At 39.2% G+C, this 144,179-nt stretch overlaps 2 protein-coding genes across 3 annotated transcripts; both read right to left on the minus strand.

Annotated features, from left to right (window-relative positions):
- Nucleotides 1–770: 770 nt before the first annotated feature.
- On the minus strand, nt 771–70,079 carry ANKRD12 (ankyrin repeat domain 12). Of its 2 annotated transcripts, XM_069853844.1 has the most exons (12): nt 69,968–70,079; nt 48,304–48,441; nt 40,587–40,734; nt 30,587–30,733; nt 29,409–29,609; nt 25,200–25,342; nt 23,480–23,627; nt 15,612–20,308; nt 6,793–6,891; nt 5,040–5,183; nt 2,367–2,462; nt 771–2,057 (listed from the first exon to the last, which is right to left on the minus strand). In XM_069853844.1, the coding sequence occupies exons 2-12, from the start codon at nt 48,388–48,390 to the stop codon at nt 1,872–1,874; spliced, it is 6,096 nt and encodes a 2,031-aa protein (XP_069709945.1). In that variant the 5' UTR covers nt 48,391–48,441; nt 69,968–70,079; the 3' UTR covers nt 771–1,871. The 2 variants fall into 2 exon arrangements, with proteins under 2 accessions (XP_069709945.1, XP_069709946.1); XM_069853845.1 differs by lacking the exons at nt 40,587–40,734; nt 69,968–70,079 and having other exon boundaries at nt 48,304–48,443.
- Nucleotides 70,080–78,170: 8,091 nt separating this feature from the next.
- On the minus strand, nt 78,171–92,935 carry NDUFV2 (NADH:ubiquinone oxidoreductase core subunit V2). Its single transcript, XM_069853879.1, has 8 exons — nt 92,806–92,935; nt 89,753–89,818; nt 83,798–83,860; nt 83,596–83,712; nt 81,858–82,026; nt 80,190–80,299; nt 79,213–79,289; nt 78,171–78,320 (listed from the first exon to the last, which is right to left on the minus strand). The coding sequence occupies exons 1-8, from the start codon at nt 92,833–92,835 to the stop codon at nt 78,227–78,229; spliced, it is 726 nt and encodes a 241-aa protein (XP_069709980.1). The 5' UTR covers nt 92,836–92,935; the 3' UTR covers nt 78,171–78,226.
- Nucleotides 92,936–144,179: the final 51,244 nt, after the last annotated feature.

Here is a 144,179-nt window from a genome sequence, read left to right on the forward strand (position 1 = left end):
TCTATATTTTTTTCTGTCTTTTAATGCAGATAATACAGAAATCTATATTACTTTAGAATTCTACTGTTACTTTCGGAAGAATATTTTAGTTTTAGAGGAATATCACATTTGGATTTTCCTCAATACACATTCAATTCCAAGCACTGACAGGAAGATATATAAAAGCAGGAAGAACTTCTTCCACAGGTCCCTAACCAATTAAAAGTGAAAAAAAAAGTCACAGGGCAGGAACTACATGTTACTTGGTTTTACTGTGCCTGAGTTAGTATCACTTTATTCTTGACTGGAACTAGCAGTAATGTGCAAGTGGGAAGGCGCCTACTGTCCATGCAGTCTCTTGTTCAAAGACTGTGTGGCTTTTCACCACAGGAAGGCACCCTGGGCATAAAAGCACAAAGAATGAGTACTCCAGAACAGTTCACAAGCAGTAATTAAAAATCAGTTCAAACCAAGTACTTTAAATCTCTTTTCCAGGTGACCAGGTCTCTTGCCTACGTCCCATTTGTTTCAGAAGTAATTTCACAGACATCAGATCCCAAGCATTCTTGAATAATTTATGGACTAGAGAGTAACAAATCTTTTTCATGAATATCTGTAACCTCCTACTAATAAATAATTAACTGTCTGCTCATTAACAGTACCAAGAATAGAAAACAGTGTTAAATTTCACAATATGGGAGGATTTTTAGTTTCATTGAGCTTCCTTACATGTTCCAGGAATGCTAAGATTTGATCTAGCAAGTGCTACAATATTAAGAAATTCCAACTAATAACATGACCAATAAAATTTATTAAACATTGTATTTACAACTATTTACATATCCTTCCATAGATTAATATTAAAATAGACAATATACAATTTAAGAATTTTCATTCAAAGGCATTTTGTTGGAAAAAATAGGCTCTATTACGAGACCACCATATAAGAGCAAAAGGTTGTTTCTGTTTTACACAAAAATATTTTCAGTATAGTAAGTAACAAGTATGGCATAACAACAACAGACTAGTATGAAATATGATTTTGTAACTATTACAACTGTTTAGGTATCAGTTGTTGAAGTAAAGGAGTTAAGAGTTCTGTGAAGCATGCAATACAGTTCAGTTTCAATTCTTTTACAGTTATGGTGATGAAACAAGCCGCTAAATCAAACACATGCCATACAAAAAACCTGCCAGCCAGGAACACACAACACTTAATAAAAACTACAACTTTGGTCCAATAAAACATTAGACAAAAACAGTTTTACAGTTAAAATATCTATTTTATACAGGTTTGAACATTAATTACAAGATTATTTACATTTGCACAATATGTATAAAATAAATTATTCAAAAAATGATGACAATATTACATCTTTTTTTCCAAAAAGAAAACTGTACAGCAATTTACAAAATACAATAAGATTAATAGACTATTTTCCTCCAAGTCTTACATTTTCTTCCACAGGCCTTTTTTTATCATTCTTCTGTGGGAGTTCAGCTGTTACTGAAGTTTCATAATACAAAGCTTTATAGCAGATTTTAAGTTGCATTTGTTTTTTGGTGGCTGTTTTAGTTATTAACAGCTTCCAGCGCTGTTAACTCACTGTGTTTTGTCATCTTTTCCAGAAATAAGCTCTAAAGCTACAGGCAATTCTAAAATACAGATAATGGCATTTACTGGGAAACTGACTTTAACATCAGCATCCATCTTCTGTGTTTGAACAAGAGCCTGTGCCACACTTCTCTGAAGGAACACCTGAATTATTGAGAAAGGTAATGTTCCACAGAATTAAGTCCTCTGTCTTAAAAAAACCCCAAAACTCTTGTGCATCCCTGCACCTCAGTCTCTAGCTGTCCAAGGGAAAGGGTGAGTCGGAAGATGCTAGTTGTCATATTGGCGTCAATTCAAAATCATCATTAACATCAACAAGAGGAACATAAAACTCCTGAATTTCATAAATGCTGATAGATTTGTATGTAGCAGGATCAAGTTCTTGTAGTTTAAGCTGCCACTCCAGTCTCTGTACCGCATTCAGAGCTGCTGCTTCATGCTGCTGCCTCATTAAAAGGCACGTCTATTTAAAATCGAGAAAGAAGTTATTTCAATATTTGAAAAAATATTGCAACAAGCTTGAAAACAGAGAAAGCATCTAGGAGCCTCTCTGGTGGTAATACCTTCCCCATTATGCATTTAGAAATTTGCAGATAACAGTACATAGCAACAGAAGTTAGCGTTTTATACACCTAGGCCCTCCTTAATGTTGCCCTTAAAACTTCTACAATAGCCTATGGTATTGCATATAGATCTACTGCTTATTCATCTCATCTTCATAGTGACATTCATAGATTTTTTTTTTTTTAAGTGGAAAGACAAGGAACCGTACCTTTAATTTGTCGAATTTATCATCAACGTCCTGTAACCATGACATAAACTGTCTTGCATTAAATCGATCCCTCACTGATGCTTTGCTGTCATCAGCCTACAAAACATAATTTTATTCAAACTGTAAGTTATTTGGTAATTCAGTCTTAGACATAATTTAAAACATAAAGCCTACTTTGTGGGACCTTTGTAAAGAATGCTTCAGATGGAAAAATAAACTCCGAGTCAAAGTATTGAGGTATATACGAGTATAAATGTTGACCACTGCTTTCACTGTGAGCCAGTTGCTCACTAAAATCGGACATTTTCAGATTCCCTCAAGCTATTTACTGTATTGTATTTTTGAAATTTAGAGTAGGAGGCTTAAATATTTATGCCTTAAAGTCTTAATCGTACAAGGCAGATCCTTCCAAACAATCATTACCTTTTTGTTTAAAATTCAGTAACAAATTAAATTAATATTCTCTCAGAGCAAAGCAAAAACATTAATAAAGGAAAACGTAAGCAGCCTGACTTAACTGGCTGCACAGGTATTCAAAGGTAATAATAGAAACATATTTTTACCATCAAAATCCCCAGGATGAGATTAAAAAAGTAAGCAGGCATGTCTTGTGTCCTGCTCAATGAAATAATTTTAAAAAAAATGCTATTTAATAAGAATTTGGAACATCACATCTGCCCATTGTGAGAAACCAGATACTCTATAGATGGCCCTAAATCCAGATTATTACTTAGAAATTAAATTGAAGTAATCACTAAATAGAACGACCTGCTGTTACTTTGGTAGGAAAAAAGACACCATAGGAATTTGTACATTGCAGCAATGGGAAGAACAGGAAAAACACCTGTAAATATTGAAATCTCTAGAAAACTGCTGAGATTTCACATATCAAGGACAGCTGAACAGGTTGGTTCTAGAAAGAGCCCTCAAAACCACTGATCTTGTAACCCTGAGCTGCAGGCATTTAGGTGAGCTGTGACCAGCTAACAGTCTGTCCACCAGAAACTGGTTTGCCCCATATGATTCTATGAAGTACAGTCCTCAAGCCAACATATGCAGCTGTAAATGCAAGCCTCCAAAGACTCAGAAATCCCATAAAAACAGTTCTGAGGTGGTCATTCTGCTGCAAAATAAACCAGATGTTTGCTTAGTAATCTTTCCCAGCTATTTGTTCAAGTACAAGAAAAATTTCATTGGAAATGGTTCTTCATTTTTAAGAGCTGCTAGTGGAATGAAAAGAAAGTGGCGAGATGCAGTACAAGGGAATGGTTTCTCATGCATCAACATTCTTCCCATGAAGCAAATCACAATCAATACATCAAGTTGGAAGTTTAAAACATTCATTTAAATGATAATTAAAAAATACATTTAATATTTTGCTGAACTTCATGTGCAGTATTATGATGTTGAAAGAAAAATTACCGCAGACTGAAACACAAAGCTGATGAGGTAGTGAGGGGGAAGGAGACATAATTTACTACTATTATTGTTATTATATAGATGATCAAAAAAAGCTTCAATACTTAGTGGGGGCTGGGGTGTGGAAAACCCAAACACAACAACTTCTCCCCCAATAAAGACTCCTTTTGTTTCACAGAATTCAAATATAGAATCAGCTTATTTAAAATCAACTGTAAAACGTCAATTATAAAAATGCAGTTATATGCATAATTCAGATATAGCTCAAATTTCTAAATAGCTTAGAGCCTCTAAATCCAAATCTAATGTAATAACAGACTGAGGAAACACTGGATGCTGCACTAATTCTAAAAAGGACTTCAGGACGAAAGCTGAATTCCACATATGTTAGAAATGCCCAGCATCCAATGCATCGACCCTTTTAGTACATCCATAATTTTTTTTCCTTGCATTATGTGCACCTCACAGCCACTGGAACAGGTTCTGAATGCAGTTTCCATCTTTGTTAGTTAGACCTGCTCACAAAATGCTGACGCTGTGAAATTATATTCTCGTAGAGATACAGCTGCAGCAAATCATAGTCCATACGCAAAGTATAAAGTATTCTGCTCCTTTTATATATTAATCAGGAGCTAAATACCAACAGTGAAGACGTAAATAAAATGGAGCCTGAGATGATTTTGAAAAGATCATTTCATATGGTAGAGTTCTACATTCCACTGTTGGTCACCTGTTTTTCACAGAACGTTTCGGATGACTGCATTGCAGAGAGGAGAAAAGCATTATGTGACTTTCTCTACAAAACATTTCCTAATTTCACAAACCAATCTCATCACTTCACATACGGCTGCACTTCACTTTGCTGGACTAGTGACAAAAAAGATCTTATATTCTGATATGTTTTTTTTTTTCTTTCAGCTGTATTTGTAAGCTTCCAAAATATGTTCTTTTTATGACTCAATTTTTAATTTTTTAAATAAAAATCAGAAGAGTAATGTTCTCATTTTATCCTTCTTAAAATTTCCAGAGATGAAAGAAAACCAGACATGGTACAGAACAGAAAACAAGTATACATATACCCTTATCCACTTGTTATTGTATACCCAAGTGAAGCCTAATAAAAGTGACAGTATATAATGTGCAAAATCTCAGTTCTAGAGATATTAATGACAATTTCAGAACACATTTGTCTCCAAACACTCCTTTAGAGTTGGCCTAGAAAGAACTTTTTGCCTGTGCTTCAGATCTCTTTACCTGAGCATCCAGAGGCACATTATAAACCTCGGCATCCAGCAGAACAGTGCAGGCACTGAATGGTAGTGTTTGATTAGCTAGCGTTCTTGCTGCTCGATAATGAACACGTAGAACTTCTTGTTCATTAGAAACAATCAGCTTTTCCTAATTGAATAAGAATAAATACACATTTGGTAAATTAAACATTTCAGTTTGATTCACAAAAATGTCCATTCGTTTAAACATTTCTTTTTAAGGCTCACACTTTTGAACAGTGTGAAAAGTGAGCTGGTGGAGGGAGGAACGGTTGTTCATCTAATCAAATACAAAATGCCAATTTAATGATGCAAACAGTGTTACCCGACTATCAGAACTGAAAACACCTTCCCCTTTACCACCACTGCTGGCTGAATGTCATGCCCAGATTTTCCACTTAGCACTACTGAGGCAAGTTCTAGTTAATGAAAGAGGTGAAAGATTAAAGGTATGAGGAACATGGGGTTGGGATATAGGTTTGTGAGTCTCCACTATTAAGATTTTTGTCACACATTTATTCAGCACAATGGCCAAATAAACTGAAGCAGAAATAGAATTTTCAGGATAATTTGGGGTTTTTTAACTAATTTTTTTTAATTTAAACAACATGCAGAAGCTCTATAAATCCACAGATGGATATACAATTGATCCTTTCCTCAATGGAGACAAGCTCACTTGGCCAAACTTGACTCATAGCTGTATAAAGTGGATTTTCTTTGAAGAACAGTCTGTTTGAGCACAGTAACTAAAGTAATGCTTAATACTATAAGACATAAAAGCGTATATGAGTGTTTACTACTCTGCAAGAGAACAGCTGTGATTTTTATCAAAAGAAAATAATTTGGATTATAAAAAGTTTGGAAAACAGAAAAAGCAACATCTTCCCTTTGGTTACAACTAATTTCTTTTCAGTAAGAACTTGAACCATGTTTACATTCTTTGTGCTTGTTATTTTATACCTAGCTTTATGCTTAGATACCAAATTAAAATAAAGCCCCTCCTCCATCAACCAGTTTGTTAAGCCACACTGAAATAAACCTAATAAGAAAAAAATACGACACCAGGTTTTAATGAGCCAATAGCTTGTATAAACGTGTGGAAATCCTTAAGATATATTAGAAGGGGATCCTGCCTGTGTCCAAAAGCAATCTGGCTCAAAATACCGAAAAGATATCTAAATCTGGGCTGCCAAGGAAAAAGGTCTGGGCAACCTAAAAATAAAGAATACTCCTAAACCAGGAATATTTTCTCAATTTCTGTGTTCAAATTCAGTGAAGCCTACAAGATACAGTTCTAACATAATTTCAGGCAGTTTCTGCAAGCAGAACACTGCAAGTAATGTTTTGGTCTTGAAGCCACATGTATCTTATACAATTATTCTTGCTTTTAACTCAGTCAATGGGGTTCTGAAGTCTACAACTTAAATTAGCTTAAAAAAATAGAGTCTCTAGCTTTCTTCCCACTGTCCCTGGGAAAAAATATGGGCCACATCTTCGAACAATTAACAGGAAAAAGCTGCTGTCTTACTGACTTAAGAATTCTGCTAACCGTTGTCCAAGACATTTTTTTTTTTGTATTTACAGGTTTCTCCAATTCAAAAATTTGGATAGAAGGCAGATTACTTCTAAAGCATTGTTAAATTGAGCAAATTATAGTCTATCCGTTGAAAAAGAAAAACCCATGAAGCTTGAAGCTGGGAAATAAAAAAAACAAACAAACCAAATTACTTTAGTCTTACCCTTTCAATACTGTGCTGTAAACGCAGTTTCATCCTTACAACCTCCTGCTGTTTAAATAGCTCCTTAAGTGGGTCCGACAGTGAGGGAGGTGGTGTAATCTTTGGAAAAAATAATTATAAACAGTATAGTAAATATGTATTTAACATATGTTTAACATTGCCTGTATGATTTGAACATTTACTTAAAAAAAACCAACTAAACACAAGCAAGGAAAACATGTCCTGTACATTCTGTTAACTATATGACTTAAATCCATTTGCAATAAAAGTTTTAAGAATGCTTTACCATAAAGTTAATGAACCTGACTGAAATGGCGTTTCAAACCATTTAGTGCTTTAAACCAGTCATTGTCAGCATGCTATAGCTGCTCTTTAAAAGGGCTGTACATTAGAAGACAGTAAAAATACAACTTGTTTTCAATGTTAAAGACTCTTTAAGGCACAACTGCTTGTACCGAGAAGTTGAAACTGCCTGGCCACATATAACAGCAAAGTAAGAAAAAGAAAAATATTGCTAAAAAAATAAGTCACTTCGTAGATCTATGCAGTGTCACTGGCATCTGTTATGACACAAAAGGTAACCAACCATATTTCTAATCTTACAATCACACAGAACACAGGCAAGCACAAGTACACTACAGGCCCAGGTAGCGGCTTGAAAAGTGTTTCCTCTTGTCAATCATTCAAATAATTTTTTAAAAAGTTTATGCCTAAAAAAAATTATATATATATAAAAAAAGAAATCAAATAACTTGAGTGAGCGATCACCAGTGTTATTGATTGATTATACTCTAAACATTTTACATTTTTAGTCAATCATAGTAAATAGCCAGTATTACTGTTCTGACTGAGCTGTGTGACAAACACTGCGAAGGCACTTGGAGCCCTCATGGCAAATGCAGAAATCAGATGTTTCTTGAGAAGTAACTAATAAACATCTTGGGAGTTTTAAGACTCCACCCAAAGTTTACTTTTCTCCGTACAAGTTCTGACAGTTCAGAATGGTATTTAACAACTGGTAGATATAACAGCATTGATATTGCTTTGGAAAGACTCATCAAAACTAAATGAAATACTGCTTATTACCAGTAATACTCAGAAACCACAGCTGAAATACATACCTACAGGTATTATACTCTGCCTTATACCAAACACATCGACATAAATAATCCTATTTAATAATATGGATGCTGCAACTCAAGAAATAATTTATCCATTACGAAAATATGGGCGCGTTGCATTACTATTATCAATCATATACCTATACACTCCAGTAACAAAGTGATTTATCTACTAAAAGCTCCTCAATTACTGTTATCTTGGAAAAATATTTCAGGACAATTTTTTTCCCCAACTGGAAGTTAGCCAATGTTTTTGGAATTAAAGAGCATTTTGAATAACTAATGGTGGTTCATTCACAGAATCACAGAATGGTAGAGGTTTGGAAGGACCTCTGGAGATCAGGTGGTCCAACCCCCCCTGCTAGAGCAGGTTCACCTAGAGTAGGTTGCACCTCATGATCAGGTGGAGCTTCCTGTGTTCCATTTTGTACCTGTTGCTCCTCGTCCTGTTGCTGGGCATCACTGAGAAGAGTCTGGCCCCGTCCTCTTGACACCTGTCCCTTAGATATTTATAAGCACTGATAAGATCTCCCCCCTCAGTCTTCTCTTTTCCAGGCTAAACAGATTGAGCTCACTCAGCCTCTTCTCATAAGAGAGATGCTTCAATCCCCTAATCATCTTCATGGCCCTCCGCTGGACTCTCCAGTAGTTAATTCCTCGTTTTTCTTGAACTAGGGAGTCCAGAACTGGACACACTACTCCAGATGCGGCCTCACTAGCACAGAGAGAGGGACAGGACAACCTCCCGTGCTCCTCCTTGTTATGCTCTTCTTCACGCACCCCAGGATACCACTGGCCTTCTTGGCCATGAGAGCACATTGCTGGCTATTCAATCATCAACTATTGTCTACCAGGACTCCCAGGTCCTTCTCTGCAGGGCTCTTCCCAGACAGTCAAAACCCTAACCTGTATGGGTGCAGGAGGTTACTCTTCCCGAGGTACAGAACCCCACGCTTGCCTTTGCCGAACTTCATTAGGTTCCTCTCTGCCCAACTTTCCAGCCTGTCCAGACCTCACAGAATGGCAGCACAGCCTTACCGTGTTATCAGCTACTCCCTCCAGTTTGGTATCATCAGCAAACTCGCTGAGGGTACACTCGGTTCCCTCATCCAGGTAACCGATAAACATGTTGAACAAGATCAGGCTGAGCACCGACCCCAGGGGAACACCACTGGGCACAGCCCTCCAGCTAGACCCTGCGCTGCCAGTGACAACCCTCTTATTCCTTAAATTATTATTTGGTATAAAATGACATTCAACTCCTTCACGTTTCAAACTATTAAGCAAGATACACTTCACTTCTTTAAATAAAAACAGTTTGGCTCCCAAACCACTGAATAACACCTATGGCATGTGTCAATTTGTGTAAGTCATCAATATCAAAACCAAACACACACAACAATACCCAAACCATGACACCTACTTAAACAATCTGTCTCAATCACAATAGATTTCAGCAGGTTTATGTCCGCCTTCAGATATACTACAGTCTAGTTTTGCCTGGCAACTTTGCATCTAGGGCACAATCCAACAGTACTGTCATAGTCTTTCAATAAAATAAGACATTTACAGTAATACCAAACTTGTATTTAATTAATTTTACTAAATCCCAAAAATATCTCTCAAAAATGTCAGTGCTTTCGTTAACAGAAAATAGTCTTTCACTAAAATAAGACACTTGTAGTAACACCAGGCCTGTATTTAATGAATTTTACTAAACCTGAAAAGATCTCTCAGAAATCTCAGTGCTTTTGTTAATAGAGAAGCACACAGCACAAGGAGCAAGATAAACAATCTGCCTGTACATATCCTTTGACTTTATGTAGCTGAGCTATCCAGAAATAAAAACTTCAGAGCCAGCGAGCATCTGTATCACTTGAACAATTTCACGTTATTCCTTTAAATTTATAGTGCATTTAATTTTGCAACAGAAATAAGAATCAACATCATAGAAAATTACTGGCAAGGACTCAGTTATCCAGACAGTGAACTTGTGTGGATTTCTATTTGAACGCAGAAGAGAACGGGTCCCGAGGAGGGCTCCAGCACCTGGAGAAGGTACAAGAAAGCTGGAGAGGGACTGTTTACAAACACCTGTGCTGACAGGACTAGGGGCAACGGGTATAAACTGGAGACAGGCAGATTCAGACTAGCGATAAGGAAGAAATTCTTCACGCTGAGGGTGATGAGGCACTGGCACAGGTTGCCCCGGGAAGCTGTGGCTGCCCCGTCCCTGGAGGTGTTCAAGGCCACGTTGGATGGGGCCTTGGGCAGCCTGGGCTGGTGGGAGGTGTCCCTGCCCGTGGCAGGGGGGCTGGACCTGGATGGTCTTTAAGGTCCGTTCCAACCCAAACTATTCTATGATTCCACCTCCGCCCGTTTCCCCGCTGTTACACCGCAGCTTTCCTCAAACGCCTCCCGGACCCCAGAAGCTCCACGCGAGACCCCGCCCCGCCGAGCGGCTGCACCGCCGCCCCCGGGCAGCAGGCGGCGCCCAGCGGAGCCGGGAGGGGCCTCGGCGCCAGCCGGCAGGGAGCGCTCCCAGCCCGCAGGCGGCCGCGGCCGCACAGAGCCCCGCGCCCAGGGAGGGGATCCTGCCCCGCTGTGCCTCTCGTGGGAGACCTCATCTGCAGTACTGTGTCCAGTCCTGGGATCCTCAACGTAAGAAGGATATGGAACTGTTGGAACGAGTTCAGAGGAGGGCTACAAGGGTGATCAGAGGGCTGGAGCGCCTCCCGTACGAGAACAGGCTGAGAGAGTTGGGGTTGTTCAGCCCAGAGAGGGCTCCGAGGAGATCTTAAGAGTGACCTTCCAGTACCTGAAGTTCAGGGCTGCAGGAAAGCTGGGGAGGGACTGTTTACAAAGACCTGTGGTGATATGACTAGCGGCGACGGGTATAAACTGAGAGGGGCAGATTTAGACTAGACATAAGGAGGAATTTCTTCACCATGAGAGTGGTGAGCCAGTGGCACAAGTTGCCCAGGGAAGCTGTGGCTGCCCCATCCCTGGAGGTGTCCAAGGCCACGTTGGATGGGGCCTTGGGCAGCCTGGGCTGGTGGGAAGTGTCCCTGCCCATGGCAGCCGGCTTGGAACTGGGTGATCTCTAAGGTCCCTTCCAACCCAAACCATTCTACAATTCTGTGCAGCAGCTACTCCAGAGATCATGTTTATAAAAGCCTCACTCCCGGCAGTCTTATATTATCTGCCGAAACATAAAGCTCAATACTGAGTTTGTTTACATTGATTTATGAAATTATGACTTTGTCTCCTCTTTTTTTTGGAAAGAGCCTTGGATCCATGAAGTCTGCAAACATGATCTGCGTAGTCTCTCAGCATCTACTGGAAACCTCAGCTTGTGAACCAGAACTGGATTTTAGGCAAAGGGAATAAAAACTTCCTAGTCTCAAAGAGAAGTGAAGTCAAAGGTTGCCAGGCAAGATCAGCCAGAGGAGCCTGTGGGATTTTCTAGTGAAACAGACTGTTGGGAAAGAGACCGTAAGAGACGTTTAGGGAAAATACGAACACATATGTTGGATTTGCAAGAATAGAGCATGAAACAAAACACCACAGGGATATGGTGACCTCAGTTTCTTGTGTCACTGAAGTTTTATAATTAGTTTCTTAAGGGCCCAGACTCCATACAGGTGAAAGGGAAAAAAGAGGTCATGTCTTCTTGGGTGTTCTCTAATCCCAGCCTGAGAAACCACCCAGAAAAGCCAGACAGATCTCAACCTTTCACGTCTTTCCTCCACATCACTAGAAAGCAGCCTGTCAAGACTGCTTGGTTCGGTAATACAAAAGGTTCTAGACATACCCTTACTACCTCCAACACATGAATATAAATTAATAAAGCTTCTTGCTTGCCTTGCATCCTTTGTAACAACTACAACAAGATCCCAAACTCTTCACTCTATCATCTTCAGTTCTCACTTGTGCCCATTACAAAAAAGAGCAACACTTAAGCTAACTCAGACTCACACATACACAGCATTTCCACCATTACTTTCACACATCCCTATCTATTTCCCCTCACTCGTGCCAACTAGATCAACTGGTCCACGCTATTGCTGTAATATTTCATGCATTTATGAAGCAAGTTTCTGCTAACACAACTAATAAAAGCTTTTACCACTTAATGTTCTACAGCAATGCCAGAGAGACTGAACAGAATTCTTTTTACCAGAAATATATTTGCTAGATAGCCATCAGAAGCTGGAAATAAATCATCTTGGTATCTCTTCTCAGGAGGCAGTACAGATAAAGATGACTGAACCCCATAGAACATACTGATGTAGCAATCTGAAAGGCAACATAGCTAAGTACAATTTAAAATTACTGTGCTAGAAGATTTAGATTTGTTTTCTTCTGTTTTGAACTGACCTGATGTCTGCCTGCCTTATGTTTTGTATTTGCATTGGTGAAAGCAAAGCCACAATTCATACGTGGCTCTCCCGACAGCCTTAGGTGATATGCGTTATAAATTACAGTATATAAACATGGGTGTGGAAATCAAGTGCACCATTGCCTGGTTCCCACCTACAGGATGTTTGAAGTTCATCAGATAAACTATAGTGCATCTTAAAATTTCAATGCAGAGAACAGCACGTTACACAAACTATTCTGAATCTCAGAGTGTCAGAGCTAAATATATTGTCTTCACAGACACCTTCACACAGTGATTTCTAAAATACAGGAATAATTTAAGAAAGAGTAACTACTTTCCTGCAGCCTATGTAAATTAATGAGGCAAAAATCAGGTTAACAGAGAATCATTAAAGACCCATCAAAGGAAAAATTTTAAAAACAATACTAACAGAAAGGTAATATTTCACTTTCATATTAAATGACACATTGTATGCATAACAACACATACATATGATTAATGTATTATTATTATCTCAGAGAGACTGAGTATAACCCTTATTTTCACATTGTTGGACAATGCGTACAATATACAAACAAACATTTCTGAGCACGAAATATTCTCTGGTTTAGCAATGCCCCTTTTTATTGTATTCGTAACAGGAACTATTATGATTGTGGGTTTTAACAGCGAAAAACTAAAATTATAGAACTGTATACATGCAAGTTCTGCAGAGAAGTTAAATCTGAACTACTAATAATTTATTTTAACGGTATCTTTTTTCTTTAAAGAAACATGAGAGATTTTATCAAAATTGTGTATTTACACAAATTACTATTAAACAAAACATTTAGCTGTGTTGTACATTGTTTTTCAGACAAACAAAACTAAAATGCTTAAAATATCTCCCTATTTAGATTAAAGCTCATCCTGCTTTCTTACTATTTACTCTTAATGGAAATAAACACCCATTTCCTAATCATTTATTTTGGCTTCTTGGCATTTGTTTTCTTCCCTTTTTCTCCTAACAACCTGGAATAAAAAGCTGCACCTGTTCTTTCTGCAACTGTAGAAGACTAACAGTACCATGAAAGCATATACAAAACAAGTAACAGCTTAAAACATTGGTATCACCAGAGCATATATGTGTAGGAAAGCAACGCAGAAATCTAAATGAGATAAAAGTCAGTTACTGTAGTCCTTCAAGTATGTATTAACAAAAGTCACAAAAACAGGGAGCACGCATTCATCTCTGGTATTTTCTGAAACAAAGTTATCCACTGCCTAGATTAATTTTAACAAACTGCAGACTCCCCACTATTAACAGCAAGAGACAGGCAATACTTTAATACTAAGTCAATAACCCTCCCTTTCTTACTGCCTACGCACATTGCCATTTATGAAAGGGAAATTAATGCTATTGCCCAAGTAGAAGATACAAGTAGAAGGGGAAAATATATGCCACACATCTCCACTTGCTGCTTATCCCAAATTAAGCATTGAAGTGTGATGCCAAAGCAGTAAGATGTAGCTTGGAAACAGTATGTACTTGACTAGCAGCTGCTATATAGAAAATATAATCTCTGCTTCTGGCGATAACGATGTATAATAGAAACTGCAACAGCTACTGAGAAGGATTTCTAGACTAGGGATGGCTGCCAACCTAGTAAATCAGAGCAAATCTTACCATACATCCTAGTTCACTTAGGGAACAAAGTAAAAAGGTCATCTTACCCACGTCTTTCTTCAGACTCTAACTGATCTACTAATTTCAAAGAACTATGGTCACCAGTAAATAAGAGAGAACTCAACATCAGAGGATACATGTATTAATTCTTTTGGGCAGACATAAGGGTCGTAGTGGAAAACTGATACAGCTTACACGGGGATTGTGACTCCCCCGGAATGAAGCAAACATTTAAAAATTTACTTTTATATATTAAATTTGTGTTCATTGATTAATCAAAAGAATCTTCAACTCCACTGGAGAAATTTAAGGCAACAACTCAAGTAGGGGCAAGTTATCCTAAATGAATCGACATAATAACCAGTTCATTCAAAAATACAGAGGCTGAAGACCGGATGCTTGGCTTGTGCATGAGATTTCACATACACAAACAGTTCAGGGTGGCAGGCATTTTTGCCATTGAAGCATTAATATATTCTCCCCATTCCTCCTAACCTCAGACTTTTCCTAACTTGCACATCTTCAGTAATGGGTATACAATCAAATACTACTGGATTTTGACATTTCCAGGCTACTCTGTCAGCTGCCTTGTTTCAGCCTATTTCAGCTATTATGTGCATTAACTTAAACCATTCAAATAAGTTTAACCTAATATGTTTTACCTTAGGATTAGAGCAGCATAAGTGGATCAGATAATAGGTGAAAAAACAGAAAATCTCCTTCTACTCCCTAGAGTAAAAGCACTTCAGAAAACCCTCCATGCACAACATTTCAGGTCTCCCCTGCCCCTCCACATGGAACAATAAGCATAGAGTCACATGTGCCAAGCAGCAAAGAAAGGAAGTGCAATTCAAGTGGTACTATGATTATGGTGATTTCAAAACAGAGACCAGCAGTGACTGTGTTGCTATGAGACACCTTGAGGGGCACCCCCATAGCAAACAGTAATATTAACTGCACTTGAGCCAATTGTGTTTTGCATTGCACAGACCTTCTTCACAGCTGTCCTTGGGAATATGCCCATGTCAGAACTACGGAGAGCTAAGAACTGAAAGAGTGTCCCTGAACTATGGATGTTCTTCAGTGAAAATGAAAAGAACTTTGCATTATTAAATAAAATCCAGAACACTAACTTGATGGATTACAAGAGCCACAGCAGAGCTACTCTTGAAAGTATTAAGGAGAAACTGAGATAGCTAGCAGGCACTCTCCTACTTAAAACATTTAGTGAGGGACTTAATATTTTGAAGCACTGCACATCCAGCCCCCTCCAAATCAAAAGAGCTGGATAATAATTTTTAACCAAATTATTGCCAGCAGAGATTTGGAGAAGCTCTCAACAACCGACTTCACTTTCGAAAATGTAAGATTTACAGTAGTAAATAATTTGAAAAATAATATTTTTGTGCCTTTTGCAGGTGTCATACATGATGGTTTATCTCATAATGACTGTGAATCCACTGTTTGTATTTCCACTGAACAGGGCTTTTAAATGTGACATGTCAAATTAACACTGACCAGTAATATGTCAACTTATTATTTTCAGCACATATATTCAGAAGCAGGTTAGGAAGAACACGAAAACTACAAAAATAAACCCAAACCATGCCTTTCATTGTACTATACATTTAAAGACCACGTTACTTACAGTTGGGATGCATATCTTGCTCAAGGGATTGCCATCCAGTAGGTATGAGCCATTGAAGGTCACATATTCATCATAATATTGAGGTGCCTGAGGGATAACACTGCACAGTAATTTACGTTTCTCTTCTATTTTTTTTCTTATGTGCAAATATTCAAAGTAGGGGTTTGCTCTCTCAGAATTGTATGGCTGAATCTCTTCCAGTTTCAAAGAATCAACAATAGCTGCCAGTGACTGCTGCGTCTTCTCCTTAGCTTGCAGTAAAGAAGGGTTCACTTGCACAGGCTGAGGCACACGGGACACTTTTCTTTTACGTGGATGATGCACCTGAGCATCATCCTCTTCAGTTAATCTAATCCTTGCTTTCATAGATGCTGATGATTCAGACTCTTTTTCTGATGTTTGTGTGCAGCCAACAGGATTCTGCTTACCCTGATTAGCAAGCATATTTGCTCTGTTCCTCGTAATTCTTTGAGGCACTTCTTGATGTTCCACCTTCTGGTCCTCAGCAATTTCTTCTTCCAGTTTAACTATGTGGCTGTATTTATGCACCTCTTCCTGTGTAACCTGTTGTGAACTATTTTCCAAGTTAGATAAAGAGGAGTACTGTGGTGGATCGTTGGTCAACACATTTTCTCTGTCCGCAGTACAGGGTCTTTTATTAGCTGATTCATTCATAATTCCCTTTGACACTCCTGAACTCAGTTCACAGAGGTCAACATTGGCTTTACTATCAACATGAACTGAAATGAACTTCTCTTGTTGGCCTTTTTCATTTCTAATATCTGAAACATCTGCTGTGTTACTATCCACTTCACTCTGAGCATTCTTGCAAACAAGTTTATTGAATGCATACAAATTTACATTTAATTGTGAACTGCTGTCACTTTCAGATGTATCTTTTTCTAATGGCACCATAGGTAAATCATTCACCCTTTCACAGACCCGCAAAATATCTTTTGCAGAGCTCTCAGAATATACAGCAATAGGTGCATCGGCCTTCTTCATATTTGAAGGGAAGAAAGCATTTTCCATCTCTCTGGTACTAGTAGCATCTGCATCTGTATCAAAAGTAGAAGTTGTAATTTGAACAAGATTTTGTTGATGTACAAATGATAAATCTCGACTGCTAATGTCTGGTAAAGAAATGTGTTTAGACACATCTGGCAGTGACTGGATAGGCAAAGAACAAGGCGAATGTGAAGGCAAAACTGATGCAGATTCTTGAGAACTGTAATTTCCCTTGATTTCAGCATGCTGAGGCAAAAATTCAGATACTTGAGGCTCTTTTAATGTCCTATTTTCAGAATTATGCATTGCTACAACACTGTTAACATCTTGCTCTGATACACCATAACCCAAGCTATTAAACTCATTGTTTAATGAATTAGGTCTGTCAAAAGGCACATCCCATGGTGTGGTTTGCTGAGCCACACCACTTTGACTACATGGCTCTGAATGTATATTATAGTCTTCTGAAGGGCTCATCTGAACAATATTTTTAATGGTACTTGTACCTGTTGTTGCCTGCTTATTGCTAACAGCTCCAGTTGGAGATGATGTAAAATTTGCCTGCAAACCAGACATACTACTTTGAAAATCTCTTTCAAGCATGCTACATGGTAGTTCTGGTTTAGGAGAAGTGCTAGCGTAAGTCTGTGCTGATGGCAGAGTGTTCTGATTATTTTCTTCTGATATTCGAGGCTGTTTGCTGTGTTCAGAAACAGCAGCAGGCATGCTGCATCTTCGAACCTCTACAACAGGTCTACACTCACTTAAAACCAGCTTAACATCTTCAACAGATGCTGATCTGATGTACATTGGTGGAAGCCTGTTTGCAAAAGGTGATTTAATGCGATCTGGCAAGTTGGCAAGACCATCGGTCTCTCTTTCAACAAGGGCTGGTGATTTGGCACTTGCCAAAAATGGTGATTGTGAAAAAGACATTTGAGAATCGGAACCTTCAAGCATAAAGTCTGAGTCATATTCAATCACGGGCCTTGGAGTAGTTACTGTGGCATGGCAAGAATCTTCAGAGCTTGCAACTGAAACCATGGACACTGACCTAGAGCTTAGTCCTGTCTTTTCACTTTCTGATTTGGGGGATCTATTTACATTATCCAAAACCAACGAAGGCTTTATAACATTGACACTTCTCGTATCTACTGATAGCGATCTGCCACTTGCAGCATCTTTGTGCTGTTTTTCCTTCATACAAACATCTGGCAACTCTGAGCTCTTTGAACGAATCAGTTCTTTGCTTTTTACTTCAGCTAAGGAATGTTTTGTTTTTTCTTTCATCTTAAGTTCTAAACAAGTGCGGTTTCTTAAACGCTCCTTCTCTTTCTGTTTTATTTTTTCTTTATGTTTTCTATGCCACTGCTCTATTTCCAGATCTTTAAGGCTAAGCATTCTTTCAAAACTAGTCTGCATTAAGTCGTCATTGACTAATCTTTTTTCTTTAGGTCGCGCATCCTTTGGTGCAGGAGCTGGTTTAGGCTTAAGTTTCTCATGTTCGATTTTCAGTTTAAGTAGACTACTTTGATGCAGTTTATCTTTATGCTTGTCTCTCTCTTTGTATCGGTCTATATCTTTATCTTTTTTATCCTTCTCTCTACCATCTGGAGTTTTCAATAAATCATCTTTTGCTTTTTCTTTCAAAGACGAGACTTTGTCATGCACCGTTTTATTACTTTCAGTAATACTGCATCTCCTTTCTTCTTGCACGTGTTTTGAGTTTGCTACTGTTGAGATCTCCTTGTCTTTGGATTTGTCTTTTTTTTCAAGTTCCTTTTCTTTGTCTTTAATTCTATTTTTTTCTGATTTACTATATTCAGGTTCTTTTTCAGGCTGTTTGACTTTTCTTTCAGAACAATGTTTTTCTTTGCTTTCAGCCCAATGTCTCTCTTTATCAGACTTGTCTTTATCATGCTTCTTATCAGATTTTTCTTTATTTCTTTCTTTGTCATCAAGTTTTTTAAGAGCACTTGTGCTTTTAATTTTATCGTTTTCCTTATGGCATCTTTCTGCTTGCTGAAAATTTGACTTTTCCTTTACTTTCTCTGTATTTTCATTTACTTCTGCTTTTTCTTTCTCTGTCTTGTATTCATGTTTTACCCTTTTATCTTTTTCTCCGCTTTTTCTTTCTATTTTTTCAACATCTTTTTCTTTGGCTGAGGTTCGCTTTTCAGTCTTTTCTTTATTTTCCTTTAAATTCTTTTCCTGCTTTTCAGTATCTGTTTCTATTAAACGCACGCTGGCTCCTTCATCTTTAACACCAAAGCAGAACAATTCAATATCTTTATCTGCAAGCATAATTTCTTTTTCTTCTTTTATATCTTTTATTTTTTCATCCTTGAGAAACTTCTCATTTTCCTTTTTGCTCTTCTCTTTCTCTCTCTCCTCTTTAGCATTTCTCTCTTTCTGGAACTGCTTCTCCTTAACTAACTTATCGTCTTTTGCTACAGCTTTTTCTAGCTTTGATTTTCTTTCTGAAGAAAGAGATTCATGTTCTATATTTAACAACATATCTTCACTTTCATCACTTTTGAAAAAGTTCTCTTTCCAAAACTCCCTGTCAAACTCAATACTTCTTGGAACTTCTTTAGCACTGTCTTTATGCTTATGTTTTTCCTTTTCCCCTTCTTGTTCCTTTTTGTGCTTTTCCTTTTCTCTTTCTTTGTGCCTTAATTTATGCTTTTTAAGTGTTTTCCCTGTCTTGTCAATTTTTTTCAGAGTATACTCTGAATTCTCAAATGTTGAGCTATTATCTTCCTCTTTAATTTTAGGACTAGATTTTTCACCAAATTCTAAGTGGAAATCTTTCTGATGATGTTTACTCTTTTCTTTGTGCTTGCAAGATTTGCCACTAGAACTTTCGACTACATATTCAGAATCAGTGCTGTGATCATACCGAACTAATTCGGACTGCAATGTTATTTCAGAACCTCCGGGTGATAAGCAAGTTTTGGCATTTTCTTGCTTCAACGGTGTTGATTGCTTTTCACTTAATCCACAAGGATGCTTTGGAGATTTGCCAGCAGGGATATGAAATAAATGCAAAGAAGAATCATCCTTTGGGGTGAAAGCCTTCTTAAAGGTTTCTTCCTCTCTAGTTTTATCTAAAGAATCTAACCCAGAAGTAGCTATATTTGTTACTCTAGCATTTTCCTTTTCTTGCTTTAGTTCTTGATTCTCTTTATTTTTGCTCTGATTTTTTACTTTCCTTTTAACTTTGCCTTTTTGCTTGTGTTCATTTGTAACCATATATTCTTTCTTCACTCTTACATCAGAATTTGATGTCTCTGAAATAGAGCAAGAAGAGACTATCTTCTTGTCCTGAAGCATTTCTTCATCTGAACTTTCAGAACTCGAATACAGAACTCTAGATGGTTTCTGCTTTTTGCTTTTAAATGATTTTGAAAAAACAACTTTTTCTTGTTTCACAAATAAGCTGTTCTTTTCAACTTCAGTCTCATCCTCTTTCCTTAAGTCTTTTCTAAGAACGTGTCTGTCATCAATCATTTTTTTCATTTCATCATCATCATCATCTTTAAACTCATACTCATCAAGAGCAGGTGGAAGTGGTGCCTTACTAGGGACTGTTTGTTTGCTGTTGTTGGCTACAGAGTCCTTTTCTGCTTCTGAATCAACATTCCCCTCTACACTGGAAGGATTTATAGATGGAGCTTCTTCAGAATCTAGAGTAAGAAAAACAAAAATCAGTTGAATACTGATGGGACATTCTTCACACATTAGTTCAGGACAAAACAGTTCAGCGGTCATACTGCTACGCAAATTAAAAAAAAAAAAAAGAGAAAAACACTCAAACCACACTATAAATCACAGAATCACTAGGCTGGAAAAAACCCCCAGGATCATCGAGTCCAACCACTCCTATCAACCACTAAACCATGTCTGTCAGCACCTCATCCACCCATCTTTTAAATGTCTCCAGGGATGGTGACTCAACCACCTCCCTGGGCAGCCTGTTCCAGTGCCCAATGACCCTTTTCGTGAAAAATTCTTCTCATTAAAATTAAGCTTTTCATGACCTTTTGTATTCTTTTAAAAACAAAGTGGTCCTCACACTTTACAGGTGTCACTCAAGTCTGTAAAACTATTTATGAGCATTTATACCCCAATCTAATAAATGCACTTTAAATTTTGTAAACCTCATCTATTGTGCGTCATTCCTGCATAACCTGACTCTTTCTCAAGGAGATCCTATTATGATGACTCCTTCCTCTAGGAACTCATCAACTCTCATGCTAACTACTAAATTATGTTCCTCTGCATGAACTATTTAGTCACGTTTCAAGAGCAGATCAGCTTCTCTTCTTAAGAGATAAAATGCTGCTCATCTACAGAAATTCCATCACGAATCCTGATGCACCTGATACGGACAGCCTGAAGTAGACTATGCTATAATTCACTGCAACTGCTCTCTGCTATACGAGTGCAGAGCATGGAACAAGTTATGTTGTGCTCCATGTCTTGGACTTACAAGTCCAAACTATAAACCTGTCAACTGTTCCTAAAATTAAATTTTAGGAAACATGTGGAGCATTATCACTACCTGATCACATGAAAACCTAGAACTCAAAAATCTTTAAGAAGTATTTCTGGATGTATCATTCTCTCAAAATAAGGTCCCAAGATAAGCCTCTTCAGCTGACTCTATCAATTTGCCTTTTAAAAAGCACTGAGTATTGCAATATTCAGTACCGTGGACTAGAGATTTTACATACTAAATAAAAAGTAACGAGTTTGAAATAATAGTGTAAGGAAAGCAATGAAGCAGTTTCAATGCATTAAATGTTTGAATGAGGAAAAAAAAATGTTCTGCTGCAAAATTCCCCCCCAATTCCACGGGGATCCTGTGGATCAAACTGTCAGTACGCCATGGTTAAGACAAAAACCTTGCAGGCTTTTTTGGCTACGTTGTAGTCAACCGCACAGTATCAATAAAAAAGATCCCAGAAGTCCCTATTATCTTCTATACAATCTGTCTCTCCCAGAACATATTACGTGCTACCAGCTTTTTATACATGATATATGATTTTTATATATGATTTTTTTAATATATCTTGGTTTAGTTTTGTTTTGTGTATTGTCAGGGAAAAAGAAACAGACTTTAACAATCATGTGACACAATGCTCTCCCTCATGTAATTTTCACAGAATCCCAGAATGGCTGATGTTGGAAGGAGACTCTGGAGACCATCCTGTCCAACAAGACTGCTCAACCAGGGCCACCTAGAACCAGTTCCCAGGATCACAGCCAGACAGGTTCTGAACATCTCCAATAATGGGAGACTCCACAACCCCCCCAGACAACCTGTGCCAGTGCTCTGTCACTCTCACACAGTGGAAAACCGTTTTCTGCTGTTCAGAGGGACCTGTCATGGGGCACCACTGAAAAGAGCCTGGCTCTGTCCTCTTTGTACCCTTCCTTCAGGTATTCGTATACATTGGTAAGATATCCCTGAGCCTTCTCTTCTCCAGGCTGAGAAGTCCCAGCTCTCTCAGCCTCTCCTCACAGGAGAGATGCTCCAGTCCCTTCACCACCTTTCTGGCCCTCCACTGGTCTCTCTCAAGCATGTCCATATCCCTCTTATAACCAGGAGCCCATAACTGGACCCAGCACTCCAGCTGTGGCCTCACCAGTGCTCAGTAAAGGAGAAGGATCATCTCCCTCAACCTATTCTATGCCTCAACAACGTTCTTCCTAATACATCCAAGGATACCACTGGCCTGGTCAGCCTTGTGTTCACCAGGACCCACAGAGCCTTTTCTGCAAAGCTGCTCTCCAGCTGGGTCAGAACCCAGCCTGTACTGGTGCCTGATGTTATTTCTCCCCAGGTGCAGGACTTGGCACTTCTCGTTGAACTACCTGAGGTTCCTGTAAACCTATTTCTCTAACATGTCAAGGTCCCTCTGATGTCAGCATGACCCTCTGGTGCATCAGCCACTCCTCCTCATCCTGCATCATCAACAAAATTCCCAATGGTACGCTCTACCCCAATCACTAATGAAGACGATAAACAGGACTGGAATTAGTATTAATGAAGACGATAAACAGGACTGGAATTAGTATTGACCCTTGAGGTACACTGCTAGTTACTGGCCTCCAATTAAATTTTGTGCCACTGTTCACTACCTTCTGGGGCTGGCCATTCAGCCAGTTTTCAATCCACGCAATTTCTTTGACTCTAAAGAATCGGAATTCCTGAAGATTCTGTAAAAGCAGAATAAAACGTTCCTGCCTGACACTCAAGCAAGTTACTAATGGTCAAGAAACTGTTGCTTCCAAGGAGACATAGTTCTTTCTATGCTGCAAGAGGCAAGACCTGCTCCTCAATCTGCAGAAATACAGTAGGAGCCAAGAATTACTGCCTCCACATAAACAAGCTACCTGGTGACCTTCACAAACCAGTGATACCCCCACTGGCAGGGACTTCACAAACTGTAACCGAGTTATACTCATGTGTGACACTAGCTCCCAATTAATCTACTAAGGAATATTTTCCCCAAGGAAGACCTCTTGGAAACCACTTCACATTATAATAAAAGTGGTATTTTTCTCTGTATCTGTCTCTACCATTCTTAGGTAAGGTTGATTTGGAGAGTGAGAAGGGCTTACTAAAGAGTGAGAGAGAAAAAGAAAAGTCAGAATAAACATCTCAGACAATTAAATTCAACTAAAAGATATGAAAATTCCCTTTAAAACTAGAAGTGGAAAACTACCTCAGCAATATAAATTGCTACGTGCAACAATTCTTAACAGCTAACATTATGCAAAAGATAAAAACCACCTAATTTCAGGTGAATTGATGCACTTGAAGTATGCAATTAAATAGCTGCTTTTACCTGAGCAACTGTCCTCATCATCAGAGATGGGCACCTCTCTTTTCAACAGCATTTCCAGTTCTTCAGTTTCAGCAACATCAACAGGTCTCTCCCCATGCTTATTGGCTTGAAATGGATTTCCACCATGTCGAAGCAACAGCTTCACAATCTGCAGCATTAAATAAATGAGCTTTTAGGTTTTCCACAACATGTTACTAGACAAGCATTAAAATCTTCCATTGCACATGAAATGCAGATAATCTGAGACCAAGACTGCAAAGCAAGACTGAAGCAACTGAAATGCAAAGTCCAGGTATATGTAATCTGCCTGTTAAAGATGGTCATCAGAAAAACTAAAGAAAGTTGTTCTGTGTTACACTAAAGAAAAGCAACAGTGGCCTTCTGTTCTTGCTGTTCTAGAATTTTCTCACATGACTCATCTGGTTCCTCACCTACCAGGCTCTCCATTCCTCCGCACTTGATTCACCTCCTTGCTCCAAATTTTATAGCACTTAACTCTAAGGAATAGGAAAAGTTTTTCCAGCAGCAGTACTATTGGTTTCCATAACATTTCAGAGAAGTCCTGACAGAGATCCAAGTACTTTATTGGAGGAACAAACTACCCTTATCCCCCACTGAATACAACACAGCAAAATCCATTTCTCTAGCATCAAGCTCAACAAATTGTTAAAGTTACAATGATACCAAGGCCACTGCAATTTCAGCACAGTATCCAGTATGAGTTAGGGTTTTTTTTTGTCCTACATACTAAGAATAGGGAAATTGAGCAGACACTGATATGTTAACAACAAATTTCAGAATTTCTCTGATACATAACGTCAGCGAGGTGGTCACAAGTACATATACTGAAACGAGACAAGCAAGAGGTCCTGTTCCCCAAAATCTCAAACAAGTTTAATTCGAAGACCCACTTTTGTTTAGATACCCATAAGAAACAGTTCCTAAAACAGTTAATAAAAATCTCACATTCAGATTAACATAATTCCTCTAGCCTTTCCAGAAGATTCTTTCAATCAAACATTTTGTTTGGAAGGTATACTTGATTTAAGGATGTTTTCTTTATATAGCAGATCACACACATAGTAATGAAATAAAAGAGATACATAGGGAGAGTGGAATAACTCTGCATATAGTTTGCAGAAAACAAGAACAAATTTAAAACTTAATGTCAAATACCTAAAGTGCCCCATTTATCTTCTCCCCTAAGTCATACTGGTATATTACCATATTTATTTACCATATTACATATAGGTAAATTAAAAAAAAAATACTTTAGGAATATCTATACATCAGTCCTCTATTTCAAAGACCATGAACAAATACATGAAAATAAGTGTAGACTACATACCTTTAAATATTTATATACCTATATATATATATAAACCCACAGTACATTGTTCAAGACATTCTCCTTTTGAGAATTCTATACAGTAAAATCTATCTCCAAAAAGTAATCAAAACGTTTCTTCATTAAAAAGGTAAAAGTGAAACTTTAAAATATTTAAGAAAATAGATACTAGTAGAAAATATCTGGCAACAGAAGTGAGATGAAAAGCAAAATGAAGCAAAGAAACCCAAAGCAACTTTAAGACGGCCCCAAAAGAGCAGAAGCGGAATTATAAAACTGTATGACAGCAGTCAGGACAGTTAGGATTTGTTCTAAAAACTGAGCATTCCAAACCAACTATTTATTTCCCTCCCACTCTCCCAGTACACTCACATTTCTATGCCCACTGCTAGCAGAATCATGAAGTGGTGTATCATCATCCAAGCCCTGTGTGTTCACATCAGCTCCAGCTGCTATCAGGACTTTAGCAACATCATAGTAACCAACATTACAAGCTTCATGCAGTGGAGTCCAACCTATAGCGAAGAGTGGGAAGTGTAAGTTTGAAAGGTCAAAGATTTGTTTGGGTTTTTTCCTGTGCTATATGTCTCTACTGCCTTGAAACATTTTAAAATACACTCACAAACAGTAGTTGGCAAGGAGTTGGCCACCTACCTGATGAATAACACATGCCTTATCAACTTTAAGACTCATGACAAATTCCAAATAATTACTGTGATTAAATTGAACAAAGAAATCACTAATCAAATAGCAAAAGACAAAAATTTGGTACAAAGCCCCCAGGATAAACATGTTAGAAATTCTTTGACTAGCAAGCATTTGAACACAATGTTACGTCCATGTAAGTAACATTGTTCTATACGAAACAGTCTGGAAAGCACTACAGAAAGAATAAGTATGGCAAATTATCACAACAAGTGCTCCTTTAGAGCCACTGAATATGTACCAGCAATCACTAATAACATTTAGTAGCTTTTAGTCTAGATAGTAAACTATTAGTAAACATTGGCAGAGAACTTCTTCCTGGTATTTCCTAGAATATGAGTAATTTTTATCAGTTTTGGTTCCCACGTCGATAATCTTAAGTTCAGTGCTCATTTTTTGTAGCAGAGCCTGAACTGAAGGCAATGATCAACCCACACATGCTATATTCCTTACCTCAATTTCCCCTCCCCCAACTTGATGGTTTCCACTTTGTAGCTGCCCTGCTGCTGCTGCTGCCTTCTCAAACCCCAGTTTTGAGAAGGCATTCAACTTTGTTTCCAACATAACTAGTGCAAGTCTGGAAGAGTTTATTCACTTGAACTCTATGTCTGATCAGTAATGGTCTTGTAAATCCATGAAGAAGAGGTACAAGAAACCTCTAACTTACCTAGCTTCTAATGTATTAGAAATTAATAAAAAAATGCTTCTACCTTATTTTATAACAATTATACACCATATTTCCTCTCCAGTCATCACTTGGGTCAGTCACTTCCAACACTGCCTGGCTACCACCACCTTCTTTCCATTTTCTTGTTATTTGCCCTTTTCCCACTTACCCACAATGATGACACTTTTCTGCTCTCAGCCTTCTGATCCCCGTCTTCTTTCCCCTTATTAATTCTCTCCATAATTCATTCTTTTCCATGTTTTACTGCTTTGCCCTTCTATATTATAACAATGTCTGTCCTGCCAATTCTAGTTCTGGCTTGCTCTCGACATCTGTTTCCCTTACTTTTATTTTCACATGGCAGTATCATTCTGGCAGATATCCCACAAGCAGGTTTCTTTCCTCCATTACTAACTCATTTTCTGCTCATTTATTTCTGCCAAATTCTTAGCTAAAAAAACTCTAATTCTCTAAACCTCACTGCATCCTAAATTCTTATTTTTCTCCACTCATGACTCACCACTCAGATCCTCTACATCTCTTCTTTACTTCTTGCTCTGCACAGGATTTTGAAGCTCAGCCACCTACCTCTGCTTCTCATTTTGGATTATCAATGGAAAAGTATTTCACTTGATCCTAGACACCTCCTCCAGAGTTCTGAATGAGGGCTTTAACAACTTACTCCCAACTGATTCTCAGAACCAGCTCTCAGGCGTTCTCCTCAGCCTTTCATCTGCCTTCAAAACTAGGTAAATATCTGTACCAGGTCAGGTTGGGACGAAGCTATGAAGTCAACGTCCTTCACAGCAGTCCATACAGTGCTGTGCATGGTGTTTGGGGCTAAAAAAGTGTTAATAACACTCCAGTGATTTGGCTGCTGCTGAATAGTGTTTGCACAGTGTCAGGGCTTTCTGTCTTCCTTCCCTCCCCTCCCCTCAGGCAAGAGGTTGGGAGGGCAAGTAGCCAGGACAGCTGACCCAAACTGTCAGAGGGCATATTCTCTACCATATGATGTCATGGCCAGCAGTAATTGCTCAGGGAAAGGAGAAGGAAGGGGGGATGTTTGTAGTTACAGCGTTTGTCTTCCCAAGCAACATGTATACCTGCTGAGCCCCTTCTTCCCAGAAAGTGCCTGGGCATTTGCCTGCTGATGGGAAATAGTGAACTAATTCCTTTTTCCTCTGCTTGCATGTGCAGTTTTTGCTTTTTTTATTCAACCGTCTTTAACTGAACATATAAGGGCTTTTTTCCATCTTATTTTCTTCCCTTGCCACCTTGAGGAGGGTAAGAAAGAGAGAAGCTGGGTGAGTGTCTGGCAGTCAGCCAAAGCAAACCCACCACGACATCTTTTCTTGAAGTGTTTCTATTCTCCCTGTGATTTCTATGGGTCTGTCTTTCCCTGGACCTCCCCCTCCTTTTCTCAAATTGTTCTTCTCAAAAAGTTCTTCTCAACTTCTCTGAAGATCTCTCAGGGCTCTACTTCTGCTTCCTTCCTTTTCTTCCTTCACATGCCAGTCTTGGGCAGCCTTATCTTCAAACACAAATTCAGCTACTCTCCACAAACCAAAGAATTACTGATCTGTTTCTCACAGAAAATCAAAATTTTAGTCCATCTCATTAATACCTTCTCTTAATGTCAAGTTTGAGCTACAACTAATTGTAACCTGTAGTTCTTAATTTCTCCTCTCTCAGCTCACCTTGCCCATTCCCACTGAGAACCATTCAACTGATAAACCGAGCTTTGCTGTAAGTCTAATTAAAATTCTCATTCAGATCTTCATTGTATTTTTGTTTCTATTATGCAATGCCTCTAAAAACCTGAAATTACTAGCGTTGCCACTTAATTATACTACTTAGAATTCTCAATATAATCTTTATTCCCTTGGGATGCCAGCAGCTCCCTATAAATTCTGTCATCTTCTTCAGCGCTACCCCTCCCATTGGAAGCACATTCTCCTTGAATAAAACCAAAAGCAACATGGCCATTGCTTACAGTTACTTGCTCATTTTCCCATGATCCACTTCTACCGCAGAGGCAAAAAAGCCAGTGTTTAGAGACAATGTTGAGAGGCAGAGTATTAGGAGCAGCTAGCTATGCAATTTACATAATGCACACTTGGTACTGGTATTATTTTTTAGAATTGTCCTTGCATTTCAGAGACAAACATCTACTGAATCTTATCATTTTATAGATATCTCTTAGAACCCAACCCACAACAATATCCACATCTCACTCGATGCTTTATCCTCTGATTTAGCCTTCCTTTCACTCTGTTACCTACCTCCTTGTTACCCCAATCTCCTTCTATGCCCTAAATCTCTACCCAATACTCTCGTTCCTATGCCCTTCTACACTGGGTGAGGAAAAAACAGCAAGTACTTTGGCTTATTTCAGTATGTAAATGAATTTAATTTAGTGCCTGGCCAACCAACAACTGACAACTACTGAACTCAAAACTGCAGGTTCCATCTTCTGTGAAAGCACTACTTTGTGGATCTCATATTTATTCTGCTGGATTTTTTTTTACTAAAATAGGTAGAAACTTAACTACTGTGAGAGTAACAAAAGCAAAACAGACAAAAGATTGCCAGCAAGTTGCAAAAAATTATTTAGGTCTTACAGACAAACAGATGGTAAAGAAAGATACCAAGTAAAGGATACTAAAGATATGGTACAAGTTACAACTTGTCTTAAAACTCATCAACCAGTGCTGAAATCACAGCAAATAGCAACACATCAAAATGATTATTAATCTAGCAGGATTAGATGGCAAGTGCAAGTTATACCACACTCATCTGCTTTTGCATGTATCAGCTGTCCCAGTAAGAAGACAATGTACATTACTATGTTACCACCTTCACTGTTACTAAACTTTACATTTCCACACATAGCCTAGAATTCCATTATCAATTACTGACTTTGCCTAGTATAATTATACAAAATTTAGCAGGTGTGCACACATATTTTTGTAAATACTTAGCATGCAAAGGCCCTGGCCACAACTGAAAGCTCTAGGTATCAATATACTGTTCTAATAACATACTCCGTACTGTAGTGTCCCAGTAACACCACTGCTATCGGAAATAAAAAATGGGATTTCTTGTAAGTTTTAAGTGGTATTTTTGTTCGCATATAGCATGAACTGAAACTAAACCTCTGATAACAACTTCAGCATTAATTTTGAATTTGCACAGTCAAGAGAACTTACCTGCAAAATCTTTTACATTCACATTTGCACCTAAACTGATTAGCTCCTTAACTTGTTTAACGTCCCCTCGAATTGCTGCCAAGTGTAGAGGAGTTTCCCCCCGTTCATTTCTCTTGTTAACTTTGTCTTTTTGTCTTGAAGAAGAGCTTGGAGTTTTCTTTTGTGCTGGTGTTGTTTGTAAGGGTTGATTTAAGGTGGAATCTACAAAATAAGTTTTTAAATGGTTACTCTAAGTTATTTAACACCAGTTTTACTTTACCTCATTTTACCACTTCCATTCAAAGACGCCAATAACCTGCGAATAATTATATTTAAATAAAGGATGTACTGGACACTTCATTAACACAACATCCATCTGCAATGTGCAAATGGGCGTTTTGCAAAATCTCACTATTTTTAAAGTAGGTTTCAAGGGCAGATGAAGTCTACCCAAACTACAAGGTTTGGTATAAATTCTGCTGAAACAAGACAAAGTGTGACCATGCAGGTTAGTATCTACTCTGCCTCCCCCTCCTCCAGCCCAATTCCACTATAATTTAGGTAGCAGGATGGCAGTTTATGGAGTTACTGTTTGTGTATTGTACTCCACGCAGCTCTTCAGCTGTGCCAATACAAGTGGTTTTGGGTGGTCTGGATAGTTTCTTAAGGAAATGCAGCTATCCACTTTTAAATGCCAATTCTGTAAAAACATTACACCTGTAGAACATGTAAGTCTATAAAGATTTTTTAAAAATACAACTGGACCAAGGACAATTCAAAGTTTGGAATTAAAAAAGGTGTCTCCTCTCTCCAATTAAATCCTAATAAAACTATCCAGTTTCCTTCTAAATTAAAATCCTGCTCCAAATTCAGACACTGAGACAGTAGTTAAAGTTCAAAAAATACCCAGATAACATTTCAGTTCTGAAATAATGCATATGGAACAATGTTTGAGAGGCAAAAAACAATCGAAGGAAGAAAAGATTTTCACATTTTATAGCTATCATAACACAAAGCTTTGCACAAGAATTTTTCATCAAATTACTTGTCAATCCAAAATAAGAGTTTCATCACAATTATGAAAAATCTGAACAATTTCAACAAAAATCAAAGACTGTGGAAAAACATCATGGCTCAGAATATTTTGACTGGGTTGGAATTAAACAGGCAGGAGGAAAAAAAAGTTAACTAAAGATCACCTGGACTGTTGTCTCTTGCTGTCATCTGCATGAGAAGTGCCATCTGTTTGCGCTCAGACAGAGGATAACCAAAAAGAATGCTAACCGGTGCTGATTTCTTATTTCCAGCATCCTTCTTCATTTTCTTTTTCTCCGGACCTTCCTTCTCTGGAAATATCAATATTTATAAACTCAAGCTGCTGTTCTATTAGAACATTTTTCTAGAAATAAACACAATCTTTTATGGTATGTGAACTGGTGATTGGTGGCAGGTAATGAAAACCAGAAATTGCATCTCTAATTTAGTGCATTTGCATTAGTTTTTGTTACCTGTTCTAATCAAATCAGGTTAATAAGCCACTGAGTTAAAGCACTTAGAGCGTAAGGAGGATGGCTAAAAATTCTAAAAGATCAAAAACCTGTTTCACAGCAGGAAGACTGTATATGCCACAACTTTAATTCTCAGAGAAGTGAGTCAGAACCTTAAAAAATTCTGTAAGATCAGTTAGTCAACTATCAGCCTTGAATACAGGTCCCAGACTGTGCTCTATTCTACTTCTCTCAAGACACCACGTTAAAAATTAGGAAAATACAGGCATTTGTTAGGTAACCGAACCACAGAATCACTAGGTTGGAAAAAACCCCCAGGATCATCGAGTCCAACCATTCCTATCAACCACTAAACCATGTCCCTGAGTACGCAATCCACCCGTCTTTTAAACACCTCCAGGGAAGGTAACTCAACCACCTCCCTGGGCAGCCTGTTCCAGTGCCCGATGACCCTTTCTGTGAAAAATTTCTTTCTGATGTCCATCCTGAACCTTCTCTGGAACAGCTTGAGGCCATTCCCCCTTGTCCTGTCCACTGTTTCTTGGGAGAAGAGGCCAGATTGTTTCTCTCAAACTTATCCTGTTACTTCTCCTTAGAGCAACTTCTTAAAAACCAATATCCTTCAAAAGCACACAGCTATTTTACAGACATAACTTCTTTCTTTTTATCAATATTTATGGAAGTTGTTTAATATTTCATGTCCAAGTTTCAAACCAGGACCTAAAATTACATTTCTGAATAAGAAGATACTTTCTAAAGCTATTCAGTACCTACAAACTCTCACAGATCTTCAGACTGGTTAAATGTGCTCTGAAATCAGACAACTTTAATACCTAACACATTTCAAAAGCAGTATTTTTTTGTGTAATTTGGAAACTTTGGTCTATGTCTTCCGTTCTTTTCAAAAGTTCTTCCTTCATTTTTCTGCATAAAGGTCTTATAAACCAAACAAAGGCATTTAGGTTAAAGTATGACAGAAAACAACCAATTTGCAATTAAGTGACTTTAATAAATTTTTTTAATTGGAGCAGTATTTAATGGTATTAACATCAAACCAGTACAAACTCTCAATGTATCAAATTTTTTTTACTACAACTATTTTCCAGAGATCTCCCTGCCTAGTCATTATGGTTTAACTATATTTTCTCGAGACTTATTAGTTTGCACTTATTTGCAGTGAAAACCATTCATTTTCCAGAGATCTCCCTGCCTAGTCATTATGGTTTAACTATATTTTCTCGAGACTTATTAGTTTGCACTTATTTGCAGTGAAAACCATTCATTTTATGTAATTATATCATCTTTCCAGGCAACTGCTCTTTTTCTGTCCTACCAAGTTCTTATCAAATTCAATATTTTATATCTTGTAAGTAGCTTATATTACTCACATGTTAGATTTATAATGTCTTTTTTTTTCAGAGCCCTTACAATTACTACTTGAACATAAACACAGTGGACATAAAAGATAGCTCAAAGAATCTTAGTCACAAATTAGGTGATTTGGTATTAAAATTTTTGAAAGAGTTAAAACCAAACTATAACCAAAACTGTCAAGAAGGAATGGTCTAAAGAATATTCAGAAAGACTCAACCAATAGAAACACAATCTCCAAATTCTGATCAAATAATTCCCTTGGCTTCCTTCCCTAAAAGCCCAGGTTCACTATTAGCTTTTCCAGAGATCCTGCTCACTCTATCACACCTTCTCCTTTTGGAAGCCTCCCTACTGGCCACCTCCCTGAAGGGCCTCCAACAGCTGGATAGGACACTGCATCCCACAGTCATGGGTAATCCCAGTTGACCCCAGGGTCTGGAGTAATAACCACAAAGGTAGGGACCAAATTCAGGAGGAATATCTACTGCCTGTTTTTTCTCCTCTGTGGCTGACTGATGCGCTAACTCCCATAAAGCAAGAAAGAACATGAAACAAAGCTGAGATCTGAGAATTATGATGACGACTATGAAATAAATGAAAGAGGGGCAGGGGGAAAAGTTGTTGGACTGACAAACTGGATTTGGCTGTACTAAAATGCCAGAACTTGGCTGGGAATTGATTGAGACTTGGTTGGGGATCGTTACTATTAGTTAAATAAACCTGGTTGCCACAATGATCTTTTTAGGTCTTTGTGTAATAAGTTATTTTATCTTATTACTGTGGCTGATTACCATCTCATGAGATACTGTTCACCCTGTTTTAGTTAATCTCAGTATTTTGGGCCATACTAAAAAAATCATGGAAATGCAATTAAGCTAAGTCAAAGTCAGAGGTGGGGATTTTGTTTTTATCACTGTCCCCATGATTATATAGGTCTCTCAGTTTCCTTTCCCAAATGTCAGCCTCAAACACCTGTATAATAAAAACTTCATTTAAAAAACCCACAACCTATCACCTACAAAAGGAACAATCTTAAAATAAAAGACTCCATTGAGGCAAATTTCACTGACCATCTGCAGAGAGACAAAAATTAATAAAAATTACAATTTAGAAGTTTAAGTCCCTTTGAGGTTCCTAACCATGCCATTGCATATTTCATTAAGCCCCAAGCTGACTCTTTTTTATCTTCTGATTTTCTCCACTTCTGCCTTAGGCCCCCTCTGTGCTCTTCCTTGTTTCACTTGTTCCCTCACGACTTATTTTCTGCCTTCCTAGCCTTCTCTAAGTCTCATCTTCTAGGCTTGATTACAGACACAGGCTCCAGTAATGCAATGCTCTTGAGACATAGGAAGGCATGTAAAGAGTGCACACGTTGAATTTCACAGTGACCAAAAAAGAAATACGTGATTTTACAAACTAACCAGTTATGAGTAAGACTATTTTAAGAATGGAAAGCTACAGATCTACACATATATTAAAAAAAAAACCAACCAAAACCCTTGCACATTTATCCCTCATGCTTAAAAAGGAAATAAGATCCATTTTACAGAAGTAATTGATAAGCCTTTGCTAAACTGCATGCATCTCACAATCCAAATCAACACAACTGCCCTACTGGTAGAATGCCTGCATAGGAAAATGTAAAGAAAACCTACAATGAAATTGTACTTTCAGCTTTCATTCTGAATATGCTGTTCTCTCTGCAAGGATAACGTACATCACCCCCTTCACTGATTAATTCAGCACTTTGATCAAAACAACACATTTCAGTTTGTCTAGCATGATCTGCTGTTTCTTAGCTTACACTATTAACTGCTCAAGATTCTTGAAAAACATTCATTTTCCTTCCGAATTATTTTTACCGTTTTATAAATATACTCATCTTGAGAAAATACTAAACCAAAGTAAATGAAATAAATCTTTCGATAATCAAGCTTTTGCTTTTTTTACTATACAGCGTACTTATTCAGGTATTTTTATCTGTTGGGTTTTGGTTTTTTTAAATTGTTTTGTTAGAAAAGCCTGCTTAGTAAATGAGTGCTATTTACTCCCATACCCTGTTTAGTGCTGTCAAAAACACGAAGATCCTTCCGTTACATATTCCAATGCATTTCAGCGGTGAGGCAAATGATTCTTCTATTACTCTTTGTTTACACAGATTTGCAAAGCATTTCTAGAGCTTACCAATTAAATATAGCAAATAAGAATACAATTGCTCTCACCAAGCTATACCGTAATTAAGCCTTTACTACTCAAAAAGGACGGAATTCTATTAAATTTATGAGAGAATTCATACGTGTTTTCAGTAAATGTATACACATCAATACACAAAATTAATATGAACAACAACAAACTTAAAACCTCAGGACTACAGCAGGTGCACCTGAAAATCCATTAGGTGGAGTATGTCCTGCAAGAGGCTATTGCTTTTCCCCATAGATCGCATGCGCATGCTCTGCTTCTGAATGTACAAAATAAACCAAGGTAGGACAAAAGGGGTATAAGGAAGCAAAAGGAAGGGAGTAGGGCATATAAAAGTAATTTTTATACACCAATAAATAAATAAGGTAGTAAAACCCCAAAATTTTATTTCTTTTTTTAAATTCAAGGGAAACAACAATGCAGCTCGTGATGAAGAAGCTACAGATTTACACAGAAAAAATCTTACAAATTATTGGGAAGTCTCGTTATGCTTATTGCAGAATATATTATAAAATTCGTTTTCACTGCTCCAAGAATATCAACCTGCAGTACATTACATTTTATTTAGCAGCAGACCTTCAACTTAGCATTCAGGAACTTTGACTTTTTAGATACTCTTTGTCTCATGGTAACAGCGAACCTCTCAAGGCTGTGTACTAGATGTTTATAAAATTTAAACAATAATAACTTCATTAATAGACCGTAACATCAGCTTAAGAAATTAAGTTCAGGTAGAAGTTAATGTGTAAAACTGACTGTTGAAGTGAATTACTTTGTGGTTTGGGCTTTTATTTTTTTTAGATTTTAAGCATTTTGTTTTCAAAGTCTATGGTATACAAATATTTTCTTTTACATTGATTTTTTTTTTGTCACTTTTTGGTGTTCTTCAGCAGTTAGAAACAAACCACCCGGGAACTTCTTATTAAAAGAATAAAAATCAAAACCGTTCCAAGTGGCTTCATGTTCGCTTATCTTTATTTAATAACTTTTATAATATGCCATCAAATCTATCTGGATCACATTCCTTTTAAGACTTTCCATTTGCAATGTAAGCTTTTCAACTAGCACTTTAAAAACAGGATTTAAAAATACCTGAGTTATGTGAAACAGTCATTTAGGTGCATTTGACCACCTATTTGTACAAAAGCTTCATGAAATTCATTCACAGTACTTAAAGATACTAGCAAAAGAAACATTAAAATCACCAATGATCATTTTAGGAAATCTTATGCATGATAGATTATGTCCCAAGGCAACCAATAACGTATCTGGGTTTTATTTTTGTTTGGATAAGTTACAAATTCCCAGTCAAGTAATTTCTAAATGCATCAGTAAAACAAATTATTAAATAATTTAGTATGTGGATTTCATGAAACAAATCATGCCAAACTAACAGAATATTCTATTTGTTCAAATAGCCCCCTTAGTGGATAAATGATATAAACTAAAAAGACAAAATCAAAACTTCAGGGCTCGTGACAGTCTGGTTTCATGTAAAATTCCTATCATAGTGCAAATTTTAAGAAATAATAGGGTTTAGAAATAGAAACATGAGAACTTAAGATATTAATTGCTTGAAATAAACATTTCTAAGGAAGTTATAAAATTGAGTAACATACAACAAAAGACTAATATGCTTATTACTAACAACTGTAGAACACAGGTCAAGATGATCAGTTCTGCAGTTGACAACATTAAGAGGACACAGCTGCAGAGATCAGTGCGACTGCGGTGACCTGACTTAAGTTATTTTAAAGAGAGACACAGCACGATTGACTGCTGCTTCCTATCCTCAGTGAAAGAGAAAGATTAGAATGTGATGAAGAGACCTCACAGTAGGCTGTATACTGTAGAGATATCAAGGTATCTAATAAATCGCATTTACAGCAGATTTATTTAACCAAAGCAACACACATACACACATAAAACCACCTCCACTTTCCTGCCTCCAGCTCAAACAATAGCTCAAAAAACTTGTAATATTGAACAGTAAGTCCAAATCCAGCAAGCAGTAACCCAGTGTGTAAACAGCCTCTTTAACAGCCCCACTAACCTCTGTCCTATGCGAAGCACAAGTACAGAAATTGTGTTACTGTGACATTCATGTGGAACATAAAGAGGTCAGTTGTTTTGCTTTTCTGGATGTCAATCAAATGCTAGAAGAAAAATGACTGTGCTGTGTTTGGACTACTTTAAAGAGAGAAAATGAAGGGGCTGGAGAAGAAAAATGAGAAGCTACTATAAACAGAAATTCTGGAGAATATAATTCCCAAGGAAAGATCACAAATTAGCACATTCAGTGTAACTGTAACTCACATTGTTCTTCTTGAATAATAGGCTATGTAACAACAAAATGCTTATCTTCAAAATGAGAAGTATTTTTCTGATCTGCCACTGCCATTATGTTCAACTATTAGGAAAAATCCAAATTTCTCTCTTCAGACTAATAAGGTTGAGAAAGCAAACAAACTTGTCCTTTGCAAAAGTAGCACTCGTCTGTTCTTATTCTGATAAACACATTACAGGTGATTTCAAAATAACCAGATTAATTACATAAACTAACAAAATTTAAATAGCACTATTTAAGTAGTCTAAGAGAACTTACTAAAAACCTATGAAAAATGGTTCTCCTTCCACCATCAATTCTACCGGTCTTAATCAAAGCCCATGTGTAGAATCCTTCATAAGACTGACTTAAATAAGGGTTAAAGCTATACTGCAAAATTTACAGTATAAATATATCTGATTCCACTATGTCTATTTCGTAGTAGTTTTTTGTGCTTGCTCTGATCAAAGAACGGGGATGTGATAACAGAGCCCTCAGCAGGGCAGCCATCCAAACCAGGACAGTGTAACAGACACACCCCCGCACAGCAAAAGACACCCAGAATAGAACGTTGTTGCTTAAAAACAGTTATGTAATGCAATCTCAGGTGCTGTCATTGTCCCACTGGCCTCTTCTGAAGGCCACAGGTCTCCTGTGACTCACGTTACCTTTCAGCCCTGTGCTTAGCAGACTTAGCTGCTGCATGCACCTCAACTGGCATTGCACGACTATATTTAGACAATTGGATTCGGTCCTAACAAACATGAAATTACTAGGAAAGTAACCTAAAGGCTAAATCCGAAAATATTTAATACTAATTAGATAGTTGGGTTATCAGGCACTGGCACAGGCTGCCCAGGGAAGTGGTTGAGTCACTATCCCTGGAGCTATTTAAAAGATGTGTATGTGTGGCAGTTAGGGACATGGCTTAGTGGTGGACTTGGCAGTGCTAAGGTTACAGTTGGACTTGATGATCTTAAATATCTTTTCCAATCTAAATGTTTCATTTTGTTTTGGTTTTGTTGCCATTCCATTCCATTCCATTCCAGCAGTTTTGTAGGCAAAAAAAAGATTTAAATGTGAATATAGATAAACAGGAGACCTAGAATTGTTCTAAACTCTTCTGGAACACTACAAATGCTGTTTAATTTCAGTCTTGCCAAAACTGACAGGGTGCAAATCTTATTTTATGTACCGCTTTGTTGGAATCAAATTAAAGAAGAAATCTAAATTAACATTATTTGGTTGTCCATGTTTATTATCTCTTATAGTTTCTAGACAATACCCGAGCCAAAAGAATCTCACCATAAAAAGGGGCAAGAGGTGGAATTGCAGAGGGCAATTTTTACAAGAATAGAGCAAAAGAAATAAAATCTTAGTTCATGAATGAATACTCTTGAGATAGAACCAAGGCAGCTTTAATGATGTAAAGCTCTAACAATTAGGTATTTACATTCTTTGACAGACTTACCTGCCTAAACAGGAAGAAACCAAATTATCATGAGGTCTCAGCTAGCAACACTACTGCATATCTTGGAGAGAAACCATTTATTACATTAAGCCATTAAACTTTTTTTTTTTAATCCAGGAGCTACTTTTTATGGTATTTCTTGATTTTTGTTCACCTAGACACATTTTTAGAAGGCTCTAAATCTTTAAAAACATTTGAAAAATCAAACTCAATGGTCTTATCTGTTGCAGAGAAGCTATTTAGCAAAGTAGTAAGAACATTTTGCTATTCTGAACTCTGAAAAAAACCACATTGCAAAAGGTACTAAAAGTAAAGCTATAGGGAAAGACTATGTCCTGGACCTGTAATGGGCAGTGGGAAGAAAGGACTAGTACCACATGTTTTTTCAGAATATTTTTAATTACAAATCGTATATACAACCTTCGACCATTTCCCTATAACACCACTACAGTTTTTCCCGAAGTATCAGAGGTATCTGTCAGATGTAACAGTTTAGGCAAACCTTTTCAATGTCTAATGCCAAGTTTGTGTCAGAAGCAGCACTGCATTTCACGATCACTGGTGTCAGTTCTAATCCATGTCAGTGCCAAACATGGCAGCTTTCTAAGTGGTTTATTCTCACTGATTAGGTACAGGATCAGCACTATAAGAACTGTTCTTTCATCCTAGTAATGTTCCTGCCTCTAACGGTTCTGGAAAGCTTGGGTAGCAAGTTCTTCATCTGTGAAACAGTTGCTCTTGCCTACTTACCTCAGCAGTAATGAAATGGACAACAAGCTGTGATGTTTGCTACACAGTAATTAAAAGCTATGTGACTTCTATTGTCATATTAAGTATTTATTGCCCCTACTTGAACAGTTTGTTTAATCTCTCTGCTACAACCTGCAACAACATTTTGTAGTGCACACATTGTCTTTTGGTTTATGTCTAAGTACCTAGAGTAATTCATCTGGTTTGTGACAATTGGTGACAACAGGTGCTATAGCAAGGAAAACACAAAAAATTACATTACCTTACAAGATGCTGTGACAATGAATTATTTAAAGCTGATGGGGTGGGGAGAGATGACAATAGATTTCCAAGACAGAAGCATTAGATAAGTGCTAAATATTACTTCTATATGTATTTATTTCCATTATGAAAGACACTCAGGGTCTAATACCAAGCAATAAATTTAATAATGCAGATGCTGGGAGCATACTTCTAATCTATACATGGTCTTTTCAGAATCAAGTGGTATAGTCTAAGACTCTAGAATTCTGTAAACCCACTGAAAAGAGATCTAAAGCCAAGAGTATTGTGACTATTTCAAATTTGGATTTCACATGATATACTCTTCACAGTAACAAAAACGTGTACGCAATATCCAGAAGCCCAGTCTTCAGCACTGAATCAATACTGGACAAAAATTAACTAGGTATAGTGGTATATGCTCCTATTTTGTATGTAAATCTAAGTGTAGTAAGGGAATTACCTGTTTATGAACACATTCAAATGTACAATGAGCATGGTATAAGAAACTGTAGCACTGAGCCTCTGAGAAATTTGGGGAACATGCCTTCTGGTGGCCTACCAGAGGGCACAGATACCCTCTTGCTACCAACAGAACCACTACTGAACTATGACATAGATAACTCACTATCTAGGCTCAGAACTAACTGTACTCTTGGAAGACATCCAGATCTCTCCATCTTGATTTGAAAAGAGCCATGTTAAGAATGTTATTTTCAAGTCTTGAAATCAGTACTAACAGAAAATGCTAAAGTCAGGAAGAACTACCAGCCTCTGCAGAAAAGGTATCCTGAATAGATTATAAGGGCTTAGACTGAAAGAAGGTCACTCTCCATGGCTAGTTTAGTTAGTTCCATAACCTTAGCAACCTTTTCTCTTATATGGAGGACAGTATATCTACCAATCTTTCCCACTCCCCCTCCCCAAAAAAGGCTATGAAAGGCTGACAGCTGCATCTCAAATCAAGGCACTTACATGTCTTTCATCGCTTTACTTGTTTAAGTGAAAGAACCTCTAGAGACGACAATGAAAAGAAAGGTTTATTATTAAAATAGAAGCAAAAGAATGAGGTTAGGAAACAACTAGAAAATGTAGATAAACTATGCTGGCATGCTAGCTCTTGCTAATGAAAGGATGAAAGCCTATCAGACTAAGATGCAGCAATCAGAAGCAAGCAAGCACCTTTCATACTTGTATCCTTTTTTATAGTGAAAAATAAAATCAATATAAAACCGTAATATACAATTAACTAAATAAGGATGTATTTTATGAACAAATAATTAGTTAAGGAAATAAAAAGGTTCTACCTGTGTCTGAATTGCGATCTTCATTTCTGGATGGACTAATAGTAAAAGGAAGTTTACGTTTCATGGAAGACTTTTCTTTCATCTCCTTCCCCACATCACTCCTATCCACTTTTGGAGTTTTGCTGTAGGATGCAATCTTGTCCTTGCTCTAATATAAATAAAAAGTATACTAAGTAATTTTTGCATAAAGCAGAATAGTCTTATAATGTATACAGACTGAAAAGACTGCTACACAGGAATGTATGTGCACGTCTGCATGTGTATTACTTAGTTTATTCAAAAATTTTTCAAGTAACCTTACTGTTGCTCTCTACTAGAGCCACAATTAAAGGAACAACACAAACTGAACACGAATTTGCTAAGTCTTAACAACCATCCCAACTTCTGTCCCTGACCATAACATAATAATCACATTAAAAGCATATTAAAAGCCCACACTGCAATTCAGACTGTGAATAGTAACACAGTAAGAAAAAAAAAACAACAAAAAACCCTCTAACAACCCTCCCCTGCCCCAACCCTGTAATCCATCCATACAGAACTCCCTTTCTATTTCAAGAAGAATAATAGTGTAGAGTTTCATTTTCTAAAGGAAAATTTACTAGGAAGTTAGAAAATGTGTAAAGAATATTTCAGATGGCATCAAATTTAGAAAAAAAAACAGGTACAAGCTATACGGAATTTTTAGTTGCATACATCTGGAATTTTTGGCTTATAAAATGTATTTCAAGGTAAACAGATACAACATAGATGGGCACAATACGAATTAATTACTTTGCTAATATAGGAGGTCAAAGTATGTAAAAGACAGCGGGTTAGTAAGAAGACTGGTTGAAAGAACCCTTTGCAATCCCCAATGTTTTGGCCTACCAGTCGAGAAGTAATGTAGAGACATAACCTCTTCTGTTCATTACATGCTTCAGAAACACATCTAGCTGTGTCAGCTATCACAACTCCCCCAGCTTTATATCATTCTTAACAGATGATCAGATGAATGTACTAACAGATTCATTTTTTAAAGGCAGAAGCAGCACACACACTTACTTGTCAACCAGTGAAAAACAAAAGGCTGCTTCTTGCTACGTCTGAAGCAAGAAGTTAAAATATTTATTCTGATTAGAGGAAAACTACAAAAGAACTCCAAGTAAAGGTGCTATTCTCAAGATCACCCTTCCTTTAATTGAAAACAAACACGGGTAAGAAGAGTAGTTTGATTGTATCATCTGACACTCTGAGTTAAAAGTGTTGCAAAAAGGGTAGGCAAAAGTGATTACAAAAAGAACCAGGAAATAAATCTACAATCTTCGGCCAACAAACACCTGTACCAGGGAAGTCACAAAGAATGTATCAGTCTATGTCAGGAGAATTTCTGAAGTAAATGGTTGATGACCCAAAGAAAACAAATCTTCAGTCTGAGAGTGGAAATCTAAAAAAACCACACCAACCACTCTCCCCCCAAAAAAACAATCAAAAAACCCCAATCCCCCAAACAAACCAAAACACACAATAAAACCCACACAGCACCCTTCCCCACCCCTCCCCCACCTTTTTCTTTCATGCTAGAACATCTAAAAAAATCTAAAATCCCTTAAGAATTCTCTAAGCCCTAGGGAAATAAAGGGCCTATTACTTTTGAAACAAGCTAATCAGTCTAACATAACTGATCATTTGTAAACACATCTATAAGTTGACAAGAGCAGATCCAAACTCCATTAAGCCCCTTCTGACCTCTTCTAATGAGTTTCCCACTTCAGCCCAATCTTACCAAGAGCCCTCTTATCCCTTGTTCCAATCTGATTATTTCTCGTATGTTTGTATATAAATTTGTATAAAGTGGTATTAAAACGTTACTGCTTTCTCTAGAATACTACATTATGTTGGGTACTATGCAATAGAAAGGATTAATTAAAAATAATTTAAAATTTGTAATCAGGAAACATTGGTTTCAACTTGTTCTGTAGAAAAAAAAAGGCAAACTTGTGGTTGGTAAACCTTAAAAATAATCACTTTTTTGGTACTGATCAGTAGGTACTCACAAAGAGACACAAGCTGCTTAAATAATTTGATATCTTTACATTTATTCTTATTTTCAAACTCTCTATATGCATTATGTTTGATGCACCACTTTTTTATTATCACAGATGTTAATTTTGTGATGACCTAATTAAGGAGGAAGGAGTTCAAAATGCCTACTTCCAGATAAATAAAAGATACACTGAGAATGAAAGACTAGGACACATGCAGAATACAAAGAAAATGAAAAATTATTATATTGTTCCATATCTGCTGTGGAAACAAATACTTAGCCACCTCTAGTGGTGGACTTCCCAAACCAAAGGATGCAAAGAACAAAGTGTTTGTCATTGCTATTTAGTATTTTTTGTAACAATGCTAAAACAGGAGATGCAATTAGATGTGCAGACATCATCATAACCAGGAGAGAGGGAGAAGCAAAAAGCACTGGTGAAAGGAAAAATAAAATTACTATCAAATTTGAAAAACAGTCTAAATACAAAACAGAACAAGAAAAGCCAGGATAAAAACAAGGTGTACAATCACAAGATCCCACATTAAGAGCCACAAAACTCTTAATGGCCTCCTGGACTCAACTTCAGGTAAAGGAAAGCAAGAGGAGTTAGCAGGCCCTGCAGGTTAGACTATGCAGTTTGATTTAAAGATCGAATGTCCACTGTTCCAACTACCCACGGTCACTATAACAGCACAGCTGTCTCTTTTTCAGGGTCCAAAGCAAGGTTCAAAATTCAGCATGAATAAACCTATGTACTAATGTGATCCATGAAATCAACCAAAACAAAGTTGATGTATTTTGTAAAGCAATCAGTAACTTAGAGCATCTGTGGATTTTCTGAAGCGGTTACACTAATCTAAAGTGAGAACTGCTAAACCTGAACCAAACAGTGAAGACATGATAACATTCAGATACATAAACTATTACTGTAAAGAGAAAGGCATTACATACTCTCTTTGCCCACTACAGTTAGAGAACACGTAATGGGCTGTAGACTGCAACAGGAGAGGAACAGAGGTTATTTATCCTTCTACTAAGTATCTACACTATGTCAGCCAGCATAAGTAAGTATCAGAACAAACTGCCCAAGGAGACTGGAATTTCCCATCAGGCAAGGCTTTAAAGAAAAGATCTGGCAACCAAACATTTGTCAAGAACAGATTACAGCTTATTCTACTCTGGGGCAAATGGATGAACTGGATCTGCACGGCTCCACATTTAATGCATGCCTCACTAGAGGATGAAGTAACAGGGAAGAATCTTCTCTGTCAATGAAACCATACTGATGTGCTATGATGAGAAGCACATTTTTAATCTCTTCAACAGAAACTGTCTCAGAAGGCTAACTAACAGCAGTCTGGACAATATTTTTGATATCCCATTCCAGCTCTATTGTCTGGTACCGCTACAATCAATGGCAATACACAACAGGAGAAAACAGAGTGCATATCATCTAGTAGATGTACTAAACCCTGGGAGAACAAGCATTCTTTTTCTGCCTATCAAAGATAATTACATACTGAAGTGTGTTCTGCATGGTATTAAAATGGCTTTAGGCACTATTGTCAGACTTTTCTAAGAGAGAGTTAATTCTTACAAACCCCAACTGTGTTTCTCCTCCAGACCACGTATCCACCATTTACTTCCTGAGTTTTGGCTATGTAATTTCTAAAGTATAAATTCAGATAAATATACATTTCATTATATTCTTATGTTTATAAAATACCTCATGCAAACACTAAATGTTCTATTCACTGCATATACTTTTAAAAATTATTTCTTTTATGCTCACAAGATGAGCAACTGAAAAAAATTACACATAACCTAAAGCACATATTATAAACTCAGCTTATCAACAGGAATGTTATTCACTACTTTTTTAAGCTCTCAGAAGACCTGGACACAGAGCTGATTCACACAGCTATTTACTGGTCGACAGAACAGCATAATAAGCATTAAGTTCCACTGGACAAATAGGAAAGATTAAGTCTAATAACAACAGTAACCTTACTACATTCCTCAGACAAAAGCTAAAAGTGCACAGCCAGTAAGAGCTAAACACTGTATCAATTATGACAGGAAAACCAACCTCTGCAAGTGCTTTTTCTTTTATCTTAATATATGAACCATTGGAACAGCCTTAGACCATGTACTTAGGCCATTAAAGTTTTTACTTTGGGAAGAATGAGGATTTATTTTTTTTTTTCGTGGTGTGGTGTCCTTTAGCATTTCCATTCATTTGTAAGATGCACTGTTTTCTATGAATATTATTTCACATTAGGCCTCCTTTGCCTGCAATGCATCTATGAACATACAAGGGAACACCAATAATTAAACCTGTCTTCACAATCATAGAGATTAAGCTCCACGAGTAGCAGCACAAAGATGTTTCTGCTTCAATAACAAAGTAGACGCAGAAGCAAGTAAGAGCAAGTTTACGCAGCAAAGTGCAGAAGTGGTTTGATCATACTATTCTACAGAAAAAAAGCTACATGAAAAATACAGTTAGAATGCATTTTTTTCTACTAAGAAACATTGCAATTATCTATGTTGGACACCTCAGGGTCTTTTTGTGCTCCTAAAAGACACAGGAATCTCTGATGGCACAATGAATGGTCACTCATTGGTCACACAAAACAGATAAAAGAGTGTGGACAAGAGATTTTCCAGATTCCCTGTGATGCTTCTGTATCAAAATGCCACTAAACCAAAAATTTTACTTCAGTATCCTTTTCACCTGCAGCATCAGCACTTCCTTACACTAACTACATTAGGTTAAATCCATACCTTTTTCATAAGGAGTTCTAACGCTTCAGAGACTACTGTTTTTAAATTGATGGCTGCAAATATTCACATATTGGGAAAAATCCTTATTTGCTTTACAGAAATTTCCACTACTTCCTGAAGATATTTAATTTTTAAATTATCACTGTTGATTTGGCCTGGTTAATCTTTACTTCAGAGTTTTATTTTTGTGTATTTAATACAGATTTACCTTCATTATTTTCTGTTGCTCAAACTCAACTTCTACACTATTGCCTGTGGAATTTTAAATATTTCTAGGTTGAATCCAAATGACTACATTTTTGCAATATTTTGTCTATTGTTTTTTCTCAATTCAGGGGGAAATATTGCAGATTATTCAAGGGCTGGCTAAACGCTTCCAAAAATTACTTGTCCCTGTGTCAAGAGTACATCATGTGACTGTTGAAATGATTAACATCTTAATTATGTATTCAGTTTTTCTCAAAATATGACAAAAGCAACCAAACTGCATTTATTTTGCTATAAAACAGAAAGCAGGGATATTAACTGCAACACTTAAATAGCTGCCATTTTAGTTCGGGTCTCACGTTTTCAATACTACATATCAATTTATACCATACAATCTCCAGACTAAACCCTACATTAATCTCACTTAACACATTGTGCCAAGGTGGACAAGGAGCAAGACCGAACAAAACAGTGCAAGCAATTTATCAGCTTACTTTTTGGTACCAATGTAATTAGCACACCTTAGTGATTCCATATCTATGTCCTTGGTCAAACTTCCATCTTTCTCTGGACTTAAAATTTTGTAGATACTCCTGCATCTTAATCTCAAATACCATTCTTTGCTACAGCAACCAGCTAAGGACAAATCATCACTCAAACCAATGCAACTGGTGCAATGGTCACTGCTAAGGCAGCTTCTTTGGCAGTGGCTGCAGATTCAACAGCCTCAATGGAAACCAGTGCCATTTTTCTGCAATGGCTGCGAGCAACTGGTAAAGGAAGTGCAAGGGAGTAAAAGATGAAGAGCAGAGGAGGTAAAGGAACCTCAAAAACTCTTTTATTTTTTATTAATTTCTTTTTCCCAAACTCAAATCGTAGAGCAATTTTTGTGTAAAATTCAAAGCCTAGGAAGGAAGAAAGTAATCTGCACTATAAAAATATGTTCATCTATTTCTTTATGCTCAAACCTACAGACAAATGCATTCCAAGCATTTCAAGCCGTATCCTTAGCAAAGAAGCAAGGAAAAGGAAAACTTAAAAACTGACACATTCCAGCAGACTCACTATTTTTGCTCTGGTGAAAGTGAACAAACAATAAAAATGCATTTTAACCTATTATATATTTTTATAAAATATATATTTTTATAAATATATATATTTTTATAAAATATATAAAAAAACGCAACACAAAAAACTTGGGAAAAACCCAGCATAAATCAGTTTTTCTAGCACGAGCAGCTGTTTATCACTCTTCAAGATCCTCCTGTGTTAAAAGTTTGTTTTATTTTCAGAAATACTGAAGTGTCAAGATAATGAGTTTATAAAGCCAGAAATAATTTTTTTCTTAAATATCTAACATCTTTACAAAATGCAACTTATTTACAAGTGTTTAAATAAAACCCCACTACTTAATAACATGACATTTCATTTTAATAGCCTTACTATTCTTGTTTCTTGTAGGCTGCAGACATTACCACCTCCTTCCCAGTATCGAATGACACTTCAACTACCTTGACCATATCCCAAGCAAAAAAAGAAACCCAAACATTCTTAAATCTCCCTACTAGTAAGCCAGTTTCCTTTCCTCATTTTACTCTGTTATCTTCCTCTTCTTATCTAAGTAAATTCATCACAGCAAGAAGAAACAACTATCTTTGCTTCACTTTACTGGGAGCCATGAAACAAACTGGGAAGAGACTAAAAAGTCTGAAGTTTTCTAAGAACGCTTTCAGAAGACAAACGACTTGAAGCAGACGCTGGATCTTATAATATTTTCCTATTCTTTTAATCTCTTCCTGTCTTATACGTATTCATTAAGTGGTCTTACAGAGAATGCAAACTTCCAAGGCAGCAGTATGAAGTATGACACACACAGTTTCCTTTTCTAGAGAAGTCAGTTTTAAATGTCATTTGGGAGATAAATGGTTTCTCTCTCCTTAGGACAATATGCAACTTCCCATCCACAATGCAGAATACTATTCTATCCTCTGTTATTCATTACTGCTACAAATAAACTTGTCTATTGTACAAGTGTACTAGGCTGACAAAATGGAAAACTGCATTATTTGCAACTTGGCTCCGTAAGTTTGAAAATGACAGGATACTTTATAAAACAGCAAACCACCCTTCAGTATTACTGGAGACCCCAAATTACTCCATTCCTCAATCTTCAAAAATGGATTGTACCATTTTTAAAGTGGACTTGCTTGTACAGGAGTCACTCTTAACCTTTCTGCATTTGGCTTTCAAGTCCTCCTAACAGAGGCAACAAGGCCCTGTATTACAAAGGAATATAAGAAACTTGTGTTTGTTTGTTGGTCTGTGCATTGTAACAGGCCTTCAAAAATGTTTCACGGACTTGTTACAGAGTATGACACTGTAAAATTAAACGAAACATGAATCGTTGTTCTTGTGAGGGTATAAAGACTTCACATGAGGCAAGATATTGGAACTATGCACTAGCTTACATCAAATAAACCCAACATGTCCAGCTTCCTTTTGAATTAAGTTACAATAAAAGGCATAAATTCTGTTCCCTATTTTAATTTACAGTTAGAGCTGTGTAAAAAATTATACCTTTTTTCCCCCACACTCACGATGTCAGAATACAGATTCATATTTATTTCTTCCCATTACGGCAACAAAAATTGTGACAGAACTGAAATTAAATGGACATGAATATAATTTTGTTACCTTTCTTGAAGTTGTTTTTTCTACCATGGTGCTATCGCTGTCAGAATTTTCAACTTGAACTGTTTTTGTGGACCCAAATTTGGGCATTTTATAGCTGTTTAGCTAGCTGTACCTTGTATCAGTGGGTTCATCATGTGTCTGAAAAACAAACAAACAAAATTATATAAACACACACTCTGCAGTGACATTTCAGCACAAATGTTTTTACAGCAGATGGCAGCAGAGCTGAATAGTACCCCAAAAAAGATGACTAACAATGACATCTGAGTTCAAGCGCCCCACTCATCTGTAGCTCAGACCTTGGGGCGAAAACCCAAAAGGTATGACACGGCTACTACTGGGGACAGTGTCATCAAGAAACCACCAGGTCACTTGCTGAACTGCATCTTCCCTCTAATTTACCTGTTTGGTGGACTTGAACGTTTCTGGGTGTTTGATGGCTTATTGGTTCAATATCTCACTTTATTTTATAGGTACTAAGACTAGGAAGATGCACAAGATCATTTCTAGCAACACTGTGAAGAGAAAATAAGCTTTCTAGCCTGGAAAACTACTCAAAATATTATGGTGAAAAAGTCAAATCTTGGCAATTTGCTACTCCTTCTGTTGGAACAAGAGATATATTTTAGAAGAAAAATCTAAAGGTTATACCTGATATGAGAAACCTTTATTTACACTTTATAGCAAATTACTTACATAATCCATCACCATATATATATAAAGTTTTCACTCTTCTCATCAAAGTGCCTAAGAGGAAAGGTCACACAAGAAGTAAAGCTGCATTTGACATCACTTTAAAGCTGGTGACGTTTTCCAGGTAATTTTGAATAGATGTATTGTGTTAAAAATATTTATGCGATCACAGTCTTACTGTGTCTTGTAGCAATTTCATTTTTCAGCTAGATGTCATTTCAGGTGTGACATTTCTATTGCAGCTTTACAGTTAAGATTTTGGGTTCATCATGTAACAAATTTGTTGCTGTTACAGGACCAAGGCCACTATTTTGGTTTGGAACAGGCAACTGATGACACTGGTATTTTCTCTTTGTCAGACAACTTTGAGAATTTTGCACACTAGACCCGACACACAAAACTTCCATATTCAAACAAAATTCTACACACCACATGCTCACTCATCCCTCACAAGACGTAAACTATGGGAAATTCCATTACAGAATGCTTAGCTAATATTAACACCATTGTATACAACAAAACAACATCTTGCTTTCTTATTCTTCCAGAACTGTAGAGGAAAAACAAGATGGGAAGGAAAGTTCAAAATGCTCAATCCTAAATTCAGAAAATGAGGAAATGTTGTATGAAGCCTGTTCTTTTCCTCCCTTTCCCCAACACCTGAGGGGTTATATCTGGGGGTGGTGGTCGGTTGGTTTATTTAAACGTTAACCTCAAACTTATGAAAAACTGGAAAAGCTTAATTAAAAACTGTCTCACATGCCTGAATCTTGTCTCCACTATGATACAACACTGTGAAATCTTTACTGTTCTACTCTTACCCTAGATAAAAGAAACATTAGTCTATTCCCTTTATTTATACAGTGTAAACCGCATTTATGCAGCCCTACTGATACGGCGAGTAATTGTTCATCTTTAATGGACAAAGCACACAGTTATTTGCCTTCTCTTTTTATCTGCTTTTTGTAACAGCTGCAGGAAGAAAAAAAGGTTATTGGTGCAATGCAGAGTACTCTAGAAGGAGTTTCCTGCAGTTTACAAAAACATTTCTTAATCCTAAAAGAAGCAATGAGTTACTATCTTCACAGACGATGACTACTGTGCTGATCACACCACACACAATTACCACAGCAGCAAAAATCTGCTTTCATGGGTTTAAAAAGGAAACTCAAGTCATAAACCTGCTTTTGCTCAGTTAACCTCTCAATTCCTCTCTTTAAAATCCATTTGCAACAATTCTCATTGTATATGCCATCATGAATACAACTGCTTTAAAACAGATCAATGTGTGAAAGTTATCTTTATTATTTTAATAAAAAGATTGCATAAGCTGCTGTTTTCTTTCCTGCCTTTTTTTTCTGCTACTTGACTCCCTGAAATTAGCACCATTCCTGCTTTGGTGCTCTTCACTTCCTGGGTCAGTATACCATTCCCAACACTCCTCTATCATTGACAGTAAGGAGCTCACCTTCATAAGCTTAGTAAAATTTATTAGTTTAGACTTGGCCCCATTCCTCTTATTTGCCTCACCAGCAGGGACTAAAACACATTAACTGAACAAGAGTTCCTACTTCACAAAAAGCCCAGCCTCTCCCTGCAGGTCCTTTCAAGTCCTACTGAACAGAAATAGTTTATTTTTAAAAATGGTAGACCAAGAGGGTGACAAAAATGTCTTCAAAACAAATTTAAAGATATTTTAAAATAATACAGTTAGTACAAATAATACACAAATATAAGGAAATGAAAACAGAAAGCACAGAATGGATGTTTCCATTTTCTTCACCACATGATCAAAATTAAATCTGAATTCATTCAATTCTTGACCCCAAGCCAATTAGGTTTTGAAGAGAAAACTGCTTTTGAAGTTCACTAAAACTGAGTATCATATGCTGGATTATCAAAGCAGAACATCCCAACTATGCCACCGACACATGGCAGTATTTCCACTACATATTTTATGCACTAGGTTGCTATTTCATAATCCCTGTCTGAAATACTTTTCAAACAGACATAAATGCTTCAAATATTTGAGGAAAAAAACCTACTTTTCACAAATGGTATCTATTTCATCTAGTATGTATTACAATAAAATTCTGACCTTAAGAAGTGATTTTACTGATGTTTTAACCATATTTCTGTTTGCCTGCAGTTCAGTGCCATTTCAATTCATGTGCTGAACACAGTCAGTGAACACTTATATTCAAAGTGAAAACGTAGAACAATAGCAGGTTCTTCCAAGGAAACCTAGATTTGTCTGCTTTGAGTTTCTTTAAGGCCTGTTTCTTAACACAATTACTGGTTTATTAAGCAGTCTTGACGGCATATTTCAAATCACCCAAACCCTAAATTAGAAGTTGAACACTCTACATTGAAATTGTTCTCCTCTGTCGCAGCAAGTGACGCCATCACTTTTCATCTGACAAACAGGCACAGCCATGCTTTTTCTCCAACACACTGATCTATTTTATACTTTTCAATAATACACATAGTCTGCTTCCCACTAAAAGAACTTCTCTACATGTAACAAAATCAGATATTCTGATTTTATGTTTGGATGTCTACATTTGGACATCTTTCCTGCACATTAATTATCAGTTATCAATGTCTTATTGTTTGAAATATGATTAAGTTTTGTCTCAATAATTTTTCACCTAAAAGAACTAAAAAATTCTGTTTTCTCCTTAAAGTAACAAATGCAAGCACTTTGACAGATCTACAGGCAATGATATAAAAGGCTATGATTATTTAATAAAAAAAACTATCCTCAAACCCACATAACCTCCCCCACACCAAATACCAGAATTTCAGGCATAATTAGCATCAGAAAATTAGGCACATAATCAATCTCTAATACCAACAAGTTACTGCATTAATTTGTACAAGCCTACATCTAGCACTAATGAAAGGGCATGCCTTCACCTATGTAAAAAATCAGAGAATTGATGCAATACTCCAATACTGCCACTGCTGTTCAACCCCTTTATGAGAGATTTTGCTTTCAGCCCAGCCACCTGAGAAACTGGGGACAACGTTTATTACATGCATATGTTTGTTTCACCAACGACTTTCAAGCCTGTAGATGGATGTTCTTTAAATCTGACAGCAGAGGAAAGTTTTCAAATAAATTAAGCCCTCACGAATTGAATGGAAAAAAAGTGGCTGGTGGATAATAATAAACAACAACAACAATAATCTGTCTCTGTTTCCCAAAGGAGAGTTTCAACATGAGCTTCATGCTGTTATAAATGACTACACTGCCAGGTCAACTCAACAATGAAGTATTTTATTACCCAGGGATGGGGAGCTGGGTAATATAGCACTGGGTGCGCGGGGAGCTCCTGCTCTACCAACACGCACGCTAAACCACGCTTGCCACACCTTTTTATACATTTGTTTCATGCATATTCATTTAGCCTCATGAATATTACAATCACCTTCAAGAATGTTCCTCCATGCATGTTCACTTAGCCTCATGAATATTACAATCACCTTCGAGAATGTTCCTCCATGCATGTTCATTTAGTCTCATGAATAGTACAACCATCTTGGAGAATGTTCCTTCCCCTTAGTGCACCCAGCCCCTCCTGGATTGCCCAGGGACTCTCAAGAGCTCCTCCCCGAGGCTCCGTGAACACAGACCCCCTCCCCATCCCAACACACCAGTCTGTACAATCCAATACAGCTAAACCTTGCACAAATGTTAAACCGTGAATTTTGTGAAATGCTTAAACTTGAAGATAAACATTCACAACTTCACAATTGCCGCCCTTTCCTGTCATGCTGACAGGAATCTCCTTAATATCCATTCTCACAATGCCATATTGCATGTAAAGAAACTCCACATGAAATGGCCTTTTATAAACGACTTTCCCTCCTTTCCCTTACTCACAGAGGAATCTTCAGTGGAGACCTGCATGTTACCAGGGTCAATCAACGATAAGACATAATTCTGTAAGAAATTGAGCATCACTAGTTGTGGTGCTCACAGACCTACTTGTTTCCTTTCTAATTTACAATGCGTGCTTGCCCTTATATTCCTGTATGTCTTCCCATAACACATGCAGCAAAACATACATGATGCTTAAGGAAGGTTTTCTTTGGTAGCCCTCTTGTACAGTTGATCTTGAAGGTTAGATGACTGCTGTCAGCAAACAAATGGGGTACAAGACTGAATTGCTACGAGAATATTATTAGTAGATGGGTTAATTTCTAAGATATTGCATTTCTCTTTGAGCTCCAGAATGCATCTGCATTTAAAAAGCAGGGGATCTAGAAGAATGCAATCTTCTCAAACACCTCTGTTCTTCTCTATTTCCCACAACTTATTTCATCTCCAGAAGAAAAAAATTATAAGAAACATCCCTTTCTTCCAAGAGGGATTTACTCCAGACTGGGAAACATTGAATCAACTGTACAAAACTTCTGCTATAAATATTTGACTGGAGTGCTTCAGAGCGTTTTGCTAAAATTAAACTTATGAAAATGACAGCTAAGGCTATTTCTATATTAGCAAGAAGTAGAGAATTACCAAGAGTGGATCTGCAGAGTGGAACAGCTGGTAACAAAAATTCAGAATTTACACTAGTCACATTTAGCAGTTTTGCTGCGGAACAGTTCTAGTGCAGACCCATGTACTAAGCACACATTAAGGATTGGAGTACATTCAGCACATTCCTGAACACATCTCTTGGCTTACAACAATAGGAATCAAGCTCTGAAACCACTGCATGGAGCAAATTAAACTGCAGTGAGGAGAGAGAAGGATAGTTGCTCTAAAGGTGTATTTCTGATTGAAATTAATACATTGACACATATTTCCTCTTAGCGATCTCCCTCCCACCCCAAGACTCTGACTCTTCCAAGTTTCTTTAGAAATGACCGTTATGATCTAGATCTCAAAGCTATTACAAGTCTAGTACAGAAAGGGGGAAAAAAAAAATAAAAAAATCAGTGGATGCGTATAACAGAGACATCTAAGAACAGCTGAGCTGAGGGAAAAACAGGAAAAAGCCGACATTACATATTCTGTTCAGAGAAAGCCAGCTGGCCAACCCTTATGTACATACTGGCTAATTAAGAAGTATGTAGGTTGCTCCTGCCTAGCCATGCCAAATGTTATTTGTATTCTGGTGGGAGTGTCAAATGCAGCTGAGGTTAATGCACTGGGAGAAAGGGAATGGATATAGCACAAAGCATCAAAATTCACAGAAAATTGGGCTTTTTAAATACTGTAAGGAACACAGTTTAAGCAAAAAGACATTAGCAAAAAGATTTTAATTTAACTAAGTTTAACGCTGTTTAGGTTTGGTTTTAATCTTAACAGGAAAATGCAAATTACTTAAGCATTTTATTTCACAATAAAAGCATCCTTCAGTAAACATAAAAGAGAACTGATTTTTTTTCCAAAAGAGAGGTTAAACTCCAGCATTACTAGTGCTGAAACATGATGGTGTACATAGCAGTACTGTCAATCTTTTTTCTTCTTACAGAACTCAGTGCCTCTATACAGTTACTTAATCATAACCTATTATTATACAACAAAATCACTCCTGAGCAGACTACAGTCCGTGTGTTAAATCAGATTGACATTTACTTTTTCACCTATAGTGTCCAGTAAGAAAAGAGAGTTCAAGATAGAACAAGCGACTATTTAGAATACTTTGATTAGGGGCTGAGGATGCGCTAAGAGGCACAAGATGAGGAGCTTGGTACTGTGGGGAAAGAGACCAGTGAGGTCTGAGTACGTGGACGTACAACATGCAGTAGCAGAGTAACAAAGTCCAATGGTATAGAGCTGGGCTTTTCTGGTTTGGGAAGCTGAACACCATGTATATGAAAAGAACAGCTATATTTTCACCCAACATTTCCCACAAGGAACTAAGCCTAATGAGGAGTAAGGTTTTGGATTAGTTAAATGGGAGAATGTGACTGTGATGAGCGAACAGCAGAGTAAGACACTTGAGAGCACAGGTAAGAAAGGATTATGCTTGGGAGGAAAGCACAGCAGATTCCATGATCAACACACAAGATTTGTTTTTCCCTAGATCACAGAACATAAACCAAAAATTCTTATATCTTGCCACTTCTGTAGGCCTGTAAAAAACCACAAGTGTTGCATCTTCTTTTAATTTTAATGGAGAATCACAGAATCATTTAGTTTGGAAAAGACTTTTAAGATCATCAACTGTAAACCTAAGACTGCCACCACTAAACCATTTGCCTAGGCACCACATTCACACACCTTCTAAATCCCTCCAGGGATGGCGATTCAACCACTTCCCTGGGCAGCCAATGCTTAACAAATCCTTACAGGGAAGTAATATTTCCTAGCATCCAGTCTAAACTTTCCCTGGTGCTACTGGAGGCCATGCCCTCTCAGCCTATCACTTGTCACTTGGAAGAGACCAACATCCACCTCGCTACAACCTCCTTTCACGCAACCGTAGAGAGTGATAAGCCTCCTTTTCTCTAGAGTAAACAGCCCCAGTTCCTTCAGCTGCTCCTCACAAGGCTTGTGCCTCAGACCCTTCCTTCCTTCCCCTCCTTTGGATGTGCTCCAGTCTGATGTCTTTCTCGTAGTCAGAGGCCTAAAACTGAACACAGTATTTGAGGTGTGGCCTCACCAGTGCCAAGTACAGGGAGACCATCCTTTCCCTACGCCCGCTGGCCACACCATTTCTGATACAAGCCAGGATTCTGTTGGCCTTCTTGGCCACCTAGGCACACTGCTGACTCTCATTCAGCCAGCTGTTGACCAACACCCCCAGCTCCTTTTCTGCCAATCAGCTTTCCAGCCATCCTTCCCCAAGACTGGAGCATTGCCTGGGGCTGTTGTGACCTAAATGCAGGACATTGTTGAACCCCATACAGCTGGCCTCAGCCCACCAATCCAGCCAATCCAGATTGCTCTGCAGCACCTTTGAGCTCAGTACTGTGGGCAGCCGTCCACAAACTTGGATAGATATACTTGTAGAAATATACTTGTAGAAATGAAATCTTAAACACTGCTGATGTTCCACAACAATGTCAAAGTGAAGGTACAGGATGGGACATTACCCAGGGCATGCAGCATATTTGCCACTAACAGAAGAGCTGGACTAGGGGATCCTATGCCCTTCTGAGCTTAAGGAGGGAAGTAGTGTCTAGTTCAGTGTTTCAAACCTAGTAAGCTCCATCAGGCTTACTGTAACTGGACTTCACATCAGAACCAATAAATACAGTCAGCAGGAGGCGGGCACTGCAAGAAACATCTTGAGAGCAGCATTGTCAGGAGACAGTAACAGTATCTGGAATACAGCCAAGAAGAATGTAGGGGAGAAAAGGTACTAAGAAAGATGATGAAGGTCATCTTGCACTTTAGGAAAGTGCCAGAAGACCCAGACACAGTGTTCTGCTGGATCCACTCACCTTATCCCTTTCCGTCTCTTCCCACCCCATCCCCTGTCCATTTTCTTCACCTAGCCAGTTACATTTCCCACTTACACTTACATTGCTGTAATAGAGAAGGTTGACATCCCAAAACAAAGTATACGGAAGAACATCTTCCAGATAAGGCTTATAATTCCACATAAAGGCATACTGTGACATTCTCACAACTGGTATATTTTCTGATCACCTGAAAATTAGCAAGTTTTGGGTAAGGAGAGTAGAGGTCAAGATCACCTTCTCAAGAAACATCTCCCTAAACTGTCCTTTGTTACACAGGTCACTTCAGTAAAGTGAAAGAAGATTCCTCTGAAAGATGATCAAGCATTTTTCTCCATCGACAGAAAAAGATGCAAGCTGGCCATGAAACCCAGTCCTTTGAATAGTAAATGCAGCCTACTATAAAGAATCTCATTAGAACATTACACAAAATACTGTTCTGAAATTTCAGAATGAGTGGTGACCATAGCCACAAAAATACTAGACTTTGTACCACGTTTTTGATTGCAGAGGGCTATATAAACACAGCTATTCTATAACCACTGCAGCAATTTATTCGATCTTTGCAATGAAGACAAAGAAAGGGCTATAAAAGCTTCATTTGAGCAAAATTAATTTTAGGTTTCTGCCAAACACTCCTGTGAAAACAAAGTTACTTAGATCACAAAAATGACTTCTGATCATATAGTAACCAAGAGTGCTGCTAGAGTCCAGTGCCCTAGAAAGTAGCACACGTTACTGCTAGTTAGGATCACTGAACAACTTAACTGCCAAGGTGCTGAGGTCAAAGCTGACTAGGTATGAGATCTATATAGTAAGACATCTTTTCCAGAACCTGGTAATACATTAGACGTATGCTGCTATAACCGACGAAACACGCACTGAAGTACATCCCTACTGGCAAGCCTGCCTCCTGCTGCAGACTAGAAGCATACTGTCCTTCACAAGCTTAAACAAGAACACACCGTGGAAAAAGAAAGATTAAGTAAGAGGCTATTTACATGTGTTATACCATTTAAGACTAAGTTTTTAACGTTAACACGTCTTGTACACGGCGTGCACTGAAATACCATCAAGAACAATGAAAAGAACAATTTACCAGGCACCTTTTGCTCTACGCTCCATGGCGTCTCACTGTATTTGCAATTCAGTCCTCTAGCAGTAACCAGCATATAAATGACTAAATATTACTGGCTTTAGCACACCAATTTAGCATGTTGAAGAGAACAGTGCCTGAACGATACATGCAGTGGCTTTTACAGATGAAAGGTGACAAGAACACTTTTATTTGGAAAACATTCACAAGCTCTTTTCACACAGTAGTGACAGTTCAATCCATACAGATTCCAGTGTCAGGTTATGATGAAAGAACTAAGCTCCAACACAATCTCAAACTAACGGTGCCTAAGGCAACAGTCTGTTGTGGTATTAAGTGCAAATACAGGACCCAGCATGGACATGAGTCACAAATTTGGCAGATTTTACAGCATTTGACAATAAAATATCACAAAACCCTTTCAGTCCAGAAGTGAGGAATTCTTTTTATTACAATTTTCCTCCTAGATTTGCACAATATTTGAGAAAACTTTGTGGCTAGAACATGCAATGCTCAGCTCAGTTTTACTCCTTTCTTTGCTATACCTATTGTGCAATCTCAGAAAAAGTGCCTCACCCCTCCCCTGCTGCATTTTTCCCTGCTGGATTTTAGACAGTACACTAAAAAACAAAGAAAACAAAACACAGCCTAACATAAACACATCTTTCAGAAATAAATGCCATGAGATAACATGGATATGTACATTTTGGAGATTTCTCAGATCCTAGCTAATATATGGAATGGACTACTAGGCTCACTGTCCTATAAGAGAGTATTCTACACTTTAATTTTAAATACTTGAGATCCAAACATATAAGGACTGCAAAAATCTTTCTGTAGTAAGAAAAATACGATATTTTAACACCTTTTTATAGAGCTGTCCTTGTATAATTAAATAGGAATGGGCAGAGACAACTCAGAATCTCCAGAACAGCTTTTAGCGTACTCTGAAGTACCTACTCATCGGATGCCAGACTACGCTACTCAGGGCAATGATGAAGTCTCTAAAAAACAGCCAACACAGGCAGCAAGAAAGATTTTCCAATACTTCAGCTGGAACTCACCACTACTTCCTACCAAAATAAAGAATGTGTCTCATAGTCTAGGAATTTCTACTAGGAAGAGTAAAAAAATCAGAGGACATACAACTCTTTCAATATGAAGAAAACACAAGACAATTAGCAGGGCTTTTGTTGCACTTGCCGATACAGAACCTTGGGTCCTATCCCGAAGACCTTCAAAGTCATCTCTGAAAAGCCTGAGTTTACCTGTGTTTGGTTTCAAGTATCAAGTTCCACAGATTTCACAATACTCTTCAAATTATTTTCCATGCTAACAGCAGCATCTAGACTTATCAACCTCCTTCGAAATATGCTGTATTAAAGAACATCACTGCATTTGAAGTTTTTTGATTGAGTTTTAGAAAGTTTTGGTTGGTTTCATTTGGGTTGAGAGCCTTGGGGGTTTTTTGTTTGTTTGTTTGTTTTTGTTTTGTTTTTTTTTTAACTAAGCACATGCTTACCAAAGAACACAAGAACCTCATTGTTCATAGAATTAAAGAACAGTTAAAGTTACGGGACACCTGGAGGTCATCTAAGTCCCTCAGTTATGTAGTCAGTCAGGTATTTTCAGCTGTCCTTGTACCTCATATAGGCCAGGTTGAGTTTGTTACTTGGGCAGGAAAAGAATGGTAAAAGAAACCATGGAAAATACAAACCTTCCTGTTCTAGGCTAATTGTAGGTGTCTATAAATCATGCAGCGGAGTTTTATTAGCAGCACACTGTAGAACAAGAAAAAACTTTGGCCCAAAACTTAATTTACAAAATCTTATTCACTAAGTGAAAAAAACCACACCCCAACATGCCTTTGAGATTTGTTGCCTGGATTGACTTGAAATTTAAAGGTACTAGTAGTTCACAATTTACAGATAGATTCAGATTAGATAGGAGGAAGAAAGTTTTTCCTGTGAAGGTGGTGAGGTGGTTGCTCAGAGAAGTCATGAAAACCCCATTCCTGGAGGTATCGGGACCAGGTTGGATGAAGCTTTAAGCAACCTGATCCAGCGGGAGATGTTGCTGCCCATGGCAGGGGAGTTGGAACTGGATGATTTTTAAGGTCCCTTCCAGCCCAGACCATTTTACGATTCTATGATCGTGCTTCAATAATAGCTGTATCAGAGCAAGAGACCTCTCTTCTTTCATATCACAGCAAATCATTAGAATATAGCTGTGCATCTTTCTGTAATGTTTTCTTGCAACTACACTTTCACTAAATGTCAACCAAATATGGACTGAAACTCCTACTGGAGTAGCACTGGATGTATCTCATCCTCAAATATGTTTAACTAAAACTCAAAAAAAATCTACCTGTCAGAATGAAACCAACACACCGACACTGATTTGCTTCTTAAAGTAAAAAGAAAACAAGACAAAACAAATTAGATTTTTAGGGTATCCTACAACTCTGATTTTTTTTTTATACTTCCTTCGACAAGATCATGCAATATATTCATTTGCTAAACATTCCTTTTAAGCTAGTTTAGCCATTAATGCTCCTGCTGAAACGTTTAAGTAGCACTCAAGACAAAACGTGTACTTCAACTGTCTGTGATTATTCATATGACTGGCAAAGGCAAATTCTCATAGCAACTGAAGAAACTTGCTTTTGTTGCTGTGTGAACATTTTTAGCAAGCTGGTGAAGTTCTGAGGAACCACTGACCAGAAACACATGTAGCAGGTGGCAAGTGGCTACACTTTCTTCCAGAGAAAGACAATCTATTTATCACTTATACCACTATCCTCTGCTATTTCAGTTTGCCTTCATTTCCAGCTTCTTAAAGAGAAGGAAATGTCTACAACACTTTTTTTTTTAATTAAAAAAAAAATCATCCTACATAAAAAGGACAACACCACAGAACTTGCTATCTGTAAATCAAAACGGAGAATAAGAAGGGTCAGGCTCCCCCTCCTTTCACAGATACTAATTTATTTTCAAAATATCACTGGAAGATGAGAATTCATTACTTCCTTTATTTTACAGATGGTGTGTTAAGTTCACAAAAATAATGAGGTCAAAAGCTTGACTAATTTGCCATACCCATAACACATTACAGGCTTTATTTTCCAGATTATTTCATGTTAGATAGCACTTTATACTTGGTGAGACCATAGCTACTGGTGACTACAATTTCCACTTCTGCAAGCAACTCCTCTTCCCTCTCACTGCAAAAGTAAAAAAGGTAAAACAGTCTCAAAGCAGTTATCCACTTTTCCTGAAGTTTCCAGACTCAAATTGATTCTGAGATCATCCCACTAAAAATGTCACTCCACATATCAAGATCGTGAAAAAAAAAAAAAAAGTCTTGTTGATATCAGACTTCTGAGCTCATAAGGAATTAATTATTGTTTATGCCTTGCCAAGACACTGAAAACCATGAAAACTCAACATTTTGTCAAAATATCCTTGCAGGTGCTATGCCAAACAATCTAGTCTTGCTTGGCATGAGAGCTAAAAATTATTAAGAGAACATGACAGAGGTAAATAAACAAAAGTATCCCAGTTATCTATAAAAGACCTTTAGTGTTCTTCCACACAGATAACCTAATGTGGAAGAACTAGAGAAAACAAATGCACTAGGCTCTGCTTCTACTTTAATATTTAGTATACTACTGTGAAGTCTTAAAGTAGAAGTATCCCATAAGGTGTCATTTTCAGAGGACACGGCACTCTCAAAGAATACATTTAGATTCGTGGACCCAAAACCTGGGCAAACCCATGTGCATCAAGCTCTCTCCAAAAGAAGACACCAAGAGAGTGCCTCCAAAGACCCGGTAAGGCGCTGAGAAAAGATATGACACAAAATTAGTAGGGAGGCAATGAAATCTTTCCCAGCTGACTCTTGAACATTTCCTAGGACATTAAATCCCTTCCTGACTTTAGAGAGGGGAAAAAAAAAAAAAGCTATGGGAATTAATTTGTTTACATAATGTCATTTAGGGTGAAAACCAGTGTTTACAAACATGGCCTACACTGGTGGTATGACCCTGAAAACAGGCAAGTGGGGAAGATGGCACTTAGCAACTCACATCCCAAAAAAAGATTTGATATAAACAGTTGGAATAGCTTACCAGAAGACACAAAACAAAGGAGATCAAATACTGTGATTTCTTCACTTTTATTTTGGAACAGAAATAGCCTGAAAATCTCAATGCTAGCTGTTTAGTACAAGAAAGAAAAAGGGCCAAGGGATTATCTTTACAATAGGTACTGATTTATACCTCAATCGATATAGATATTTATATTCAAGATACACGTTCAGAAGAGAAGTCCTACCAACTTATGATTACAGAATTATCACTATTTTAGAGAAGCATTTGAAGGGCTGTGGGTTTGCTTAATAGTGAAGCATGTGGACTCAATACCTATGTTAGACTATGATTTTGCAAGCTCATATCTAAGTAATTAATAATCCTCACAACAGGATTGGAAAAAAGTTAGTTTTTCTAGAAAACCATAAAACAGTAAGACATTTGGTATCATAATGGCATACCAGATTGCTCAAGAATGGTAAAACCTTCATCAATAAAGTAGTACTATCTTGCTGTTAAAAAAAAGACAGATAATTGTATCACCGCTATTTCCCTACTTTCTCTTATAATTTCCTCTTAGTACCCAAGAAAAGTACTGCATCCAAAGCATTTAAACTAGTATTTTATGACAAAACTCATTCTAAATGAAGCAGTTTAAGATACCAAAGTTGAAAGTTGTAAAACTTGCATAACATAAGGCAGATGACATTTTATTAGAGAATGGTTAGGAATTACTTAACAGCAGAAAATCCTCTAGGATTCTAAGAGACTTGTGTTGAAGCTTCTTTTTATGCATACAGGTACACACCTCCTGGATGTAATCCAGGGACAGGATGCAATCAACATACATTTAGGAATACGGTTAACTCCTGGCATTAACAACCAACAGCAACAAAGAAAAAAGCATTCCCTCTCCCCAAATGGTGACAAGCCTGCCTTCCAGAAGTCAGACACCTATTCCCATTTTGGCTAGGCAGGAATGGCTCCCATAGTGACATAGGGCCTCACTCCTTCTGAGCCACACGTGCCATTTCTAGAGCATTCCTCCATGTGGGCCAGTAAGGAACTGCAACTAGTGCTAGAATTGAAGATGAATATAAAGGATGTTTGTTAGTATTGTCCTATTCTCGTATGCATTTCTCTACTCTCAGATTAACCTTTCGCCTTTTCATGGAAGATACCAGCATTACTGCTTTTGCATATGGTTGGCTGTTCTGCAAGGAAACACAGGAAAGAAACAAACAGAATGATGAGAGTACCAATACAATGGTTGAATAAACACTTGGGTTTGTCCTTGAAAGGAATTCTGCAGGATCAAAAATATAATTGATTTATTTTCAGTTGTTACCAATATTAAACCAATAATTTCTGAAGAAACGCTCGTATTAATATTTTTGCTTTAGCTACTTTTCATCTTTCTCCTTCAGCAGTAGAAAATAAGGTCCTTTCACTTTCAGTTTCTCACACAAAAGCTTACTCTGAGTTGCAGGCACTGGAAAAGACAAACAGCGTCAAAAAGATATTCATGTACTTCTCTTTTTATTCTTTAAAAAACAATAAGCATCAGAAAGTGCATTTATAATAAGTGAGAGTAAATGCAAAAAAAAAGGCCTTATTTACATAACCAGTTAAGTACCTTTAAAATTAAAAAAATAACCCATCATAAAGAATCTGTGTAGCACAACTTAGGCAAATGCACCACAGCTTTACAATACTACCACACACAGGCAGGACATGAAGGACGCATTCTCTGAGCACTAAAAATGAAATTAATCAGGAAAAACTCATTACCTACAACACCTGAAAAACATTTTTATTGCACATTAGAAAAAGTTTGACAGTTAGACAATTTATCAAGCCTTTGGCAACAGGTTCAGCATGGAATCCCAACAGACTAACTAAAATCAGAACTTCATAATTTATTTATATATATTATTTTCCTCACACTACTGGGGTGAATTCCAGGTTCAACTGCTCATACCTATAAGCAATCTGCTCCAGCTGACCCTGCAGAGGGGTGGACTAGACAATCTCCAGAGGTGCCTTTTAATCTCAACTAGTCTATGAACCTGTTCCATGAATTAAAACTGCAGATCTTTACCTCTGTGTCAGCATGTCTACTGGAAGTTCTCTCCTCCTGATGATATGGTCAGCATATGAAAACGTTTAAGTCTTCTACATTTTCCAGCAACTTATGCTATGTAGTCGGGACAGCATTTATTCCAACACAGACTTATACAGGTGGCTACAAGAACCTGTGTGAGTACTGCTGTCATACTCAAGTTAAACCAAATCAGTCAGACAGCTGCATAGAATACAAACATCATATTGCTACTGAGGGACAAACATAGCTGTAGAAATAAACATTTACATGGAAAAACAACCTCACCTCTTTATTCTGAGAATCAGACATAGATAAGCTTCCATAATGCCTGGAGGGATATCACTTTATTCTAGATGCCCTCTCAAAATAAAGGAGATTCTTCTCTTTCTCAGAATAGGTTTCCTTTTTATAGGATCAAGAAAAGGTCATGCTTGCGCAAGAACTCTGTCTCTCAGGAGTCAAAGGCACTTACTGCAAAATCCATTAGTCCTCTCTTTTAATCTACAAGTCTAAAAAAACCTGTATGTTCACAGATGCTTCCTCTTGAGTCTTTTTTTAGGATAAGCTGTGGGTTCAAAGGAAGCACCTGCACAGACATTCAGCATAATGTGATACTCCCATTAAGCTAAATGGAGAAGTGGAGTTGTAAGCTTTCTTTTTGATCTACTGGTTATTCCTTAAAGATGTAGCTAAGTAGATCTTTGTAAACTAAGAAAGACTATTCCATTAGCACAGTGTCTATAAAAGAAAACTTAAAAGCTTTTCTATCAGCTATTTTACCAAACTAAAGATAAGCAAGCCTACTGACGATTAAGTTTAAATTCCTTCTACAAGAACCTACATCACCTCTGAAAACCTTCTAAAGATCTCCAAAACAAGAGACTTCAATTCTACTTCATACTTTTTTTCACTAAAACTCCATAATTACTATTTAAAACTTCATAAACTAATGATAATTTGCCAACCCAAACACAAGAAAACCCACAACTTATCTACCGCACTGCCAGAAGGAACATAACCTCAAAATACGCAAAGGTCCTTCAGAGACTAAAAGCAGATGAACTGCCAACACTTACTAACAGTCCATCAACTTCAGCAAGATTCACCACGGGTGAAATAGTGTGCTTGAGTGCTACCATTCACAAGTAAGAGTAGATGCAGGGAAAGAAAAAACAAGCTTCTGACTCTGACTCAGCTTACTTAGATGTCCCAAACTAGCCGAGGGGTTTTGTCCTGGCTAAATTGTGAAGACATGTGAAATATTTGACAGTATTTATTGCCACCTCTTGGCCATCACCACATAATATAAAAGTAACAGAACAAAATCATGTCAGTTCCTTTCCAGAAATAATTTGTCTTTGGGGAAAAAGAGATAGTGAGGTAACAGATGGTGTGGAAAGAGAGAGTAACCAGAATACTGTTTGCATACAAGTATAACTATTTAGAGCTATAAAACTACAGTGAGTATTGCAATTACCCTTCATTAATGTTTTACTGTGTCATCTGGAGAAGGGACTGGAAAGCAAAGAATCAGTTAATTTCAAGACAAAACCCAACACTTTATTTATTTAAGAAAGGTAATACAGTTGTCAAAGACACCTGCCCTTCTTGAAGTCAGAAGATAATTGTATTAGCACTGCTTACTCTAGAGAGTACCACTAAATGATCTTTATGATTTCCCTTTATCAGTAGACTACCAGTAAGAACTCTGATCAGAAGGCTGATGAACAATGCAGAGCACAACAGAAAGATTTCTCTCAGTTAGCATTCATTGCTGCACATAATCTTGACATGAACATAAACAAGAGGAAGATAATTCCACAAACAGGCTAAGGAAGGTGTTTATCTATCAAAGCCTGGAAGGTCTGAAAAGCCAGACAACTATTAAGCAAGACTAATACAAACAGCTTTCAAAGAGAAGGGCAACTATAAGAAATGTCTTTGTGTAAGTAAGCTCATTTCTGCTGTCACAAGGTGATGGAACTCCCTAAGATTTCTACCACAACAGTATTCCTAGAAATGCAAAGTATTATTTGGTTTCTGTTACATTTAATACATTCAGAAGCCTAGAGAGGGAAAAAAAGTGCTTTGACCTCCGATGTTTTCCAGCCTAATGAATGCAAGACACAGAACAAGAAGGAAGTCATTCACTCTTGATCTCCACCAGGCTACTGGCAAGTGCAGGCAGTGAAGAAAATATTGCAAGCCTTCCACCTCAGCTTGCACTTTTACTTTCAATCTAATATGGATTGTAATTATGTCTCTAACATTGCTAATGGCTTTTCTTAGCCTAAACCAATCCTCTTGTGACGTCATCACTACCTAGAGCACTCTGAGTAGCAGCCACGAAACTGAGGAGAGTTTATTCATTTGTTGCTTGCTAAAGATAAAAAGCACATACAAGGACACTTCATCAGATCCAGTGACATAACCCAAACTAATCGTAGAATGGTTTAGGTTGGAAGGGACCTTAAAGATCATCTCGTTCCACCCCCCCTGCCATAGGCAGGGACACCTCCCAACAGACCAGGCTGCCCAAGGCCCCATCCAACGTGGCCTTGAACACCTCCAGGGATGGGGCAGCCACAGCTTCCCTGGGCAACCTGTGCCAGTGTTTCACCAAATAAGCCAAGGCAAAGTCAAGAGCTCTCAAGGTCTTCAAGACTCTCTTTAAATGAATACTTAGGTATTATGCAAGTTCTTCAACTGTATAGGTAAGATACAAAGTATGGATTCATAAAATTATGGAGGAGCTTTCTAAGACTACTCTAGGTTCTGGAATAATAACAATAATAGTAACAATAATAATAATCTGGTAAGAAAAACCCACAAAGATATTAGCAAGGCTCTGACTTCTGTTATTCTGTTCATAAAACTATTCAGTGTCATAACACAAAATGCAAGATAGAGTTTGTGCTAATATTTATTGCATACCATCTGTCGCTAGAGTCTAAGTAGAGTCTAATGATGTAGTTAAAAAAAATACAGCCTGATCTGGAGACTAAATAACCAACCAACATTATTCTATTCCATCTGCAATATGCAACAGAACATGGAATAGAAGAAACACCAAAAATTCATGCCCAGCCCACCTCTTCATAAGATCAAATTTGGCAAAAGTAAGCTGTTCTGAGCGTGCATGTTAACAGTGTGATAGCAGGTTAATCATTACATATTTTGCAATCAATAGTTTTCCAGTTTTAAAGAGGACCAACCCACTAGTCTTTCACACAACTTCATCAGCCTAAGATCATCTAAACACGGTAAATCAGTTCAACAAATACAATTTGTTTTCATATATCTGTAGGCTCAATATTGACGAAGAAGTTCTAGCTCACCCATTTCTGGATGTCAGTATTTCCATTAAAAGGATGTCCAAGCCTTTTCTGTCTAGTTAAGTTAAAGCTGAAACAGTTTATGGGGTTTGTAGCAATTTAAACAGGCACCCAATGCTGCAAAACCCCTACTGCTGGAGACTATTATTAATGACTTCTAATTTAACAAGTGGTATTTAATTTTTAGTTTGTGCTTTTAACCCTAAGGTAAGTGGTAACATCGTAACACTCCCTGCAACTAATGCCAAACACTGAAGCTTCATACAAGCACTCATTCAGCCTACTTATTAAAAGACCGTTTCCTCAAAGAAGTTACCTACTGTAGAAGCCTGCTGGAAGAAACTGTAAATGAACTTAAGTCTGCTGCACAGAGCTTGCTTTCTTACACATCTGTCCCAAGCTTTGCTGTCTGTAGCATTCGAGTCCACAAATAATTTTGAATAATCCACTGAGTGGGAGAAGAACACACAAAGAGATGCCAATGGAAAGGCAGAAAACTTTATAGCTGAAAGACTGAGCTGTCAACTTTGCTATTATTAGAGAAAAGCCAGGAAAACAGAAAAAGGACTCACATAACACACACTAAAAAATTGACATCGCCACAAGGATGCCACCATAGTCCTCTGGGTATTCATAAAAACATTGGTACTCCTTGACATTGTAGCTTACAAGACACACACAGGAAAGTGGAAGTATTAAGGAAGGGAACAGGGGGAACGAGGGGAATGGAATGAGACAGTCAATGGGGTTTCCATTACTTTCTCAATGACGTATTCTGCTATACCTCAAACCCTGCAATTTTGTTTGAACCGACAGATCCTGAAGCTTGCACAGAAACCTACTCAATTCACACAGGGTGAGATTAAGGTCTCCAGCTCAAGTCACAAGGTTAGCTGAGGGTCTAAGTTTCCATCTAAAGAATGAAGAAAAGCAAGTGACAGCCAACATCAGCACAAGCCTCAAACAATCAGAACAGAAGAAATGCCCTGATGTCTCATATCGTTCTTAAGATCTATTACTCTGGGGACTCTTACCCACTGACCTACAGCAGAAGAGTACAGTGGGAGAAGGAAAGAAAGCACAGGATGCTTAGCTCCTTGCAGCTGCAAAGCACTTGTGGGTAGCTCACCATGTCCCTAGAGTAACCTAGATATGAGGACAGCCAAGCTGCCATCAACGTGCATACTGAAAAACACACGAGCCCTTGCTGCTTCAGAACTAGAGAGCAGAAATGACCCCCACCTCCAAATCATGACATGTCAATAATGCCAAATTATTTTAATAAAAGTTAACGATTTCTAATAGACATGATGATCTCACCCTTTCCTACTGTTCCAAGATTAAACATTTCTTTCCTGGAACATGCGTATATTTGGACTGTTCTACATCTGTCTGATAGCTTTTTGTTCCCACAAGCATCACAACTTACTCACTCATCTTCATTAAAGCACTGCTTTATCACATAAACTACCTTGTAATTCACAGGTATAAAATTCAGATTGTCCTCTGCATCAGAAGAAAGGTATAGAACACAGTAATGGCATCCAGGCAATTTCCACAAGACCAACAGCTGATTACACTGATATTAAACTACTCATGGTATTTGGGAGTTGAAAAAAAAAATCCTTTCATTTCTACACAGTTGTTAGAGGAAAAAAAAACCCCAAAGGCTGAATAGCCATTATCCCTGGAGGTGTTAAAAAACACAGAGATGTGACACTTTGGGACATGGTGGTATTGTGTTCATGGTTGGACTCGATGATCTTTTCCAATTTTAACAATTCTATTGATTCCATGATATTAGCAGTGGTACCTAGAGCCAGGCTGGAACTAGCATGAAGCACTGTACCACTGAGCCTGGCATTCTCTCATGTCTCGCCCTTCCTTTGTTGCCTTCTGTCACACCTGTGCAGTGCCAGAGGCTCTGCTGCACCTCAGCGGCGGCTGCCGCGTACAGGCAGACAGGGCGGCTGCACGCCTCATTCTGCAAAGCAACTGGGCACCCTGGGGTCAGTAACGCAGACACCAGAAACCCCTCACTCACCCATCCCGGATCTCCGTTTGGCGAGGGCTGGGGCTACCATCCCAGCAGGGTGGCACAGCCAAAATTGGCGCAGCAACTGCTGAGACTGCAGGGAGCTGCCGAAATGCCCGAAATGGAGGCGGAGCAGTGGGGGGTGTGTGCGTGGGCATATACACGTGTGTACACATATGTGTGTGCACATAGTGTGTGTCTGTGGGTATTAGAATGTATGTCTATGTCTGTGAGTGTGCGAGAATATATATATAAGGGTGCACATATTGCATGTCAGTGCATGTGTGTGCTTATATGTGTGTGCATGTGTGCATGAGTGTGAAAACGTATTTGTGTGTTTGTAAGAATGTATACGCACATGTACACTGTGTTTATGTGTCTGTGTGTATGTCTGTGCATGACTTTTATGTGTGCATACGTGCCTGTGTGTGTATTTATGTGAGTATACATACGTGTGTACATTGTCTATGTGAGCGTGTTGCTGTGTGTGGGTGTATGTCAGGGTGTATGCACATACATGTGTACACTGTATGTACGTGTCTGTGCGTCTGTACATGTGTGCACACGTGTGTACGCGTGTGAGAGCGTATTTATGTGCGAGTGCCCGTGTGCACACACGCATGTACACCGCCTGTATGTGACTGCGCGCACACACGCGTGCATTGTGCGTGCCCCGTGTAGGTGTGTGCCCGCACCCGTGTGTGTGTGAGCGCACCCCCCGAGCCGCGCAGGGCGCGGTGACAGCGGCGCCATGGCTCCCGCCGCGGCGCTGACAGCCGGAGCCGCGGGGCCGGCCGCCCGCTCGCCACGCAGGGACGGGGAGGGAAGGGGAGGAGGGACGGACGCGGCCCCGGGCGTCCCCGCAGCGGAGCGCCGCCGCCCTTACCTTCTCCCGGCAGCCGCCGCCGCTCCGCTGTCCCCGCGGGCCCCGGCAGCGCAGCGGGTGCCCCCGCCCGGCGGTGCCCGCGGCTCCGGCCCCGCCGCTGGGGCTGCCGGGTCCGCCAGCGGCCGCCGCCCGCCCCTCGCCCCGCCGCCGCGCCCATTGGCCGCCCGCCGCCCACGTGGTCCGGGCGCGGGGCAGGGCGCGCGCGGCCGCCAGCGGTAACGCGGCCCGGTCGGCGGCGGGGCCAGAGCGCGAGAGAGGGAGCGGAGCGGAGCGGGGCAGCGCGACCGCCGCTCGCCGCCAGCAGCCGCGCGGGAGCGGGGCGCGATTCCCCATAACGCGCAGGTGCAGCAGTGTTCCCGGCAATCTGTCCCTGTTCCGAGGACGGGTTTTCGTGTTATTGTGAACTTCGCAACAGTCAAATCTGTCGCCGCTCGGGAGCTTCGGCTCCTGCTCAGCCTGACCTTGCCCTGCAGACGGGGAAAGGCCGCAGCCAGAGGGGATCCCCGCAGAGACGCCTCAGCGCGGGGCGCACCGAGCACAGGGCGCTGTCACCTCCAAACAACGAACAGCGCCTCGGGATACACCGTTTGAAAGAAAACATGGTCCCAGAGGGACATTCTGTCTTTCAAAAACCACAATGGCTTAGATGAAACTTGACTGCACTTGAGCTTAAATCAAAATATTCCATTTCTGTAATAGTAACTACTTCTTGTTTTGTGACCTTGCACTGGAGATGGGTAAAGGCTGCAGACAGAGGTTATTAGAGAAGAAGACACATCTGTTCAGCACAGATGGGACTGAACACAAAATGTTATCCTCTCCAAAAGAACGAAGAGTGTAACAGTGTCTGGGAAAACACATTAAAAGAACCCCATGTTATCAGACCAACGTTGTGTCTAACTTTCAAAGAGTGGTTACTTGGAGAAAAACTTCACTTTGGCCGAAATCAAAATATTCCACTTTTTGTACCGACTTTTTGTACCGTGACCTTGCACTGGAGATGGGTAAAGGCTGCAGACAGAGGTGATCATAGAAGACACACGTTCGGCACAGATCAGACTGCACACATGGCATTACCATTTTCAGAAGAATAATGAGCACAACAGTGTCTGGAAAAACACTATTTGAAAAAACATGCTATAAAACCCCATGCATAATTGCGAGAAAAAAACCCCACACCATCAGATGGATATGCTGTACTAGTTTAAAAAAAAAATTACTTAGATGAAACTTAGCTTTACTTTAGCTAAAATAAAAATATTCCATTTTTGTAATTGTAAACACTTCTTGTATCATGACCTTGCCCTGGAGATGGGGAAAGGCTGCAGACAGGGGTGATCACAGAAGACACATCTGCTCAGCACAGATTCCAAAAGAATGAAGAGTGTAGCAGCGTCTGGAGAAACACTATTTAAAAAAAACAACACCAAAACCACCAAATAAATATGCTGTAAAACTCCCTGCAATTAAAAAAAGAAGCAAGCAAAAAACCATGCTGTCGGACAGATGTTCCAGCTTCCAAAGAATAGTTACTTGGATGAAAACTTAACCCTAGTTTAAGTCAAAATACTCTGGTTTTGTAATAGTAAATATGTCTTGTATCATGACCTTGCCTTGGAGATGGGGAAAGGCTGCAGACACACAAGTCATTAGAGAAGGCACATCTGCTCAGTACGGATCAGATTGAACACGAGACATTATAATTTCCAGAAGAATAAGGAGCGTCACAGTGCCTGGAAAAACGCTATTTGAAAAAACATAGTATAAACCCCACACAATTAATAAAAAAAACCAAACCAAAACAAAAAAATACCCAACAAACCCGCATGCTATCAGAGGGGCATTCCAACTTTCGTAAAACGCAGTTACTTGGATGGGAACCTAACTTTACTTCAGCTTAAATCAAAGCATCCCACGTTCTGTCACAGCAGCTGCCTCCCGCCCCCGCTGCCCCCGCCCCTCCCGCGCGCGCAGGCGGCTCGCGGCTAACGGGCTCGCAGGGCGCCACAAGGCGGGAGGGAGGGAGCGCGCGAGCCCCTCGCACGCGCACGCGCCGCTCGCCCGCGCTCCAACCCCCCCGCGCGCGCGACCGTTGGAACGTTCTGGAAATGGCGGCGGCCCGGGCTGCAGCGGGGAGGGAAGCGGGGCGAGAGCTTTCCGGTCCCCCGCGGGTAAACGGCGGGGAGCCGACCTAGAGCCGCCCGGAGCGACTCTTCCTCGTCGCCCCCCCCCCCCCTCCTCCTTTCCCCCCGCATCAGCTGCTCCCGCCACCGCAGCCGCTCCCTCCCCAGGGAAGGGTTTTCCGGCGGTGATGGCGCACTTGAATTTTAACGAGCGGCGCAGGGCGCATGCGCGGCGCGCGCCGCCGGCAGCGCTGCCCATGAGGGGCGGGGGCACGGGCGCTGAGGGGTTAAGGAGGAGGGGCTGCCGCCACCACCCAACCCCGTACAAAAAGTAGTAACTATTACAAGCATGGAATATTTTGATTTAAGCTAAAGCCTCGCCGTTTTAATACAGGATGGGGAGTGACAGAGAGCAGCCCTGCGGAGAAGGACCTAGGGGTGCTGGTCCACGAGAAGCTCGACGCGAGCCAGCAGCGTGCACTCGCAGCCCAAAGGCCAACTGTGTCCTGGGCTGCGCGGCCAGCAGGGAGAGGGAGGGGATTCTGCTCCTCTGTTCCTCTCTTGTGAGACCTCATCTGGAGTACCGTGTCCAGTTCTGGAATCCTCAACATAAGCAGGATATGGAACTGTTGGAACGGGTCCAGAGAATGGTTACAAGGGTGATCAGAGGGCTGGAGCACCCCATACTAGGACAGGCTGAGAGAATTGGGGCTGTTCAGCCTAAAGAAGAGAAGGCTCCGAGATCATATAGCGATCTTCCAGTACCTGAAGGGGCTGCAGGAAAGCTGGGGAGGGACTGTTTACAAAGGCTTGCAGGGATAGGACTAGGGGCAATGGGTATGAACTGTAGAGGGGCAGATTTAGACTAGACATAAGGAGGAATTTCTTCATGATGACAGTGGTGAGGCAGTGGCACAGGTTGTCCAGGGAAGCTATAGCTGCCCCATCCCTGGAGGTGTTCAAGGCCAGGTTGGATGGGGCCTTGGGCAGCCTGATCTAGTGGGATGTGTCACTGCCCATGGCAGGGGGTGGGAACTGAATGATGAAGCCCCTGGAGGCAGGTGCATGGCAGAGTGCCAGAGAGCAGCTGTGGGAGAACAAGCCCGTTGTGCTTGGTGGTCCCATCAGTGCTGTCTGTGGAGGCAAAGCCCCCATCCACACCTTGCATCCCAGTGTGTGCAGCGGGTGTAGGCTGTGGAACCATCTAAGGTGGAGGCATGCAGCCCCCAGACCTGCAGGTGGGCACAGACTGCTGCTTTAAACTTGTTCCAGTTTTTAAAGGGAAAAAAAAAGAAAAAAAAAAAGCCTACAAATTTTAATAGTATCTTACTTGCACCAATAAGCTAGACCTCATACAAGTATATCCAAAGGGCTTATGGCAGTGGACTGATGTTAGTCCTAGTTGCAACATTAAAAACCGGTCATTTGTCTGCTCTTGTGAAAGGTTTTGCTTCTGCTTATTAAAACAGTGTGCGGTAGGACTTTAAGAATCTGTGTGGGTTTGTACTTATGGGTTCTCAAATACTACAGATACCTTCAGCACTTTAGAGAAGCATGGTGGGCTGTCAGCGTAGGGTTTTGAGGAGGCAGCTAGACAAAGCTCTTCCATTTGATGAAGTCTTAATTGTCATGCTTAGGCTACCACTGGTTTACTTTCATCTGCTACTGTTTAGAAAGTAAGAATTCAATAATTGTGTTTATTATGCAAGCCAGAAACATGAGTTTTTTTCAGAATATAAAGGTTACTTTGATTAAAGCCATTTAATTGTGAGGACTTTCCCTAAGTTCTGATTTCCACCCATCCTGTTCCAGCATGGGTAGGCAAAGGCATCATGAATCTCAAATACATCCATGCTCCTCAACATCTTATTGTTTAGGCAAAGTTCTCTCATTTGCTTTCAAAATCTTATTGTACAGATGCTGGGTACAGATCATTTGTGTTGTAAAGCACTACTTTCAATTGATTCTGCTCGCATACCTGAAGTACTGCCAGCTGACCAGGAACAGGTTTGCCAGCACCTGTGACTACATAATGAAGGGAGCTGCATCCACTTCACTCTTTCAGGTCAGGCTGATGACAGAGGCAAGCAGATTGAAGAGTAGGCAGGCTACTGACTGCCAGCGTAAGTGGAGTAACAACTATATCCCAAGGAAGAACATTTTTTCTTGTCATGGTACTATATAGGGATGATACTGAGGATCCACCTTATAATAAAACCAACAGGGTACAAGCGTAGAGCAGCAGTGTAACACTACATTCTGATCCGCATACATCAGCACTAGCAGTGGGTTTTCAGTGTGTTGGTAGTTGTTCACAACCAGTAGCTGCAATAACGGGGTAGGAGTCTCCTGAGCAACATTTTCTGCAGCAGATATTAAGATCTGATAGTAATTATCTATTAGTAACTAAAAAATAGAGTTCCCTAAGTCTTTTACAAGAACTGCTGTTTGGACTAATAAGAAGCATCAGTCAGTTAATTGCTAATTGCTACTGCTACATTAGTTTCTTGCCCTTGCCTCCAAAAGCCCCTCCCTTTAATATACAGCACAGCTGCAAAATTCCTTTGTAGCTGCGCTATGTTGGCACATGTAGTACAGTACTCGCCTTGAGCTGCCCTCCCTAGCGAAGTGTCTTGTGTTACCAGCTCTGTGAACTACTGGTCTTAATCAAGACAAACTTGCACAGCACCTGGTTGAACTGTGTCATTGCTGAATTCAATCTAGTATCTGAGTGCTTGAAAATCTCAGACTGCGTGGTTCAAAATTCTGAAAGAACTTCAACCTAAGAGTTTGCAAAATGTCAGGCTGGTGAAAGCACAGGCAGAGGTCTTGGTTAGGTAACCAGCAGGTCAGCCAGTGAGCCCAGCTAACATACTGCACAGGTGGAACTGAATTGCATTGCTGTTTCCACGTGGTTCCACATATTCTAGCAGCATGGGTGTGGCATGGAAATGCTTTCTACTATCCAACATTGAACACATCATTGGGTATTTAGTGGACTTTCCTATTACTCCAGGCTTCCTTCCATCTTTATCAAGGGAAAGAACAACCACCTCCCACTCTCTCAGTCCACTGGATTCTTTGCGTGTCTTTTGGTTCCATGTTCTAAACCTTGTTTCCTTTCCCAAGACTGTATATATTTTCCTTAAAATCTTGTCTAGGTAGTCTTTTCTTCCTCCTCAGTTAAAGGGTATCCTTATACTTTTTTTCCCCACTTTTTCATATGGAAAATTAATACAGCATGTGAATTCTTTCATTTTTCCCTCATTTCAGAAGGGCAAACAAGGCCACCAAACCCCCAGAACTGTTTTTGTTACTGTGTTACCAGTTCAAGGAATGAAGTGACTGTTGCTGTAGTTAACCAATTTTTTATCTTAACTTGCCACCCAGTTCTCTTAGAGTCCAAGATAGTAACCAGCAGATGGAAACAGCAGAATTGTGTTTGACAGATTAGTGTCAGCTGCTTAGAATTACCATTAGCAATCCTCTGCTATTGAGGATTGATTAATAATGGAAATTCTGTCCTATAATATTTGTTATCTAAAATATTCAATGCTACCAGTAAAAGCAAGCACAGGGTATTATCTACAGCTATTTAAGAAAAGATGACTTGGCTGTTTCTAGAACTTTTGCATAATAATCACCTTGTTAATCCTCATCACAGTTGTGATTATCATTGTGAAAATCATTTTGTATAAACAACTACCTGTAGCAAATATTGCAGAACATGTATTTCCAGTTGAGATGTCTGAAGTTGGAAATGTTCAAATTTAAACAAAACCTGAAAGAATGCAACACATGAATGTTTTATTTAATCATTTATCCTAATACAATGATTGCCAAACTTTTTTGATGTAGAAACCAGGACTGTAAAGCCTCATCTAGTTGATGAAGTAAGTAAAATAAGAGAGAAGAATAATGGTTATTTGCTTATTTCTCTTCAAATATTTCACTGTCCTATAGCTGCCCTACAATATGAAATTTAATTTTAAGCAGTGGTGTGTCAGATTTGTACCACATGACAAGGATAACGTAAATTACCCTTTTCTAGCCAAGTGACTGGCAGATTGTCAGGTTTTACATCAAAATGATTGACATTCTTGCCTGTGGAACACCACTAACATAATCTCCAACAGTCTGGAAACTCTAGAGGTCCATGTTCTGTTCAGGAGACAGACTTCAAGATTTTCATGTAGAGATTAAATGAATAGGGGATAAAAGTGGAACAGGGCAACAAATTCTCCTTTCTAGCTTCACAGATGCGAGGAGTCTGGAGCTTTGTTTTTGTATACTTGGAGGTTTCAAACTTGGCAGGTCTAAAACTACATTTCCTTTCAAAACAACAGCACAAGTCTATCAGTTTCACAGTTAAGATACAAAACCATGAGTAATTGTGGCACAGGATAGTTCCATAACACATGCAAACCCCTCATTTATATTCAATGTATGCTTTAAAAATAGCAGCCTGCTTTCAAACTAGGTTAGAATAAGGTAATCCTCAATGAGCTACAATACAGCTTTGTTACTACATTCGAGCAAGCAGCTTAGTTAGACTGGTATATTAAAGTAAGTCTGTCTCATTTCACCTCTCCAGAGGAGTGCCACATAGTGCCACATGCCTGGCCTGCTAGCAGGCTACTATAAACATTAGAGTGACCTTTCAGAATTCAGGAACTTTAAATTACAGATGATAATTCAATCCATATACTGTTTTTTCATATGCACTGTGTTCTGTATCACTTACAAGACGTTTTTTATCCTGCTTATTGGGTGACTGCTTCAGTCATGACTTGTATTTATTTATTTAGCAAATTCACTTTTGTATGCAATTCAAGATTTAATTTTATAGATTTAGTAATTTAGAAGGGATAGCAAGTTTTACATATAAATGATAAACATGTATTTTGATCTCAGAACTACTGACAGCAACACTACTTGTTCAATGATACATCAAAGAACTTCAGAGCCTACTGAAATAAAGGTGGGGCATGAAAAGACTGCAGGAGATAAGCATTATGCAGGGAAATCTGTAGATACAAAATTTGACTCAGAAGAAGTGTGTAGGGAAGTACCATTAATTAAACTGAATATAATACAGAAAAATACAAATAACACATTTAAGCTCCCTTTATCATATTAATTATAATCAAAATCTACATTCCACAGATTTTAGAAAAGGCAGGCACAACACAGTCTCAAATATCTGACATGTGTGTTCACATTTCTTAATTTACATTAAATATATACCTCTGTGTGTGTAAAGCGTCTGCCAGATTTTACAAGTGTATTTATTAAGTGTCACTATGCAGTCAATTTAAAAAAAAAGTCTTTAACTATTTTTATATCATGAGAAATAACCTCAATTTCACACAGATTAGTTCTCAGAAGTAGCTGATACACAGCAGTTAAGGTGAAAGAAGGATCCGTGAATCAAACAAGTAGTTTCGTATATTACACTTACCCATGTCTTCCTCCAATTGCATATCTTGACTGTATTGAATAAATTGTACAGGAAGTGGTTTTTTTGTTGCTGTTCATTCTTTTACTACTACCAGAGTACTACTGGTGTGGGGGAGGGGCTGTAACATGATAAAAAGATAATTTTCACTTTTCCTGGTCACTGAATGGTAGTAAAAAGAATGAGGGTCAAGATTCACTTCTTACTGAACCTACCAGATTTTCTATACAACAGAGCTTGGATCACCTTTCCCGTTTCTTTTTCTGTTTTTAACTTGCAATTAAAAGTAAGATGCAATGAAGCTTTGTCGGATGATCTCCTTTCAGTGTGCTTCCTTGTTCATTTGTCAGAATTGTAATTTAGTCAGTTTTGTTACTTCTTCAAAGAACCTTAGAAAAAGTTGAAAGAATTTTCAATGACAGATCAGAAGATGCAACTTTCACCTCGCAGTGATCAGAAGTGCACACTTTCAGTGAGTCACTTCACAGTCTATGGAAACCTTTTTCTTATAATCTAGAATTATGATTAGACTTTGCAGTAGTTAAAACCATGGTAAATTAGATATTTTAATTGCTGTTGCTTTCTTCATTTTTTTAATAAACTATTAGAACATACATTTAACTGAGATCAAAGTTACTTTATTAGTTTCAGACATTCCATCCTATATTACAAAAATCTTTAGAGGCCTGCTTGAACTCCAAAACCTGGTCCTTTGGGTGGTTCAGTCAGAGAAGTAAGGCCACCAGCCGGCTCACAAGAAAAACGTCCACTCCTGAAAAATGAACGCAGTTTTATTCATTGCCAGTATTGTTATTACCTCAGATACTGTTTAATCACAGGATAGGAGACAGTTACAAATCTGACTTAATGCTAAACCAGTTCTTTTATTTCGTATTTATCCTTCAGAAATGTGTGATGCTACTCTTAAATAAAAAAGATTCCAAATTCAAGTAGTGACAAATAGTTTTCAAACAGTGACAAAACAGGGCCCCTAGTCTTCCTTATTTATTTATAGGTTGGACAGACAAAATTTATCATGATCCCAGCAATACTAAAGGCAGTATCCAATTAGATCAGTCATATTTTTGTTAAAGAAGCTTCCCTGTGTTTGGAAACTGTAACTGTTTAAAGTTCTTATATTAAAAAAATATTATAGAAATACTAGGAATAGGTTGCACAGTCAAGTGAGATTAATTCCTCCATTCACACAAACATCTGTGTAGCTGGGCTAGCAAAGAACAATGGGAAATAATAGATTTAAAAGTTCAGAAATAATAAACATTTCACTAACTTGTGATCTTTCTGGTTTTTGTTAGAAATAATAATTAAAAAAAATTAAACAATTAACAGGCATTTGCTGATTTACATGATCTAGGAAAAAAATGCATCAGGTGATATCATTCACCTATCAGGTACCAAGCCAACTGATGTCTTCACATCTTGTGCTCCCTAGTCAGTCATGAAGAATATGACAATAACTCTTCTTCGTTCTTTCTAGTTCTTTTTGGCTTTGAATATATCAAAAGGCACTGAATGCATGCCATTCTGTTCAGTAAAGGCTTTTTAGCTGTAGGTTGTGAACTCAAATCACTGGAACAGGAATTTGGTTTCTCAAAAGAATCAGACTTCAAGTAGTCAGCCAGGATCATACAAATATAGTGTACCTTGGGCCAGGTTTGGGAACTTTGCCAGCCTTTAGCTCATCAATTATGTCTTCAATATCTTTGGGTGTCAAATCTTCCTGTAAAAAACCAAAACCAAAACCAAACCAAACCAAATGACAACAAAACATTGACGAAACAGAAAGAGTCAGCAGTTTTGCTACTTGCAGCATTCAAACCCCATGAGATTAGTGTCTCTCTTAGGTGTGATCTTAGCACAGGTAATTTTGACCCTGTCAATCACTACAGACCCTGGTTTAAAGAATTAGGAAAATCTAAAAGCCTAATGTTATTTTAATCTTAAAATTCTTATTTTACATATAGTTGCAGAAATTACAATAAAACTCGATGTTCACGCGAGCCACCTATAAATGTGGGTTTGTTTTTGGCTTCCCCGATAGATTAGTGAGCTGGAACTCTGCTGCCCACTGTACACATGCCATTGGACAACCTGCAAAATGGCATCAGCTACGAGTAAGAAATTGTGGGTACAGTTCAAGAGAACAGTTCTTAAAAAATATTAATCAGTAAAATATTTTAAAAATAAAGTATTTTAAAAGCTGGATTTAGTCAATACATTAATTCCTTTGGCCTGATGGCATCCAAGTGAGCCATAATTCAGAAATCTGTAGGTTCAAAAATAGTGTTAAAGCAGTCCATACTTTCTGACAGACTGCTTGAAAAACTCATCAAATATCTATTTAAAAATTCCAGATTTACGGGCAGACCACTATCACAGAAATACACCACACCCCAATTGTATAAATCAAGAGAGTAGCTGAAAGAAAAAATACATTCATACATTGCAATACAAACATTCCAGGAAGAGACCAAGAAACTAAAAGATGCTCTAGGTTGTAAGCTGTTCCTGCCAATAGGAATTTGAAGTAACTGACCAAAACTTCAGACTTTGAAACAAGTTAAAATACAGGTAATCCAGCAAAGAAGTTTAACCTTTTAAAAGGGAATGTAATACTTACATAGTAATTATCATTTATTTGTACCATTGGTGCATTTACACAAGCACCTAAACATTCCACTTCTATCAGCGTGAAGAGTTTATCAGGTGTCGTCTCCCCAACTTTTATACCTAAACCAATACAGCATATTGAGTTCAGCAATGGTTATTGAACAGAAATAATAAAAGCATAAGTTTAAGTACTCCATAATCTTCTCATTATTTGTATGTTGGCCTTAGAAACTTTTTCATAGGTAAATCCTTTTAAATGTTTCCAAAATGTTTTCATTAAACATAAGTTTCTAGTAAACTGTGAAGTCAGTCTTCAGAAACATTTTTGAGACCTCATTTACAGGCTTTCAGTTACGATTTTGTGAAAAATAACCATGAAGTGACAATTCTAAGAAACAGAACAGCTCTACTCAAGCACATTTTTAGTAATCAATGCAACAGAATGAAAAAAGAGGGAAAATGTAGCTTTCATGTGATACAAAATATATTAATATACAGTGCTGAGTACTGGATTCCCAAACTAACCAAGATCCACGCATTAACACTGTTAGCTTCCAAATTTATACATAAAGGATTATTTCCTGAGAAATCCTATGCACACTTAGCTCCCATGACACATTCTTGTTCTAGTCACACAGATACAGATCTTCCTCAGACGGCAGGTTAGCCAAAATAACATGCAAGAGTCTGATCTCTATAAAATACTCAACAGAAAGAAGAATGCTGAAAAGCAGTTTTCCTCTACAGGTATTAGAAGGACGATAAAACTAATAGAATTTTCAGTAAGGCCTGTGTCTCAGAGCTACACAATCTTTCTTAATGCTTTGATTTCTCAAGCTAAGAGTTTCAGTTAAAATGAGAGTTGGGGTTGTTCAGCCGGAAGAGAAGGCTCCAGGCAGACTTTATTATTGTGGTCTTTCAACACTTAAAGGGGACTTAGAAAGGTGGGGACAGACTTTCTAGTAGGGCTTCTTGCAAGAGGACAAGGAGTAATGGTTTTCAACTAAGAGACGATAGATTTAGACAAGATGTAAGAAAGAAGTTTTTTACAATAAGGGTGGTGAAACACTGGAACAGGTTGCCCAGACAGGTGGTATAAGTCCCATCCCTGGAAACATTTAAGGGCAGGTTGGATGGGGCTCTGAGCAACCTGATCTAGCTGAAAATGTCACTGCCCATTGCAGGGGGCGTGGAATGGATTAAATGTCCCTTCCAAACCCAACATTCTGTGATTCTATCACGTTACTTAAGTAAAAAAAAAAACCCTCAGAATATATATAGCATATAACTTAAGAATCTTACTTTGCATATAAAATAATGCCACAGCATTCAGAGCCCTCTCCTATATATGGGATAGTGCTTAGTTTGTCAGTCCTAGAGTCATGTTAGAATAACGCATTTCCTGGCAAATAGCCTTTAAAAGCCTTTAAAATCACTTTAAGGCCACTAAATGGTACTCTAACCCACGGTCTTCGCTGCTCTAGTGTACTGAAAACTTTAAAAACAAAGAATAAATGCCAAATCTGAAATTTGAAGTGTTCAGTGCCTATTACCCAATTATTTCACTCTATATTTTCAATACTCTAGCTCTGTCCCCACCATATGAAAAATTTTATGCCAGTATTATTAAACAAAGGTAAAAATATTATAAACAGTGTATTACAAATTTGTATCATACCAAGTTTCTTCTTAATGGCTTCTAAAATACCATCAGAGTCTCGCAGCATGCAAGGTGTGGTAGTGCAGACCTGAATATGGTATTTCCCAACAGGTTTGCGATTGTACATTGTATAGAAGGTTGCTACTTCATACACTCTCATGGGAGGCATTTCTAAAACTTCAGCAACCTGTAATAAGGGCAAAACAGACGCTACATTTAATTCTCACAGGGCATTAGTAAAGGCATTTAACAAACCATTTCAATAGTCACTTGTCCTCTGTCTGCAATAAGGGCTAAGTAAGAGGGAAGAGTTGGGTATCAAAGCACAGCTGTACTCAAGTGCCAAGAAAAGACACCCAAGTTACTTTGACTGGAGTCACCCTGCTCGAGCATAACCTCCAGTAAGCTGTGATTAGCACAGCAAGGAGCTCAAGTCAATTCCCCTCCAGCATCGTAACAAACCAGATGCGAGGAGTCAGCTGGGTTTCAGCTTTCATTGTCACCTTCAGCTCATACTGCACTTCTGTAGAACTTGCACGCACCTGCCCATGTCAGCCTTTTGGTAAGGGAATACTTACAGACCCATACCATGCTCACCTGCTTCAGAGCAGGTCTGTCTCAGGTTCTGTGACACACCAGAAATTTCTGGCCTTGGAAATGGCCACATCTGCAGACTGGTGTCACAGCTAATAAATAGGGAGTGAAGCACCATCTCCATGGAGCCAGTTCTGGTCTAAGTAACCCTGACCTCATTAACCTGGAACCCTGGAAAACTGCTCAGGTTGAGAACCGATTGTTTTCAAAAGTGCAACTGTTCCAATCTCTATAGCAAGCAAGTAACAAATCACGGAAAATATTTGTTCACTTTAAAAACTTAAGATCATTTTAAATAATATCAATCTGAAATGTAAAGATAATTAAAAAGTACATTTCCCATTCAGTACTAATGAAGATTTGGGAATTTATGCTATGCTGTAGAAATGGTAGCAGACATAAGTTGCTGTTCTCTAAATTAGTGCTTGACTTCTTCAGTAATTTCTATAATGTCAACTATTGTCAATATATCTTGATTGAATTTAAAACTTGACAAATTGATGATATGCCAGATTGTAACAAAATATGACATATTTATTCATATGACTATAAACCAGAATTTTTTATTTCTTGATATTTGATTACTGTCATACAACCTACCACTTTGGAGCACTGTAGTTGCTCGCCTGCTAATTTTGAAACAATTTTTAAAAATACTTGATAAGTCTTCGGGGTACTTGCTGTGAATTGTTACAAAAGACTCATGACACATATTACCCTAATATTGCTTTGCAGGCCTAGAAATCAAGTACAATCCTGCCACTAATATGTGAGGAGAAAAAACCCACCATCGCCATCTTTTTTTTGCCCAAATTCAGCAGCAAACAGAATCTTTAAAGTTTCTGTTCCTACCTCCAGGATGACTCTGGGAAAAGAGCCTATCTAAATAAGGCTCATGTAGTTTCTTTTGTCTGTTTGCTCCATCTGTAGTTTCTGACAATGGGCTAACGTTATGTAAATAACAAATAACGAAGCGATGAGTTTTCTGCATTAGTTTTTGCTTTTATTTTTTAAAATGTAGTCTTACAAGGAATTCTCGCAATTCCGTGCCACAAGTAAATTGCTATGTTACTACGTTTTGATAAATAAATGCTAATATTCTAGTAAAATATTTAAAGAAAACAGGAAAATTATGCTTGAAAGATAATTATGTACTACATACCTTGTTCATGGCTGATATGGGCAACCATCCATGCTGTCTTTGGGCCAAATCTAGCACTGCCATGACAGCTGCTGACTTGTGTCCCCCTGGGTAGTTGTTTATGATTGCTTCTATCCGCTTTTTAAAGAAAAAGAGAGGGGAAAAAAAATCAGTACGAATGTAAAGATAAAGTCTGTGTGTTTAACTTCCTTTGTCTGCATACCTTTTGGTTTTCAGGTGTGAACTCAAATGGAGTATCTGGATTATTTTCAGGACTATCTCTGTGCTTCAGGAAAAGAAAAAGAAAACATGTAAAAATAGGGTTGTCAGGAAACGATTCAAAATAGATTTACTGTTGTAAAATATCTTCTCATTAGATAGTTACAGTGAATTTGCTTGAATCAAACCAATATATTCCAGATAAAAACACTCAATCAAATATGATTAAACATCTCTGGGAAAGTTATTAAAAATGCTGATATTTATTTAACCAACTTTAAAACGAATTACTTATTCATGTTATTTCCTATTCAAAAATAATTTCTAGGGGAATATGGTGTTATCAAAATATAAATTTTTTAACACTGTTAGAACATTTTGACAATTATGTTCAAACTCATTACAGGTAGATAAGAGTCATCTGGTTAATACCTTAATACAACAAGGGAGTAAAACAGCCCGTTTTTTCTTTCCCAGAAGACTGACTATAAAAATTTCAAAATTCATCAAACAGCTTATTATATAATTAAAATGTCTGCACATCCCCACACACATTATTAACCCATTTTAACATACTGCTTTGATTTGTAACGTATTTCAACATTTTACATTCAGTTACAATTCTGGATCAAAATGGAAGAAGCAGAAATTTGAATTATTATTCCCCAAATAAGCTATTTGTCATATTATTCTTAAGGTGGTCTTCTAGGGAAATATGAAATTGAAATTAGTTATTCTATTTTCAGAAAACACAAATTGAAGATACTTCTTCAAGAAAGCAACATTTTCCTATAATTAAACCTTAGTTCTCACAAAAATCCTTATCCACCAGAAAAAATCCTTATCCACCTGCACAAATTTTCAGTCATCTCTAAGCATCTCATTATGGTATCCTTGAAATACTCAGAGCTAAGTTTCATTCCAAATGTTATGCAGTTTTCAAATTAAATTGAAAGTCTGGGTGAAAAACGTAGGCTATATTTGAGGCTTGATGTTAAAAGTAAACCACAACCAGCTAATAATAAAAGCTTTAAAAGTATATTTAGGAGAGAGAAACGCCTTCCAATGGCTTTCACTTTGATCATTTTCTCAAGTAACCTACAGGTACTTGAGAATCTGCAGTTTCCACCCTGTGTTCTTATTAAGCAGGGAAGGATTTAATGAAAAGTCTTAACATTGCAAGATACTTGCATACTGCAAGACTGTCATCAGTGCAGAACTTAATATGTATGGTCCATAGCTATTTCTGGATCTAGAAATTTTAATATGGAAATATCAAAAGGCCAGGTACTTAACTTGAATTACATCTGCTGGTCTAGCAAGAGATTCTCTTTGTGTATCCTGTCTATATCCTGGAGCAGACAGTATGATTGTCACCATCAATTTGAGAGCACAGTTCCAAGTCAGATCTAAGACTATGGTCCACATATACTTGTTGACCCAGGAGAACTTTTACCTAGTAACAGGACCTACAGAAAGATAACCAATTCCCTTGGAACACACTAATATGAAATACACTAGTATTCATACTAATATAAACACATATGAAATACTTATTGTGTGATCTACATGATAACATAAAAAAGCCTTTATGAATGCAACTGCCCCTATTTCAGACCCTTTAGACACTGACTCTTCCAGAGAAAGGGTTTGACTTCTCATATGTAATGCTGATGAGGGTTTTCTACCCATTTTAATGGAAGTTCTGAAAGAAGGTGTTAGAGGAAAAACTGATTGGAAATACTACACAGCTTTTAATTTTTTCCCCTTACAGATTTTTTTCTCTTCCCTAGCTGCATAGATCAAATCCATGATCCATGATAATTATTTCCATAGTTTAACTTTTCCTTCTCTGCATGTCTTTTTTACATCACGCCGCTGTGTTGCCTTCCACATCTATCTGAGAGAGTTACAATTGTACTTCATCTCAATTTCTTTTGCAAATCTCCCTCTTTGTCTAGAAAAGCTGCTGTTTTCAGTGTACTGTCTCTAAACTGATATCCTTAAATACCTAACATGTGAAGAGAAATAATACAAACTTTATATCTGAAGCTACAGATGGCCACACAGTCAGGTTCTGCGCAGCAAGGCACCAAGATACGTTGTAAAAGCTACAGCACAAGTGAACACTAAATAAGATCTATTCCTAACTGAGTTTAATTTAATTCTGTGCTGTGGAGAGTTTGATAATTTTCATAGACAGCTTACAGAGTTCTAGGCCTACTGAACTGTTTGGAATTTGTCAATCACATGTTCCCTAGTCTTCTGTTTGTCTGATGATGCAACATTTATCTGAGACTTACACAAGCTGATTTGCTCCTAAATTATACGAATACATTCCTGCCTTTTTGGCATACAGATTCTGAAGAGCAAGATCAGAATTAAGGACACAGTACTGGAGGGAATACTCTGCTAAATCACAGAGTAGCTGAGGGTGCAAGGAACATCTGGAGGTCATCTGGGCTGAAGCCCCCTGCTTAAGCATAGACACCTGGAGCTGGGTGCCCAGTACCATGGCCAAATGTCTTCTGAATATCTCCAGGGTGGGAGACACCACAAGCTCTCTGGGCAAGCCATGCTGGTGCTTGGTCACCCTCACTGTAGAAAAATGTTTCCTGATGTTCTCCAAGGCCATTACCTCTGGTCCTGTCACTGCGCATCACTGGGAAGAGCCTGGCTCTGTCCTTTTTGCACCCTCCCTTCAGATATTATAGACACAGATAAGATCCCCTCCTCCCCCAGCCTTCTCCAACAGTCCCAAATCTCTCAGCCTTTCCTTATACATGAGACGCTCATAAAAAGAAAACTGTATCTTAAGGCTTCCTCCATACAACCATCTATGTCTGTATCAACTACAGCAACTTCTTGAAATGCAAGGTCAGACCCTATCCACACTTTTTTCCTGGATTCCCTTCCTGTGCTCCCCAGTTTCCTGAAGTCTTACACAATACGTTTTCATGTGTAGCTTGACTGTATCACGTTTGTACTGCAGCATGCAGCCTAAGCTACTTAAAGTGTGAACCACAGTATTGTAAAGACCTACCCAAGCCACAATATCCCACAGATGATAGTCTCTCCCATGGAAGGTAACTAAGGCTGCTGAATGTTCATTTCACATTCTTTTTGCAAGACCAGCCTAGGCCATTTTATTTCTCTTTTTCAGTGATATAATAATCTTTCTTGACACAGAGAATTACTAAAGAGCACTGAAGAATTGCAATAGAATAACTAGAAAAAATTTGCTTTCATGCATACCGTAAACCAGCTGGTCTGAAACTTGACCCATGTCCTGTTGTAAACACCATTCCAAAACACTATAAACCAAAAGGAGAGAACTGTGTGGTTTGCAGGGGAAAAAGATGATGAGAGCAACAGACTGTTCCATCCATATCAAATCAGTCCCTATTTAAATCAAATGAAATTTACTACTACTTCTCCAAGGGGAAAGTACTCTACATTCACTATTCCAGCAGAACTCAAGATATAAAACTCTCTTAAATCAATAATAGTGGAAGTGCTCTCAGACCCAAGAATTTCACTGACCATCTTTACAAGTAATTAAAACTATAATGCAGCAATTATCTAACTTCCTGTACTGAACTCCTGTGCAGCCCTATGACAAGGCCCACATTGGGACAGTTGATGTATTAAGGAAACAGTCCATATATTGAAAACCACAGAGTTAAATTTTAGCTGTTAAGGAGGCTAAAGACAGGTAAAAGTCAAAGATAAAGAAGGCATGCTTTATGAAAGAAAGGTAACTGTTGCAAATCAAAGCATCTTTGAAATCAGGCCTTCCCTAGCTATCAGAAATATGATAGATGTGGAGCAGCTCTCTGACGCTACTACAGGGAAGCAATATGCCTAGTTTTACACTTGATATACTCTTTCTGGAAGTGAGATCTAGCTTTCTGTGACAATACCAGACTGAGTTTAACAGCTGGGAAATCTCTTCTTTTTATTTTGAAACAGCCAAGCAATTTCAGTAAAGTTTTCTTAATTCTGCATGTTTCTGATAATAGGCAAGACTAAAACTTGCATGAAAAAAAGTTTGCAAAGGAATACAAAGGTATGCAAATCAGCACTGCCTTTCCATCCTAGATTCACCAGGTCCCCTGACAGCGTGTCCCTGCTGCTACAAAACAAATATGCTGCACGCTTTTTCCCACCTCAGACAGAAGATTTCCTACATAGAAAATGCAACAAGAAGCACCAACATGCTTTGCAAAACAAAACCAAGACACTTCTGTATAAACTGACATACAAAGAGGACCACCACAACAAGTTAGAGTTACTCCCAGGTAAGCCTACTATTCCTCCACAAACAGTTTTTAACAATGTTTGACGCTTAGTCTTCTAGCAAATTACAAGCAGATGAAGACTTATAATGTTTCCCCACAGCCCCCAAAATCAGGGGGGGAGGAAAGCCTCATTTTCTGATTGTACATAAACACCCAATGTTGATTAAAATAATGCGTTCAGCTCAACTCATAAGTTTCCCTTGAACTTTGCTGTGTTAAATAAATCTGAAATCTGCTCTAAACATTTTTAGTTATAGTTATGGCAAACAATTACATGCATACATACTGGCATCCAATTATGTTCTTCCTATAGCCTCTAACTTCACAGAAAAGCAAGTATTACCCTATTAAAAAACCAAACAAAAATACTCAAAAACCCACCCCATAAAACACACCAACACACAAACAATTTTCTATGCCTTGCTAGCCAAAATTCTGCTGTGGAATAAAAATAAAAGGAGCCAATGATGCTACAAAATAAAGCAGCTGGATATCATAAGTAGCTAACTGAAACACAAACTTTCTTGGGGTTTTTTTTTCTGTTTCTCTATTTTCAGGCTCCTCCCTCCAGAAAATAATTTAAGTAGTTACATAAATCTTGAAAAATGCCTGGAGAACTTACAAAGCTATCTAGCTTCACATGCCAACATCCTTTTGTCTGTCTTCACCAACCTCAAACTATACTTGGAGTTTCCTAAGTTGTCAGCCTACACTGACTGTTTCCTCTGTTCCTTAAATACTAGGTCTCACTCCATAAATCATCAATAACTGCTCAGGTTTCTGGAAATGTGCATGAAGTGTGTACTCTAATCTCATTAACTTATGAGAAAAGCTGTAGAGACAGCTGCAGAAAGACAACAACAACAAGAAAAATCTGTCCAAAAATGCTGAGCACCTGCTTTCAACAAAGCAGTCAATTCTCTAGTAACTAAAATACTGATTTCTACTAGATGCTGTAAGTATGCCAAATTATTCAGCTGTTGTGTTGCAGACTAAAGCTCGGAATGGAGCAAAATGGGACAAACCACACCTGTCTGAGATGCTTCAGGTTCACCTCAGAGGCAGAGGGACACATGTCTGCTTTACACATTTAAATCTGAGGGCTTTTTTTGTTTGCAGTAATTATTATCATTTATATGTATTATGATAATTATGGCCTGAATCACGAGCCATCACGCAACATGCTATATGTCAGATAATATGAAAGAGAACTGCCCTTTTCAATTGGTAGTGAACAGAGCCAGACCTGGACCTAGAAGTAATTCAGTGGCAAATTTTATAAATCAAGAAACTGGGTCTGCAACAAGTTCAATGAGCTTCAATTACAAACTCAAATAACTTCAATAAAAAAAGAACTGTTTTATAATGAAATAAACACTCATCTGCAATCACACACAAATACCACTAATATCACCACTATTATTAAGAAACAAGTCTTCACTATAGAGGAAATATGAGACTAAAAACTATAATAAAATCTTATAATACTCCATTGCCACTCTAATAAAAAGCCCTACTGAAAAAAAATCACTTCTTTGTAAACTCCAGCAGGCTTCTATAGTGAGTTCTGCCCATCAGAAGCTTTTAGACAGATTAGAAAATTATGTATCAAACTCTTCTTACATATTACCCCTCCAGTAAGGCAGAAAATTACTTACCACAAATAAGGCTCCTCCACTCGCATTGCACACTGCTGTTCTATGTAAGTATCGGACTTGTCTTATCTACAAAGTAGACAGTATTAGTTAATAATTTATATAACTGCTAAAGACTGCTTTCAGAATTAACTTGGTTTCTACTCCAATTGTATGCCATTGATTCTAGAGTCAATACTAATAATTTGAATTAAGTCAAGAGAAGAATATTAAGGGCTCTCCTGTACTACTAGGAGGACACATCTTGACTATATAGTCAAACAGTCAGATGACTGAAATAGTCATCTTGACTATTTCAGACAAAGTAGAAGTTAAAGGATTTAACCTCAAACATACAATCTGCCACAGCTTAATCTAACTGCCTTGAATACAAATACTCATCCAAGTATTCAATGAAGAATTTTCCCATTTGCTACTTTATAACATGCCATTTAAAAAGTTTGCAGAAACTACCATTATTGAGGTTCTTCTCTAGTAAGCACTGGAGAACAAAGTTAAGAACCTGAAATATCAACAGGACACAAAAGCCATATGCAAGTTGTGTTCAGTTATTCTCTGTAGTCTCTGTCTAGATCTGTCATGCCAAAACAGATCAATATTGCTAGAGCCTGGCCAGTATTACTAAAAATAATTTGATGACCTTATCTTGTCATAAGAAAACATTATATTAACAATTAACTCAATATCAATTTTATATTAAAATTGCATATTGAACTCTAGACCAATTTTGAGCATTCTTAAAGTAAGATAAACCAAAATCCCCCTACTTAATCTCTGTTACTGTATAAAATTTGCAGGATTTCAAGTGGGTCAGCATCAAATCAGTGAAAATGTAGGCAAGAGGTCAGACCTGAAATCCACGTAGTACCAGTGAACTACAGTCCCTGCTTTTCCGTGAGAACAACCTGATCAGCTTAGACTTCTCAGCAGCAGATCACGTAGTTTCACCTACAATGTAGTTTGACATAATGGCTACAGCATCTCCCTGCCCTACAATAAGTCCCTTGAAGTAACTGCTGGATTTACTATACAGTTATGTGTGTTCTGTACCACACAACCATTGTGCATGCCTCTGGGCTTTCCACTTCTGGCTCATTGGCAAGCAGCAACCAGGAAAGCAATTAATCTTCTGTGATTTTGTGTCAGAGGCCAAAACAAACTCTGGGATGCACAGATAACTCTGTGGACAGATCATTTTGTTTATCACCTTTTCCAGGAGACTCTCAGCCCATTGTCTTTATCAATTGACATGAAGTAGATCAAACAAACTGCATTGGTAATGCCATTTTGAGTGCCCTCAGGGAATCAGGCAACATGTAGAATTCAGACAAAAGATTAAGAAGTGTAAGTAGAGCATGCAAATACAACTAAAACTCTGCAGAGAATGCCAAAAGGAGCATATAAATGAGGACTTGATGCTCTGGTATAAATCCTACTAAATTCTACGTAAATATAGCACATATGCAGTTTTGGCTCTGAAGGGACCACCAACACACTGTAAGCTTCAGGCTTCTCACTATAAGAGGCAGTCTCCTACCAAAAGAAGCCCTTCAGATGAAAACCCTTAATTATCTCCAAAGATCCTGTCCTGTTTTCAAGAACCAAAAGCTGTAAATCATAGAATCATAGAATGGTTTGGGTTGGAAGGACCTTAAGGATTGTTGTGACTTCCCTTGTGATGGCCCCTCACCCCAAATGAGCAGGTTGCCCCTTGCTTTACCCCACTAACAGGTATGAGGACTGCCTGCTCTGGAAGGAGAAGTTACCCAGACCATTCCTCATGCAGGGGTTTAAGTCCTGTCACATCAGACATGGAAGGTTTGTGGACGCAAGCCACAAGATCTATATGAGGAGTGCACTGATAGGACAACAGGTAACAGTTTTAAGCTGAAAGAGGGTTAAGATCTTTAAGGTCCATCTTAAGATGAAATGGGTTGGAACCAGATGATCTTTTGACCAATGCTGTTTACTGTCTTCATCAATGACATACACAGTGAGATCAAGTACAACCTCAGCAAGTTTCCAGATGACACCAAGCTGAGTGGTGCAGCTGCCACACTGGAAGAACAGGATGTCATCCCAAGGGACCCAGACGAAACACAGAAGTGGACTTGTGTGAATCTCATGAGGTTCACCAATGCTGAAGGCAAAGCCCTACACCTGGGTCGGGGCTACCCATTATTCCAATACAGGATAGGAAACAACAACACTGAGAGCAGCCCTGCAGAGAAGGGCATGGAGGTGTTGATTGATGAGAAGCTCTACACAAGCCATCAATGTGTACTTGCAGCCCAGGCGGCTAACTGTATCCTGGGCTGCATCAAAACAAGCACGGCCAGCAGGTTGAGGGAGGCGATTCTGCCCCCCTGTTCCTCTCTTGTGAGACCCCACCTAGAGTATTGTGTCCAGTTCTGGAATCCTCAACATAAGGATACAGAACTGTTGGAACGGGTCCAGAGGGCTACAAAGATGATCCAAGGGCTGAAGCACCTTCTGTATGAAGACAGGCTGAGAGAGTTGGGGTTGTTCAGCTAGGAAAAGAGAAGGCTCCAATGAGATCTTGGAGCAACCTTCCAGTACCTGAAAGGGGCCTACAGGAAAGCTGAGGAGGGACTCTTCACAACGGCTTGGAGTGACAGGACAAGGGAGAAGAGGTATAAACTGAGAGGGGCAGATTTAGACTAGACATAAGGAGCAATTTCTTCACGATGAGAGTGGTGAGGCACTGGCACAAGTTGCCCAGGGAAGCTGTGGCTGCCCCATCCCTGGAGGTGTCCAAGGCTAGGCTGGACGGGGCCTTGAGCAGCCTGGTCTGGTGGGAGGCGTCCCTGATGGCAGGGGGATTGGGACTAGGTGATCTTTAAGGTCCCTTCCAACCCAAACCATTCTATGATGACCAAGTAGCCCCACCCCGCGGGGCTTTAAGAAGAAACGGGGCCTACGGGGCTCCCATTACGCGCTGTCTCAGCAGGGAGGGAAGAACCGAGCCGCGCCCCCCTCAAGGGGCTCCGGGGCCTCCCTGCCCCCCGCCGCCCCCGGCCCGGCCCGGCCCTTACCGCCCCCGCGGCCGCAGCGCGCAGGAACATGGCGGCCGCCCCGCTCCTCCAGGCCCGCGATCGCCCTCCGCGCCGCCAAGGAGACCCAGGCCCCGCGCACGCGCCACCGCGGCCCCGCCCCGGCTCGTCGGCGCCGGGCAGCGCGAGGGAGGGGCGGGGCGGGAGCGGGGCGCGATTCCCCATAACGCGCAGGTGCAGCAGCGTTCCCGGCAATCTGTCCCTGTTCCGAGGACGGGTTTTCCTGTTATTGTGAACTTCGCAACAGTCAAATGTGTCGCCGCTCGGGAGCTTCGGCTCCTGCTCAGCCTGACCTTGCCCTGCAGACGGGGAAAGGCCGCAGCCAGAGGGGATCCCCGCAGAGACGCCTCAGCGCGGGGCGCACCGAGCACAGGGCGCTGTCACCTCCAAACAACGAACAGCGCCTCGGGATACACCGTTTGAAAGAAAACATGGTCCCAGAGGGACATTCTGTCTTTCAAAAACCACAATGGCTTAGATGAAACTTGACTGCACTTGAGCTTAAATCAAAATATTCCGTTTCAGGGGCTGGAGCACCTCCCATACGAGAACAGGCTGAGAGAGTTGGGGTTGTTCAGCCTGGAAAAGAGAAGGCTCCCAGGAGATCTTGGAGCGACCTTCCAGTACCTGAAGGGGCTGCAGGAAAGCTGGGGAGAGACTATTTACAAAGGCTTGTAGGGATCATACTAGGGCAATGGGTATAAGCTGGAGAGGGGCAGATTTAGACTAGACATAGGGAAGAAATTCTTCCCATTGAGGGCAGTGAAGCACTGGCACAGGTTGCCCAGGGAAGCTGTGGCTGCCCCATCCCTGGAGGTGTTCAAGGCCAGGTTGGAAGGGGCCTTGGGCAGCCTGGTCTGTTGGGAGGTGTCCCTGCCCATGGCAGGGGGGTGGGAACTGGATGGTCTTTAAGGTCCCTTCCAACCTAAACCATTCTATGATTCTATGATTCCATGATTCTATGATTCTGTGATTCTATGGTTCTTGTATTGTGACCTTTCACTGGAGATGGGGAAAGGCTGCAAACAGAGGTGATTACAGAAGGCAGAGATCAAACTGAATACAAGGCATTTCCATCTCCGAAGAATGAAAAGTGTCTCCAAAAACAGTGCTTGAAACACTGCTCTCTGATACAATGCTCTCAAACGGACATTGTGTCTAACTTTCAAAGAACACAACACAACAATAACTTAGATGAAACTTTAATTTAGCTTAAATGAAAAATATTCCATGTTTTTCAATAGTAACTACTTGTATCAGCAGGCATGTGTTGTTGGGTGCACATTGGTGGGTGCACAAATGCCTCCCCTTGTGATGACCACTCATCCCAAATGAGTAGGTTGCCCCTCGCTTTAGACCGCTAAAGCAGGGTATGGTGACCGCCTGCTCTGGAAGAAGAAGTTATCCAGAACATCGCTCCTGCAGGTGTTGAATCTCTGTCCTATTGGACATGGAAGTTTTGTGGAAGCAAGCCACAAGATCTTTGTCAGGGAGTGCAGTGACAGGACAAGGGAAGATTTAGATTAAATATTACGAAAAAATTTTTTGCTGTAAAGGTAGTGATGCATTGGAACAGGTTGCCTAGAGATGCCCTATCCCTGGAAATGCTCAGGCCAAGCTGGATGAGGCTTTGAGCAATCTGATGTAGTGGAAGGCGTCCCTGCCCATGGCAGGAGTGTTGGAACTGGATGATCTTTAAAGTCCCTTCTAACTCAAACCATTCTATGATTTGTGTGAGAGTATTCAGTGGATTTAAAACTTTTGTGGCATGCATCAGTGTGAAAAAAATAATATCTTTGGAAGCAAGAATCTGTAAGAATCACAGAATCATAGAATGCTTCGGGTTGGAAAGGACGTTTACAGCTCGTCCAGTCCAAACCCCCTGCAGTGAATGGGGACATCTCCAATTAGATCAGGTTGCTCAGAGCCCCATCCAGCCTGACCTTGAATGATTCCAGGGATGGGGCCTCCAATACCTTCCTGGGAAACCTGTTCCGATGTTTCACCACTGCCATTGCAAAAAATTCCTTCCTTATATCTTGTCTAAATGTACCCTCCCTTCATTTAAAACAATTACTCCGTGTCTTATTGCAACAGGCCTTGCTAAAAGACTGTCACCATCTTTTCTGCAGGCTCCATTTAAGTACTGGAAGGCAGCTATAAGGTTTCCCTCCAGCCTTCTTTTTTCCAGGCTGAACAACCACAACTCTCTCAGCCTGTCCTCATAGAAGAGGAGGAAAAAAGTAGGGGGTAATTGCAGAAACTGGTGAAGATTTTTGTCCTCCATTTTCCTCCTTTTCACTAATTTTTTTTTAGTTGGGGTATTTAATGTTTGAACTGCTTGCATCTATGTTTTGACCTCCCTTGACCAGACAAAATGAGATTTTGGATATTTGGTTGTCTTATTGGCCTTTGATAAGCATTTTTATTGTGCAGTGTAACTTAGTTAATACAATACAAATATTGGAACTGAAGAAAATCTAAGTCACAGGTTCTTCCTTGGATGCAACAAGTTATTAGAAAGATGAGTTACAGGTCCATCCTTGCACAGACCTCTCATCATTCATGTCTGGTGATGAGGAATGCAAATACGCCTTTTTAATCACAAAATAAATTTACATTTTTCAAATAACAGCTAAGGATGTTATAGGATGTATAAGGATTTTATACCAAGGAGTACGCACCATTGCAGATTTGCAAAGCATCAGCTGATGTTGCAACATCTCTTACTGTAGAGTCCTTCCCCCTGAGGAGGATCTCCCCTGCACACCCCAACCTCTCATCTGCCCTGGCTCTCAGTAGAGCAGCCGGCTTAAATTCAAGCAGTGTGCAATGAAAATCTATCCACATATAGAATCATAGAATAGTTAGAGTTGGAAGGGACATTAAAGATCATCCAGTTCCAACCCCTCTGCCATGGGAAGGGACGTCCCACTAAATCAAGGCCCCATTCAACCTGGCCTTGAAGACCTCCAGGGATGGGGCAGCCACAGCTTCCCTGGGCAACCTGTTCCAGTGTCTCACCACTCTCATGATGAAGAAATTCCTCCTTATGTCTAGTCTAAATCTGCCCCTCTCCAGTTTATATCCATTCCCCTTTGTCCTGTCACCACAAGCCTTTATGAACAGTCCCTCTCCAGCTTTCCTGTAGGCCCCTTTCAGGTACTGAAAGGTTGCTCCAAGATCTCCTTGGAGCCTTCTCTTTTCCTAGCTGAGCAACCCCAACTCTCTCAGCCTGTTCTTACACAGAAGGTGCTCCAGCCCTCGGATCATCTTTGTAGCCCTCCTCCGGACCCGTTCCAACAGCTCCATATCCTTATGTTGAGGATTCCAGAACTGGACACAATACTCCAGATGTGGTCTCACAAGAGAGGAATAGAGGGGCAGAATCACCTCCCTTGACCTGCTCTGCTGGCCACACTTCTTTTGAATTTGATATATTTTTGAATTTGATACATTTTACTTTTGCGAAAATTGTGGTCATTGTGATTGATGCTCTGAGTATGTTTAGTAACAATTCAGTTTTCCTTGCAGAGTTTTCCTTTATCCAAAATGTTAACTTATTTTTCATCTAGTTTTTTTTCATGTCAAAAGGCCCTTTTTAACTTCATATAAACATTCAGAAAGGCAGGATTAACTACACTAGAGTGAACCAAATCATATTAAAAGATTTAATGAGTGCATTATGGATTTCTACCTACAAAATGATCCATCAGGACACTTGTACAAAAGTGTACAGAGAACCACAGTGGCCGTGCTTCTATAGCGGGACCTGGGGGACTCGTGTAAAGAAACCTGTTTGTATGACAAGATGAGAGCCCTCATACTTCTCAACAGATAGCTCTGGACAAAGCCCAAAGCACTAAGCAATGCACATATTAGAACAGTTTAAGATACTACTCTTTCAGATATTTGTACCTATACATACAGACATACGCATATATGTATATATTCGGCAACTGTTTTTGTAATTAAATATCCTTCTAATAGAATACTTTTCGTTTGCACAGATCAGCTAGGAAGTAGTACTAGTGGTACTATCTCCCCAGTTAAGTTACATTTGGGTTTGCTGTAGTTGGTGGTTGTCTTCTTACTCCTTGTTCTGCATTTCTTCAATGCTCAGAGTCGCTATCAGCATTTGCAATTTAAGTGCTGCTACCAGTATTTGATATTTTCATTTCTTTGTTTTCAATAATTATTTCGTCACTTGTAAATCTCACTTATGTACTCTTATACTACCCTGAAATGAATTCTTCAAACACTTGAAAGTCTACCTGTGGCAGAGCAAGTATAACGGTGGAGTGATGTTCAAGTGCAGATTACAGATTCTGTTGCTAAGCCACATTTTTATATCCTTTTGAGAATCTGCCTCAGGCACATGATCTAAGAATAGCAAAGGCCATGTATGATTGGACTCAGGGACTGTTCCTGTCCAGATAAATTAAAAACCGTCAGTGTGTATACTATGAAACTTATGATCACAATAACTTATTAATTCTGTAAGTTAGCCCAATACACATTTTTCAGTTGGACTCTGTAAGTGCGTTACTAAACAAGGAAAAAAATTGTAAGCATTTGTAATTTGAACTCAGTCAATTTATCAGATGACAATACCAAAGAAAACTGTGTCCTTGTGTGGGAGTCTGTGATCTGCAGTGATCTGTAGACTTATGTGTTGCTTTGTGTGTTCTGCCATGCACTGCACTGAAGTGCCAAAGTCCTGCCCATGCAGGGCCTGATCCAGCACTGCAAAGTGTGTGCAGACAACTGCTCAAACCACCAGTGATTCCTAAGAAGGTCTTTTATGGACCCCGGTTATTTCAGACAACTCCTTTTCCAGTATGACCCATCAATAAAGGGAGCTGCATTAAGGAGATTGATACTCCCTGTGTTCGAGGGTCTGGAAATGCAGCAGGTGACGTACTTGTGCCTACATATCCAATAGTGTAGATGTACAAGGATGGGTGAGAAATGGTCAGACAACCTCTTTCTGTAACCTCCCAGCCTGTCCCCAGCAGCCTCACACACTCTAATTGCATGGGCTATTAAGGCAGAGATGGATAATACTATTGTTTTCTGCAAATGTAGGCTAGAGAATTATTCTTGCAATCAAATAATTAATAACTGTGTCATTTGATTTCTTTATTAGCATGCATCGTGCCAAATAATTGCTTTCAGTATTTTGTTGTAAATGGAAATATGCTAGGGATATTTAATGACTGTTATGTTACTCTTCATCTTGAAATACAAAAGTAAACAAATCAGCTTTCATTAATCTTCAATCCATTATGCATGTACGGGCATTTGCTGTATATTTTGACATCAAAAGTAGTACTTCTGGCCATAGCACTACAAGTAATATTAACCAATCATGCTTGAAAACATTCAATTTCAATTATTTTATAATCTGCGCTCTAACATTAAGCAACATTGGCAAGTAAATGGCAATGTCAGGACTGTGAACATTGGCAAGCCATTTGAAGAGGTTCTTCTGAAAACAGACCATCTGGAGAGAACATAAATACTATCAAATGGTATCACAGGCTTCTAATCACATTAAAACACCTACAACCTGCTGTCAAGCATGTAAAAAAGAAAAAGAAAAGCTGTTAAGTTATTTCTGAAACCTCGGCGTTATACATCAGTATGCTCATTTTTAACCAGTACAGCGATCTATTTCAGGAAGTGTGAAAACACAGGGGATGAACTGAAGAAATCGTATTAAATAATTAAGACCTAAAACCACTGGAAAACAAAAAAAATTCTCTGTTGCAATCTTTACATTGCATCATCATACAAAAAATGGCTTATATACCCAGGATTGTTTCAGATAAAGAAATGTTGCTATCCTTGTGATAGATTAGATTTAATTAATCAAAAATTTATATGTACTACAGAATAGAATTGGTGTAAGGTATGATCTGAGGCTCATTTCTGAAGTGGAGACAAAGCAGACAATGAACTGCCAGCACATTAAACACACTCATTGCAATATTAGAATGGATATTTATTAACATCCTAGAAAGAGCTCTCCCAACAAAGGATGACTGTATGGGTAGTGTTGAGGTTGTATATAGAACGACTTCAGCAGAATGTTTTTCTTCAGAGAAATAACTACAGAATGGTAGAGACTGGAAAGAAAATGAGAAGGCACATGGAACATGGTAAAAAACCCTGCCACAAATGCTTAGCTGCAGTGCTGAGTAACAATTAAGAACCAAGTTGGATATGAACTGGGAGTACTGCTGTTAGGGGGTGGCTGTCTGGTGTGATAATAGTCCTTGCTATACCTGAGAAATCTGGAAGGTGTAGTTGGAGCTAGAACCTCTGAAAAGACTTTTATAAAGAAGGCACATGATGCTGCCACAGGTAGCTGGCTATATCTTCAGTGCTGGTGCAAAGCCGTATAGATCCACTGAAGGAGAGAGAACTGAACTGCTTTTCCTCATCTGAGGACCAGGCCCACTGACTTGTGAGATAAGAGCTTTCACAGCACATGGAATACAACAAATGTATTTCAGGTCTTTTGTTGATGATCACTTTGCTTCCATGGCTTGAGTACCAGAGATAATAAATTTGCATTTCGTTTCCGCAGTTTGCTTGAAGCAAATGGTAGCAGTACTAGTAAATCATAGAATCATACAATCCCTAGGCTGGAAAAGACTTGAGATCATCCAACCCAACCATACCTGTCCACTACTAAATCGTATCCCTAAGCACCTCATCTACCTGTCTTTTAAATACTTCCAGAGATGGTGACTCAACCACCTCCCTAAGCAGCCTGTGCCAGTGCTTGAGAACCCTTTCAGTGAAGAAGTTTTTTTCCTAGTGTTCAATCTGAACCTCCCCTGGCACAGCATGAGGCCATTCCCTCTCGTCCTAATCCCTGGTTTGAAGCATGGCAAGGGCACTAGGAACAAATTCCTCTCGCTTAAACTATTAATAGAGAGGGATGAGGAGGTAAATGCATTCACATACTTAGCATTAGACACTTAAATGCCCAGGCTAGGAACTTACACTCCTCCTGTATCTAGCTGACTCTCTCCTGACTGGATACAGAACCTGAAGGGCTACTTTCCTAAGGTAGTCTCCTAAGTCAGGTACCAAAAGGTATATGGAAGAACAGCTTTTGAATAGTCTACACAATTTAATTTTAATCCTTATATTGCTTCTGTATCCAGGCTAAATATTAATTTAAGCTTAAGAATGTTTTGATGTGTAAATAAACTGCTGTAAGAGACACTGCTTCTCTCTTCAACAAGGCTATGAAAGGCTGTTGTGACTTCCATTCACATCTTCTGACTTTCTCGTTTTAATCATCCATAAAGTTCAAATCCCATTTAAAAAAGGTATCAGTATCTTTTTGCAGCAGCTTTGAACTTTCTTTATTCAAAAGAGCTGCTAGAACTATAAATAGATACAGCTAGTCTTCATTATTTAGCTCATTTATTATTTAAGTCTTCCTCCCACAGTGCCTGTGAACCTCACATCTTGTGCTGGCAGAGATGGGAGTCTGAATATTTCTTTACTTGCTTTCATAAGCTCCAAGTAACACAGCATGGCCCTTAATTCGTAATCTGGGCTTCAGAGTGCTGGCCAACTGCAACCAGAGATGTTGTAGTCTTTAGCATCACAAGAAAAAAACCCTACCAGTGCATTCTCTTCACCCTTCAGGCAAGCAACTAGAGAGGAACCCCCTCCACCCCCGTACACAGTTACTACCCTCATGTGTCATAATTCCTGTCACTCCCTCGCTGCAATCTATCCCCACCTCATGCTGGGTAAATAATCTTTTTGACGCTTTGAGGGCTATTGTATTACCAAGTTCTGCACGTCTTCCAGGACGTGGGAGGAGAGGTAACTGTAATTTTCAATGGAGATAAATGCAGGAAGGACATCATGGGATGGAGTTTTAGGCTGTTTTCTTTTAAGCTCCTGATGGTCAGTGTGTTACCGTCTTTTTACAAAGAACATGCCCTACCAGCATGGTGACAGTTTTAGTAACAAGTTACATTGCCTTGTCATACTTTTTAAGAACAAGTTTCCTCTTTTCTGCCTTATGCAGCTTTCATCTTTCTGGGACGTCATCCTCCCTGAATTCTTATTTGTGAAGGACTAGCAGATGGAAAGGCAAGAACTTGAGAACAGCCTGGTGGGTATTGAGTGGGTGAGGTTAAAGAGGAACACGGTAGAATTGCTAAAGTAATTTGAAATTTCTGCAGAGCTTTTTTTTTTTTTCCATTCTGGAGAATAAATAAAAGTTTAGACTACAAGTTGTTTTAGAAAGAGGGCAGTGCAGAAAAGGAAAACCAATGACCTACTTAAAAAGAAATTAAAATGCATTAAACCTCTTGGGGTTGAGGTTACAAAAAATAGTAACAAAAAACCACAAAGCACAACACGATGACTGTGTGCATGAAAGGAGACAACATCTTCATTTCTTCTCTAGAGGTAACAAAACTCTACCAGGAATGAATCTGAATTCTGGTCAAATTATTATTATTATTATTATTATTATTATTATTATTATTATTATTATTATTATTATTATTATTCTTCAGTTATTATTATTATGCAGTTTAAAGGCATATTTTTACTTTGCCTAGTAAGACTTCCAGGGCACTGACTTTCTAATGTGTTAGTATCTTGTCTGAAATCAAATGCTTCTCACCCTGTCAGGTATTGTAGGGCATTAATAAGTTTCTGCAGTCCTTGTTTATTATCTTGTTTATTAAAACAACTATTCTGTATTTCAGTAACTTTAAAAAAAAATGTTCCTTCTGCCCTTACTATTACATAGACACCATCCTAGATGACCAGAAGCTGGTTTTGGTTTGTCCTTTAATCTTTGATCTGTTCACCTTGGATGGTGATTTAATGCTTATGTTGGCATAGCTGTTGTGATCACCAGGACATATCAGCCTTTCACTTGCATCAAAGTGGGTCCCCAGGGAAGAAGTCTGTTTTACCTAATGTAAAGCAGAACATGCAGACCTAGTCGGAGCTGCCTCCACATCTTGGTGGGTAATAATTACAAACACAGGAATTACATTTGTGTTATATCCAAAGCTTTGAGAGTAATTACATCTGCCAGGAACAGACAGCCTGATTCAATACCTTTGTGGATTATTAGGATTCAGCTATTCCACACTTCGATACCCATGGTGAAACAAATTGCTGCTGAGTTGCGAGGAGCATCCTGGTGCATGGGTCCTGAAGAGACTCCCACAGGTGTCCTCTGCACACTCACACTTTCCCAGGACCCAGCACCAAGTCTGGGTGCCGACAGCGTGACTGCTCCAAAGTCTGGGTCAGTCTTTCACCACCATGATTCATAATTGCCACACTGGAACATGAGACAGAGGAGCTGTGTACCAGACCCAAAAGCATATATTCTCTTACCTGTCTGTAACTCACTATTCCTGCCACCATAAACTCTGAGGTTTCAAGTTTCTCATTTGTTTTCCTTTTCTGGCCACGTTCTTAAGAACTTAATCTCATCCTCTCTTAGTCTCTGGTGCCCACTCATCACAGTCTTTAATCGTCCATTTTTTGGTTTATCCTCTTCACAGATCTAGGCATGATTTAAACTCTTCCGTGTTAGTCAAAATAGTGCCCTTGAACTCATCTGCCTTTCCTGTTTATTGCCTCATCATCCTTTCTCTTTTCATCTCTCAGCATGCTTAACACACAGTTTAGAATTGCTATCTGGGGTTTCATCAAAAAACCCACTTTAATGCAGCTTCTGCCCTTGTATTTTGCTGACACTCAGGTCTATTATTTATTTCAGTGACTGTCACACTCTTTTCTTTCTCCTGAGCACATGTCCTAGTGATTTCAATCTTTTCTCCATTTGCAGCCATTCAGAATATTGCTGCAAATACTGTTTCCCCAAACTTGGCCACTAAAAGAAAGTTCTGACTTTCCTTTATTATCCAAAGGCTTGCTTTCACTTTCAAGGCCTCTTCCCACTTATAAAGCTGCATTAGTAATATTTTTTATTTCTTCGATTCAATCCCCATTATTATTTTGTTGTACAACAGCTATTTCTATGTCAGAAATTAGGTGACAGTATGAACTGTGGGACCGAAAAACACACCAGCGTGGACCCTGCCTGATAAAATCCATGGTCCAATCTGCACTAAACTGCTATCACTCCTCAAAGATAACCAAAGACCTACCTTGGCACTAACTCATCAACAGAAATGCCTGTCTCCACTGCAGGTGCTGCTCTCCTTCCTGGGCATTGTCTTCATGAAGAGTTACAAGAGATTGGCTGGCTTGCAATTGCCAGCTCACGTTTGGCATGAACTCAGCCATCTGGGCTGCAGGATGATGAGCTATGCACCAAAATGAAACTCATGGTAGCTCCTGGGCAGGCTTATGTATAGGTCTGGTGCCATGAAAGCAGTGGTGCTATGGAAAAACTTACTCTTTTATTACACTATGATGCCAGTCTACGTTGTCCACTTGTTTCATGCTTTCCCTGTGCTGCCCACTGTACTGGGGAGAAATATCCTGTATCTATGAGTATCTAAAATAATCTTTCAATTCCTTGTTAAAGTTCTTCTTTGCCTAAAACCACCTTGAAAACAGTTAAGACTGCTGGAGCTGATACCAATCAGCGGATAGTATCATTTGTTGTGTCATTTGTTTGACATCTGTTTGTTTGATGCTGTTGTATTTTTCCCTTGTGCTTCTTCATATGTCCTGTAAGAACTTCTGTTCTTTCCTGTTTAATGCTTTGATTTAACCTCCTGGAGACAGGGCCAGGACTAGGAGGAACAGTTCCAGTGACAAAAGTACTTCTGACATGTGTCCTTGCAGAAAAAGAGCTATATTGGAAATGACTGTAAAGGCTTGAGTGGAAGAATGGTATAAAGGAAAGGGGAACCAAATCCTAGTCCTGTTGCATATTCATTCTTCATTTTCAGAGTTTCTGGTACATTTGTGGTGTGGATGATTTCAAACTGTCAAATATAATATTTATAATTTCAAAATCTGTTCAAATTAGTAGATGTTCAGTACTTAAGATGCTGTCTTTCCTATTTTGCATGATCTAACTGTAATTGGTGTTAAGTTATTCCTATTTATTCTGAAATACAAAGTGTGTTACTTTGCTCTTAATCTGCACAGACTGAAACCATCTGCTGTGGTTCACAGCTGAAGAACAAGAGATTATAAATCCTGTCTAGTATTTATATCCAGCTCTCATTAAGCAAGTAATCGCTACTGCTACCAAGTTGTAAGTCAGAGAAGTGTACAATTATGATCTTACATTTAAGCACATGAATGACCCATTGCCTTTTTAAAAAAGAAACAATATTTTAATACACATTTATCTTTTGCTTCTGCCTGATGGTGAGAAGACAGCTTTTAGTGGCTTAGGTAGAGGGGGAGTGGAGGCTGTTCTCAGGTGAGGCAGGTAGACCAAAGAAGTAAAATTGTGCTGTACTTAGTTGCAGGATCAGCTAGTTTGCCTCCTGGCAGCAAGCAAGAGTCAGCAGGGATAGTTGTGCAGCGAGAAGACCTGTTTGTGAAATATATCTTGTTTGCATTGTACCAGATATACTACAAGCCTGCTTGACTTAAAGCAGAAACATGAGGCATCCGGTTTGCCTTGCACCCAGACATACCACAGGACTTTGATTTAGGGCAGGAAGTGAAATATTGTGTAATATCTGTTTGCTTGGCATAGTTGCACAAAAATAGTAGAACTAAGATAACTGTACCCAGTCTGCAAAAACTTGAAGGAATCAGATGGCCAGCATGGAGTCTACAAACAGGTAGTACCCACCTAAAGAGGCTGCACTGGACCTGGATAAATAAGAGTATACAATACCTCTGACAAGCCATAGCAGAATAGTTCTGGCCTGTGGAAAAAGGAAGTAAATCTTTGGACCAGACTGGTCTTGTTCCACAGGAAAGCTACATGTAAATGCAAGCAATATATAGTGGAGCTTGGAGAAGTGAAAACATGCCTCCTTTAATTCTGGCTTCCCTGGCTGGAGAGCTCTCAAACTCAACCACCACTGCCTTGGAGGCTAAGAATCATCAGATGGTGTAAGTATCAGAAACAACAATGCAGCATCAGTTTCACAGTAATGTAGACCTAAGTCTTCATGTTTAGGTCTGCATGTTTAATTAATGCTTGATTTGTGGTTGTTAATAGATGGATTGCCTAAAAGCTGAGCATAAACAGATACCTGCTTGAATTATTGACTGGCTTTTCCTTTCAGAACTCTACTGCAACAGCCGGCAAAAAGCAGTTTCTTTTACCCACATCAGTGGCCTGAAAAGAAACTCCTGCTGAGAGGAATAATACCACACAGAAGCTGAGGACAGGCACAGGATGTCTATGAATCCAATGGACAATGTTTCCTCTGAATGTTGATATTGGAATGCTTTTAATTCATGTGTTGGATACTAAGTATTTTCATTGGGATTAGATATTCAATGTATATATATAGAATTGTACCATGTTTTATCCATACCCAGTATCTGTTATTCTCTGGGGATCAAATTATTGATTCAGTCTTAGTCTTAGATCCAGCTAAATTACGTCAGAGGTGAATTTGGTCCTGCCTGACTGGTACATGGATTTTGCTTCTGTCCTAAATAAACCAGAGAAAAAAATAAGAGCAGCAAGGCTTAATGTGTTAGAGCAGATTTGAATCCTTATTTAGCCTTTTTCCATGATGCAAGTCTTCAACTCACTATCTACCCTTATGTCTCCTAGAACATATTTTAAATGATGATGATGCATTCTTTCTGGAACTGTTTACTCAATTTATTTGTTATATTTGGGCAACATTTTACAAACAAGATAGGTCAAATTTTTTCCTGTTGAAGTAATTCAACAGGCTTCACTTAGGTTTGGCCAGAAGGAATTTAGTCCAGTTAGTTTCGTTTAGTGATTTATTAAAAGTTAGGGAATACTTTTAAGCTCTGAGTCTGCGCCTAGCTTTCTGGCTGACCTTAGGACAGGAAAATGCCAAGCATCACTTTTTGCTTGTGAAAAATGCCACTTGTTAGTAAATGTAGGAAACTTCCAGCTCCTTATCTTGAGATTTTTATTGTATTTTCTGTATGTAATATTTCAACTATGAATTCTTAGACTGTTTTCTAGAGAGAAATTCTTTCTGCTACCCTTTTAAGAAAGCAGGTTTTCCCATAATTACCCTGAATGGATTTCTAGAGGAAGTGATACACTAAGATCTAAACTGTAAGAAGGTGGAATCTCAGAGCTTCCTGGTGGTTTTAATCTACAGTTGATTTAAAGAGACTGAACCTTTTGATATCTTTAAATATACAACATGTAGTTCATGTTATAAAAAAGATGTTAGCAGGAGATAGTACAAGGCAGTTTTGTGACCCTCTGAGTGCCCCAGAGAGATTTAAACAGCATAAGTTACAGGCAGAGCTTCTCGCTTACAGACACCCTTAGAACTGGGTAGGTTTAAAATGATCTTAATGTCTAAAGATCTTGTAAGATGATTTAAACACAGCACAGAATCTCACCTTGGTGCTCTGTATCACTGTACTTCCTGTATGTCATTATGAATATAACACTTCTCCCTTATTCTTGAAAGGCCTGAGATAACAAGCTTTATCCTTACAGCATCTTTATGCGTGGATAAACATTGCACTAGTTTGGTTCTAAAAGTCTTAGCCTTTATAGCTGAGCCTTATAGCAACTGTGACATTCTGACTTCAGAGAAGATGTAAAAAAATAATTTCAAGTCCTTTTATCATATGTGCTGCAAATTGCATACATAAATCTATTGGATTAGGAAACCCTCCTCTCTGATTTAAAATTGTAAAACTTCTCCAGTTGTGTGTAATATTGCAGCATCATACCTGCATCAAGCAATGCTCTTTTGGTTCAAAACAAAAAGAAATGCCTTTTCCAGCAATGCATACTTAAATGTAGAACTTACTGTCATGCAGAGCAGTCAATGCCAAACCATATGCATGTTGAGAAAATGAAAATAAGGTAAGGCTGTTAAAAAAAACCAAACCACCACAGGCTAGTAAGCACAAATATCATGTCTGGGCTGGCTAGTGTCTGAGCAGGCTGTTAGGAACTGGAAGAATTTGCCATTGGTATTTCTTTGCCCTATTACAATGTTCCCCGTGTCCTACTATTGACTGCTGCTGGACTGGATGGATATTCAGAGAAATTTCCTGCAGCCGTTTCCATGTTTGTGTATTATGTTTTTTAACATGCAAGTGCAAAAACAGAGGCCTATTCTGGTACCATGTTTTAGCAGGCAAAATAATAACCAGCAAATTCCAGTGAGGATTTTTTCAGCTGTTCTGTTCAGTTCAAACAATGCTAGAGCAAATCTTTTTGAACCTTAAGGTTAGCATTTGTGAAAAGGCTTGATTTAAGTCCTGAAGAATGAACACATGCTTGAAAGGTTGGCACTTGTGTGACTGCACCCTGCTAAAGGGTATTACTTCTTTTAAAAAGCCTTGCCTTTGTTTCTTTATGGCACACTGTATTTAAAACAAAGTTTTGTTCACAACTACATTAGAGCTGCTTTGCAAAGGTTTGGCTGATCGACTTAGTCTGAGTTGTTGTCATGAAACAAAACCATGCAGTAAAGGGCAGGCTTTAATCTAGGAGGTGGATAGTCGCTGAGCAAACTGCTCATCTCTGTTAGAGCCAACATCTTGTTTTGTCACAGCTTCTGTCTCCATCCTGTGATTCTTTTGCATTGCAGCAGCTGGTTCCATTGCCGGTACTGGGCGAGTGGAAATCCCATGGCACAGCCTTGTTATTTAGTGCCACCTAGTGGACGATCCCTCCCACTGCTCTGGTCGGTGGCTCTGGACAAGAAGTCACACCCGAACAAGGCAAGATCTGTTTGATGCCTTAGCTGAAACCCATCTCCTGCATTATTTTAACCGGAGCTATTGCACTGTGTGCTGAAGGTGAGGAACAAACACGAGTTTTACTTAGCCGTGGGGTAATAACTTCTGCAGCTATTGTTGTTTTCTAAGTAAATGTGAGCCTACACTTCAGAGCTGCAGAGAAAGAACCAGCCCTGTATAATTACCTATAGAATCAAAACATATTGGGTTGGTAGAGCTGAATTCAGTGGTATCTAGATATTTGCCTGTTTTCATGAGATTGGCAATCAAGTGGCAGACATCATCAGGTTTGTTATATAAACACATAACAATTTAAGACATAAAAGGCAGCATGAAGTACTACTCGTAAGGTTTGTCAAGAGAATTTGAGAAGACTACTTTATTCACAGCAAATATGTGAGTTATGCCCATCATGCTAAATAAATGTCATGGTATATGTTGTGGTTTGCTCTTATATACATACTATATATATATATATGAAGAAAATCCAGTTTCTATAAATCTGTAAATGTTTTAGCTAAACTACTGAGGACTACTTATTTTAATCTATAATGTATTAAATAGAGTGTCTGGTAGCTGGTACTATACAAAAATTCTGTTTGCATTCATATATGATTTTCTTCTGTGATTTCTACCTTGGGAACGGTTTATCCTGGTGTTGAATGCACCCATTTAAACTAATGGTTTTCAGGTATTTCCACTTTAACCATGGAGCATAACATCTTCAGACACACATGAGAGATATTGTTTGCATATTCTTAATAAATGACACGTGGAGGAGTAGATAATTCTGTTGTGTAGTATGCCGTTTATTATATACATCTGAATTTTCCTTAGATAACTACGAAATTAAACACTAGAAAGAAACTAAGACAAACACTGGGAAGAAAGCACTGTACAGTCTTTCTTTTCTTAACTGTGCCATGTTCTAGATTGTGATGCTTAATAGCCCAAAGAGTCACACTTTTGAGCTCTGGAGGTTTGGTCTTTCCCCTCTCAAGAATGTATCACTGAAGCATGACACTTAGCTAAACAAAACCATGCAAATGATGCTTGTGTTCTGAAGAAGGCACTTGAATGCCAAGTGCCCAAAGAATTTTGAATGTCACAAGGGAGACATTGTTTTACCATCCAAACAACTGGTGGCAGTTCTCTCTCCTACTTTGGGTGCTCTAAGAAGGCCTTCCTTTCAGCTGGTTAAGACTGTCCATTTCTCTACATTTAGGAAAGACTGGTGAAAGGTGGGAACACATGCCTACAGTAAACCATGTAGAGTATTTCGAAGATACAGGACAGAAAACAGAAGGAGAATGGAGACTAGGAAGATAATGTCATCCTTCGCAAATCTGAAATATATCCTGGGGAATCTTTTTCTAATAAAATTATTCTCTGATGACAATATGCAAGATAAAATGGAGCAGGCACCAGATACTCTTCACGTGATCCTTTTTACTCTGTGCCATCTTTGTCAGAATAATTTGCATTATTTTGAATGGTTCCTGTCATGAAAAATGTTTGAAAAATTGAGGGCCATTCACAGAGATTAAATCTAGCCAGGGAAATCAACCTCGTTTTGCATATCCTATAGCCAATGGGAAGAGATAACTATTTCTGCAATCTAGAACAGCTGAAATACTGTGTAAAGTAGCTGACTATAAAAGAAGCTCTGGGAAATTAGTGTCCAAAGAAAGAGCTAAGAATATCACTGACTATTATGACCAAGCTTCATTGCTTCTAATAAAAGTGTGTGCACATTGCTCTGACCCTGCAGAGCTCTGGCAAGAGATTTTATACTCAGGAAGAATTTTGAGCAAAGTGTAAGCTGGTATACAAACTTGTCCACTTAGGGAAGTGCTCTGCTTGATATATAGGCCTATTTGCTAAGGATGTTCTTCTCCTGTTGCTACCTTGTGACCAGGAAGATAATTTGCAGCAGAGAAGAGTGTGTGCTTCTTTACACTGCTGTGCCAATAAAATGGCTGTCTGAGATTTTATGGGACAATTCCACTTTAGCTACAAATGCTGCCTGAAGCAATCCAATGCCTTTGGTGATTCAAGGAATGCAATGACACTGCAATATTTTGGGCTGGCATAGGACGTTTGGGTATCCTACCATCCAAATGATAAGTAGTTTCTTAAATATAAAGACATTTTCTCTCACTTAAATGAACCCCCAAAGAGATAACAGATCAGTACATTTATTATTCATATTTATATTAGTTCATATGCTCAAATACTTCCAGGAAACTGAGGCCTATAATTTGATTCAAAACATACTTACAGTTTTGCCCTTAATGGCATAATTTTTCATGCGAAGAACAGATATCAAAACATTCAGCTGCAAGCACAGCTTTGGGATTTGCACTTTTAAGCACAGATGTATGCATATGGAGCTTCACTTACTGAAAATGTAGCCCAGTTAATGCTTTGGTTCATATGGAAGGAAGAATTAAGAGGCATCAATTTGCCTGTAAAATTCTACGGATGTGCAGGTCCACATAATAAAAATTTGAAGCAAAGAAAACAATAGGAACATGCTGCCATAATTTTTAAGTCCCATATCACCAGAAGAACTCCTAGATATTTTCTTTATCATTCTAACATGTTAATGGCTCCCATAGCACCTGGATTTATCCATAAGACTTCAGACCACTTAATCATTTATAGATGTTCTTTTCTACAAGCTTCTTATGTTTTGGAAATGAAAGTATTGTCAGAAAAGTGTAAAACCTGGCCAAGTGATGACCTCCATTAAGTCTTCACAGCTCTCTTTTCCTCCTTCTATTCTGTAGGTAAGCAAATGAATGCATAACGTCAGAGGTTGAGTACTGAGCTCCAGCAATGCTTTTAGTCGCCAGGCTCATGGAATTCTGTGTCCCTGCTACCATGATCCTTTGTAACATTTAGTCTGAGGAAGAATAGTCATTGACAGGCCAAGCTCTCTACATGGAGGTCAGACACCTGATTTTTCCCCAAATACCTTGAGTTTGTCAACCAGGAATTGACACTCGACTCATTTCTTCAGCGATGTGTCCTGACGTAGCTTGGAATATGCCTGTGATGAAGGTATTGGCTGTGTATCCCACTGAAAAAATGTTTTTTCTTAAGACAAATATAAGTATTTTAATTCCTTTTTCTATCTTCACAGCCCTTAGAATTTCCTAAAAGCCTACGAGAAAAGCTAAGTGATTTATTTTCAGAGCTCAGCAGTTCCTCTTATTTATGTATGTGTAAGAATGCTCCTGGGTGTGTTATAAATCTTAACATGACCAAACCTTCATCCCCAAAATGGCACTGAAAAATACTGCCTAAGTCAGCACACATTTTTATAAGGTAACCTTTGGAAGGCAGTAGCTTGTGAATAGCAATTTCTCATCTCCCTTGCTATGCTCCAATTTATTCCTCTGGAAAGACATTTTAGGTAAATTTACCAAAGGCAAATGTAGCAATGACAGTATATTAAAAGCTCCCAAGCTGGTTAATCTTTAGAGGCAATGAAAATTTATTGAGAGTAATAGAACGGCCTGTGCTAGCCTCCGGTCACAATATATGAAGGTGTTTATAGTAAAAAACTGAGTGAAGATTTAGCTTCGCAGTCCATTTTCCACATTATTGCACCAACGTCCACACCATTGCACCAATGTCAAGAAACTTTTGATGCTAGACAGGCAAAATGCATCAGCCTGGATGCCCAGTGCTCCCTGAATACCAACAGCATCTCAGAACTGAAATACAAATCCCCAGCAAGGTGAATTACGGTGTAACTGTTCCTCTGAGTGCTTTAATTCAGGATTGTTGTGATAACACGTGTAGATGCAACAACCACTATCTAGTGATCTCATTCTGTGGGGTACAACTTACGTGATAGGAAGTTTATGGTTTACACACTTTTTTTTTTTTACTAGTGAGGGAGAAAGAACCCCTAATGTAGAACTGAAGGGCCTATTTAGAATCGTAGAATCATTAGGTTTGAAAAGACCTTAGAGATCATCAACTCTAACCATATCTGTCTACTACTAAACCATGTCGGCAAGCACCTCATCCACCCATCTTTTAAATACCTGCAGTGATGGTGGCTCAACCACCTTCCTGGGCAGCCTGTTCCAGTGCTTTAAAGATGTTTTTCTCTCAGGAAGTTTATAATCTCTGTTGGTTTCATTATATCACTGAAAGTCTGTTATCTTTAGTCCCCTTGTGAAATTATATGTGATTTAAAGTGTGTTTTCATTTTGGCTTAAAATGCTTTTGAAGAGACAAGCATTGAACTGGAAGGAGACACTCCAAATGAGGCCTACCCAGCTCCAGGGCTGACCGTGAGACCTGTTGGCCGCATCGGTTCCTCGGGGCTGCCGAAGAGGTCGCTAGTTTGTGCTGCCTCCAGTGCATGCCCTTGTAAATGCTAGTGTCCTTGGTGTGTCCCCTCGGCCGGTTGTTGCAGAGCTGTTGAGGCTTCCTGGTAATAGGGTTTCATCTGTACCTGCTTCAGGAGCGAGTGGTGACTCGCCTCCGAGGCCAGCGACGTGAAGCGCTCGGCGGTCATTGTGATGGTTCCCCAAGTGATGTTGCTCGCTTTTTTCAGGGCAGCCTGATCTAGTGGGATGTGTTCCTGCCCATCTCAGGGGGGTTGGAACTAGATGATCCTTAAGGTCCCTTCCAACCCAAACTAATCTTTGGTTCTATGATTCTGGTTGTGCGGCACAGCTGTTTCCCCAGTGGTTTCCCAGGAAGCCAGCCTGAGTAGCAGCAGTATAACTATTGCTACAGCTGCCTGGATGATTTCCTTTCCCAGGCAAGTTTCTGCTTTGTAGCAGAGACTCTGTATCCAGAAATACTCCCATTTTATTTCCTTGAGCTAGCAGTGGTAAGAAGCTCTGCTATGACTTGTGAGTCAGTTATGAAACCGAGAGCGAAAGGAATGTTGATCCAACTCTTAGTAGATAGTTATGTTGGCTACATAACGAATTTCACTAGTGTAACATAAATTGACACTAATGGATTCCCACCAGAAAAATTTTAATAGGTAGCAGCTGTTTCATAATACACTGTTTCTGACTGTGAACAACTGCAGTTACAGATGGATCAGAAAATACTCCAGATCACCTGGTTCTCTTTCACCTGGAAGATACCCAATGTAATTACTGTACATATAAAATCTGAACATAGATGAAAAAAATAGATGAAAATATGACCAACATTTATAGAGTCTTTACTCCACCAGAGTGAAATAAGCAGCCTGAGAGCAGGTAAAGCTGAGTTTAGAGTAGAAAAAGCTGTAGATAAATACAGAAAATGTAGTATTACTCGGGAAAGTGCTAACAGTTGAGAAATGAAATGATGTACCCAGTACATTAAAAGGATTCAAAACTGATATTTGCACTAGACATTAGGAGGAATTTCTTCACGCTGAGGATGGTGAAGCACTGGCACAGGTTGCCCAGGGAAGCTGTGGCTGCCCCATCCCTGGAGGTGTCCAAGGCCAGGTTGGATGGGGCCTTGCAGCCTGGTCTGTTGGGAGGTGTCCCTCCCTGCCCATGGCAGTGGGATTGGAACTGGATGAGCTTTAAGGTGCCTTCTAAACCAAACTATTCTATGATTCTATGATACTATGATTCTATGATATCTCATCTTCATTTGTGGTAAAAGTATATTTTCATGAAATTGTTAACTGTAATTACTGTAAAGGCTGAGCATATGAAAAAGATCACTGCTTGAAAAAGATAATTAGTGCTTGAAGAAGTGTGAAAAAAATTGAGCATCTAAAGCATGGTATTGCAAAAACTAGTTTATTGCTGGAAAAGACAGAAATTTAAAATAGCTCATCTATTAGCTTTCAAGCATTACAATTTCTAAGCAGACAGGCAATCCCCTAAACCAGACCTCTGCTAAGCCCAAAAAGAAAACAGAACTTTCAGAAGTCCATGTCTGGCAAAAGGCTTATTTTACTGCCCCTGCATTGTGATTAAGTGTGCAATATATGCATATGAATATAGAAAGTAAGATGCAAAATTGTGTATATGTTTATTTGCAATCCCAGTGATTGTACTTTACAATCAAACACTAGCAACATCAAGACAGCATTGAAATATCCAGCTTCAGTCACAGCTTTGAGACCCAGGTACATAAATACAGACATGACATGGAGTGCTGTCTTCTGAAAATCTGGTGTTGACAAAGTTCTTGGTCAGGTAGGAGGAAGGACAACAGAAACAACAGTCTCCACGTAAAATCCAAGGGAAATGCAGCCCCTACTAACATAAATATGGACCGTACTGCAGACAAGTTAGTAGCAAAAATTGCAGTGACTGCAGGCTAGCAAGACAGCTGTTTTCTTTCTCAACAGGGAGTTTAACTGCGGTGGTTTAGAACTCAAGCAATCCAGAGATTTTGTTGCTATGGCAGCATCAGCCCGCCACTGCAGAAGTCTAAGCACACATGATACCATTCAAGTTCTTTCTCATGTGCCCATTTTATTTCATAATAAAACCTTGGAGAGCTGGCATCTAAGCATGCTAACAGAACAACTGCATTGAGTGAAGTTAAGGGTATTGCTTTTAGGAAATACATTTAATGGCATTTAGCTTGATGACAAGAGCCGTGACTCATAACACTGAAAAATGTTTTCATGGCTAATAATAGGCTGGAATTAATATTTTTCCTGAAAAACAGTTTCTAGTGTTGCATAAGTCTGCAGCTGATGATCTCAGAAAATTTATGTCACACACTGAGGGAGACAGAGTAGGACCCAGAACTTCATTAAAACATTTAGTTTAATACCTATAATGTTACAATTCTAAGTCAAGAGTATAAGCTTGTCTAGACCAATACTGGCATCCTGTAAGGGTTTGTGAAGGACTATACGACCTGTCTAAAGTTCAGTGATAAAGTCTTTTTAGATGTTTCCATGAAGTTGCTGCAGGTGAAGCTTTTGATGCTCCAGTGCTTGGAGGGACTGGATCCGTGATGCTATGTTGACATCAGTGAGGCTCTCAGATCAGCTGAGAGGGAGCTCTGATTATGACCTGCTCCTCTCATTCTTTTATAGTCCCTTCTGGAGTGATAAGATCTTGGGTATCAGTCGGTCCAGCTCTTTATCTTCTTTACCTTTGGCCAGGGGACACAATGCATTGGTTTTGCCCCCCTGTCGGTGAAACCTCCACCAATGTGTAGGGATCTGAAAAACTCCAGGGTCATACATCAAGCCATTTCCAACACACAAAACTCACGGTTTCCATGTCCCTAAGTCATCCAAGTACAACATATATTGGTTTCTATTCATAAATCTTATTAATACTTCTGTTTTCAGGATCACCTCTGCTTCTTTGTTCCATGGCTGTGGTGTTACTCTGCATACTTGTATTGATATGTGGGAGGGGGTGGCCAGGGGCCGGTTTGGTCATCCTGACAGGCAAATGAGTGGTGGAGACATAATGGCTTATTCTCCTCAACTCAGCCTCACTGCACATGTGGGCTTTGATGTGGCCACTGATGTGGAGTGGCCACCAGGCTTCTGTCTGGCTCCTCTGCTCCTGTGGCTCTGCAAAGCAGCAGCCCTCTTCAGCAGCTTCAAGGGGGAGAGGGATACGTCAATATATGATATTTTTATGTCAGTCAGTCAGATGGTAGAAAATTCTATAACAACTGAACTGGGTTTTATTTACACTTCTACTACTAGACGAGCATCTTGTGTCTTCAGTGTATACATCCTCTCACTGTCCATGTGAGGCAGGATGATACTAAAGAAAAGCTTTTTTTAAACCTGTGGATCTTGCTTACCAGCATCTGAAATATATATGCAAAGTGTGGTATTGATACTTGTATGTATTGGGTCTGGCTGAGATGAAGTTAATTTTCCCCATAGCATCCTTCATAACGCTGCACTTTGTATTAATAGCTAGAAAGGTGTTGATAACACACCAGCGTTTTGGCTACTACTGAGCAGTGCTCACACAGCATCAAGGCTGCCTCTTCAACATTCCCCATTTACTGATAGACTGAGGGTGACCAAGATCTTGGGAGGAGATGCAGCCAGGACAGCTGACCCAAACTGACCAAAGGGATATTCTTAGAATCATAGAATGGTTTGGATTGGAAGAGACCACGAAGGTCACTTACTCCGATCCCCATGCAGTGAGCAGGGACACCTTTAACTAGATCAGGTTCCTCAGAGCTCCATCCAACCTGACCTTGAATGTTTCCAGGGATGGGGAATCAACCACCTCTCTGGTCAACCTGTGCCAATGGTTCACCACCCTCAGTGAAAAATATTTCTTCCTGTTATCTAGTCTAAATTTCTCTTTTAGTTTAAAACCACTACCCCTTGTCCTATTGCTACAGGCCCTGCTAAAATGTTGGTTTTTTTTTATAAGCCCCCTTTAAGTACTGAAAGGCCACAGTAAGGTCTCCTCAGAGTCTTCTCTTCTCCAAGATGAACAAGCCCGACTCTCTCAGCCTGTCTTCATAGTGCAGGTGTTCCAGTGTTCCAGGTTTTTGATCATTTTATTGGCCTTTCTCTGGACCTGCTCCAACAGGTCCATGTCTTTTCTGTCCTGAGAGCTCCAGAGCTGGATGCAGTATTCCATGTGGGATCTCGCCAGAGCACAGAAGAGGGACAGAATCACCTCCTTTGATCTGCTGGCCACTCTTCTTTTGGTGCAGCCCAGGATACGGTTGGCCTTCTGGGCTGTAAACACATGTTGCCAGCTCATGCCCAGCTTTTCATTCACCAGCACCCTCAGGTCCTTCTCCTCAGGGCTGCTTTCAAACCTTTCATCCCCCAGCCTGTATCGATACTGAGGTTGTTCCATGCCTTATGATGTCTGCTCAGCAACAAAAGCTAAGAGGAAGAGGGGGGAAGGCATTTCTTATTATGATGTTTGTTTTCCAGAGCATCCTCTATGTGTACTGAAGGCCTACTTCTCAGGTAGTGTCTGGACACCTGATGATGGGAAGTAGAGAATAAATCTATTGTTTTACTTTGCTTCCATGCGTGGCCTCTGTTTTTGCCTTATTTAACTGTCTTTATTCTGAACAATGAGGGGTTTTTTTCATATTATTTTCCCACTTTGCCATTCTGCTGAGAAAGGGAGTGATAGAGTGGCTTAGTGGTCACCTGGCATCCACCAAAGCTCAGCCCACCACAATGTGACATACATACATATATGGTGACTTAGCCAAGAAAAATAGCCCCCTTTTATTTTTTTTTTCAGATTGCCACACTATTAACCTATTTCCTGCAACAGGGAACTTGCAAAAGGAGGTTAGAAGAGATTTTTTGCATGGACATGGGGGCACATGAGCAGGAAAATTGGTCGCTGGTTTCTTGTTTTCCTATTTATTGCCATAACACAAGGCTGCTCTGTTCAAAGAGTTCAGCTGGATGCTGCTGTGCTGTCCTTTCACTTCACAAGGAAACCAGCAGAGCTACATCACTTTCTTGTCATGCTAATTTCTCTACAACTTCAAAAAGCCATTTGCAGCCAGTTGATTTGTTTTGCTTGGTAGACTGAATGTTACCATTATGACCTCTAGGCTTTCCTCTACCTACCCTAAGTACAAAATTAGAGGACTGTTACATGCAAATGTCTCACTTTGGACAGATGTCTCAAGAAACTGCCTGAGATACAAGAGCTTCGGCTGCAGGCAAAGCATTGCATAATGTGAATGAAGAGACTTTCAAAATAATGCGTAGGAAATTCTGTGAGATCTCTCAAGCTCAGAGGCTCCAGTGTATTTTTCCCTCTGAATAAGGGCTACACAGTAGCAATAAATAATTTATACGTGGTTAGGAGTAGTCTGGAAGCATCTCTTAGTTCCTCGGTCAAGAAGTCACCAGAAACTCTACTTTTAGAATCAGATTTTAATATATGTTTGGGAGGTTTTTCCTATAAATTTGTTGCCAGGACTTTGGCAGGTCTTTGTAAAAAGAACAAAGAAGACATGGGCACCTCAGTATTTTCAAATTAAGATGTCACCACACTTAATTCCTGTCAATTTATGCAACAGAAAAATGGCATTTACCTTCAGGTTCTGGTAGAAAGGATGTCTTGCAACCCTTCCTCCAAGACTAGAATTACTCAAGCTAAAAGGAAAAGAAATCTCCATACCCAGGCTTTATTGAATTACCACTCTGGAGACAGTTTTTTTTGTATAAAGTATATGTATTTCACATTTCATGAAATTCTTGCCATTCATCTCAAAAAGGCTGTACTTGAGCTTGGAAAGATGCTGAGAAAGAAGAATGGCAACATTGATCTGCAAAATAGAACAACTTCCACAGAAAAATAACGAGAAAACTAGAGCAATTCAACTTGGAAAACAAACTGTGGAAGGGAAGTGGGGTAGTGATAAATTTTGTAATACTATGAGTGGTATAAGAAAGGTGATTAAGGAGTGGCTGTTCATTATTTCTCACAGCATGAAAGCTAGAGAATACTCTGTGAAATTATTTCATATTGCCTTCTCTTTCCATAGGGTGCCTAATTAAATCATTAAACTCAACGCCCAAAGTATAAGGTCTTCAAAAAGGATTTAGGAACACTCAATATATCCCCTCTAGCTCATGACAACCTAAGTCAGGTGGCTGCAAAATGAAGCAGGTAATTAATGACTTCGAAGACATTGAAAGACGGGGATTTTTACCTCTGATATTTATGTCCTAGTAATCAGTTATTTTGAACTAAATGTGACATACTAATCCTATAATTGTTTCCCAAGGAGATTTTTTAAGTGTTGTAATTGAAAAACAACTGCAGTAAGACACTGTCACCTTAGCTAACACCTGCAAAGTGAGAAGACTCCAGAGAACTGCATTGCTTTGAGAAATGTGGATGCCCCTATGGACTTTATGATGAGTCGTTATTTGTGTTTTATTGCAGTGAATGAATAAATACACGCCAATTGTTAGCTAAATTCTGCAAAGACATCTTTCCACACAACTACATATCAAACATGGGATGGACTACTGTTTTTGTTCTGTTGTGTGCATGAAACGCTACATACATCCTAATCCTCTTTGGAAGAGAAGACTTGCTCACTCGCCACTCCTTTGACTAAGAAATGATATCAAGAAATCTTTAAGTCCATCTATACAGTGTCTTTTCTAGGCAGATTAGCTACAGTTCCCCTTTAAAGACCCATAGCAGATGGGTTTATGCTGCTGTAGAGCAAAATGGAGCATATTGTCAAAGGGCTGAAGCTAGAAATGTGGGTGAAAAGTACAGCCTTCTTTCTTCCACGCAGGTTCGGCATTCTTTTCTTCCCTAATCCAGTACAGAAAGATACTTCTGCAATTTATTTGTTTGCAAGAACTGTTTGTCCTAAAGTGGAAGAAAGCTGCTGGTTTGAAGGCATTTAGATTCCTATGGCATTCAACTGCACTGCTAATGTGATGAATCACCTGCAGTACACAGTGCTGGGCTCAGCATTGCTTTGCATTCAGCCTTATCAGCCTGCTGAAGCTCAGTCTCTCATGCAAACCCATGGGGGACAGGTACTTATCTTACATGGGCAACACTCCCTCCTGTGACGTGGGTCGTGTCTAAATAAATCCAAATGCACCATATGGCATTTCAGTTAGCAGCAGGTGTTGGCTTCCTCTGAAGAGTAAGAATTCGGCTTGAAAACAGCAAAGCACTTTCCTTGTTTTGGGGTAAAACTGAGGGAAGTCCACAGGGGTTTTTTTAGGATTTAATAACCAAATTAGTTTCGGCAAATGAAAGCAAAAGAGAACAATGCTTAGAATAGAATAAATTTATCATGTGAAGTGAATACATGAGGACTCTAGGATGACATTGTCACAGACTATTTTTCTTACGTGTAGGTCAAAACCATACAGCTCACTGTTTTTGACCATTTTCCACCCGAACTCAGGCTTTCTTACTCACGTCCCTGCTTTCTCATTCAGTCTATCTTTCCTCTCTTGCACCAGAATCATGATTTACTCTTTCCCATCTATCCTTGACATTATTTGTTTCTCCAACCCCTTTCCCATCTTATTTCACCTCACTAAAGATGTTTCCTCAGTCTAGATCTCATTCATTATTTTCATCACATTTGCAACTCCTAGCTTGTGGTGATTTTGTACGGCCTGCTGCCTTCCCTTTTCCAATTCACATCTCAGAACTTGCACCTCTTCATTCTCCTCAGCCTGGTTTAGGGAGGTAGACTACATTTCATAATGTTTAGGGCATACACATGTGCAGGGGAGGGAGAAAGAGGGAACATCTACATTCAGCCTGTGGAGCTTGCTCCCAGAACCAAACACCGTGCAGTTGAGTGCAGCCACAACTTTCTGAAGTGCTAACTTCCTGCAGTGAGCCTGAATGAGGCATCTGAATATCCCACTGTCCTGTCCTGGTGTGATTTCTTGAAGGTCAGACAGGGAATTCATGGTAAGGAACTGCAAGCTGGTCAGGTAGGAATTTTAACTACCAGGAAAATTTCCATCTGACACTCCACAACTGCTCAGCTTAGAAGATGTAGGAAAATCACAGTGAGAGGCTGATGGCCAGGAGAGGAGTATCAGCAACCTCTTTAATTTTTGTTCTGATCTTATAAATGCAAGAGGTATCCATAAATGAGGAATCCTTTGTTACGGCTGCTATAGTGACCTCTAAAATATCAAAAAGCATAAAAGACAGGCAGTTGGGGAAAAAGAGGAATTGTGATCTTTGCTTTGTAAATCAGAAGAGATGAAGAACTTTTTGAGGATTAGCTAATGTAGAACATCAATCTGTTGCTTTTAGTCACTTCTTAGGCTGTCATTGAGAGTTTGAAGCTCTAACATAACACTGTTGATTATAGCAACTATTAATTAAACTTGAATTTATTTCAGAAAGTCATCAGAACATTTAAAATGCTTGCACGAGTTTCTTACTCTGCAGGTGTTTTATTCTTCCTGAGCATATGTGGACACAAGCAGAAATATCCTGAGTTCTCTGGCGAAGAGGTGGCTGTACTTGTTTATCACCTGCAATCCAGGAAGAGACAAGCCTGCCTTCTGCACAGTTAGAAGCAGGAACAGAGCTGGTCCCTGAGAGACCAGCAAACATAGCTGTAATGCGCTGATGCAGTGCAGACTTTATGGCCCTGCAGCCTGAATAACCAGCATCACAGCATGAGATAAAACTGAGAATGAGAGAGCTGGCAGAGGAGTAAGAGGGCAGGTGTTGTCCATGCTTGGGGTTAAAGATGGGACCTCAAACTTCCCCCCCCCCCAACTCCTTTACTGATTTTCTCTTCAAGGGGTTTTAAATGTGGAACATATATTTAACATAGTTGTTAGTTGAACAAGCATGCTCCCTTGTGAGGTATTAGCTTAGTTCACCTAGAAGATTCTAAAGCAAAATGCCTTAGGGTTTGTATAAAGATGACTCAGATGAGATATTTACCCTAGGGCTGCAGATTACAGTTCAGGCTACCAGCAGGGAACATAAGAACTAATTATTCTTTCTACCAGGACAATTAAGACTAATGTGCAAGACAAGAAATGAAGTGCCATCCCAAAGCAAGGCTAGGAACTGCAATATTTACTTCCCTATGAATTATTAACCCACAGCGTAGATATCCAGCTAAACCCTTTGTCTCAGACAGAGGTGTCTGATTAGCCACCTGTTTTCTCTGCTATGATTATAAAAGTCTCTGCCAAATGAAATGACGTAGGTGTAAAACGTGTATATACGTAAGAGGAAAAGTTAGGATGTAAGACTGTAAAACAAAAAGGAATGTGCTGCCTTACCTTGGAAATAGGTACATGGATAAAAGAGTGACCAAGGGGCTGAACAAATGAATTACTTCTGTGGCTCTTACAACTGATTTTCCTAATGACTTTCAATATAGATCTTCTTGACCTGTGGTGCACAAATCTCACAGGATCGCCACAGAACTCAGTGCTTGCCCCCAGATCCTCTTCATCTCCTTTTACTTCCTTTGCTGCTGTATTCAGAAATTAGTTCAGAAGTTATTTGAGCAGGAATCCTGGACTCAGAGCTATCTAGTGTGCTTTCTGAACCCCTTGAAGCTTAAGTAAAATATCTAACATCCTAGACTTGAACCTGTGATTATTAAGAAACGATCCTGCTTATGGTTCTACAAAGGTGAAAAGATGAACTGAGCATAATGGATGAAATCTTACTCTCAGTTTCATCTGCGTGACCTCATTTACTTCACTGAAAAAGCATAAATGTACCTTAGGGTCAAAGTTGCCTCACTGTGAGGAAAGAAGAGGAGCAGGAATGCTTAAGGATTCTGGGAGTTGATGGAGTCCTGGAGAGGTGGGTTGATGGATGGTATTCACAGCTTGCTGTGCTGATAGCAGGCTATGATCAGTTTTTTTAGGCTAGTCTACACCTCCTCCTTCAAAAGGCAAGATATGATGGGCATAATCCATGTTCTCATGACTTGCACATCAAAACCTTTAAGGAATTTAGACAAGGGAACATCTTTGTTTTCAGTTCTTGATTTGTCTTGAGCTTGATCTCTGCAAAAAGCTTTGGAGGAAGTTAACTACATTTAAAATTTGTTGCTTTATTCCCAACTCAGATATGCTTCTGAATGAATAACAAAAGATCTTTATAGACGTTAGTTTGTTTTACTGTTTTCTGAGTATGTTTAAATTGGAAGTTCTAACAAAATCTTAGATGCTGGAAATTATGAAGGTAGTTCCTTTACTTTTCATATCTATTAACTGCATTGTCCTATCTCAAAAAGTGAAATGAGACAAAATTGGATAAAAATGTTTTCAGCAGTGATGGTATAAGAGATTTTATTCAAGATTTTTTTGCTACCTTATTCCTGTATTTTTTAAAAAAGGTCTCCAGCTGAAAGCTGGGCAAAATCTGATGTGACAAATGAAGCAATGTCAAAGAAAATTCAACATGCATTAGATTGACCAGTGGGCAATAAAGCCAGGTACTTACTATAAAAATACAGCCATAAAAACACATCATGCCTTTAAAAAACAATCAATAGGCATGCTAGTCTCATAATTTAGCAGGAGGGAGAAATGTAAAGAGAGAATTAAAAATATATGAGATCACTCGAGAGAGGGTAATCTTGAGAAAATGTGACCCATTGTGTTATTTTTTGCTGCCCCTATTTCACTGAAAGGTTACGACTGTAACCTGAAGCAGCACAAGAAAAAACAAAACAAACGTACTACAGAGCATAATTTTTCCATGTTAAAACCCAGCTTCACTGGTTGGGAACACTAAAAAATCAAAATACAGTTTCCAGAGTCTATGCGCAGGAATGAGCAGGCTGGACAGGAAAGCTGACCTTTCGTCTGCTAGCATGGGTTGTTTTCCTGTGGTGCATCTCTAGGTGCACTAATTTCACCTCAAGCATCTCAAGCAATGTCCTTTTACCATACTCCAAACACTTTAAGAGAATGTATTCTTAGTTTACAATTCTTGCCTGATAAAAAATGATATTTTTTCCTTCCATACCATTAAATCTTTTTTTCCCCAGCGTGCTTTTAAGTACTTTTCAAACAGACCTTCTTGCCTTGGTATTTTTATCCTTTCTAGGTAAGACTATCAAAAACTCTCAAACCTGGCTTATTGCTGTTCTTACTGAAGTCAACAGCTAAAGCATTCAGTGTTACAGCTTTTTGTCTGTTGAATTTGTGGATGTGGCTACTTGCCTGACAGGTGCTATGAAAAATCCGTACTCTCCTTTTTTGGATTCAACTTTGTGTGGAAAGTTAAAATTGCTTGCATTTCTGGCAACTGCAGCAGCAAAAAAGAAGCTCACACTTGGATGCAGAAACATTGATCTTATTCATTATTTTGAAATTATATTTTGAAATTTTTGAAAATTTATTATTTTCAAATTTAAAACAGAATAACACAAACTTGGTCAAAAGAACTAAAACACCTTGCATCTGCATTCCTTCTATACAGTTTCACAAGCAGCAAATACAGTCTTTCCCACTGTGAGAGCAAGGAAAATGTATGAAATAAATCAAATAATAATTATTTTCCACCAGGAGTGCCAGTGTTGATTTTCAGTTAGCACAACCTATCCCAACACTATGCATAATTTAGCCCTTTTAAAGGTATTGAGCTCTAATTAAATCTGCTTCCATGTAAGTAGCTCTCTACATTTCAAATTTAAGCCTCTCTAATTAGTTAAGCTATTAAGAATTAGACTACTACCACAAAAATAAGGATTTAGACTTCCAAGGAAATCCCCCCCTTCCCTGTCCTGAGACAGGGACAGCTTGATTTACCACAGTGGTTTTAAAAGGCTTGTTCAAATAGAGTAATTGTCTCTATAATGGGGAGAATGTAGCAAATTAATACAAAATATGTAATCCAAGGGCCTGGTTCCATGCACCTAAAGCATGGATTTAACCTTATTCTTAATGAACATCACAGTTCAATCAATGGCTTACTCATAAGAATTACTACTCTGCACTTTTTCTGTGTGCAAGTATAGAGCCTTCTGTTTAGAAAATTTTAATAGTTGAACTGATCCTTGATAACAAAGGATGAGAATTCTTTGTTTCTGGTAGTTTCTAGATTATTTGAGTTATTGTTAAATGAAAATTTATAGAGTTTTATGGCTCGGACTGTTACAGTGAATTTCTACTTTATCTCCTCAGATGACCAGTTTATGATCATTCAGGGAGGAATACAGAGTTTTTCATTACTTCTGATAATGACCTAGGCAAGAGTCCAGGAATCTCTATTAGTATTAAGTTCTCAGGAGGGAGTCAGAAATCCTCTGTAGTTGTCTGGACCAATAAACTCTGTAAACTGACTAGGAATCTGCATCAGTTCCTCAGAGGAGACCCACAGGATTCAAGAAGACTATAGTCTCCCTGGAACTTGGTGGCACTCGTTCCAGTGCTGACATGATTAGCCTCCTAAGCACTTCATCTTCCATTACCAATTTGATATTCAACTACCACTTTTAGAGCACAGGTGATCTTAAGCCTCTTTTGGTACTGAAGGATGAGGAAGAAAGGATGAGTGTGAGGGTCCTGATTGCACTAAGAGGTTCTGCAGTTTCTTCTCTTCTCAATCCAAGGGTTTCGTTGCCTGTGTGTTGAAGGCCAGCCCTGATATGGTGCAGCTGTATATCCTGGGATGAGGCTGCTGTGGAAAGAGCGGAGTTCAGATTGGATTCAATTAAGGAATGCAAACTAATGCTTTGGAGAAAAAGAATCCTACCTATACTTGTGCAGTGATAAGGTTTTAATCACCTACCACCACGGGGGAAAGAGATCCTGCAATCTCTGCATTTAGTGTTTTGAGAACATCACTGGAAAGCAAAAGGCAAATCACATGACAGAAATTGTTAAGGAGAGCAGAACTAGCAAAACAGGAAGCAACATTACACTCCAGCATAAACCCAGGACTAACATGTGTGGTTTTGGTTCCTGGATCTCCAAAAAGATAACTAAAGAAACAAAGACGGGAGAAGAAATATCTTTTTCTTGCATTAGCCTTGGTATGGTAGCAAACATCTTATTTCCAATCACCTAGACTTGGTTTTTAGCAGCTTAATCCCTCTGAAGCTGGCTGTCATAGCTGTGAGTGGATCTTTGAGTTGAGTTTCCAGCACTTGGGCTCTTTCTCTCCAGCCCATTGCACAGCAATTCTTATAATGCTCTTGAGGCAGTTCTCACAAGGTTGAATTATGATTAGTGCTCATTTTTGGAAAAAGTTAAGTCAAGCATATAGCTGGGAAATGGTTTCATTCATCTGTGATATGTCAGCCACATTAACAAACTTTTTTTTTTTTCCTTCTACTAGCAAAACACCAACAGGACACAAACTCGTCCTATTTCATGGCAAAATTTTCAAGTCTTGCTTAGACAGTTGAAATTTCTCAGAAACTCTCCTGAACCAAGTAGGAAATCAGCCTGCAAAACCTACAAATATGGAGTTGCAGCATCTGCAAATTTTCTGCATCAGGACAGATGCATGAAGCAGCAGAGCTGATTGTGTACCTGACTGCAAGCTACTGGCTCACTTGCTCCAACTTACTTGAAAACTCAGAAGGAATACAGAACCTATCTTGCCAGAAGTGTTTCTGAAAAGAAGTGTGACACAAGACTGGAATGCAAGAGTAGCAGGTAAAGCCAAATGTGGGATAGGGATTTTGTCTCATATTGTTCCTCAAATACTGCTGATCTGACAGCATGTGGGCTCTCCAAATGCTCAGCATTACCTACACATGCTTTTACACCTGGGCACTCTCATGCAAAAGAGAAAAGAGGGCTGCTTGAGTTACTGGAAATGTGGAATACAACTGAAATGACAATCTTTTCTCTTGTACAGAATTTCTGATTTTATTGCTAGGCAAATGTATTCAAGCTAACATACTCATACGCTTTTTAAATATTTTAAGTAAATACAGACTAATAATACTTGTTCCTTTTTTGACTAGATCTTTTACACCTATCCTGATGAATGGTCATGGTCTGATCTCACAAATACATAAAAGTTCTTTCTCTTAACATTTAAGATAATCCTGTCTTATATATGAACAAGAGAGAAAAGCACCAAGCCCCGCATTTCCAGGTCCTTATATTAAAGTAGTCATTCGAGTTTTCTCATTCCCTGTCTGTAAATTTATGTGCAGCAGTTGAAATATTAGCCTTTATCAATGTTTGCACAGCACTGAGGAAGATTCTAACAGTGAGCTACCAAAAGGAAAAAAAAATGCTTGTTTCCTTTTCTGCAACCCCTAACCTGTCCATTAAGCAGGTCAGATTTTTTTATCAGTTGCCATGCTCCATTGCACGGCTATTCTCTACAGAAATCTAGCAGCAAAAATAGGGAGCTGATATTTGTGGCAGTAATAAATCAAGTAGATTCAAAAACCACAGAATCACAGAATCACTAGGTTGGAAAAGACCCACAGGATCATCGAGTCCAATCATTCCTACCAGTCACTAAACCATGCCCCTCAGCACCTCACCCACTTGTCCTTTAAACATCTCCAGGGAAGGTGGCTCAACCACCTCCCTGGGCAGCCTGTTCCAGTGCCCAATGACCCTTTCCACAAAAAATTTTTTCTGATGTCCAGCCTGAACCTCCCCTGGCACAGCTTGAGGCCATTCCCTCTCATCCTGTTCCCTGGGAGAAGAGGCCAGCTCCCTCGTCTCCACAACCTCCTTTCAGGTAGTTATAGAGAGCAATAAGGTCTCCCCTCAGCCTCTTCTTCTCCAGGCTAAACAACCCCAGCTCTCTCAGTCATTCCTCATAAGGCCTGTTCTCCAGCCCCCTCACCAGCTTCATTGGTCTTCTCTGGACTCACTCCAGAGCCTCAACATCCTTCTTGTGGTGAGGGGCCCAGACCTGAACACAGTATTCGAGGAGCGGTCTCACCAGTGCCGAGTACAGAGGGAGAATAACCTCCCTGGACCTGCTGGTCACACCGTTTCTGATACAAGCCAAGATGCCATTGGCCTTCTTGGCCACCTGGGCACACTGCTGGCTCATGTTCAGTCAGCTGTCAACCAACACCCCCAGGTCCCTCTCCTCCAGGCAGCTTTCTAGATGGACTTCTCCTAGTCTGTAGCACTGCACAGGGTTGTTGTGCTCCAAGTGCAGGACCCGGCACTTGACCTTGTTAAACCTCATGCCATTGGTCTCAGCCCAATGGTCCAGCCTGTTCAAACCCCTAAATGTTCTTGGGAAAATGTTTTATGAAGACATTGCTGTAGTATGTATGATAGCATGGCAGGTTGCAGATGGCTCATTTGTTCAGTATCAACCTGTGAAGTGTATGCCCACGTGGCCCCAGTGTCACAGTAAGCTTGTAGCAGTAATCAAAACCAGAATAATAACAATACTTGCACCAGTGATACTTGCAAAATGGGAAGTAAACCAGACCTTTGTTTTTGGCTTTGCCAAGTCAATTTTGCATGGCATATTAATATATTCCCTAATTTGTTGGTACATTTAATATATATACTACAGAGCATACCCCCTTCCTTTGGGAATGTCATCACTTAGCAAAATGCTAAAAATGGCTTGAGAGAGGATCTAGCATCACTACTGCACTATTTTTTCCTCTGCATCTATGTGCGTGTGACAATTTTGGCAGCCACCTTGGAAAATCTAGTGTATATTTTTCCTCCAAATTATCTTTTTCTCACTCCTCTCATTTTTTAGAGCCACGATTTCAAACAAAATCAGCTCCACTTAGAGCAATAGCCAGCATTGGTTCAGGTGGGATGATACCGAGAAAGCAGCTTTTTTTTTCTGTTTATTGGTACTGGTACTGAAGGTGCCAAATGCTACTCCCTCTGATACCCTTAGCTCCACAAGTGACCCCAGCCATTTCTAGACATTGGTGGTCACTGAATCTGGCTTTGTGAATTAGAGCAGTGCAAATCTGGAAGCACACAAATAAATAGCAAAGACTGAGAGGCAGAGCCCTCAAAAAGACTGTTCATATTCACATGTTAGAAATAGGTAGTACTGCATATGTGAAAAAAATTCCCCTGTAAACAAAGGATTTAGATGAGAATTCAGCCCTTATTCTGAGAGATACTGTCATACCAAGGAAAAGAGGTGCAGATTTGGATCCAAAATAATTATACCACAGTTTTAGAAACATCAAAGTGGAAGCAAGCTACTTGAAAACTCTCTTTTATAAGCAGTAAAAATATATCTCAAAATTAGAGCAAAACTATTGCTGGTCTAAAATCTCTATTTTTTCAAAACAGAGTTTAAATAGGACAGATCCAAACTGAGAGAAGAACAGAAAAAAAACCCTAAAAATAACCAGCCACCCTTAGCTACTGCCAAACGTGCCTTGGAACTATGATGTAAGTCAGCCTGGCCTGGAACAGAACCCTTCCTGCAAATCACAATCCCCGTGTGCCAAGGTAATAATGAGATATGTTTAGAAATCATACAAAAATAAAAAATCAGGTGATACTATGGGCACACTGAGCAGACACAGAATTAATGACACTTGAAGGACTCCATCTGAAGGTACTTCCTCTACACAGCAGAGGATAAACCTCTGAATCCTGTACCTGATGAACCAGGTATTCACCACCTTTTGTCCATTTTCAGGCAGATTCACTTGAATAAATAAGGAAGGAAAAACTTGGGAGTTCAGTAGCTGGAGAGGCTTAAATGGGTTCTTGAAGAGATCTGGAAACCATTAAGGAGGTGGGAGTGGGAGAAAAAGTTAAGGGCTCTTTTCTCTATGGCATTGTGATCCTTGGTGTTGTGGGGAACTTGAAATAGCAAATGAGAATTTGCTTGTAGGCGTTTGCTCTGGAGGTATTAAGAAGTCATTCATTAAGAAGCATGTTTGTTATTCTTTGAGTAGTGGTGTGTGTTTTAGTTACTACTTGTAACTGGAGTACTTGTAACTCACAATTCTGCACCTGGGAGGGTAATCTGCACCTGGGATTGTGTAATCCTGAATGTATGTGTAGATAGGGAGACAAGAGGCTGGAGTGCCCCCTGCAACAGAGGATCTGTGGGTTTTGGTTGATGGTAAGCTCAATGTGAGTCAACAATGAGCTCTGCGTAATAGCTGCCCTTGGGAGTTCCAAATAGCACCACATACCTATGATTTAGGAAGCAAAACTGAGCCTTTGACCTCCTTTATGACAATGGTGCTGTAGACAACTGCCTCATCATATGAAGGCACACAGGGAGTAAAAAGGTCTGGACAGGAGTCCAAGAGCTGGACTGGAAACGTAGCTGCAGTCAAAGAAATTCAGGAAATACATATCTAGGTTAGCAAAAAAGCAGTCTTTTCTTGGTATTGTCCCACACAGTTCCTATAAATTAATAGGAGAGCTGTACGTAACTAACTTGCAGTGCAATAATGCATTGAGATATGAACTGCTACATAAGTTTCTTCTAACTTTTAGAAAGTGTTTTGAAGTTACTTGTTATTATTCCTGTGTGACAGAAGGACTTACCCAACCTGGCATACTGTGCTACCTTCCCTAGAGCGCTGCTCAACAGTCACATGTTCAATCTCATTAATGTGGTGGTGATGCCATATTTCAGTTTCAAGCTGTAGGTTGTCCTTCCCAGGACTTTTGCTTCTGCTGCTGGAGGTACTCATCACTCTTGTGCATGGAAAGGGCACCAAGAACTCACCTGCAACAGCTTGAGGGGAAGTCCCATGAACACTCTCTGGGCTATAGAAAGCTTTAGGTTTCAAGGCAGATTCCAACTAGCAGAAACACAATCTGGTAGAGAAAGGAGTCATTAAATACTTCCATCACCTCAACACCACATGATGAGGTGTAGCTGCATGTGCGACTGCTGAGGTGAACAGGAACAACTCAGACCTACACCCTGTGCTGTGGAGGTGCCTAGGCCCTCCTAATACATCAGGATGGGTCCCACTAACCCAACTACTCCTCAGAGCAGGAAAAACAAGTTAGTCAATCTAATTAGCTCCAGCAGTGGCCAGGAGGACTTGGTCCAGCAAGGTGTCTCATTGGAGCTCCATAGGTGTCTCCTTGAGCTGTTCCCCTATCTTTTGGCCACTTGCCAGTGTTGGGTCACCAACATTGCACCAATAGGGATGCAGTCTCTGGCAGGTGGTCTGACATTCACAAAAGCTTTTCTGACTTCCAGGAGGAGCTTTAGTGGTGGGTATCTTGTACCATGCTCCCCACCTCCAGACAGTAATGGTAGTGGAGCAGGAACTCTATACCACCCAAAGATGTAAGACGAGCTTTGCAGTGCAGAGTTAAGGTAACCAGTTAAATCCTTATGGCAGCTTTGTGCTGATGAAGGGGCAATGGACATGATCTAGCCCTTTCTGTTGACTCCTTTAAATGTAATGAAAGGATAGCATATTTGTTCTGTCCCAAACCTGTATTACCTGTATTTCCAGCACTTTCAGTGATCTAAAGTACTTCTCATAGATAAGAGATCAGAAATGTACACTGAGGAGATGTGTGAACTTCTTCATGTAAACCTGGAATTTGTCCCAGTTGAAATTTCTGGAATGAGTTCTGGAAAAGACTTGCTGATTCTGTACCTCTTGCTGTTCAGTGTTGAACACTGACAGGTCTCTGTTGCAACAGTTAAAGTAATGGATTTTTGTTGGAATTCTGTTCTTAAAGTGATTAGAAAAGGATAGGAAAAATTATTGTAAATGAACACGTGCTGTAAAATCCCTGTTACCCTCCTATGGACATCCTAGGAGGTTTGAAGGCATGTAAAAGACTTCTGGCTCAGTGAGCCTCAGAACTTTTGCACATTTGTTGATTCATTACTTCTGCTGATTAAGACCTTACATTGCTTTAAGACTCCAACTCCTAGTTGGGCCCTTCTTATTATAAAAGAATATAGGGAGAAAACATCTTTTCTCTGAACAACTTAGGGTTTACAGAAATGAAGATGACAAGTGCCGTATCTTTATTTTCTATGTATTTTCTCTAAAGAGGCCATCTGCTGCAAATTTAGAATGATTCAGTAGATGGGGCTGGAATTATTTCCAGTTATACTAAAAGCCCGGTCAGACTCCATATACTCAGCCAGCAATATGTGTTTGCAGGCAACTCTATTTTTAAAATGATTTCGCAAGAGATATTTGGAACTACCTGCAGAGTTGCTCAGATAACTGTGTTAGAGAATAGTGTTGGACTTGTGACGAACACAGATTTTGGAAGATTTCTATCAGTGCTTGGGCTCTGAGTGATTTCTGAACCACAAATGAGCTTATGTGAAAAGTATGATGAATGTATTACTTGCAGCTGTCTTGTTAATACTTATATAACAACTCCTTCGACTGCTGTGCTGATTTAGCATACAAAGGCAAAGGATTTATGTGACAGTGCAATCCTGAACGTTTCATGGTCAGTTAATAAAAGACCCTTATGCAGTTATTAATGTTGTAAAAATATTTTCTGAGAAAACAGCTAACTGAGAGCTGATTTATCTAGGGCATACAACTTGCAAGGGTTTGGAATTGCAGTTTAGTATCAAAAATAGTGAATGTGCTGAAAGTAAAATAACAGTTTCCTCCTTTTGAACGGAATTAAGAAAAAAAGACCTGTGAATTCCGTAATATGTGTAACCTGCTGTATCTGTGCTGTGATCATCTAACTCTTTCTCAAAACTTTAAAAATCCTTATGATTTCCACCTACCTCCTGTGTTTCTCAGATATTTCTGTGATGCAGCCTTACAGGAGAAGAGCCATATTCACATCATAGCCTTCACACCTGCAGTTAACCTCCTCCTTTCTGAGCTTTCTACACAGATTTTTTATTGACTTGGTTTTCTAAGCAGAACTGCTTGTTCTCATGCAAATATCTAGGTTAACATGGTGGGTCAGACTCAGACCGGAAGAGGAAAGCCATATACATCTCCTGATGTGACATGCTGGTAAATGGGCACCTTCAGTAAATTCCGAGTTTTTGGACAGCTGACTGGAGTGCAGCAGCAGCCCATCATGGACATCAGTGGGGACAGGAATAAAGAGAGTAGTGACAAGGTCTGAGCACTTCTGCCTCCCTAGGAATCAATTTTGGGCTCAGTGTGCACAAACACTGCCACTTTTGCCTAATGGCACAGAGCTGGAAGACACAAGGGTTAGGCTGAGTCTCCTGGTCTAAGGAGACCAAAAAAGTCAGGTGAAAAGAAGACATTACTCCTGCCTCCATGAAGGTTTTGTTATGCAGCTTGTGGCATCCAGGAGCCTGAGGTGCAAAAAGACAGGGTCACATTTTCTCCATGCAATTTTTGTATAAAACTTTAGGAAGTTCAGCATAGATTTTCAACTGTACTTTTAGTACAAGAATCATGCAGCAAAGAAACAGGAAATAACTGGATTTTTCCCTCTTTCTGTGTTTTCATTTATGTTGGAGAAGAACAGGTCATGGAGATCAGCTTTGACAATTCAGCACCTGTGTTTCAGGCTCCAGGAATGTCAACACAAACAAATCATCTGCGTCAATATTTCAAGCCTTTCCCTCTCAAATGCAGGGACACAGACAGAAGGGGCTGGGATCTTATTATTATTGCAAATCAATTCTTTAAAAATTTGTATTATTTCTAAGATGATGTTTATTAAGTTATTGTCAATAGAACTTGTTTGCCCTGCTGTTACAACGAGGCTTGTTTGTTGTTTAATGAAGCTTTGAAACAAAATGTAATTGTCTTCATATTTCTATACTCTTTCCTCCATGGTAGGAATTCACTTCTATCTTTTTCTTCCAAGTTTCACGAAGGCTTAATCACATTAATATTTTGAGAGTTGCCAGATAGTATATTTGCAGGTACTATTTACAAGTCCCATTTAAATGACAGCCTCCGAAGAAATAATTCTTTTAATTGGGCAGTAACAGTTTTTAAAAGCCATGTTAAGTTTCAAAAGCCAATAAGGCCACTGAAATTCTTTCTTTAACTCGTTCAGCCCAAATTTTGGAAATGATCCTCTAATAAGGACCATTGTGTTGAGAGCCAGACTGAAGCAAGTGAACAAATGCTTTCCCAGAGCTGGGCCTGTTCTCTCCTAATCAAATCCCTCTTAGGGCTCGTTCTGGGACTGCATCCCACAACACCGCAAACAAACATGCTCTCAGAGCATGTTACAGTGTAAGTTATAATGTATTTAATTATGAGACACTTGAAGTTGAATTTTATGTTTGCCTGTAAGCAGCTGTTTGCCAAAATCGGCAACAGTTGCAAAACATGTGTATAAGAGCCAGGAACTCCCCAAATGGGCACACTCATATGTACCTTGAGATAAATCCAGAACAGTTATTGAAATATGTTTTTTTCAGTTATGATTCTAAACCACATCTTTCAATTATTACTGAAGAAATAAAACCATAACAAAACAATGGTGTGTCATAAATAGGACTCCTGGACAAATGTTTGGCATCCAGGATGACATGATTTAGCCGCTAATTTCCGATATCTGCTTTAGATTGATTAGCAGGGATAGTCAATACTAATTATTTTGAGTTTTAGCAGCTACGTAAAATATAACCATGTATCTTGATAATTTCATGGCTCTTAGCCTTCAATTTCTAAGCTGTTGGTAACCACAAGGCATTTAGTTGACATGTGGTGTTTTATTAAGTTTAAAGCATATGCAGATTTGAGGCAATCTTCTGATATTCCTCCTTATTTCCTTCAGCTGGATTATCACACAATTTGCGCTACTTTGCCGTTTTTTGGGTAAAATTTTTTGTGTTGGTGACCTGAGTGAAAACCAGCTGCAGAGAACTCTTTATGAAGTTGACACTGGGAAAAACAGTTACACACAAGAGAAAGAGCAGGAGATTTTCAGTGCTTTACTAAAAATTTTTACACCTTTTCTAAAGTTCAACACCCTTTAATTATAGTGAGCAGGACACAACATCTTTGTCTGCCTACTGCTTCTCTCCAGTTTAAAATTCTTATTGAGATCTACCACATCACTTTGCGACGTCTGGCTGTTAGGCACCCCACAGCTCATCAGTCCCACTGACGAAAATGACATTGATACATACAAGGGCACAATGGCCTTGGTGTCAACAATAGTGTTCACCAAAGACTGGAGGAATGGTAAAACAACAAGTTTTAAGGCTTTTTGCCAGCTGGCAAATATAAGGTTTTGTAGGACTTAATCCATATAGATGAATGTGGAACTAAACAAAGCAAAAGGGTACTTTTCCTGTGCTTTCAGCTAGAGGAGGGCCAATATGTGATAAGTATGATCAGTGCAAAAAGTCACAGCAGGAGGTAAAATTAATAAAGTTAATGGGGATGTTGGAACACTCTCCTTTAGCAAGTACTCATCAAAGGAGAGAGAAGTGTTGAACTGTGTGGGCCACCTCCTGGCAAATTATGAACTTGTGAGGAGCAGATCCTTGAATTTTGTGCTTAAGTACAGCAGCATGCTTTGTTTCTACTAATAATCTTCACATAGAAACTGCAAATTCAAACTTGTAAATCCTGCTTCTCAGAGGTAGCCTTTGAGCATGCAAGGTTCTTGCAACAGAAGCATACTTGTGAACAAGGAGTCATGTCCCTGTCCCCAGTATGGCTGATGATTAAAGAAGCTGTTTAGGACTTCTCCCTGCTTTTCGAAGTGTTACGGAATACAGGTTCAAATTCTGATTTCCATCTGCCTTCTGGAACCATGCTGAGGAAACTCTTCTTTGCACCACTACCTTTAAAATCATTAGAGATGAGTATGACAGATGTTGTCTGTCATCAATCAGCAATCTCAAAAGCTAAGGAGATTCAAAGCTCCTGAGAGGAGAAAGAAGCAAACCACACTCCACGGGCATATGGAATGAATATTTATCTGGGCATGATAATCTGTGGTGCTCAAATACAAGCATCATTACATATGGAAAAATCACAGACAGAGACAGAAATAACCAGAAGTAAAAATGTTAATATTTATACTGTATTGTAACTCTGATGTTCAGATTTAACAAGGCCAGGTGCAGAGTCCTGCACTTGGGACACAAAAACCCCATTCAGCGCTACAGGCTTGAGGAAGAGTGGCTGGAAAGTTGCCTGGCAGAGAACCTGGAGGTGTTGGTCGACATCCAACTGAACACAAGCCAGCAGTGTGCCCAGGTGGACAAGAAAGCCAACAGCATCTTGGCCTTTATCAGAAACAGTGCGGCAGGATCAGGGAAGAGATTCTGCCCTTGTACTTAGCACTGTTGAAACTGCACCTTGAATATTGTGTTCAGTTCTGGGCCCCTCACTACAAGAAAGACATTGAGGTCCTGGAGCATGTCCAGAGAAGAGCAACAAAGCTGGTGAAGGGGCTGGAGAACTAGTCGTACCAGGAGTGGCTGAGGGAGTTGGGGTTGTTTAGCCTGGAGAAGAGGAGGCTGAGGGGAGACCTTATTGTTCTTTTGAACTGCTTGAAAGGAGGTTGTACAGAGGAGGGTGTTGGTCTCTTCTCCCAAGTGACAGGGGACGGAAAAAGAGGAAATGGCCTCAAGCTGTGCCAGAGGAAGTTTAGATTGGACATTTGGAAAAATTTCTTCACCAAAAGGTTTATCAAGCACCATAACAGGCTGCCCAGGGAGGTGGTTGAGTCATCGTCCCTCGAGGCAGGTAGATGAGGTGCTTAGGGATATGATTTACTAGTGGACAGGTACAGTTGGAGTTGATTATCACTAAGGAAAGTATGATTAGATGTCATGGAGCTGTGACTGTTTCTAATTCATTGGACAGACTAGCTGTAATCAAGATATATTAATCATCCATAGATAACTCATAGTGCCATATTTATGTGAGTGGGAATCAAAAAGAAAAGCAGTCAATAAAAATTAAATTGAAAATGAAAATATTGTTGCAGGACAGTTTTCCCAATGCGTGTGGCAAGTGAAAATAAGATGTGAGAAAAAGTGAAATGTGAAGTCTTTTAGCTCTTCCCACCATTGTTTATACGTTTTATTGTCTGTATGCCAAGCATCAGCTCAGCATGTTGGCTCATAAATTTTATCTGTTTCTTATTTAGGCACGAGATGAGTGATGTGGGTACAAAATGGATAGATTTTCCAAAGAACTTTTACTAGTACTAGTAGCAATGGAGAACCAAGTTTAAGTTGAAGCAAGACATACAGTCTGGAATAGATTTAGGTATTTATGTCAGGCACTTAAAAAAAAAAGTCATCTCCTCAACAAAGGGTTTATTATGTTTAGCAAGTTGGAAGGTGAATAAGAGATGATAAAAATATCTCACAAGACTAACTGAGAGATGTTGGGGAGACAAGTCATGAGCTGTGCTGATCAGAAGTTCTCATTCTTGAGTACTACAAAATATTCCAGCTCCCTTTTCCCTCCAGCATTGTGAAGGAAGCACAGACAAACCTTGTGCTGTGCCACACTTGGATAAATTGTGTGTGTCAAATCTTTTCTACTAGATTTTCTCTTTTTGTTCTTAGCTGTTTTGGTTTTTTAATACCAAAGTTTAAGGGTAGTCTGAGAGACTTGAGATGTAACACCCATAAAATAGACATCAATCAGAACTTGGGGAAGAACATCTCCTGTAGTGTACGTTGATGAATAGGTATTTGTGTTGGAGACTTGGGAACTAAGAATCCCTAAGTGTGGGAAGAATGCAGTGCTCTACAAACATGAAAAATGCTGAACAAGCTCCAAATGTCCATCACTGCATGTAAGTACCTCTGTAGCCCAGTAGCCACGTAATCATGGTGCTGAGTCCAGAGGAAGCAGCAAGTAGGGTGTTATTTACATTATAGTCCATTGCATGTGAGCTCTGGAAGAGACAGCGTACGAAGTTTGAACATCAAACCCATCAGTCAATGAAAGACCTTTATAAAGACCATGAGACCAACATTGCTCTGCGTGGATGAATCAGAAAATAACAGATTTTCTAGGGAGTACTTCTAGTGGGTAGCATTACAAATCATCAATAAAATGCTGAATTAGCTTGCTTCAAAACCGTGTATCTTTTATACAAAGAATGCTACCTATTCTAAACAGAAGAGGCCTGAATCTGATCCCATTCATAGCTTAATGAATCAAGAACACTCCCAGCAATATCCATGGAATTTCTTTAATGAAGAAGGAGTGACTGACAAACTGCGTCCTGGGCTCATCCCAGGAGTAGGACATGTGACCTGTGTTTGAGTCTTATTCTTTAATGGTTAAAGGCTTTTTGAAATCCATTTAAATCTATTAGTGCTCTCAGAAAATTGTGCACTCACTCATTTTCTCAAAATAAGTATCCTGGACTTAATGGTGCATAGTGTCCTTTCACTACCAGTACCCAAGGACTCCAATTATGCATTATTAAACTGAACTGAATGAAAAGAACTGGCACTTACTGGCAAGATGACTGTTCTAAAATGCTCAGTATTAAGCTATGGAAAAATTAGCAAGTGGTTATAAAACTGCCATCTGCTACCAGCTGTTATCATTTCTTTTTCTCTAGCAGTTAGAACATATTTATGAGCACATCTTATGCATGCACACATATATACAAAGGAAGGCACACACAGAGGTCTACCTGAGCTGTCACAAACTGAGCTAGCAGGGGATTTCAGCAAGCCAGCTCACTCCTGAGCATGTTGTAGGCTGGTTCCTGCAGCATTTCCTTTATACAGACACTGTGCCCTCTAAAAGTCTCAAAGATACTCTCTACTATCAGAGCATATAAGGCTCTAGAGACTTTAGGATGCAAAGCAAATACCTTCCTGAGGCCCCAAATACCTGGTGGCATATTTTGATGACAAATTGGTCAACACTGGAGCTTCTTTCTCTTTATTGTTCCATTTGGTGTGCAAGGAAGTTAGAAAGGGGAAAAGTCAGATCTTGTAAACTTCTTACACTCTTGTAAGGTGATATAATCAATAAACTTTGGATTTCCAAATAAAAAGCTGATAGCAACAGTATAAAAGACTTCAGGATGTGCAAACCACCAATGATTCTCTAATACTTCACTTGGTTGAAAAATCAAAGAATAGCTAAGTAAGCGTTGACTTCAACGCTAACCTATTTGTCCATTTTCACTGTATCTCCTACTTAAAACGCTGCTCAAAATACACAGCCAACCTTTGTGGTCTTTGCTTTGCACTGTAGATTTATGGCAAAGCAGTGTCTTCATTGTTTTGCTTGCAATGTTGGCATCCATTATTATATATTTCAATTATATTAGTTTTTCTATTTTTATTTTCTGACGTTGATTTTATAGGTGACAATCATTCCCTTGAGCTATGACTGAGTTGCCTCCTCACTCTTTCCCTCATGCATGCATTAAAAGCACATGTTTGGATCTGCTTGCTCAAAATTGCAACGGTATGAAGTGAAAAGAACAATAAAAATGTTCCTTAATTATGCAGAGCTGATGGTGGAGCTAAGCCAGAGCTACTACCCCTCTCTGCACAATGCAGTTCATCTCCATGGAGTTTTATTGTCGATGAGCCCAAGAATAAAAGTACAGACTCCTGAAGGGGTGTAATAAAACGTAAGTTTGTATCACACCATATAAAGTTGTAAGGAGTTCACAAGGACTGTGCTGTCTGCATCAATAAGTGGTTACAGATTTATAGCTGCAAATACATTTTTTCCACTCACGGGTGAACTCAGCACCCATTTCATGCAATTGTGCTATGGGCCGCTGTAGCCCAGTACATTGCACCAAGGTATAATCTGTTCACCTGCCAGGTTGAAGAAAAAGCACTGAACCTTTTCATGCATCTTCATGCAAGGAACTGGCTAGAGCTAAGATTTCCAAAACACCACCTCTAAGATTTCACATCCGAATCCCTGTTTCCATGCTTTAAATATAAGTGATCTGATTGCACATCCACTGAGCAGTTGTGATTTCTTTGCTGCTATTGAAATGAAACTGCCTTCACCCACATTTGCTCATATATACTGTCAGCACGTCTGAGTGCATGACTGAGGCTTTAGGGGCTTGTTCTGCTGGTGCCATTCTGGGATAGGGTAGGGATGTTGGCTTGTGGGGGGAATGTCAGGTAAAAGACCCTCAACTTGTTCCAGCAGCCTTTTTGCCTTCTTTCCAAATATGGAATCTATGAAATAGAATCATAGAATCATAGAATAACCAGGTTGGAAGACACCCACCGGATCATCAAGTCCAACCATTCCTATCAAACACTAAACCATGCCCCTTAGCACCTTGTCCACCCGTGCCTTAAACGCCTCCAGGGAAGGTAAATCAACCACCTCCCTGGGCAGCCTGTTCCAGTGCCCAATGACCCTTTCTGTGAAGAATTTTTTCCTAATGTCCAGCCTAAATCTCCCCTGGCGGAGCTTGAGGCCATTCCCTCTTGTCCTGTCCCCTGTCACTTGGGAGAAGAGGCCAGCACCCTCCTCTCTACAACCTCCTTTCAGGTAGTTATAGAGAGCAATGAGGTCTGATACATTTGGTATCTTTTAATGTAGAAAGTCAAGACAATCATAATCAGGGTATTGCATAATAAGGAAATTATATTTCACAGAATCACAGAATCACTAGGCTGGAAAAGACCCACAAGATCATCGAGTCCAATATTTGATCATTTAAACTTAGGACAAGGTTAAATGCACATTCGCTTATTGAGGTGTATGGATTTATAATTCCATGTTCTCAGCCACTTATGCCACAGAAGAAACACTTCCCTACAGTAAAAAAAATACAGCTATTTAATTGACCTTTGTATTTAATAGGCATTAGTTTAGCTGGAGGTAAGCGAGCATTGACAATATAAATTATAAATATAATGCTTCACATGCTGTGTGAGCAAGGGATTGCAATTGGAAGGGCACTGTATCTTTATGAGAAGGTTGTTGTGATGCCTTGGTGACTGTTCGGAATCTGGGAGCAGCAATTCCCTGAATGTGAGCCGAGAAGGATCAACATCAGGTTTCCTGCTGCTGAGTCACTGCCCAGCCACGCCTGGCACAGGGAGCCGGGCACTCAGGCAGGACGTGTATAAATAAACTCACCAATGATTCCATGGATGTGCAGTCCTCTGATAACAGTATGGTTGAAGCTGTTGTCCTATCGACCCTCTGCCAGAAAAATGAGAGAATGGAAATTTGGCTGTAGTCCGGAGATACAAACCAGTGTGATATTTTGGTGTGGAAAGGCCAGCATTAGCTGAAATTGGCCATAAGCAATTTATTGCCATTTCCAGAAAGAGCCTGGTTGATGATAACCTTCTTTTCCTCCCTGCCCTTCCCTGAGTACAAAAATATCTCATTCAGCTGTGCACATATCCTGAAACCAAACCTGGAGGAGCTGTGGTAGTTGCAGATACGTTCTCATTTGGCAAGGATGGAGCGATGTCCAGAGCTGAATTATGTCAGTCGGACTGACAAAGCAGAACAAAGCACCACCACAACAGAAAGCTCTGCCCCGTCTTAGGTAAAGCATTGTTTGTTTGTGACTGCTGGGCTCCTGGTGAGGAGAAGATTCTAAGAGAAACTCAACAGTCCTGTAAGGGAGCCCTTGAGCTTTTTTCAGCCCTGTAAGTTATTTTTTTTCAGCCCTGCCCATGGCAAGGGGTGTGTGGAATAAAATGATCTTTAAGGTCCCTTCCAACGCAAACCGTTCTATGATTCTATGATTTTCACTAACAGACTGCTTACACACGTCGGAATTTGTCTAACAGTAATTTGTTTATTAGTTATTACTGTTATACTTTACTCTAAAAGACTATGTAGAGACCCATACCTTTAAAAAGTCTGCCAAGAGGCAGCTGGATCTAGCTACGTCGTGCAGAATTATGCTAAACAACATGAACAATGAGAATATAAACAGTGAATGAAGCAGGATGTCATATGCAGCCCTGTTACCACCACTCAGCTTTCATTTCAGCTCCCACCCTCTCTCCCCTCCTGCCCCAAGAGCTCCTGTTTCAGTCAGACAAAAAAAGAGAAGGGTATCTTCGGTGTAATCTTTCAAGGTATCATCAAAGACATTCACTGCGTTGTCAAAGGAGGGCAGTCTCGAGTAAAGCAAAACACTTATAAAGCCAAACCCCTAGGAACCTATGTGTTCATGAAAAATCCTGATAAAGATTCTCTTTTTGATACTGGAAATTCACTCGGTACAAGCTGCAGTGACATTTTCCATAGCCATAGGAATGAATGGGCTTTCTCCTCTCTGAGTACTTTTATAGAAGATGGTGAAACAACAATGCAAAATCATAACAGTTAAAGTGCGATACATAGCAGAGAATAGAGATCAGCTGATATTCCAGTGAAAGGAACAGTAAATAATAAACAAGGCTATTGAGAAACATGAAAAACATAGGCTGTTCTGTAGCTAATAGATAACAATGATAGTACCCTGAGGATAAAGTTAGAAGAAAGCATGAGTCTTTTCGTAGTGATATAACCTTTTGTAGAATAAGAGTCAACAAAACACAGTAAAAAATCCTCAGAAGACAAGTTGTCTGTTTGTGTTATTAATGCAGGAGGAAGAATTGAAAGTCTTTTTGACTCTAGAGAGAGCTGTGTGCATCACCGATCCAGTAAGAATAAGCGCAAGAAAGGCAGGCTGCTGAATAGTGCAAGGAATAATGGATGAACAAAAAAAACCTAGACACAAATCTGCTAGCAGGGTGAATTATGAGGCAGCAGTGGCAACCTGCTAAAATTAAACCAGTGAATCTGGTGCACCTTACTTGATTCACTGAGAACACACTTGGGATGCACAAATGCTGTTTATTAGTGGACTAAAGGACTGAATTTGAGAAGTGAGTGGGAAATAAAGCAAATGATTGATGGCCCTGAGCATTTTCTCTTGGTAGTTTCTGTAGGACACAGTGAGTTAGTACACGCATCCCTCGTATACAGGTTGCTCAAGTCACTGAAAGCTTCATGCCATGAGTCAGTGCAAACGCCCACTTCTCCAGCCTCGGTGCCAATGTGTCTGCTATAGGGAGCAGCTGCTAGAGCTTTGCCACCTTTGTGGTTCATGCTGCACTGTGCCATGCAAGGACTACATCAGTTTACAGTACAGTGACCTCTAGGACCTGAAGACCTCAAATAATTTAACCATCCTCAAATCAATGTTGTATTTTAGGCAAGATTTGTTTATTTCCCTAATGCATTTATTGATGTCTATGAATTCATTTTGAAATGAATGCTTTATTTACACTGAAGGACATCTTTATCTAAAAATACCCACCCAAACACAGGGCAGGGATAAGAAAGCAAGAGAGCCTGGGGAAAAGCCTAATTGCAAGATGTCAAGCTCTGTGACAAGAACTCAGATCTTATCTTAAATATTAGTCAAAGCCTCCTGCAGATGTATAGGGGTGTTGTATTTCTCTGTGAGGTGCCTTATTTCTTGTATTTTTTCTGCTAAAGATGAGTTTCAGAGACAAGACACCAAACATAACCAGGTGTTTACCGAGGCAATCAGGGTGGAATTTTTTTTTTATGCAAGAGCATCCTGGAACTCATTGAATACAGGTTGGTTTCCATTGAAAAAAAATCCCCCAGAGTTGAGTGATGCTTTGTATAGAGTGGTGATGCTGAGCGGTCTGAACGCAGAAGACCTTTCATGACACTGTATCCTCTCTCCTAGTGAGGGAGTTTTCCATCTTGGCTTTCACAGCAAGGGAGGTCTTCAAAACAGGAAATTGTAGGCAAGCTTCCAGCTATGTAAAGGTACTGCCCTTCTGGAGTCTCACCTGTAACTGGCAATTTATTTGTGCAAATAGCCCACTTTTGTTTTCTTCTTCTTCCAGAAGACTCAGCCTTTCATCAGTGGTTTGTGGAGCGGGATTCCAGCTCAGCCTGACCAGCGTGCAAGAGGTTTCACTCTATGGCTGCTGCAGAGCATTGAGAGCAGTTCCATAGCTGCGTGCACTTTCTGGGTTACTGACTTCCTTGCACCACCACAAGTGCCTGCCTCTGCTCAGTACACATGTTCAGACACTGCCAAGAAGTTTTCAGAGCTTTTATGCTTCTGGCCTGATCACTTCTAGTTTTCCCCTTGTGCTCTAGGTGTCCTCCACTGTTCAGGTGTGCCAAACACAAGAAGCTGTTTTATCTGCAGCTGTTTTATATCTCCATTTATGTGCAATCTGTGATATTTGCAAGTATTTGAAACACCAAAGAGCCTACAGGGTGCCTTAGTCTTGTTATAGCACCTTGAAATCAGTGGAGAGAGGAGTTAAGGCCAGCTGTGAATCTAGACAACAACATAACCGTGGTGTGTTTTTCTACATTCATTCAGTTGTCCATTACTTCTATAATGAAAGAGAAGCACTGAAAGAAATGGGTGAAAATATGAAACTGCAGAACTCATGTATCACTTGTATAAATTCTGTTAATACGCTTACTTTGTTCTTGACAGTATAGCTCTCTGGATCTTCATGCATTTGTTCTCACAAAATGCCTGCGAGTGAACTGCTATTGTCCTCACTCTACATGGTGTTCAGGAACAGAGACATTATGTGAACTGCTTGACAATAATCAGGTCTTGTACGTTCCAGTCTAGTGCGTGGACTTGGAGATCATTCTCTATGCCAGATATTACCTTTTTTTTTTTAATAGAAGGACCATGGAAAACAATTTCAGACTTCTTGAATCTTATTTGTGGTGAAGGATATGCGCTAAAGTTCTCCTGTCTCATTCTCTATTGATGGTGTGCCATGGGCCTTCTTCAGCTTTCAGGTTACTTCTTAATTAGTCTGTAATTCCTACCCCCACATCACTGAGACAGTGATGAATCCTGAGAGAAACTGAGATTTAATTCTTCAGACTGTAACTATACATGTAATTAGTTGCCAATTACAATGAATTGTACAAATGTACTCTACTATTATGTTTTGTCCAAAAACCAGATCAAACTAAACTCACTGCGGAATAGGCTATAAAAAATAAATAAAAGCATCTCAGTGACAATATGTCAGGTATTGGTTTAAGAGAATAAAAATACAATAAAATACAATAAACACCTCTTTTTATGGTGTAATTATGATTTTTAAAAATGATAAACAAGAGAAGATGTAATGCCCAAACATTAAACTTTTAATGATATTGTGTTACTCCCATTGTGTTACTTCATGCAGATT

Source organism: Phaenicophaeus curvirostris, chromosome 3, assembly GCF_032191515.1.
Source record: "Phaenicophaeus curvirostris isolate KB17595 chromosome 3, BPBGC_Pcur_1.0, whole genome shotgun sequence".
Lineage (NCBI taxonomy): Eukaryota > Metazoa > Chordata > Aves > Cuculiformes > Cuculidae > Phaenicophaeus > Phaenicophaeus curvirostris.

Excerpts from the sequence above, each read along its gene's own strand:
- ANKRD12 (XM_069853844.1), bottom strand. The coding sequence starts at position 48,390 with ATGCCCAAATTTGGGTCCACAAAAACAGTTCAAGTTGAAAATTCTGAC. Across the intron at positions 25,343-29,408 it reads GAATGTAAAAGATTTTGCAG|GTTGGACTCCACTGCATGAA; the intron begins GTAAGTTCTCTT and ends TCTTCGCTATAG. Across the intron at positions 2,058-2,366 it reads ATAAATTCGACAAATTAAAG|ACGTGCCTTTTAATGAGGCA; the intron begins GTACGGTTCCTT and ends GATTTTAAATAG.
- NDUFV2 (XM_069853879.1), bottom strand. The coding sequence starts at position 92,835 with ATGTTCCTGCGCGCTGCGGCCGCGGGGGCG. Across the intron at positions 80,300-81,857 it reads AGCCATTAAGAAGAAACTTG|GTATAAAAGTTGGGGAGACG; the intron begins GTATGATACAAA and ends GTATTGGTTTAG. Across the intron at positions 79,290-80,189 it reads AAATAAATGATAATTACTAT|GAAGATTTGACACCCAAAGA; the intron begins GTAAGTATTACA and ends GGTTTTTTACAG.